The 117,687-nt window shown below is 56.1% G+C and overlaps 1 protein-coding gene and 1 pseudogene across 2 annotated transcripts; one reads left to right on the forward strand and one right to left on the reverse strand.

The window, feature by feature from the left end:
- The first annotated feature begins 5,952 nt into the window (after positions 1-5,952).
- Positions 5,953-115,280, forward strand: CCDC88C (coiled-coil and HOOK domain protein 88C). 2 transcript variants are annotated; one of them, XM_037031126.1, is made up of 30 exons: positions 5,953-6,159; positions 6,922-7,022; positions 13,607-13,715; positions 49,163-49,232; positions 62,030-62,088; positions 63,068-63,151; positions 65,418-65,558; positions 66,005-66,189; positions 66,829-66,910; positions 67,221-67,379; positions 73,840-73,986; positions 74,635-74,779; positions 77,830-78,014; positions 80,802-80,939; positions 82,139-83,209; positions 85,164-85,285; positions 86,139-86,280; positions 87,145-87,333; positions 88,509-88,670; positions 89,810-90,087; positions 93,228-93,371; positions 95,450-95,636; positions 96,999-97,144; positions 98,835-98,924; positions 100,209-100,447; positions 105,607-105,795; positions 107,888-107,956; positions 109,876-109,944; positions 111,762-112,048; positions 113,080-115,280. In XM_037031126.1, the coding sequence occupies exons 1-30, from the start codon at positions 6,100-6,102 to the stop codon at positions 114,088-114,090; spliced, it is 6,060 nt and encodes a 2,019-aa protein (XP_036887021.1). In that variant the 5' UTR covers positions 5,953-6,099; the 3' UTR covers positions 114,091-115,280. The 2 variants fall into 2 exon arrangements, with proteins under 2 accessions (XP_036887021.1, XP_036887022.1); XM_037031127.1 differs by lacking the exons at positions 5,953-6,159; positions 6,922-7,022; positions 13,607-13,715; positions 49,163-49,232 and adding an exon at positions 55,703-55,784.
- LOC118976677 (V-type proton ATPase subunit D-like) lies at positions 11,632-12,309 on the reverse strand (annotated as a pseudogene).
- Positions 115,281-117,687: the final 2,407 nt, after the last annotated feature.

Below are 117,687 nucleotides of genomic sequence, written 5' to 3' on the forward strand. Positions count from 1 at the left end.
ACTGCTGGTGAAGATGGAAAAGAGGAATCCTTGAGCACTGTTGGTAGGACGGAAGATTCCTCAAAAAATTAAAAATAGAACTATGATACAATCTTGCAATTCCACTTCTGGGTATCTATCTGTAGGAAATGAAAACATGTTGAGATATCTGCACACCCATGTTCAAAGCAGCATTATTTAACCTGAAGGATGAATGCAAGAATGTCATGATGTATACACACACAAACACACACAATGGAATATTACTCAGCCGTAAAAAGGAAGTCCTCCCATGCTAAGTGAAGTAACTCAGGGAGAACTGACAAATACCAGGGGATCTCAGTTGGATGTGGAATTAAAAAAAACCCCAACAACTAAAAAAAGATTTGTGGTTACCAAAGACAGGAGGTGGGGGAGGGGAAATGGGAGGAAGGGTCAAAAGGTACAAACTTCGGTTATAAATTCAAGTGATATAATGTACAACATGATGACTACAGTTAACCTTGCTGTATGGCATATATATGAAAGCTGGTAAGACAGTAGATCCTACTAGTTCTCTTAACAGGAAAAAATATTTTATCTGTGAGATGACATGTTGACTAAACTTACTGTGGTAATTATTTCATTATTTCACAATACAGTTGACCCTTGAATGATACGTGGTAGAACTGTGTGGGTCCACTTACACATAGATTTTTTTTTCCCAGTAAATACAGTTGGCCCTTCATATCCAAGGTTTTGCCTCTGGATTCAACCAACTGAGGATCAGAAACAGTATTTTCACATTCCCACCCATGTTTTCCTAATTGCAGATTGAAAATACTGTTTCCAATCAGTGGTTGGTTGAATCCTCAGATGCAAAGGGCCAACTGTAGATTTAAAAGTTACATGCAGCCCTGGCTGGTGTGGCTCAGTGGCTGAGTGCCAGCCTGTGAATCAAAGGGTTCCCAGTTTGATTCCCATGCCTGGGTTGTGGGCCAGGTCCTTGGTGTGGGGCATGTGAGAGGCAACCATACATTGATGTTTCTCTCCTTCTCTCTCTCCCCTCCCCTTTCTAAAAAATAAATAAATCTTTTTAAAAAGTTACATGCACATCTTTGACTTTGCAGGAGTTGGTGCCCCTAACCCCATGTTGTTCAGGGTCAACTATATACAAAAAGTCAATTCATTATGCTGTACACTTTAAACTTAAACTCTGCTGTATGTTATTTATATCTCAATAAAATCAGAAAAAGAGAAAAAAATCTAATCCCGATACAAAGCAATAGTTGTCAAAACACCGTGGTATTGGCATAAAGACAGATACATAGATTAGTGGACTAGAATAGAGTCCGGAAATAAACCCTTTTGTATGTGGTCAAAGAGTTTTTAACAAGGGTGCCAAAACCTTTCAGTAGGGAAGGTCTGTCCCTTCAACGAGTGTCCTGGGAAAGCCAGAGACTCACAAGCAAAAGAAGGAATGAAGTTGGATTCTTAACTCAAAAAGGATCAAGGACTTTAAGACCTAAAATAATAAAACTCTTAGAAGAAAATGTACGACAAATGCTTCATGACACTGAATTTGGCTATTGACTTCTTGGACATGACACCAAAGACAAATCCACCAAAAGAAAAAACAGAAAACTGGACTTCATGAAAATTTAAAATTTTTGTCCATCAAGAGAAACTATCCACAAAGTAAAAAGGTAACCCATGAAATTGGAGAAAATATTTGCAAATCACATATCTGATAGAAGATTAATATCAAGAATATATACAGAACTGGCCTGGCTGGTGTAGCTCAGTGGATTGAGCACGGGCCTGCGAACCACACGATCGCGGTTTGATTCCCAGTCAGGGCACATGCCTGGGTTGCAGGCCAGTTCCCAGCAGGGGACTCATGAGAGGCAACCATACATTGATATTTCTCTCCGTCTCTCCTTCCCTTCCTCTCTAAAGACAAATAAATAAAATCTTAAAGAATATATACAGAACTATTACAACTCAATGAAAAAAAAGTCCCATTCAAAAATGGGCCCAGGCCTGGAATAGACATTTCTCCAAAGAATGTATGTGAATGGTCAATAAGCACATGAAAGGGCACTCAGCATCATTAATCATTAGGGAAATCCAAACCAAAACTATAATGAGATACCACTGTAAATCTATTAGGATGGCTGCTGTCGAAACAAGAACCAGAAAAAATCAACTATTGGTCAGAATGTGGAGAACTTGGAACCTTTGAGCACCGTTGGTGGGACCACAAAGCGATACAGTGGCTGTGGAGAACAGGGTGGGGTTTCCTCAAAAATAAGAAAGCGGAATCACCATATGACCCAGCAATCCCACAATACCAAAAAGAACTGAAAGTAGGGTCTTGGTGGGTGCTGTACTCCTATGGTCACAGCACATTATTCACAACAGCTATTAAAACATGGAAGCAACCCAAGTGTCCATCGTTGGATGAATGGACAAGCAAAATGTGATCTATACATACAATGGAATATTTCGCTTTAACAAGCAGGAAAATTCTGCAATATTCTACAACATGGAGGAACCTCAAGGACAATAGGCTAAATTAAACAAGCGAGTCACAAAAAGATAAACGTAAACTGCATGGCTCCTCTTATAGGAGGCATTAGAGTAGTCAAAATCACAGGGACAGAAAGTAGAACGGGGGGCTGCCGGGGCTGGGGAGGGAAGAGTGGGGGTTTCTGTGGAATAGGCACAGAGTGTCAGACTGACCAGCTGAAACCCATCTGGGGATGGATGGCGATGATGACCGCGCAGCAACATGAACAAACTGCACACTGAAAAGTGGTTGTGATGGTAAATTTTATGTGTATTTTAAAACAATTTTTAAAAAGTGCCCTGGCTGGTGTAGCTCAGTGGATTGAGCACAGGCCTGTGAACCAGAGGATCGCGGTTCCATTCCCAGTCAGGGCACATGGCTGGGTTGCAGGCCAGTTCCCTGCAGACCAACTCCCAGCAGGGGACGCACAAAAGGCAACCATACATTGATGTTTCTCTCCCTATCTCCTTCCCCTCTAAAGGTAAATAAATAAATAAAACCTTAAAAAAAAAAAAAAGAAAAAGTAACTTCTGCCCCTGCTGGTGTAGCTCAGTGGATTGAGTGCCAGCCTACAAATCAAAGGGTTGCTGGTTCGATTCCCAGTCACAGCACATGCCTGGGTTGCAGGCTTGGATTATGGGCCAGGTCTCCAGTTGGGGGCACATAAGAGGCAACCACATATTGATGTTTCTCTCCCTTTCTTTCTCCCTTCCCCTCTCGTGAAAAATAAATAAATAAATAAATAAATAAAATCTTTTAAAAATAAACTAAAATAAAAAGAAAGTACGTTCTATTATGAAAGTAATATATGCTTGTTAAAACAAAAATCAAATACAGAGACACATTAACAGATGGCCATTCCCCCCTGTCCCCTAGCTGTACAAATAATTTAAATGCCTATTTGGTAATATAGAGGCCATTAGCTTATGCCACTAAGCCAGCATTTTCTGAGTGGGGTGAAAACTCTTTTATCAGAATGAAGCTAATTACAATACTGCTTCTGTTTAGGAAGCAATGTATAAAACAGAGAAATTTTTTAATGCAGAAATAAAAGAAAAAATTTAAAAACAACAGGTGAAGCCTCAGACAAAGTGAAAGCCAAGGGGTGTTCTGGGGAGAGGGAGGGCCACTGCTGGCTTGGGGGTTAGCATATAGCCTGTGTGGTTGAACGGGCAGATGAGGGGGAGACAAGGATTATGGGTGATCATAAACCCCTTTACATGCATCACCTTCAACCTCAAAATTACTCCTATAAATCATATAGGGAAAATCTCGTTCTGAGTTTACAGATGAAGAGACTTTTAAGAAGTAACTTGTCCAGCCCTAGCCAGTGGCTCAGGTGGTTGGAACATCATCCCGTATACCAAAAAGGTTGCAGATTCGATTCCAGATCAGGGCACATACCTGGGTTGTGAGTCCAATTCCTGGTCAGGGCACTTATAGGAGGCAACTGATTGATGTATTTCTCTGCCCCTTCCTCTTTCTAAAAAAAAAGGAAAAGAAAAGAAGAAATCAATAAACACATCCTTGCATGAGATTTTTTAAAAAAAGAAGTAACTTGTCTAGGTCATTCAGCTCTTCGAAGCTTTTGTACCCTGTAACCTGACTACCGTTCAGTTCACGTGACCAAGGAACAAGGATGCCCAGTCGGTTCCTGAATGTGCGGTGTGGGGGTATCCAGCCAAGAAGTGCTGAAATATCAATGGTTATGAACCAACACACAGCAAACTGACCCCAGAACAAATTCCTGACCTGGCCATGGCCTAGGGACTGTCACCTCCCTGCCTCACCAAGGACTGTCAGAAAACTTTTGTGCAATACTATGTATTATGGTGAAAGACCATGCTTATTCAATAAATAACTTCAAATATCCCCTGCTCCTCTTCCCCCCCCTACAAATTAGGGTCAATGTGAAAAAAGTTCTGGCTGCACAGTCATCCATTACTTTACAGAACAGGGGCCTTCCAAATAAAGATGGGTGCGGATACAATTTATACCCATTTTCCAGCGGATTTTCCGATATGGCCAACTAAGGCATTAATTAAGGAATTATGGAATTTCTGGTGCACAAGAACACCACAGAGTCCCGAAGTTTTAGTTCCTCCGCAGTCTCCCACTTTCCTTCCCGTCACTCTGACTTCCACGCTTCTCTTCAGGAGCCCGCAACTGCCCGTTTGGCTTGTGGGGCCACACTCACCGCCTCTCCAACCCGGCCAGGTGCGATAAAACTCGGCCGCAGTGCCACATTTCACCGGCAGATGGCGCAGCCCCCCCACTTAACAGAGCCAACTTTGAAATGGCTAACTCAACCTGAAGCCATTTAGCGCGCACTGTATCCTCGCAGAGCATTACGCTTGGTGCTTCGGGTCCACCCCGCACTCGGCTCACACGGGTAACACGTGAAAATTAAGTTAGTTATATGGTATAAAGTGCTTTGAGCAATGACTGAATGACAGTGTGTAATTATTACCAGTCCAAGGTAAAGTGGCAGAGGACAGGAACTCGGGTCTAGTGTAGTTGTTGCAGCAGGGAGATCTGGCCCCAGGGCTTGCTTTCCACCCAGCTGGGGCTCTTGTCCTTTCTCCTGTCGCTAGCCACCAAACTGCTATTTCCCCCAAGTTGGAATCGGGAATTTGTCTCCTTTCTGGCAAAGCGGCGGTAGTGTTGGAGGTTAGGGGAATGGTGTCACAGTTGGGCCCAGCCCAGGTCAGTGTGGCCACACCACCGGCTTGTTAGAGGAACTTCTAGAAGGTATACAGTCTGGGAAGTGACACTGTGCGCGCGCCTAAGGTCTAAACTCAATCCAAAGTTTCCTCCATTGTCCTCTGGGCCTGCGGCCCCTGCCTGCGAGACCCGCCCCGGCACCTGAGGCGCGCGGGCTTAGCTCTCCCACCACTGAAGCGGACGGGGCCCCTCGCGGCCGAAGGGCTGCACCTGCCTAGAGCCCGCAGTCTCGGGGTCGGGCTCCGTTTTGTCTTGCCTACGGCGGCCGGGGCGACACCTGGAAGGAGGACGCCCCACCCCCTGCACGAACCCGAAGATACACAGTCTGGGGGCAGCGCCCGCGCGCGCTCCGGTGGGCACTTTGCACCCGGGCCTCGCAGAAGACGCACGCGCGCAGGAAGGCGCCACGTGCTGGGGCCCCCAGAGCGCGGAGGCTGGGCTCGGCGTCAGCGCGCGACCGCGAACCCACGTGCGGGCAGCCGGACCCGCCCCTTGGAAGCCCCCTACCCTCACGCACGTGCGGGCCTCCTCCTTTTCCCTGCGTCCTACTCAGCCCGGCTCTTCCCAGATCCAGCCCCACTCCTGGTCCTGGCACCGGGAGGCGGCGCAGCGGCCGCCTAGGGCTGCCAAGAGGCGGGGCCTGCGCCCGCATTGTTCCTCCCCGAGAGGCCGGCCCTCCCCTTCCCTCAGCCCCGGGCGGGGCGCGGGGCCGCCAGAGCCGCGGAACGTGGGCTCGCGCCCCGCCTTTGTTTCCCGGGCACGAGCCGCGGTAGCCCCGCGCCCGCCGCTCGCTCCCAGAGCCGCTTTGTGCCGCGGGGCGCGGAGCCGGCGGGCGCAGCCTCAGCATGGACGTTACCGTCTCGGAGCTCATGGAGCTCTTTCTGCAGAGCCCGCTGGTGACCTGGGTGAGTGCGACTTGCTCCCCGCCTCATTGTTGGTGCACCGGCCCCTCTCCCGCCCGCCTGCAGTTGCCACAGACCCGCCCCGCCCGGGGTCCGGGCAGTCCCAGGACTAGGGGGTTCACCAAGTTTTTCCGGCCGGGGTACGGGTCCGTGCCCTTGGCTCCGGAGGTTTTACCTACCCATGAGCCGGCGCTCTGGGTTCAGGATCCCACGACGCTCCCGGCCCGGGGCTGAGAGTGGGGACACCTGTTCCCGCCGGGGCGCTGGGCTGCGGGTCCAGGAGCGGATAGGGTCCGAGTGGTCACCATGTCCCCTGTGACTTGACTACTCGGGGAAAGGACCCACTCCCCCCAAATATTCTCGTGTAGTTTTTCAACTGAAACCAGCCGGTGAATGGTGGTGACGGGTGGGGGATTGGGGGTCTCCGAGTGGGAATGTGTACAGGCTGGGGTGGGCGCAGCGATTTTCAATGAATCTGAGACGTGAGAAATTTATTGAAAAGCTCCTTTATTTTTTTTTCTCCTTTCTGGGGCGCTGGAGAAAAGTGGCGAGAAAGTTTTCCTCCTGCTGTCTCGCGTCTGTTGCCTAGAGCGGGACAGGGAGCCAGGCCCTGGAGAAGGGTGGGCTTGGTGCCCACTGAAGCTGGGCGGGCGTTGGGTGACCCCCGTCTGCCCACATGGCCCCGCCAGCCTTGGCCCTGGAGAGCTTCAGACTGCGCGTGGGGTGACTTTTCCTGCCTTTCTATCCACTTCTTCCTCCTTGCAGGTGAAAACCTTGGGCCCGTTCGGAAGTGGCAACCAAGACAACCTGACTATGTACATGGATTTAGTGGACGGCGTCTTTTTGAACCAGATCATGCTGCAAATGTAAGTTGTCTTGACGATCGAAAGACAAAAATGATACTTCAGGAAGTTAAACTTAAGATTGTAGAAATGGAGCCTGGGGTAGCAGTGGGAGGGATCCTTGCACGTGGGGCCCATGGTATCTCGGTACAAGTGCCTTTTTGCTGCCGTTAGTTCGTTGGGGTGTGAAGAACTCCAGGACAGGGGAGTGGGCAGCTTGTTTGATGGAGGAGATTTGGAATGGAAGGACTGTCAAACTCTTGGTGTACATAGTGTAGTTAACTTCAAACTCAAGTACTTTTAATGTGGTTCAAGCATTGAAAAACCTTTTTTGGGGGGCAAGCGACTGTAACAGACAGTGTCCGGTTACAGGAAGTGCGGGGGGGGGGGGGGCGCTGTGCGTCGGGAGCATCTGTGTATGACTAAGGTTTCACTCTGGGTCAGGATGCTTGTGTTTCTGCCTGCCCTTTCATTTTATCTTCCACGTTCCGTTGTCCCCCTAGCCTGAGCCGTTGGTTAAGTCACTTCTGGTGACCTGGATTTAAAGCCGCTGTGGAGGGAGAGGCATGGGGCGTCAGAATGCTTTGGACACTGCAACTGGGGGCAGGGTCTTGGTGGAAGTCACAATCGTTAGCATGTGTGTGTGTGACCACATCCTTTCCTGTTGCTGAATTCTGCAGAGCCTGTGTGATTGACAGCCTGCTACGTGTAGGTGTCGGCCCCTGCTGCCTCATTCTGTTTTTAACTCAGCAACTGCAGGGGATGTGCTGGAACTTAGTGTCCGGGTGATTCATAGGCACCTGAAGGAGAATAAAACCTCCTGATGTTCTCGTGGACCAACCCCACACGCTCCCCGGCTCACCTGCAGCTAAGCGGGTTGTCATGCCCCAGCTTCACCCTGTAGCTAATGCGGACCCGCTTCACTCCTGGCCCACGCAGGAGGGGTTTGCTTTGGCGTATTCGGAGAGTGGTTTAGACTTACCTAAAAAGGTCTTTTTTAAAAATTTCCCAAGAACATCACTTCTTTTGTTTTAATAAGTCACGTGGTATCATGATGTGGGAGAGACACTTCAGTCCTAATGCTTTTGGTGTGTGCGTGTGTGTGTGTGTGTGTGTGTGTAGTGTTTTTTTTTTCAAAACCACTCCCAATCTTACCAATCCTGTGTTTGATTAGATTCTAAATGACCAATCTGTTGGCTTCAGCAGTGCTTTCCTGAGAATATTGATGAAAATAAGTTTTCCAGGGGTTGGCGCGTGGCAGATCAAGTTCTGACAATTACACCCCCCCCCCCCCCCGTTCTGTTAGACCCTGAAAATTACTGTGTTCCGTTGGTGCAGGGACCAGTGAAAACTCCAACCTGTCTGTACTCAAGCCCAAGACTGTTTAATTAAAAACAACCAGCAGTATTCCCAGCCTTTTCGTTCAGCCTTTACACCCAGGCAGAGAGAGAACAAAGGCCTGGGACTGTTTCTCTTTCTTTAGTGACCTTTGGAATTCCTGAAGCTTTACCACTTGCTTGTAAATCAGGGAAGCCTGTTGGACGTTCCTTTGAAAAATGCCAACTCATCTTCACACTTGGCCCATGGCTGAAATCGGTTTGATGGGCAGTTTCCCTCCCCTGCGCGATTTCAGATGTTATTTTCTCCTCTGTGATTTGCCCAGGTGTCAGTTTAGACGTGGGAGCTGACTAGTTAGTTTGCAGGTCTTAGGGCCTCAAGCAGTGTTTCTGGGTCCTTCCAACCAGATCAGGCAGAGAAAACGGATGCTTGGGTGGCTTTCCAGAATGAGGGAATCAAGGAAGGCGTGGCACCGGCAGCACCTAGTTTACTGATTGGGTGATCAGAATGACCCTGCTCCAGGTGCTAGAAAGAACAGTGGTTGCCTGTGGAAGCAGGGAGGGGACTGACTGGAAAAGGAGTATAGGAGGACTTTGGGAGGAGGAGAAGTTTTCTATATATTGACTGGAGTATGTTTCATTTTTAAAAACTCATCAAGTTGTAATTTAAGATACATGCATTTTACACTACGTAAAAACTCCTTCAATTTACCAGAAAAAAAAAATTTGTAGCCCTAATGTCAACTTGCTGGCAGCCAGCCTGGGTCTGCACTCCAGATATCTCTCGGAGCAGCTGCCTGAGGCTGGGCCGTCACTCAGCACCTCAGTTTCCTGGCCTATCAGGTGGGAAGTGAAGGACCTCCCTTAAGCAATGGTTGTGAGGCTTCCATGAGATGATGTGTTAGCATTTAGCACAGTGCCCAGTACTTCAAAGGTGTCAGTGTTACTCACTTCCGTGTGCACCATCTGAAACCCCAAGGGACTGGAGGCGTCCCGTAAGACCCAGGTGGCAAACCCCAGGCCCGTGGGCCAAATCCGGCCCTCCACCTTGTTTTATCTGGCCCGGCACCTTGCTTCTACCCCGTGGCAGCACCAAGCTCTCGCTTAACTTGTTAGGGAGTCGTTACGGGTATACAGTCCTAAAACCACATTGGGCCCTTTGAAGGCAACCATGAGGCTGATGTGGCCCCCGGTGAAAATGAGTTTGACACCCCTGCCGTAAGAGTTGGGTTTTTCCTTCAGTTGCTCTCCCATGTTCTTAGTCTTCTGGAGTCCTGCGTAAGTCCTGGCCTTAGCCCCCTCCCACTGAGAGCTAAGGCAGCAATGGACACTGGGACCCACGTCCTCGCCCCACACCTGGCACTGTACTTAAGCTAGACCTCTGTTTTCAGTTCTGCCAAGTGGAGAAACGTCAGCTACCTGGTAGTAAGGTTCTTCTGCTTTCTCTCCCGTGCTGGGAGCTGCAATGGTGTGCCCCTCACCTGTTTTGGCGAATTCTCCCCAGGTTGGTAGGACCTGAGAAAGGAGAACAGTATGCTAACTGGGATGCTGGAGCTCAGACAAGAGGCGTGTTACCTAACACTTCAGAGCCATATGGAGGCTGCTGGGGCCCCTGTGACAGCACCCGGGCATTGTCTCTGGCAACTGAAGAAGGCTGCGGTAGTAGTCTCTTGGCCCTGGCCTCCCGGTGACATCAGTGCCTGGAAGCAGGAAAGCCCTGTGAGCTCAGCTTTCAGGGGAGGCCCAGATCGAGGCGAATGCCTGAATGAGAGTGAGGCTTTGAGTGGCGTGGACGGAGGTGCATGGGAAAGTCGCTGAATAGCCCCTCTGTCAGTCAGTGCAGAGCCTCTGGGTACCTGCTGGTACCCAGGGGAAAAGAAGATGTATGATTGGGGTTGCACACAGTTTTCTCTGTCTCATAGGAAGAGTATCTCAGAGCTTTGGCTCTGGCCTCAGGCAGACAAGTTCTAATCCCCCCTCTGCCACGTGGTGGTTTGTTGCCTTAAAGTCTCTATGCTCTCATTTCCTGGTCTGTGATCAGGGGATGGGACGTTACAGGTTTGGGGAGGGTTAGAAAAGATCCTGTGTGTAGAAAGTGCCAACAAATGCCCCTCATCGTTGTTGTTACAATGAAGCCAGACCGGGTTTGCATGTGTGCACAAGCGTGTGCAAGTGTGCATGGCCTTTTGAGCGTGTCCGCCTTTTGATTCGACTCAGATTGGAACCAGCAGTCCTTGACCCAGTGCTATTTCCTGCAGCACGCAGAGGTGGGGTTACACAGTCCTCGGCAGAGCGGGGACACGCCTTCCTTAGCCATAGTTGACTTTTGTTTCGGTTTGGTTCCTAATAACCTTTTTAAAAAAGTTCTGAGAGCCTTAAAGGAGGGAGTGTTAGTTAATTAATTAACGGTCATGATAATTATCTGATTGCTCATGTAGTAGGTGCCGAGGCTCTTTTTGGAGTGTTACTTGAGTTAGCCGTTGCTCTTCAGGACAGGTGAGAGCAGAAGCAGAGGTGGTCAGAGCCCAGGCCCCGCCCCTGGGTCCGTGCGGCGACTTAAGTGAAGCGCAGGTCCACGTGTGTGCTGAGGCCCTGAGACCCCTGGCACTCCCGGGGTGGGCCCACATGACTTAAGCGAAAGCTAAGGCCACAGTAGTAGCAAAGCAGAAAAAGCCCTGCATGTTCTCTACGTTCTGTTAGGTTAAGAAGCTCATCTGTCACGTTATGAAATTGCTTCTTAGCTCTTAATGTGCTCCAGTCAAGGGAGAATGACATCTTTAAGGTAGATTATTTTGTAATGCTGGGCACACTTCTGTTGCTGAAAGTGCCTCTGCAGTTTAAATTCTGAACGCCTCCTCTGTTCCTAAATTAATTCCCACTGAACTGTTAACCTTTATTTTCTCCGTAACTAATGGCTCCACGAGAAACAGGTAACGTGCAGTTGGCTTGGCCAGACTCTGTTACTATGTGGGGTCTGGAAGAACTGTCGTTGCGTGACAGTTGAAAAGAGGTCCTCTGGTTTCCCCAGGGCACCCATGTGCCTGTTTTAGGGAGTGCCTGCTTTAGGGGGTGCAGGAGGAGTGAATAAAATGCGTGGCCGAGTATCGAGGGGAATGTGTAAGGGGTTTTGCGTGCACACTGTGCCGTGTGGGGGCTCACAGAGCAGCTATCAGGTGTTTCCTCAGTGCTGGGATTTTATTGCACTTATTTTGTTTTTGAACTAAAGTGGTGCCGTGTTGGGGCTTCTGGAAGGACCGGAACAGGAAAGAGTATTCAGACAGAACTCGTGCTTCTCCTCAGCCAGACCAGGCAGGGCCATCACCTCCCCAACTGCCCTCGGGGCTCCTAGTCCTTCCCAGCGTTTCCTTGAGAATCTGTTTCGTCTCCTGTATTTTCTTTAACCTGTAGAATGCTCCTTGCTCTTGCTCACCCAGCTCTGTGATGATATGAGCAAGTGTACATTCGATCCGGGGAACGGTGGCACGTTTGGTGGTGTGTCCACGCCTGGTGGCTGTCTTAATCGGTTCCTCCGAAGAAGGCTGCAGCTTGGCTGGTTCCACTGCAAGTTCCGCTGCTTTGGCATAACTCCTCTTTAATGTAGCCGGCTGTTGCGCACCTCGGGGGAAACTGGTCAGTTCATGTGGATCAGTCCCTCGGTCACGTTCAAGTACTTGGCAGAGGAACCGCTGCTGCCTTGTCTTTCTTCGCTGGAATCTTCACTTGGGCTTTGTTTACACTCTGGTTAACGGTGGTGCCGAAGTCCCTTGCTGTGAACTTGGCCTCAGCAGGTGAAACGGCAGCTTCTCTCTTCACTTTGCCCACTACCATTTTAGGGTCTGGCCATACCAAAGAGTTAAGGCATCCGATTTTTTCTTCAGGAGGTTTTGACCTGTCTGGGCCGCTTTTCCTGGAGTCTTCGTGATGGTCTGCGCCGTTCTCCAGGGAGAGATTTCAGCTTGGTCTTTGTCTGACATTCTGGCCTTGACCGTTCAGCTGGGGTCCCCAGCCTGGCAGGCGTGGCTGCCACAGGCCTGGCCACAGTGCCTTCATCTACCGGTCAGCTGCTTAGGTCCTGTTGAATTGTACATAGCACGTGTGTGTGTGTGTGTGTGTGTGCGTGTTTAAATTGTATTTCCAATGACATTTGAAATTTCTACTTGTAGGTTTTTTTGTCAATTTCATATCACTTACTTTGAAATGAGCCAAAAGACACTGAGACGGATTTCCATAACTCCCGAACCCCCCCCCCTTCATCATCGAGGGGGAGGGGTTTCTGCAGCAGGAGGAAAGGCCTGCTGCTCTTCTTCCATCGCACCCGCTCCCGTGAGGCCCTGTACCGTTATCACAGGGCTCGGATGACAGATGAAACTGGGAAGATGGCCCTCATTTGAATTAGCCACCTCTCCCTGTGTCTTGGGACAGTAACACGTTGGGAAGGGCTTTGTTAGGCAAAGCCAGAGAGGTGGCAGCTAACGCGTCCCATCACGTCTGCAATTCTCAGATAGGAACCCTTTTTGGACACTGAGAATTTTGAGAAATGTCCTGTACATACATAGATGAGCGAGGTTATCAATCTCTTGATTCAGGTTTCTAGTTTCAGCACGACCAGACCTGACTTCCGCCTGGGGTAGAATGTGAAAGGCGCTTTGGGGGCTTCCCACGTGAATTATTTGGTCTCTGCTGTTGGCATCTCTCGCAGGCGGCGATGCACACGGTATAGCGCCGCAGAGCGGTGGTGTCGGCTTTCCGGGGTAGAATTGTGTCCCTGGAACGTGAAACCTCAGGCAGGCCCAGCCCAAGGCCAGTGTGAGTGAGAGAGGAAGGGAACCCACGTGAGGTGGAGCATTCGTGATTTTTGTTGATTGAAATCGGAAAATGCACCATTCTTTCCCTTTTTCTCTCTTGAGAATTCGTATGTTGTGGTTTATTCAGCTTCTAATCAGCTTTGGCTGATTGTCAAAATTCAAACAAGTTTGACTCTCGCACCGTCTTTGGGAGCAGGTTATCGATTTTTACACAATGTCACTTTGTGGGTCTTTGTTGACACTCGGCGGTGGTTTATGGGTGCTGCTACCTAACAGTGGCAATGGAAATGACATAGACTAAGGGCCCGAGGTGGGCTGGGTGCTTGGCGTGGGAGTGGGGGTGGTGCGGCTTGTCTGTGGTCCCTGGCTGGGCGGTGGCAGGGCCTGGGGGAGGGCTGCACGCCCCCGGGTGGAGGGTGCGGCAGGTGCTGGAGGTGCCACGTTCACTCCGTGCTTCTTCCCATAGAGATCCCAGGCCTACAAATCAGCGCATCAACAAGCACGTCAACAACGACGTGAACCTTCGCATTCAGAACTTGACCATCTTGGTGAGAAGCATTAAGACGTACTACCAGGTAAGGGCTGTTGGCTGTTCGTCCCCCCGGGGTGGGGGTTCTGTTGGGCGCGGCCATGTCGTCACTCAGACGGTTTCCCCACAGGAAGCCCAGAGGAAGCGGTGCCCACGGTTAGGCGTCTGCTTGCTGATGCTCAGCATGGTATTTTTTTTTTTTTTCACTTGCATCTTTTTTCCTGCATTGTGAGAAGGGTCGGATGTTAGGTTACTCTGCTTTGTCCGGCGCACCTTGTGCGAGCAGTGTGCAGAGCATCGTGTCTGGTGCGGCTAGGGCCCCGGCAGTGAGCCCTGGTTCACTCCGGTGGCACCAAGCACCAGGCAGGTGGTAGGGAGTGGCTGGAAGGGGCTCCGGGAGGGGCACCCTGGCGGGTTATCAGCACGGCTCAGCAAGTCTTTGTGCAGCTGCCCTTCCAGGGGTTGAAAGAGATAAGAGACGGCAGAAGGGTCACGTTGGGCCAGGACGGTAATCGAGGAGCCCCCAGCTTGCAGACCAGAGCACCGGGTTCCCCGTGTGGCGTCTGCTTGTCAGGTGTGCACCCTACCTCGTTAGCAGATAGGCAGTAGGTGGGAGGACCTGATGGGGAAGGGCTGTTAAAATGTGCACCCCCGCCTTGGGAAGGCCAGGTGAGAATCTTTGATGTTTATGATCCTTATGTGGTCAGCACTGATGCAGTGTGGACTTCAACTGCCCCGCAGGGCCCTGGTTTTCAAACTGTTTCTTAGCACTGAAACTCCCACCCCCACCCCACCACATAGGAGGTTTTCTAAGGTCTCAGGCGAAGCCCAGTGACTCTGATTGACTCGGGGGTTGGGGGACCCCTAGTGCACTCTGCCCAGACCTCTCCTCTCCCTCCAGGGCATTTTTGCATGTTCCTGTGACCCCAGGGAACATGATTGGAGAACCACTCACAACTCAATGACAAGTTCCAGATGCATCTCAGGGTTTCCCTGAGATCTTGGCCAGACTTAAGCTTAGCACTCAGCTCTCAGCACTCGGCTTCTTGGACTATAACTTGGTCTTGGTTAGGGTTTAGGAGCATCTCTGCTCTGTCCTGGGGCAGTGGCCACTGGTTCTGAGGTCAGCTGGGCCGACCAGTGTCATTGTGCTGGGGTGCCAGGCTGTACGCAGGGCCCAGCCCATGCGGAGGGTTGCGGTCGCTGCAAGAGCATGTGCTTCTGACCCCACACAAATGTGCGACGGCTGGGGGAGGCAGGGAGCGGATGGGGTCCTGGGTTTTTCCAGACAATCGTTTCCATCCTCCTCCCGTTGGCGTTGGGAGCACGAGAGGGGACTTGGGGTGCTGGGTGCCTCGCCCAAGCGGCCAGTTCAGCAGGCCGCCTGTGCTCGTTTCGTGGACTGTTGGCAACACTGCGCGCTGACTCTGGGAGCAGCCTCCGCGAGGCTCAGACCAGCCCCATCCTTGGAGTCAGAAATGCCAGCTATGCTGAGAGGCTGGGGGTCAGCCTGGGGCCTGGGAGAGCTCAGGCTGTGGGGCTGCAGTGGCTTCGTGTCTGTCTGAGGGGAGCCACACTCAGGGTCAGGCATGCTACAGCCTGGCGGGTTTCAGCTAGTGCTGCCCTTGTGATGCCCTGGGCAGGGGGCGCTGGGCAAAGGCAGGGGTAATGGCATTGAACTTCGGTCTGGGTGTGTAGGGGGCTGTTGGCTCAGCAGGTACCTGGGGCTTGATTCCTGTTGGCAGGCACCATTGGCAGTAAGCAGGTGCTTTGGATGATTGTGCTCAGGGCCTGGGGAAGTGTCTGGTGCTAACATTTCAAGAGATGAGCCCCTAACTCAGCCTGTGTGGCGGACAGGTGGGGAGTTGGGGAAGGCTTCTTGGGGGAAGTGACACCTGAGTGGAGTTACGGAAGGCAACTGAGCTTCCAAGTTTGGAAGGTTATGGGAAGGAGACAAGGGGAAAGGATATTGAAAAGGAGGACGTTTTGGAGGCATGAGATAGTTCTGTCATCCATGTGTCCCAGCCAGCACTTGCTGAGTTTTAGGTGAATTGGAACCAGGGAGAATGTCAACGTGGGACTCTTGACAGGTGGGCCTCCCACCTCAGGTGTGGCTGGGCAGCAGTAACCGCTCCCATATGGCCGAGAGGATGGCCCCCAGGGGTGCTGAGGTTTCAGACGCTGGTGCAGGCTGTTTGGCTGTCAAGATGCTGCCCTCTGGTCTCAGTGGTCAGGTGGGGTGCACATGGAAGTGATCCCCTTCCAGGCCCAGGCCGTGGCACTGCTGGGGCCAGGGTCAAGTTTCAGGCAGCTGGTTGCTCTCGGGGCACTGTGTAGAGCTCCAGAACACGGGAACCATTCTAGGAAGGAAGAGATGGTCAGTCCATGCCCAGGGCCCAGAATAAATGACAGGTAGAAAGGAGGACCCTGTGGCCTAGCACAGCTTCTGCACTGCCTGCTCTTTGAGGGCAGGGCTGGTGTGCACACAGCCTGCGTGCTAGAGCCCAGAGCCCATGTTTGCTGAAGGACGTGCTGGCAGCCGCAGAGCCACCCGGCCCCCCCGTCCTGCCCCCTCGGGGAAGGCCTCTTGGGTTGGCACAGGTTAGGTGTGGGCAGGGTTGTACTGTGTGTTTTTTCCTTCCGATTTATTGTAAAATAAAGTTTAGTCCTGGTCCTACAGGTAACGTGCGCTTTTTCTAAACAGCTTGGAAAACAAACAAGTAGCAAGAAAAAGGAACCGGCCCTATCCCACCACTCACAATCCCTGGGAGCAGCTTGCGGGTTTCCTCCCGGGGCCGCATGAATAGTTTTTGTTTCGGCAGCTGAGGTCGTGCCTTGTATACAATTGCACATCCTGCCTTTTTTTCCCCTCCCACCTGACGTTATAGCATAAACATAATTGGCTTCTTATTGTAAAGCAACAGGCAGGAAAGTTTTGCAGAAAAAGTACTGCCCAGCATCCCCTTGTTGTGTTGGACGAAGCGGGACAAACATCACTCCTTACTGTGGACCAGGGAGGGTGAGAGGTCACCTCCAAGGAGAGCGGGACTCTTTTCTGCCCATGCCTGTTCAGTTAGCCTCGTCAGAGTCACGGAGTCCAGCCCTGGGCCTTGGTTGCTAAGCAGTGGTTCTTCCCCGCCCCTCCCCCCCCCGCCCTTTTCTGAGGCATCTCAGGGCAGGGACAGTGAGGAAGGCCAGGGGCCTCTCAAACAGCATGGGCTTGTTTTATAAGGAAGCTCCTGTGTGGCCTCTGAACACTTGTGGAGACTCTGTCCTTGACCTTTTTCAGAGGACAGATGGTGGGCGAGGAGCAGCCCGGCCAGGTCCAGGCTGACCGCGGGTGTCTCAGCCAGGGCTCCAGGCCTCCTCCTGACCTGCTGCTTGGACCCTTCTGGGGTCGGGGCCAGGAGCCTGTATTTTCAGAAGTTCGCCAGCTGTTTTGAGTCTTACATCCTTCCTGTGTCCCCCGGAACCAGCCAGCTGCCGTGGTGGTCCTCAGAGTGGGGCGCCCAGACCAGCAGGAGCGGCATCGTCTGGGAACTTGATAAAAATGCATCCAACAATCTGCATTTCTAACAAGCCCTCCTAAGACCTGCTGTGGAGGCCCTGCAATATTTTTTTGTTTGTTTTAAGAGAGAGACGGGGGAAGGGATGGAGAAAGAAAGAGAAACATCGATGTGAGAGAGAAACACCAATCAGTTGCCTTCCAAACGTGCCCTGACCCGGAATCGAACCTACAACTTTTCAGTTTGCAGGAAGACCCCCGGCCCACAGAGGCACGGCAGCACAGCGGGAGCTGCAGTCTTTTGTCACAGGCCCTCCGGGGGGTTCTGAGGCACGCGCACGTGGGAGCCACTGAGTACAGAGCACTCCTAGTGATGTCTAGCAGGGGCACCATTGGCCAGGTCCACTGGGTGCCTCCTCTCCATCACATACGACGGACACACAGTTCATCCTCCCTGGGGCAGGAAAGCTGGGCCCTGGCCACCCTAGGAGGAGAACGTACAGTGATGAGAAGGTAACCACCGGGATCACTGAGGGGAGTGGCCGGGGAGGGCATCAGGGGTACCAGCTCCGGTACACACCCCCCCAACTGGGCAGCGGCCTGGAAGAAAGACGAGCCTGGATGGAGCATGGCCGCAGGCTGCCTGGCCGTTGGCCTTGCGCTCAGGGCCACACAAGGCCTGTTTCACTGGCTCAGCGGCCAAGGGCTTTTTTTTTTTTTATCTGAGTCTCTTTTTTTAAATTAAATTTTGGAGATATACATACAGTGGTTTGCGTCAATGTCTGGAGTCCTTACGTGAAACACAAGTTCATTTGATCGTGGAGCCTGTTGGAAAATAAGGCCACCAGCGCAGAAAATGCAGCATGCAGCTGACAGGACTTTATTCTTCGGGGCTGGGGTGGGATGGCACCCAGTGGTGTCCCTCTGCCATTCTCTGCCTGGACACCTTCGGTCTTGCCTCTTCTCCGGACAGTTCAGACCTGCTGGTCACATGGCGTTGCCGAGGTCTCTCTGGCTTCGTGCTGGTGGGAGGTACTTGGGACTGCAGCCTGGATGAACCCCACATCTATTGATGGAGATGCACACCTCTATGGGGCGTCAATCCTGAACTTAGGACCCTTAGATGGAAGCATAGACCCGCCTGCAGGACTGACTCTGAAATGGGAAACCCGCAGAGTTCCCTCAAGCTCCTCCCCTCACTGACCACGCCCTGGGATAGGGTGTTCCTTCTCTGGGCCTCTGGGTTCTCATCTGTCAGAAGAGGATGCCGCCCCCCCGCCCCAGCCCTCTGGGGTCTGGTCCAGGAGAGCTGGGGGAGNCAAGACGACCAAGATTGAGACTTAGGATCACCCCGAGGAAGTTTTGGATTATGAGTTCTTGAACTTGGCTCTTCCAACTTCCGGTCTCTCACCATGGTTAGAAGGCTTAGCAGACCAAAAGAAACAGCGGAAGAAAAAATGTGGAGTTGTCTTTTAAATCTCAAAAGAAACAGCGGAAGAAAAAATGTGGAGTTGCCTTATCTTCGGTAATCTCATTTTCCTTCATTGTTTCAAAAAACTAAAAATAAAACAGCGCCAGTGGTTATAATGAACACCTGTGTATCTTATTCAAATGAATATGACTCATGGATATTTTTCATACTTGTTTCTGACCGGTTTTTTAAGAAGTAAAGTTTTCCTGATACAGGTCCCCAGTAGACCTCTACTGAGTCGGGGTATCCCTCCCTCCCTCCAGATAACCCCTCTTGTTATCTTGCCAGGTATCCAGTTCACATTTTCATACTCTTGCCATGTGGGTGTGGGGTGTGTGTCTGTGTATATGGACACACACACACACAACACTGCTTTGTGTGGGATCTTTTTCTCTTTTTAAACTCTCACCCAAGGACATTTTTTTCGGAGAGAAAAAATGCCTTCAGAGAGAGAGAAAAGGAGAGAAATGTTGATACAAGAAGGAAGCACAACTGGTTGCCTTCCGTGCGCACTCAGACCGGGGATCAAACCCACGGCCTTTGGGTTACAAGATGATGCTCCAACCAGCTGAGCCACAGCAGCCAGGGCTGTGTGGTATCTTCAGATAAAACTTGTATAGCACTGCTTGGACCTTTGCCCCACTCAGGCTTGCTTTTGAGACCCGTCAGCTCTGCCTGGCTGTTGAGCTAGATAAGCAGGGGCCAACTACTGAACATGAGCATTCTCTTGAGAACCATGCAAGCTCGGTTTGGAAAACGAAGGACTTTTGTTTGAAAGTAAGAATGGTAGGAAACGTGCATTCGACGTTGCTGGTTGGGAACACAGTAGTAAACGCACGTAGCTCTGCCCCAGCCGTGTGGTCTGGCGGGTTTCCTTAAAGTGAAGTCTCCTTGGTGGGCGTGGCCTACTCTGATGGGCGGGGCGGTGCTCCCGGGAGTGCACACCCCGCTCATACCGCATCTGCAGGTTCCACGGAAGTCTGCTTTAGGGATAAGGTGCGCTGTGTTGACATGGGGGGGGGGGGGCGCGGGATACTACTTGCTCCACCTCTGACGTTAAGGGTCAGAGTGCAGGGCTCTGAGACGGGTAGACTGGGTTTTGGAGCTCCTCTCCGCATTCTGAAGCAGAGTAGCCAAGACAGAGGGGAAGGAGCCAAGGGAGAAGGTGGGAGAAGGTGGGGGCTGGGGGGATAAAAAAGGTGTTTGATTACAAACATATTTTCTGATGGCAGATTGGAAAATAGGGAGAAAATTGAATCCATTCATTCTCTCACACCCTAGGGGTGATACCCTTGTCGACATCCTGCTATGTATGCGTTCTGACTTCTTGGTTGCACATGCGACCAAGTGTGCGTGTGTGTGTGTGTGTGTGTGTGTGTGGTTTAAGGCATGGATGTCCTTCCTACTAGATTATCTGTGACCTTTCTCTCCACTGACTGTGTGGTGAGCGTTTCCCTGTGACACTAAGTCAACTTCCATTACAAGGATTTTGGTGTGTGCGTGGCATTTCACCATGTGGCTGTACCACAGTCATTGATGCTGTTATTTCTGTCTCAGAATTAGAACCAATACTGCCGTGAACGTACTTGGTACCTCCATTTTTCAACAACTTGCCTTACTTACTTGGGAGGCATTCCTAGCACAGAATTCTGGGCCAAAGGGCATGAATACTTGGGGGGCTTCCACTGCTTGCTGCCCAGGTTGTCTGTCTTTCAGGCCTTTCGTTTTCCCTTCGCCAGCGTGCGTGGCCGTGTTGATGCAACGGTCCCTGTTGATGGCTGATGCTGCTGTGTGGATGACAGTCTGAGATCATTTTTACTGTGCATCTGGGCAGGTGTCCTTGGGGTGGAGAATCGTGAGATGCTGGTTTGGAGTCTCCAGCAGGAAAGCCAGGGGTGACTGGGGCCTGGGGAGAGGGGGCGCTGAGCTGGGGGGCCCAGGACCCCTCTGTCAGAGAGGCAAGCCCCTGTGCCCCATCCCCATCTCAGTAGGGGGAGTGCTTGTCTGCTTTGGACCCCAGGACCTTACCGGCTTCCCTGTGAAGGCTTTCAGTCTAAAATTCCAGAGAGAACCTTCCAGACTGTGTTGGGAAGTGAGCCTGAGGAGGGTGGGGGAGATGAGAGGACCCCTCCTTCCTTCCTCCCGCCTTTCCTGTGGTGATGAAATGTAGGAGAGGACGCGCCAGGCCTCAGAGGTGGGTGCGGCTCCCCGGGGGTCCCATCTTCTTCTTTCTGTCTCTTGTTCTTAATCTCATTTTCCTACCCGAGATGCTCATGTCTGGTGCGGTGGGAGAGGCCAGGTAAAGTGACCACTCTAACCCCTGTGTGTGCACAGGACATGGGGCGTCACAGGACACAGGAGCTTCGGAGGGGGCGAAGCCCAGGGAGGGCTTTCTCAGCAGGGTGACCCATGACCTGCATCTTGAAGGACTGTCAAGGAGCTAGAGTGGCAGAAAGTGGGGTGTCTGGGGTGTCCTGGGAGAGCAACTTCACCTGCATGCCATGGAGACGTGAAGCAGCCTAAGGACTAACTAGGTCACTTCCAAGTGGCTGTGGGCAGTGACGATGGGTGAGGCCGGCAGGTGGCACAGTTCCAGGGGGCGGATGTCATGCTCACGAATTTGAACTTCAACCTGAAGACCTTGGAGTCCTTGGAGAACTGTTACAAGGAACAGCTTACAAAAGCACCTGAGTTCTTTTTCATACCAAATGGGAGCTGTTTGCTCCTGGTGCCTTGGAAGGGAGTCCAGGGAGGAGGCTGGTCAGAGAGGGAGCAGACAGGGCCAAGGACCCTTGGTGACAGACACACTCCGTGGACCCAGACCTTCCCAGAGGCAGGTTTGCTCCTGCAAGACATGAGACTGCCACTCGGCTTGGTGTCCTTTTTGTTTTCATAAGAAGGGCTGTTTGGGCACCACTGAATGGTAGCCGGGTACTCTGGACCCAGCTCTGTGCCCCAGTCAGAAGGCTGCGAGAAAAGGACTGCGTGCCCATTGGGGGTCAGGCTAGGAGCCCCCTGGCCTCCTTGTTGGGGGGATGAAACTGCCACCCCCACGTTCCATGGAGTGAGAGAGGGAGACATCCCCGGAGAGCTGCACATTTCTAAAAACCGAGCTCTGTACAATCCCTCGTGTGGGGAGGGGGCTTGCTGCTGCTCTGTGAAAGTTGGCAGGGACCGAATGACAGCCGACAGCTGACAGCCGGCAGGGTGGGTCCTGAGCCAGGAGCCTCGTGTGGTGGGCCAGGCTGGGAGGGCTGCTTCTGGAGGGGCTCCTGCCGGGGCTCCCCCTGGTTCGCCTGATTTCACACCAGCCGAGCCCCAGAGGAAGGGACTGGATTGCTTCAGGCGCCTCTGAAACCAGCCCTTCCGGGGTTGGGCTGTGGGTGGGACTCAGGGAGCAGCTGGCAACAGACTGCACCCCGCACCCCCACCCCAGAAGCAGGAAGCAGAGAATCAGGGCTAATTGCAGGGACTGGGAAGGGGTGAAAGGTGGGCCTGATGCAATTAGCAGAGCTGGAGTTCAGCCAGGCCAGGAGGGCCTGACGCCAGGAGAGAAAGAGAGATCGTCTCCTGGCCTGGAGTCCAGACCTTCAATTGCTGGGGGTTTCCATTGTTCCTGAGCTGCATCTCTCTTGGTCTTTTTAAAAACTGTTAGTTATTATTATTATTTTAATCCTCGCCCAAGGATATGTTCATTGATTTGAGAGAGGGAGGGGTGGAGGAGAGAAAAAGAGGGAGAAACATGGATTGGTTGCCCCTTGTATATACCCCGATGAGGTATCAAACCCACAACCTAGGTATGTGCCCTGACTGGGGATTGAACCCACAACCTTTTGATGCACGGGACAGCGCTCTAACTAACTGAGCCACCTGGCCAGGGCTCTCTCCTTTGTCTTAACAGAGAAGCAGCAGCTCCAGAGGCTTACCTTTTGCTCCCAGGTGCCGAGGATGTCCCCAGGGTCCCAGTGGGCTGCTGCCTTCCTTTGGTCAGTTCTGCACAAACTGAACCCAAGTGCCCAGTGCACGATCGGCCCAGAGACCCTCTCAGAACTTGACGTTGACGATCTGGACTTTCTCGTGCTTCTGGTCCATGTCCTCTCACCATGCATTTACCTTTCGCTCAGGGTTTCTCTTCATCTGCTGCCACTCATTTAAAAACATGTGCTGTTGAGCCCTTCACAGAAGAGAGCAACCAAGCTGTGTGGGGGCTGGGGAGGTGGGCTGTCACCCCACCCCCCTTCGGGCCTGAGGTCTGAGCAGACGCTTCCAGCAGAGCGTCACTGAGGCCGTGACTGAGAGCGCTGTGCGGTTCTTTGGTGGCGCTCACTGGCCTCGGTTTCAGTTCAGTCTCGTGCACCGTGTGTTCAGAGCTGTGAGTGGCTAGGTCTGTGAGACCCATGCACCGTCGCTGGGTGAAGTGGGAAGCATGACCTGGGATAGTGTCCTGAGCACCGGGGAGGTAGGGACCAGTAAGAAGTGCCAGTTCCATTTGGGACCAAAAGGAGGGAAACGGATTTCTCGACTTTTTAAAAAAGAAAAAAAAAATCAGTCTCTCCTTTGCTTTGGGTTCTGATGTTAAGAGCCAAGATCAGCTTGTCTGATGTTCTGACTGGTTTGTCAGAGGGAGATCTGGGGAGCCTGCCCGGGCAGGCTCTGCGCCTCTGTGCAGCCGGCTGCGTGGGGCCGTGTGGCTCCCGTCCAGGGCTAGTAACAGTTTTTGTTACTCAGCCGCTCTTTTTGGAAGGGCAGCATCTTTCTGCTGCTTCGTTGTGGCATTCAGGAATGCAATCCTTTACGGTGTAATTTCAGTCCTGTTTTTTTAGTAATGAGGAGAAAGACGAGGTAATGAAGGGGAGGAGGTCCTTGTCTTCGGTTGGCGGGGTTGGCCAGGACTGCGGGGGTGTTGGAGAGGCTGCACCCTGTATCTCGGCTCTGAGTTTGTTGGGGATGTTTTGAGGGGAGGTGGAGGCTTCAGCAGGGCATGAGGCTGCCCCCGTGTGCTGCTGGAGGGGTTCTGTTGGCTTGGGATTGGGCTTCAGCAGGGTAAGTGGAGAGGGAGGGGTGGTGTTCCAAATTTAAGGCCACATACATACTCTACTCTCCATGGGAGGAGACGGGGCCCAGCACAACCTGGGGGACTTCAGCTGCCACCCCAGCTCCTGAGGGAGTAGTCAGGTTTGCTTTTTCAGCTGGGGGGTGGGAGCTCAGCCCCTGCCCCCGGGGAGTGGATGAGGTGGCTCTTTGGGGAAGCTTCTCCAGCAGGCCAGGAAGTGAAGCCAGAGCAGGGAGAACACGACGGGAGGTGGGAGGGCAGAAATAAGGGCGAGCTCCCTCCGCTACCTTGTCCAGTGGGGTCATTTAATGCTCCCAGCGGTCTAAAACTTGTCTGTCACTGTTACTCGCAAGGTGACAAACGTTGCGTCATTGAACCTCATCATACAGATTGTAAGGTTTTCTGAGTCGGCCCTGATAAGCACAGCTCACACTCCCAGGCTGACCGTGCAGGGGGGACTCTGCTGAGTCTGGATTCTGCCGATGGAGGGGCCAGGTCTCTTGTGTCGTGGAGGTCTTGGCAGACGGGAGGCACAAAACCACGCGCAGACAGAGTGAGCAAAGCAGCAGCAGGCCCGACTGTCTGCAGAGGTGCAGGTGTGGGTTCCTTTGAGCTCTCCGCTCAGATTGTGGCCTCGGGTAACTTGCCTCCACTCAGTAGTGCCTGTCGAGGAATGTGGGGCGTGTTGACCCCAGGCCCTTCAGCAGAACCTCTGGATGGTGAGGCACAGAGGCTCAGGTGCCACCCTGCCCCTCCGTCCAGCAGAGGAGGTGGCAGACCCGCCTGTCTGGGCCATGCTTCGTTCGTTGTTCAGTGAGTTTCCAGATTAGTCCAGTACATGTGCACGTGTGTGCTGGACTTCCGCCCTACATGGGTTTCTCCTGTATGAGGAGCCTTTTGATTTCAGCTTACTATGTGCTTACAGTGGACTGAGTGTCTCAGGCACGTTATCTCTTGGAAGTCTCAGATTTTTTTCTGCCACCAGCAGTGCAACTTGTTGAAAGCAGGCATCTTTGTCTCCGTTCCTCTCTCACCAAACCCGTGTGGCACCATGGCCGCTGTCAGTGTGTGTTAGTGACTGATACGGAGCAGCAGAAGCCGAGACTCCCTGGAATGCGCAGTTCAGAGGCTCAGGGCTTCCTTTCAGAAAATACGGGCTTGCCTAGGCCCTGGGCCCGGGTCCTGTCTCGGGGCTAAAATGACTCTGTGTGGGCCCCTGACCTGGTGCCCCTTTCCACACTGTCCAATAATTGGAGGCCACGGCCCTGCTTTATTCATCCTGTGTCCCTTGGGTGCCTGACACATATCAGGTACCCAGGACCTGAGAGTTCTAGGGTTCAGAGTGGGGGCGAACCAGGATGATGAGATGCAGTGTCGGGGAGGGGGGGCTGGAACCTTTGAATCCCACTCCTAGTGGGTCCCCTGCGGCTTGGGCACCAACCTGCAGGCTGCTCACGTGGTGTCGGCTTTGTTGATGGAAATCCCATATGTCAGGTGCCGGGAGGCTCCGTCCCTGGGGGGTGGAAACGAAATTGATTGTTTTCCACTTTGTCTAGCCAGCTTGGCTCCCTTGAGCTTTCTAACTGTTTAGCCTTAATGACTTTAAAACTTTGAAAATAAATACCTCCTTTCCCACCCGCAGCAACTAAATTAACAGGCTCATCCTCCTGTTCCGGTAGCCGGCCACAACAGACTATTTCCCTTTAAATTGTGGAATTGTAGCTGCTTAAGGTGGGGCGCTGTGAAGCTGATGGGATACTTTTCGTTCTAAGTTGGTCTTCTAACCTCCACGCCCCGCCCCCACACCAGCTCCCAGACCCTGCCTTGTTGGGGTGAGAATCTGTGACTTTTTAGGTTTGATAGAGTAAAGCTTACAAACTTGGATGTGCCCGCTGGAAATGGACTAGGTCGCCTCTTTCTGAGATGCTCGAAGAAAGGCGAGCTGGTGGTGTCCCAGCGAGCACTCCAGGCTCGTCTTCGGCCGTCTGGGGCTCTTAATCCAAAACAGCTCCTCTGACTTTCAGCGGAGCTGGAGGCTGGGGAGCCGCACCAGCGATAGTGCTGTCTGCACTCCCTCCCTCTGCGCTCACGCGTCTTGCTGGGCAGTTTATCCTGCGTGCAGCACCTTCCCGTCGTCTGCCCAGTGAAGCCCCTGCAGACGCTCTGAACATCATCATCACACCTTTCGCCTGTCACCTGCCTTCTCTGGGTCCCCCGCCAGTTTGCAGGCTGCTGTCTGGGCAGAATTCTGGTGGGCAACCTGTAACCTTCCTCCCCGTCCCCTGGGGTCTGGGAGCCCAGTAACTGCCAGCTGAAGGACCACCCTAATAATACTCGCTTGGATTCCCGTGCTGTGGTCCCATGCACTGTACCCGAAGGAAGCAGTGCAGCTGGCCCAGCGCCCCCTCCCCCAGCCCGGTTGCTGAGAAGCCTCCAGGGTAATCAGTGCGATCGATGATGGGCTGCCCTCTCCGACGGTCCTACTTTAACGCGCCCCCTGGATGGAAACTCTGGACTGACCCTGGGGTTCAAAAGGTGGGACACATCCATTGCTAACGGCAAAGCCACTTTGACGGGCCTTTTAATCTGGTCCCTTTTAAACAAAGTAATTGGGAGTGTGACTGGTAAAGCCTTCTTCCTCCTTTTATCCCTCTGAAAGGACTCTCCTTTGGTTCTGCCTGAGGTCTCTTCCCTGCCCTGGGAGGTCAAGTCAGGTTTTCCATGTTCTGTGTCCCTAACCACCCCCACCTCAGAATTTACTGGGCTGGACTTTGCTAGGGGCGCTGCACATGGTAGGGAGGGGGGCGGTCCAGTGCAGAGTTCCCAGGTCCTTTACATTCCTGGGTCTGTCTGAACGCCTCTGGGCACAGTCTCCGAAAAGGACAGCTTGAGCCCCCGGAGATGGCCCAGTCGGCAGGAGCAGGGTCAACTGGGCACGGCTGCCGTGGTGGCCCCAGAGGCGTGGGAGTGGCCAGATGCATTTGGGAGGTGGAATTCACGATACAGTTTTGAAATCCAAGTCCATGTTCAGATGGGGTGGGAAAGAGTCTGGAAAGTTTGAGGGGTGACTCGACTTTAAACTCCCAAGTAGACCAGAAAAAAAAAACCCAACCAAGAAAAAGGGATATGGTGTGCTCAGGAAAATCTAACTTTTAGTCTGGTAGTTAGCAGCCTGACTTCAGAAATCATCTTTGCCTTTTAAAAAGGAAGGGACACCACCTGCATTCACAACGGCATCATTCACAAAGGCCAGGAACGGTGGGAGCACCCCCGTGCCTGGCAGTGGGTGAGTGGGCCAGCAAAACGTGGTGTGTGTGCACACAGGGGAGTATTATTCAGCCTTGAGAAGGAAGGAATTTCTGGCACATGCTGCAACATGGGGGGACCTGGAGGACATTCCGCCAAGTAAAATAGGCCAGTCACAAAAGGGTAAATACTCTATGACTTCACTCATATTCTGGAGGTGAGGACAGTAATGTGAAGGTACTTAACATTACCAACCTTTACTCTTAAAATTAGTTAATCTGGTAAACATCAACGTACATTTTGCATGGTTCTGTGTTACGTGTATTCTACCATCACTGTCCCAGAAGAAGGACCGAACTCCACGTTCTTTCTTTCTCGAGGCGCGTGTCGACTCTGCTCTCTGGTGCAGCCGATCCATGGCTTGGGCCAAGGCAGTGGGGCGTTCCCACTCCGTTCGCTGGACTTTGGGAATCTCATTGTTGATTTGGATTTTTTGTTTTGGGTTTAAAACTTCGGTAGGTGTGGGGGATCCTGTAATAGAGTGAAACAAGCTGCTGGCTTTTTTGCAGTTGGTACCTAGAAGGTGGTATCAGTGGCACCTTCAGGGGGGTGCGGCGGGTGAGCTTTGACTTGGGCAGTGCAGATTTGGAACAGCCAGGTAGAAAACCAAGAGGTGGGACTGATGAGTGCTCCGGGGTGAGCCCTGCGTTGTAGCCCCAAGGTTTTCCTCTTGGGGGGGGGGGGCGCCAGCTGCTGTTACTTAGGCGGCACCTGCCACGCTTCCAAAGCTGCGCTGAGCTAGGTGGCCCTGCCCTCTCTAACACGAGATGAAATTGCTAAAAGCACAGATTAAGGGGATGGAAGGTGTTTATGGAGCGCGTGGCCCTGCGCCAGATGTGCACCTCACGTATTTCCTAATGGGATGAAGAGGATGGCACCTAATGGGAATGCTGGTGACGCTCATCTTGAAAGGGCTCAAGGTCTCCCCCTCCGCCAGCCCGGCTTGAGCAGGGCCAAGTGAGCAGGGTCCCTCCTCGCTTCTCTCTCTACCCCCTTTGTCTGTTCTTGTTCGTTTTCAAGGGAAAACCTTTTCCCTTGGAGTCAGCAAAGGGGTTTTTCCACATCCAAGCAATTAATCTTAAGTCCCGACAGCCAAGATACTCCTGTCATGATGAATAGTCCTGGGACACGAGGGCTTCTTAGAAGTTCGTGTGTAAATCAAACCAGGATTAAACTGTCAGGCACGGAAGCATCCCTTTCCCCTTGAAGGCTTTTGGGTCTAGGTCAGTGACTCCAGCTTTGAACTTGAAATCACATCTATTTAGGAGAACAGTTGGCAACCTCCCCCGACGAAGCTGGGGAGGGTGAGGAGGAAGGTGGTGCAAGGTCAAGGCACACAGCCTCCACCCCCCCCCCCCCGCTGCCCTCCCCCCGTTCTTGGAGGGGGGTGGGGCCACTTTTTCCTTTCTCACCTTACCTACCCCAGCTTGGCCCATAAAGGCCCCACTCTATTTGGCCATTTGCTGCTCAGCTCTTAAATTAACAAATTTGCCCTCCTCCCTGGAAAATGGATGCCCCCTGTGTGCCTCGGTTTCCCTGGGTCTGGTGCTGGTCTGGTGTCCAGACGGATATCCTGCCTCGGGCTGGTGAACAATGGCTGCGGAAGGAGTCCTCTCCATCTGGAAAGCAGCCTTCCGGCCCCCCTGCACCCAAAGGAGACCTTGGCCAACTGCGCAGAACCGGGAACCTGGAGGCTTTCTTTTCTGCTTTCTATTTTTATCACATAAATGATTATAATCAGAATAAATCTTTGCATGAAAAGAGAGAAGGCAGTTGTCCCCACGCTATCCTGCCACCTCAGCACATTAAAGTGGCTCATAGTTCACTGTCCTTCCAGGCCTGCAGCCCTTCCCTGGGAAGGGAATCTGTGGCTTGCAAGGGGACAGCTGAGGGCTATTAATACCCCAGCAAGTCCTTCACTCCAGCCCTGAAGGGGAGGAGTCACCATTTCTCCCCTCGGGGGTGTCTGCGCCACAGCCACCAGCCGCCGTGAGAACAGAGCTCTGTCTGTATTTGGGTGAAACGTCGTGTGTTGGAGGGGTTCAGTCCTCTTTCAGTCATTTTCTGTGCTTCCCGAGTGGCTGGCAGCTTGCCACGTGCGCTCCTTGCCTACAGATCACTCTGAGAGCTGACCGTCACACCAGCTCGGAGTCCTGTGGGGCAGGCCCGCCCCGACTGCTCTGCGGGGCTGCAGTAGCTTGTGTCGCCCAGCAGAGGTGGGGAGGCCCCCAGCCGGGACCTGGAGTCGCAGAGGCAGAGTGTGACAGGAACCTTGGCCCGGACACTTCCAGAGCAGGCGCTGCCCGGGACCTGCCTGGACCTGGGGCGCCAGAGGCCAGCAGTCAGCGTCCGCTCTCAGGAGCAGGGGCCATGAGGCCCGTTTCCCTCGTTTTACACACAGGAGGGGGAATGGGGGCGGGGGAAGGAGGGAAGGGCTTGGCTGTGGCCACACTGTGAACAATAATAGAGTGGGAACGCAGCTCCTGTGTGACGTGACTGAAATCCGACCACGCCCCCCGCCCCGCAGACTGAGGGATTCTGATTTAACTGGTCCGGTGGGCCTGGGTGTCGATACTATTTAAAGCTCTTTCAGATGCTTCTAATCAGATGATCCTGGCCTGCCGCCAGGCTGACAGCCCCAAGTCCTGTTCAGCCTGCAACTCATTTAACCAATTGGAGAGCCCAAAGATGGGGCCAATGAGTGGTTTTCTTTGTCCCTTCACCTTTTGGAGGGTGAATCTAGGACCAGGGCTCCTGTCCCCTGAGGTCGTTCCTCCCCCCCGGCCTTGTTTCCCCATCAGACTTCCGGCAGGGCCCTCTGTGAGGCTTCGGGAGCCCTTGGGATACCCTGGCTGGCCTGCAAACCTGCACGCACCTGAGCATGGCCAGCTAGCAGAAGGACACCTATGTCTGCCACCGGGCTGTCTGCAGCCCAACGAGGCAGCCTGTGGGAGAAGGCTGCAGTGGACTCGGGGGCCCCGACTGTGGGTGGGTGACATTTGTGGGTAGACCTTCTTTCCTAGATAGTTAGAAATAGCCAGCATCCGACAGATGAAATCCCTGGTCGAGAGACTGCACTTTCGCCCTGGGGGTTCTGAGCTTCGGGGTCCTTCAGACCTGCGGACCTAAACCTCAAAGCAGAATCAGCGCAGGTGCCATGCTCCCGGTGGGCCTTTTCTGTGTCAGAAAGGAGGGGTTTGTGGGCGCTGGTCTCACCGTGGAGCTCCTGGAAAGATCTCTTGGGGATTTTAAATGATCTCATTGCCTTGCTTGTATGGGGAAGTTACTTTGAAAGAAAAGGAGTAGTTTGTCTTTAGAGAGTGGGGACTACGTTGTCCTTTGACATTTGGATGGTGGCCTCAGAGCCACCCCCATGCCGTGGATTCGAGGGACAGGGTTGGGGCATCACCCGGTGCAGCACTGTGCCCTCCCCTGGGGCTCTCTGGGGACTGACGGCGTGCCAGGTAGCCTGGATCCACGTTGTGATGATGCGTGACCAGGGAGGGAGGGGAGTGAGGATGGCAGAGCCCGGAGTCCAGCACGTGACGGGTTAGCAGCACCTTGACCAGCCTGATTCACCCACGGGCCCTTGGAGCTGTTGACGGTGCAGGGGGCAGTGGCTGATGGAGGTCCAAGGAGTGCAGGGGGTGGGGGTGGTGAGCTGATCTTTCCTCCCTGCGCCGACGCACACCGTTGTCAACGTCAGGGTCTTTCCTCCTGAGAAAACGTGGATGATCCTCGTCGCTTGGTTTTGATGCATTGAGTCTCTTACCTCCGTCTTACTGAGTGTACCAGTGCACCAGGTCCCCAGGTGTGGTGTCCTCAGAATGTCTTCTCAGGATGCACCAGTGCACCGGGGTCCCCAGGTGTGGTATCCTCGGAATGTCTTCCCAGGATGCACTAGTGCACCGGGGTACCCAGGTGTGGTGTCCCAGAAGGCCTTCCCCCCCGTGGGGTGCACAATTGGCCTTCGCAGTGGAAGTGGGGGGATGCTGCCTCTGCAGTTTTTCCAGCATCACCTGTTCTGGAGGCTCACACGCACAGACAGATGTGTTTCTCTCCCACTGAGAGAAACAGGCCTCGTGTGGTTTGAGACTACAGCATCTTGGTGGTGCATCCTCTCCATCAGTGACTTCAGCTCCCTGTCCCAGCACGCCGCCCAGAATGAAGGAGTTTATAACCTGCAGGAGTGCTTATGTTTTTCCCAGCACTTCACGTCCCCCAGAATGGCGCCGTTCCCAGGAGTGTCCGGTTTCCCTCCACCATTCACCAAGCCCCACGCTGGCCTTAAGCAGCACGAACTGGTTTTGCAGAGTAAATGGATACCTCCGGGTATCCTGCACAATAAGGATGGGGGCTTAATAAGTTACGGGACCTTTGAGGAGGTGGAATGACCCTGGGCTCCTCCCTCCTCCTCCCCACCCCCTTATCCTGGCTCCTTAACACTTGAGTGAGTCGGGAGAATGAGGGAGGGCCCTGTCTTTCCTGGGCTTGGGGAGGAGGGCTGGATCAAAGAAAGCCGAGCGTTCCTGGAGGCCTTTATGACCCCTGAAGTCCTGGCGACCCCCCGCTGGAGTGGGACAGGCCTGGACTCCTTGGAAGATGAGCCTTTCGCTTCATCACCCTGCTCCAGGCACCGGCAGAGCCAGGGCACCGGGGTGGCTCTTCCCCGCCATTGCCAACTCTGAGTGGATGATGGGGAGAAGGGGCCTTCTGCAGGCAGCTGTGGACCTTAAGCTTCCTTGGATTTGGCAGGAAGGCCCTGGGTGGGGAGCATGGCAGGTGCTGAGAGGGGTGCAGTGGAGCACAGTGGCCAGAGCCATGGCTCCTTCGGGAAGAATCTGACCAGACCTGGAGGCTGTGGCCAGTACAGGAGGAGATGCCCGGAGGGGAGGCCAGCCCCAACCTTGGACGGAATGGGCAGGGATTTCAAGAGTGAGGTCCTCATTCTCTCCCTGAGGGGCTGAGGGGGGCCCACAGGCCCCCGGGCAGTGACGCAGGTGAGACACTTTCCATCATGGCAGCAGTAGCTCCCAGCAGGTTAAACCCAGGGTGGGTCAGGCACATGCTGCTTCCCGCCCTGATTTTTAGCGTGTTTTTTGCACTGGATGGGAAGTTTCTTTGGCCTGTAGAAGAGTTGCTTGATTTTTCCACCAATCCTGAAACTACATCTTTGCATGCCCTCAGTCCCCCAGTGCCACACTGTCTTTGGCCAGGGATTAGAGTCACAGGAGGAGGAAATAGAAACCTGCTTGGGACGTGCAAACCGGAAGCTGTCCCTGGGGTGTCTGTCTGCAGGTTTCACCAGTGGAGATTCTGTGTCCTCCCTCCACCCACCCCTTCTGCCCCTCCCCCCACTCACCTTCCCTCCCACTGCGGGGCTGGCCTCCCTCCAGAAACATCGAGTGCTTCATTTTAAGATACACACAGAAGAGAAATCTTAAAAGCATGTAATTGTGGTTATGTAGGAAAGTGCCAGTACTCTTTAGAGATGCATTCTGCTGGAGGGGCGAGATGGCGTGATGCTGGAGTTTTCTCTAAAACTCTATTTTTGTCACATAACAGAGAAAAAGCCGGAGGACACAGATCTTGCCTCTTGCTGAACTGGAGGGCCCGGGTGGGGGCCTCACTGTGCTGTCGTCCCTCCTTCTACTTACACTGGAAGCACTTAGAAGTACACAGGATTCTGCGGAAGCCTTCGGTGCTCTGAGATCGCGTGGGGTGCACGTCTGACCCCCACACCAGCACTTTGCTCTCACGCCCTTGCTTCCTCCTCCCCTGAACATGGATGTGCTCCTTTATGTAACGTTTCCTGAGAATGTGCAGTGTGTTCGTCCACCCCAAGACGACCTAAATTACAGTAATGGCACCAGTAACATTGTACAGAGGTTTTTGAGTGCTCTTGTAGGAATAGTAATGTGAGTTTTGTTTTTGTGAGACAAATGTTTGTCAAGCATCTATTTGTGAAGACAAAAACATAAGGATGGGCATGGCATGGGGGAGGGGCTCCGCCAGTCTCAAGACCACACTGGAAGCTGGGAGGTGAGCCCCAGGAGGAGGGCCCGCTAGGGTCACACCCCAAAGCCTGGAGGTGCTTCCCCCTGTGGGCCGGTCCAGTGCCCAGCTGTCTCGCCCGATCTGATGTCCCGCAACACTGAGGCTCAACCCCAACCCCTCTGCCTTTGCCTGAAGGTTCTCATCCTGTCCTCATGGAGACCTGTCTCTAGTGACTAATCTACTTCAGGGCAGAGGCCCTTCCGTCGTTCTGTGCGTTGGCTCCTCGCAGGCCAGGCGGAAATGGGGAACAAGTGAGGCACTCCAGTGGAGGCCCATGCGCTGGGGCGGGTGCCAGACCTGGCCGTGGAAGACTGTCGCTCGCACCTGTCCATTCAGCCAAGGAGGAGAGCGGGTACTGGAAGGGAGTGGGAGGAGGTGGGCTCGCACTTGGGCGGCACCGCCTGCGTCCCGCTCACGTGGTCTTGCTGTGAGGAGCTGTGAGAGTCAGGGCAGTCAGTGAAGGAGTGAGGGGACACTGGCCATGTGGGACCAGTCAGACCTGCAGAGGCTCATCCTGTGGGCCTGTCCCCTAGCCCTGGGTGACAAAGGCTGGATCCTGTACAGACTGGCCTGCGGTGTCTGTTTCAGCTCTTGACTGTGCACTTGACCCCATTGAGGTGTCCTCCCTTGGGGTAATCCTGTGCCTGCGATGTTGTCCTTGCCCTTTCCACCTCTCCCTCCTGCGAGATTTGGCCTGTTGAGTGGGAGCCCGTGGTCCCAGGGGCACTGGGTTTGAGAGTCAGGTTGACTGAAGGTCAAGACCCACACGTTAGTTTGTGACACCGGGTCAGTGTTTGCTCCCTGCGCAGGGGCCACAGGGGAGTCAGGAAGGATCAAAGCTCTTGGCGAACTCTAGCATGACGTCAGCGTGCTGTTTCTCGTCTGCTGCCGGAGGGGATGCACAGTGGTGCAGTCCCTTTGCAAACCAGTCGGGTATGAACACCCGAGTTCACCACCCACATCCCGCGCAGCCCAGCCCGTTCCAGGCCTAGGTGTGTGCCCGAGACAGACTTGTGCAGGAGGGTTCGCAGCCTTTCTGTTCACAGCAGCCAAGCCTGGAAACGGCCCAGCTGCCCGCCAGCGGGGGATGGGCGAGCACGCTGGGACGGGACCGCACAATGGAATATTATACAGCTGTCCAAACACATTAACTGCAGGAATGCGCGGCGATGGAGCTGGGCTTTAGCAATATCGTAAATACCAGGCCGAGAGAGCAAGGGCTCCCCAAGATTACATAGAGCAGTGTTCCTCTTCTTACAAGGTTGAGAGCAACTGAAATAAATGTACTTTTTAGGAATATTGACCAGATCCTGTAAAACTGGAACAGAGAGAGGAGAGCAAGGGAGTGTGTGCTTCAGACTGGAGGTGATGGTTTCCTGGGTGGGAGGAGGCGGGGTGGGGTGGGGGCACCATCTGGTTAGAAGTAGGTTAAAGTGGGTTATTGTCAAGGTCTCAGCCTTTGTTTTGGGCGGTGGGCTTGCAGGTGGTTATTACATTGTGCAAAGTAACTAATTGAAAGCGAGCCGTGTGTGCCTGCAGATGAGTGTCATGAGCCAAGGATTGTGATTAATAATTAACCCCGTTCTGTGCATGTGAGGCCAGCACTGCCCCCCACCCCGAGTTAGCTCACCCGTGGTGGGGTGGAGCCTGCTTCTCCATAGTCCTCCCCAGCTTTCTGTCTCGGGCCCGCTGCCTGTCCGCCCAGCTCAGGTCTCCCTCCGCAGTGCCCACCTCAGCAGCCTGGGACTCTGCACTCTGCTCTCCCTCAGCACTTGTTTCCTGTCTGTGTGACACAGTCGGTGCCGCGTTAGAGATGGCCTCACCCACTGATCATTTCCACACGTGTGTGTCTTTCTAACGAGATGGTAATTTCCCAGAGGCCGTACCTGATCCCCGTTACATGGCCGATCGGTTACTCCCCAGCTCCTGTTCACGCGCTTCTTCCTCAATAAAAGAACCCCCAGCACCCCCTCCAGCGAGGCACAGCCCTGCAGCCGAGTGAGGTGCAGTGCACCTTTCTTCCCCCCTCCTCCTCCTCCCTGACCGAATGCAACCCAGTGCCCGCCTTTCTGCACCGTGGTGTGGGGGGCGCTCATGCTCTGTCTTCTGATATCTTGAATCTTGGTTAATTAAGCCACTATTTTTGGGTCTTTGTTGCTCAGAGGTGACTGTAACCCTTGGGGATATATTGCATTAGCACCCTGGCCCCCATGTGAGATCCCTGACGATTGCCCCATGAGTCCTGGGGATTAAAAGGTCAGCCGGCTCTCAAATCAGCATCTGCACTCCAAGGAGCTGGCTGCTGTTGGGTCCTGTGCTCCACTTATCCACGAGTGACTTGGGCGGGTCACTTCACCCCCCCGAACTCCACTGATTCAGGGACTTAAGGACTGTGCCGGAGAACATGCCGGAGTCCAGCAGCCGAGATTGTCAGCTGTTGAATTCTGCGTGCCCCAGACTGTCAGTTCGTGAACTGCAGTCTTCACAGTGGACCCCGAGGTCAGGAGCTCTGCTACGGAGGCGTGGGCTCACCTCGCGGCGATAAGGCCTGCCCAGAGTGGCGGCGCCCCATCCCAGGAATGGACTCAGGGCCCCTGTGACACGCCGGTGCCTGTTGAGGGTGCCCTGCTCTGGCCTGCTGCTGCCAGCCCTCGGTGGGCACTGGGACCACTCTACCCTCTAGAGAAGCTCGGGGCCGACAGTGTGAGATGGGATGAGTTTGCTTTCTCGGGTGGGGGCGCTTTGTCCTGCCTCTGGGTTCTCTTGATATTTATCCTCCACTAGCCAAGAGCAGTGTCTTGGTGGGCCCTGGCAAGGGCCCCTCTCTGCAGAGGGGCAGGTGGTGGTGCCCGGGACAGCGAGCCGAGGAAGTGGGGCTCTCGTGGGCAGCAGCAGCCTGAGTGATCAGGGCAGTTCTGTACTATGCCCAGCACCCAGCCTCGTCTTCCTGGGGCGGGGTGGCCAAGGGACCACGGCGTGACTGTCGGCAGGGGAGGCCTTTCCTGCTTCTGCAGGCTGGGTGTCAGTGGGCGGTCTGCTGTGGACCGAGCCAGCCCTGCAGCTTGTCCCCTGCCACGGTCTTCCCTGGGTCCCTGGGTCTCTGCTAGGAGGACATACATCCTATCCTCCTGCGCCTTCCCTCCGCTCCTGGATGGGAGGCCGGGTTCACAGTGACTGGTGGCTGGCTTTCCAGAATTCCTCTCTCCTGGGCACCCACTCAGGAAAGGTTTGTTTAGAGCCCCCCCAACCTGACCAGGGCACCCCAGTTCCTGACTTGGAGCTCACTGGTCAGGGTGGCTGGTAAATGCCCGTTTCCACCCTGAGTCTGAGTTCCCGGAGGGCGGGGACCCTGTCTGCATTCATGCACCACCACATCACCAACTCCGAGTGCGCTCTCTGGAGCAGACCTGCTCGGCAGATGTGTGTCAAGTGAGGGAACAGACGAGTGAAAGAGTGTGTGAACGTGAGAGTGAAGCAGTTTAGGAGTGTGCGCAGCACAGGGAGCGTGGCTGAGGCCGAGGAGGCAGATGTAGAGAACCCCCCGGGAACAAGTGTGCTGGTGCCCTAAGAGAAGCACTTGGCCTTTTGAGAGTCAGGACACAAGGGATTGCTTGGGGCGGGAAACCTGCCACACTTCTTGCTGGCCTCTCCTTGGGCACCAGCCTGAGTGACCAGGGCAGCCTTTCCTGTCACTGCAGGGTCACGGACGTGCACACTGTGAACCCCCAGAGTGGACACGTGACCCATGGCCTGTTCTCACCATGTGCATCTTGGTTTGTTTTTCTGTAAAGGGCGCAGTACCGGCGCCGGCCCCACCACACACGAGAAGGTGCTGCACCAGAGTGGGGTGTTCTTCACACGTACATCTCCCGTGCTTAATAGAGCCTCACCCAGGAGGTGTTGAGTCAACGCACGTGCGTGCATCTTCTCTCTGTTTGGGGGCTAGGCTGGAAGAGTCCATGTGCACAGGGACTGGGTGGGGGCTGGCTGTCCTGCTCGGTTTGGGCTCAGGAGCAGCTGGTGCAGGCGCCTTTATTTTTCCAAAGGGCGGACTCTCAGCTGGCCCTGGGGGAAGTCTGAGCAGCTGGCCTGCCCAGTGACCAGGTGTCAGGGCGGGTCCGCATGCCTTCATTTTCCTGCCTCCTCCGCAGCTTTCTTTGATTCTGGTGGTCCTTACACCCACCTGACCCACGTTGAAGGAAAAGGGGGTGTTTTCTTAGTCCCCAGGTCAGAGCCATACGCAGTGGGGACACTGTCCTTTAGAAGTCACGGTCGAGCTGTTCACACAGCCAGCAAGTGCGCCAGTCCTGGGACGCGTGGCCCTTCATCTGCTCGTCTAACCGTGAGCCCCTCCCTGTGGCAGGCCCTGGGAGGGAGACAGTCCAAGTCCCCACCCTTGGGAGCCCACAGCCGGGTGAGAAGACTTAGAAAGCGAAGCTGGTTTAGCAGAGGAGGTCTCATAATTAGTGACAGAGAATAACTGGTCCCTTCCCCGCACCCCCTCCCCAGGGCTCGTCACTTGGGTTACAAAAGGGAGTGGCTCTGCGTCTTCATTCCTGGCTCAGACAGACATCACTAATCGATCGTGGCACTCTACCTCTGAGCCCAGACCTGGCTTCAGAATCCGTCCCCACCTGGCACTCCAGACAGCCACTACCAGTCACCTGTGCCTGGAGTGCAGACTTGACAACTCTTGATAACCTCTGGTGCTATGCTGAGTTGCTTATGTGAGGGCTCCTGGTGGCCCCCAAGGCCTCAGAGTGGGGCTCCGACCACAGGAGCTCACTGTAAGCACTTAGGGCTGTTGGAAGTGGCCTTCGAGGTCAGGCCTGGGCACCCAGCATCCTGCCGCGTAGGACCTCTGACAGCCTGTTTCAGCTACAGGACCTTCCCATCTGCCCTTCCCTCGGCCTGGAATTCTCTTACTCCGCATCTCACCTGGCTCACACCTCTCCTCTCCGCTGTTGGTTCACCTGCCAGTTACTTCAGCGGCAGCCCCCTTCAGACCACCTGCCTGTATTCGCTCTGCTTTCCCTCACTCTCCATCGTCCCGCCCCGCTTTATTTTTCTCCTCAGCACTGAATCCCTCCTGGCACACACATAGGACATTGTATATGCCTCTTCATGTCCCTCGCTTACTGCAGTATCTCCAGCGGTCAAAAACACTTCTTGGGCAGATGGATTTGCGCTGACAAATTGCAGGTGGACTGGAAGTACACATGCTGGTTAGAATTAAATGAGATAATGTACACAGTGTCTAAACCAGCCTCTGGCTCGTCAGGCATGCTGATTTATTATCCTTCCAAAGAAAGCATTCTTGACGCTCTGGAAGGGGAAGGGCCTGTCCACGGTCCTGAGGCATCTGTTCTCACCAGACCCTTCCTCCCTGGGGTCAGTTTCGCCAGCAGTTGGTGGTCATCTGCTGTGGGCAGCTCGTGCAGAGACCTGGGGGTGGGGAAGGGAGGGTTCAGAGGTGAACACACCACAGCGCCTATGTCCGAGACCCTGAGGTTCGCAGTCACCTTGACTGTGGGGTTCAGGGTGCCGGGGCTTGGGGGGCACAGATAAAGAAGTGATTATTTCCAACCAAGGGGTGCGGGTAGAGGAGGAGGTGGAAGGGAGTATGCAAGGTGGAGAGCGTTGCATTAGGTGTCGGGGGCACGTCAAGCCACCACAAGCCCCCGCCCGCCCCCCCGAGTGGCAGGCAGCTGCCTGGAAGCCGATACCATCTGTTGAGATGTTCACTTCCTGCTGTGATGTTAGTCATTAAAACTGGTCTGTCTTAACCTTCCTGCTCCCCGGTTTTCCGTGTGTCCTGAGTTGCCCTCCTGCAGTTTCCTGCATAGAATGAACTTGGTGATGGAAGAACCCTCCAGAGTGGCATGCTCTCTCAGCGGCGTCCAGTCATTTGTTGCGAACCCCCGTGATGAGAAGCAGCCAGTTCACAGAATTTGTTCACTAGTGCTGTCTGTTCAGTCTGCAGCTTTTGGGGGGATGTGGGGGGAGCTTTTTAAAGCAGGGGCTGGGGGGGTCAGTAATAGTTTCACCTTCACCCCTTATCCGCTGTGGAGGACTCACGGTTCCCCTGGCGTTCATATAGAACTTGACCTACTTTTTCTTCAGCCTTCATTGTTCTCCAAGGCACAGACTGTGTGGCTCTGCCCAAGGCTGGCATCATGCACCAGCCAGGCACAGACCTGCCCTGGCGTTCTCAGCACAGGACCCGCTCAGTCCCTCCTCCTGCCTGGTCGCAAGCCCTGAGCAAGCCCCAGAGAAGGAAAGGGGTTCGGGGTGAGCCCGGGCCGGTCGGATGCCGGTGTCCCTGAGAACCTCAGGGTGAGCCCTCGTGCCCAGGTAGCTAGTCATCGTCTTTGATGGGCCTCACTGCCTCGTCCCCGGAAGCCTCCTGCGTTTGAGCACCGCGGAGCTGTTCTAAGCTGGGGCCCTTGAAGCAGGAGGCAGGCTTGTGCGTTCTCGCTCGCCCAGCATGTCCAGGACAGCGACCTTTGGGACCACGTGCCCGGCGCTCTGCCTGGTCTCCTGTAGGCTAGCCGCGCTGCCCGCCCACTCAGCCACTGGAGACTGAGCACAGAAGTTGAAGCAGAGGCCCAGTGGCCACAGGCTGCCGGTGGGCCTGGACGGGGGACTCCATAGCGGGGGTTCTGGTTGCCCTTCGTCCTGGGACTGCAGAGCGGGGCGGGGGGTGGGACCCCAACACCTGTGTTGGGAGACGTAAGGAGGAGGAGTATCTTCTGCTTCCTTCGCCTATGTTGCCGCCATCACGACCTCCTGTACCTGTGTGCACGTACACACACACATGCCTACCTGGAGGGCACCTGCTTCTCTTTGTTCCCATATCAGCTCAGCCTTTCTGGATGAGTCCTATCCAGGTGCTTCCATTGCCCCCTGGCTCAGATGTCTCTCGCCGGCTTTGTTTGGGCATGGACTTGCCAGCAGGTCTGTCTGCTCCCAGGCTGGGGATTCCGCAAGGACAGGACCTGGCCTATGCACACACCCTGGACACCCTCACTGCTCCGGGTCAGCTTTGTTGAGTGTATCTGTCTATATTTCCTGGATTTGAGGATGGGGTCTTGTCTGCTTACACTACCCCCCACCCCCTCCAGCCAGCACACCATCTGCCATCCAGTTGGTGCCCAGGTAACACAGTGGTGTAAACAGGGAGTCAGTGGCTGCCTGCTGCTCTCCCTGCCCTGGGGAGATGGATTTGGGGGCTTGGCTGACTCAGGAGCCCTGTGCATTCCATCCTGTGACGCTCAGGCTGTGAGGGGGTGGGGGTGGGGCCGGGCCTCCCCACCTGCCTTTCCTGGCCCTCGCAGGTCCCTGCAGGGTGGGCAGGTCCCGGCAGGCTGCCACTGGCAGCTGGAGCTCCCCCCACACTCTGCACCCCTCCTGGCACGTTCCTTGGGACAAGGGGTGCTGGAGCTGTACTGTCAGGCAGCAAGTGCGGGTGCCAGGGTGGGTGAGTGGCACAGGCCCAGGGTGAGTGATGGGTAGGATGAGGGCGCCACAGTGGATGTCTCTATGCCACGTTACCCCCAGCCAGCCACTGGCCGAGACAGGAAGGCCCCACCTGTCCCACTGAGTGCTGTGCCTCTGGTCCAGAGCAGAAGGTGCTTGGGGAATTCGCTCCCCATCTGATGAGGGTGCAGGGGAGCGGTTTGGGTTCCACGAAGCTGGTGGTGTTGGTGGCTCTAACAGCCCGTGCAGCATGCTGGCCAGCCTGCTGTTGACCCCGTCTGGTGGGTGGGGCCAGCAGTTAAGCCCTGCAGCCTCGCTTGCTTGCCCATCAACAGGATTGTTGACTTTTCCAAGGAGCTGAAAGAAAGGGGCCTAGAGCTGCTGACTCAGAGTTGTGAGATTCCTCACCACAGTGAAATGGGGCTCCTCACATCAGCCTCGGCCCCAGACAGCTGCTGTTCTGAGTGGGGAAGAGAGGACAGGCCACCCCTCCCTCCCCATTCCTGGCCTGATCACCTCCGCCCTCCCTCGCCCTCCCCGGAAGAAGCCCCACCACAGGGCAGGCCTGTCTATAGGAGGCCGGGGTGCACTCTGTTGAACGAAGCGAGTCCCAGGAGACCTGGCGTCTAGGCCCAAATGCGGTGCTGTGCCCTCATGGTTTTCTTCTCTGGGCCTCAGTGTCCCTGATCTGCAGATGGTCTGTCTGGCTCTTCTGGTGCTGAAATGCCGATTCTCACCAACGCCGACTGTGGGCTGGGACCTGTGTGCACGGGTGGGGTGTGCATCCGCCTGCAGGTCCGTCTTGGCCCCAGGTGCCCGCCCCACCCTGCACCTGTGGCTGCTGCGCACATCACTGCACAAGTGTGTCCCAAAGCCCAGCTCTGGCCACTGACGACCAGGCTTGGGTTTACCCCTGGTAAGATGGCCCCTGAGATGCCATTTATGGGCCGCAGCAGTTCCAGAGCAGATGAAAGCAGCGCCTCACCCCTGCTTCCGGGGCTGCCCCCACCACCTCCCTGGTGCAGGCACTTCCTGGCACCAGATAAGGCGGCTGCACCCACAGAGCATCCCCAGGCGTCATACCAGCCCTGAAGGGAGGGCCGCAGGTGCTCGTGGGGACCCCTGAGGTGTCCTCCAGTCCCGTCCCTGTTGGGTTTCCCCTGGGTTCTTCCGGAATACATGGGTACTTCCTGTTTTCAGAGTTGGCAGCCCTGGATGAATACCTCCATAAAGGCGTCTGTGCTCCCCTGTGCCAGCCCCATGTCCCCTTTTCTAGCCCCCCTCTTCTGAAGGAGACGAACACCTTTTAGAGAGAGTCCTGGTCCCCTCACAGATGAGGGTGGCTCAGAGAGGGACGGCAACTTGCCTGAGGTCACACAGCAAGCAGCTTTGCCTTCACCTGGTGATGTTTGGGTTTCCATGTGCCCTTTCCCACAAGTCTCTTCCTCCATCAGCTTCAAGAAAACATTTGCTTTTCTTCCTGTAAACAAACAATGGGCTGGGCTTGTTTCTGTGAACACAGCCGTGAGGGCCGGTGGATGCAGATTCCCGAGGCAGGATTTGCTGCTGATGCGGTAACTGTGGATGGCCCGAGCTGGTGGCCTCACATCGCTGGGTCCTGAGGTGCCGTGTGGCCTAGTTAGGGGAGTCAGTGCTCCCGGGCTTGCGAGGCGCGAGCAGGTCTCGGGCTCTGGGGACCCCAGATTAATTGAGACAAGGTGGAACAGATGGCTTGAATCTATCAGCAGCTCTGTGTGACAGCCTCTTAACATGAGAGCACTTCATTACCCACTCATTTCGCCAGGGCCCCCTGCCCCGGTGCAGGCGGGAAGGAGGCGGAAACAAGAGCCCGTCCTGATGGAATTATGGGCGTGTGGCCTGTGGGCTGGGCTCTGAGGATAAATCATCAGGCTCACCGCTCCTCTCAGCAGCCAGATTAGAAAACTGCGCCTTTGGGGGAATATTCTAGAGAGTGGGCTTGTGGCGCTTAGTCTGGGGGTCAGGTCCCTGTTGTTCTTAGAGGGGGTGTGACACCGTGGGTGGGAGGCATGCTTGGTGGGGGGTGGGAGCAGCAGGCTGTCACTATCACGAGTCACTAGGGAAGCTGCGAGGCACATGGGCTGTGCACAGTGCCCTGGTCTGGCCATCGGGAGCTCAGTGTGATATGGGGGGACCGCGCCCTGGCCCAGAGCGTCCATCCCTGCCCCTGCTTTGGGTCCTGCTGTTACACCCCGTCACCAGCATCGTGCCACGGTTCCCTCAGATGGGAAATTGCAGCAGTCCTTGTTCTGACCACCTCACGTGAATGCTGGGCAGGGAACAGAGACAGGTCCCTCCCTGTGGTTGGGGGTGTTTGCCCAGGCCGTGTTGTCAGGCAGTTTTCATTTGGGCCGAGAAATTGAAGCGTGTTCAGGAGCCCTTCTTGGCCATTCGGGGTGGGAGGTGTGGAGCCATGCTAAGTGATGGCATGAGCGTACACCCCAGGCTGCGGGCAGGAGCCCTGACTGTGTGGGTCTCGCTGTGGGGTGCCCTGTGGGTGTCTCAGACTTCCGGAGCCCCAGGGGCATCTCCCCCTCCCTCTGGGCACGGGGACGGGGCTGGCACATGTGCGGGGCTGCGCCTGTTGCATTGTTTCTGCAGCTTAGCGATGGAAGATTGGCCTCGCTTTGCATCCTTGGCTCAGAAAACTGTCACGTTTGAGACTTTGCAGTTGGAAAGCGTGGTGTAGTCAAACCAGCATTGCAGATTCACTTGGAGGTGTTTCTAACTTGTTTGTTAGCATCGCCAGGCTGCCGGATCTTCAGGTACGTACATGGTGGCCGGCTCCGCCAGGTTTCAGGGCACATGAGGGAACAGCGTAGCCGTGCTGGTCCTGGGGCAGAAGCGCTTGTGTCCCTCCATAGTGTGAGAGAGAGAGAGAGAACACCTTTCCCAAAAGGACATTTGTTTTCAAAAACTTAATACAAATTTTGAGGGATATTTCTGGTCAGTCTAATTTTGTCCACTGTCACTCTTAGCAGCTTTTTGCTGCGTCTGAGTGGGAACGTGTGAAAGTGCCACCGAAGTGGGCAGGTAAGCATTAGGAGTTGAGGAGAAAGGAAAGCAACGTGATAAGGGACTTCAAGGGTGGCTGCATGGAGGAGGTGGCATTCTTGCTGAGCGGTGGGAGGAGAGTAGGGTTCTGGCTGGGGGTGATCGGGGCTGGGGATGTGTGAGGAAGAGAGGATCCAGCACCCGTTGGAAACGCGGGGTGTGGAGAGGACAGTGTAGTGTAAGCAAAGGCTCGACTTGCTGGCCACGCCTAACGGAGCATCTCCCAGCTCTCTCCTTTACCTGGGGGACTCCTGAGCATTCTCCCCAGCCCAGCTCAGAAGCTGCCTCCTCTGGGCTGTCCTCCTGGACTTGCCCGGGCAGAGTTTGGTGGTATTCCTTGTGCTGCGCTGCTCTGACACCCGTCCTTTTGTGCAAGGATTGTCGATCTGTCCACCTGCCCGCCCGCCCAGCCAGGCTGAGTGCTCAGCTCACAGCGTGATACTGAGTGAGTGCCGGGTACACACTCAAAGCTGACATCAGTGGTTCTGAATTTCAGTAGTGATTCCGAGAACAGGCAGAGAGTCTTTGTGTTTCTGTGGGTGTGGGGGAGGCTCCTTCTGTTGTCTGGACCATCTTGATCACCTTGGCAACTGTGAACATCCTCTTCCCTCTGGACGTCTCTGCTAGGCATTTGTCTTCACGTTTCTGAAATTTCCCTCTCATTAGCAGCTCCTACTCAAGCCCCCCATTCTGTGCACCTAAACTCTGGCCTTTGGCAACATTTATTTTTGCTTCTCAAGAAAATGTTGACACACAAAGTGCAGGTTTATTTAGGGGGAGAAAAAGATGTCTTCCTGTTCCTTTATGAAACCATTGTTCTTAATGCAACAACCCCAGTGTTTGGGGTGGAAACAAGACGACCTTCGCTATGTGTGTACTCGCGCACCCAAGTGGGTGCACCTGCAGCCTTTCCAGGGTCTGGCATTTCTTCCAATAGCAGAGGAAAGGACCTTTATGTTCCAGCAGGCCCAGAGGTCACTGTGCACCCTGGCAGGACTGGAGGCCTTTTCAGGGAGGCCTCCGCATTGCCCCAGGCGGTGGGTGGCACTCCTCGTCTTCATGTGGCTGGTGCTCTGAGAGCCCAGGCCATCCCTGCCCCCTCTTCCCGCCCCCTACCTCCTGCCATAGCCCCCAGTGCAGGGCTTAGGGCCACCAGCCAGCCAGCCAGCCCCACACCTGCTGGCCAGGCCACCTGGGTTCTCCTGGCTGCGCCTCTTCCCAGCTGACAGGAGCTTTGCATTTCCCAGTGGGAGATGCCTGAGGGCCCTTTGATTGGGGAGGGGGGCCCTATGTTGTTGTTTTTTTCTTTAACGGTAATCCATATCATTTTTCATCTCAGATATATTGTGAATTGTCTCCTAAGAAAAGATTTTTTTTTGCTGCCATGTTCACAGCCCGTATCCAGTGAATGCTGCCCTGACTATGCACTTTCCGTGTGGGCTGCGTGCCACTGAAGTACAGTGTTTTCATTTAAGGTGATGTGGCCGCGTTACAGGCCTTTAGAAAGTGTTGGGAAACTAGCTCTTGTCCCGATCACTCCCGTAAAGAGAGGTCTGTCATTTTGGTATCATCCCTTTTTTTAACCTGTCATAAATTGCTGTATGTGCAATTAAGTATCCTTGAATTCTTTCAAGCGTTTTTTTGTTGTTGTTGTTGTTGTTGTTTTTTGCCACCTTCCCACCCAAAACGAGTGGCTGGGTCTTCCTCACCTAGCAATTCCCCAGGATAGGTGTGGAACAGGAATAGTCCTTCCTGTCTCTAGCCGAGCTCAATCACCTGGGCAGCCTGGATGGGGGCACCTCCCACCTGGATGGGGGCACCTCCCTGACAGGCGCAAGTACACCTGCGCCTGTCAGGGGACGATTCTGGTAGGAAGGGAGGTGGGTCTTCCATCCATCTGCCTTCCTGCTTCTGGCCTTAGAGCTCCTCTCCACTGGTGACCTCTGAGCACCAGTGCCACGGGCATTGAGATGGGCCACCCTGCACTCCCCACGTCACCCTCACTGCCTCCAGAGGATTCAGGTCAGGAAGCTGGGAAGCTGACGGTGGCCTACCAGCTGGGCTTGTTGACACTCTGTGCAGATGCAGATGGAGCCCCCGAGACCCTCTAGCTGGGGTGATAGGCGCTTCCTGGAGAGTGTCCTGGCCTATCCAATCCCTCCCGACACGTGCGAGCTTTGGCGTTACTCATGACAGCCCCAGGAGAGACTTGGGCATTGATAAGATCTTTGATTTAGATTTGTGGCCTGGGTGGTGTGCATTACAGACACTTTCCAGCACCCTGCTGCTGAGAATCCACATACACCCACCCTCCCCTGATCCATTTTGGTGACTTGTCCTTTAGTTTGTTTAAAGCATTTACCAGCAGGATCCTTCCAGAATGCTGTTAGCGCAGTTTCATTCATGAACAGGAGAACCTGGTGTGTTCCCAGCCGCTTGGATTAGGATCTGAAAGCAAACTTCGTACAAAGTCCCCCGTAGACCACAGACTTTACTGCCCCCGCCTGCCCTCCCCACCGCCCTTTGTTTCGGGGGTCTCTAGGAGGGCCCACCTTCAAGGCTGACACCTCTCCTGCCCGTGTCAGGCCACAAGGATCGAGGGACAGGACAGGCTGCATCGAGGCTTGTGTGCACCCTTGTCCCTGCCTGCAGATGGGACAGTGGCCTTTGTGGAGGCTGGGTGGCACCAGGAGGTGCTGGATTTGGGGAGTATTCCAGCATACCACTGGGTTCAAACTCTCTGGTCTCGCTTAGTGCCCCCATCCCACACAGCCAGCCAGGGTGTGACCAGGTGCTGGCTGAGCTGGCCAGTGTGAGCTGCGGCCTCCACAGAGGCCTTCTGTTCTGAGTGCCAGGAGGGAGGGTCCACTTGTCAGCAAGCTCCTCACGTCCCCACTGGGTAGATGGATGGCCTGGCTTGTTGCCCTGGGGCCCTGCAACCCTGAGGGGATGCGTTTGCTAGACTTTCCTTGGGGACTGACACCACCAAGTCCTCTGGGCACTGGTGTTGGGGTGTGTGGCAGCTGCTAGCCAGGTGTGGCTGTGAAGCTCTCTCGATGTGGCTAGTGTGGCTGAGGAATTTCTAATTTAAATTTAAAAAGCCATGCTCGATTCAGCTCTTGGGAAGCTTTTCGGTGTGTTTGGAACCACTTGGGTGCGTGAAGCGGCGTTTCCAGACCGAGTGTTTGCAAGGAAGACGGCACTGGCCTGAGATGTGCTCTGCGTGCAAACCACACGCCGGGTTGCAAAGACTCGGCGTGGGAAAAATGTGACGTATTCATGACTTCGTGTCAATGGCGTGAGATGGTGGCCCTCTGGGAACGTTGGCTTCATTAAAGTATATTGTTAGCACATTTTCACCTGTTCCTCTTTACTTTTTTGAAGGTAGCTACTGGAATGTTTGAAGTGAATGTGTGTCTCTCACTGTGCTTTTGCTGTGGTCAACACTCACACCTCTGAGCCTCTTCTGCTGGAAGTGTGCCTGGTGGCCCTTTGGGGGGGGGGGGACCTTAGTCACTCTTGAGCGTTTGTGGCCACAGGATCAGGTCTTGTGAGACCCAGGGTGTTTGGAGAGGAACAGATTTTCTAAAAACCCACAAAACATTGTTCATTCCTAAAACATCACTTTTCTAAAACAATTTAATTTTACTTTTATTGTTTGTGTTGTAAATCATCACACGTAATTGCATAAGTGACACATACTTCATGAGGAAAATGCGCACGTTTGTTCAGCTAGTGGAACCTGTTGGGCGCTCGTGTGTTTTATAGCGCCGTTGCCAGCAGCCGTCCGCTTGAATCTGCGTCGGCACGGAGGCGCCTCTGGGCCTCCTCCATCGGTGTGTGCCTTACTGGAGCGCGGCAGTCCCCATGCTGCTTCCCACGCAGTGTGACGGCAATAGCAGAGGGGAGCCAGCCAATGCTCCCAAAGGGACTGCAGGTGGTAGGCAGGGAGAACGAGTGAATCTTCTGGAAATTGGGCCGAGCACTAGACGGGTGCCTAGAGGCGGGGTAGAGACTCCAGGACTCGAGGCTCAGCGGCTGGGAGTCCCTCCTTGTGCCCGATGAGCCGCTGGAAAGCGGACTCTGGCGATGCCACTCTAGGTGCCTTTGTCCCTGGGCCGGACGGTGGAACCCTTTGGTGAACGTTCACTGGAGACAGTTTCTCGTGCTAAGTCTTCCCAAGGCTTGAAGGAGGGATGAGGCTCTCACCCAGCTCAGGCTCCTGTCCAACTGTGACGTGTTCAAGAAAACAGCCGTTTCCGATGTGCTGACCTAGGACCCCAGCTGGTAAAGAAAAACGTGTTCCAACACTGAGTGGAGAGAGGCCCGATGTGTTGGGAGTGGGGTACACCTCTGGTTTAGTGCCCCCCCTCCCCCATTCCTCTCTCCTGGTGTGGGCAGGAGCCACAGAAAGATGGTAAGAAGGGAAGATAAAGGCGTCGCATATGGGAGGGTGCTGGCATCTTCCAGCCCGCTCACCCTGGCCACCTCTGTCCTCTGATGATTCAGAGCGAGTTCTGGGGGCTTCCACTGTGCCCTGTGGGATTAGCCAACTGCGTGATCGCCCCCCCCCCCCCCGCACCTTTTCTTTATCAGTGCAAGCCAGCAGGATGCTGAATGCAGAGACCTCCCGAGTTACGCAATAGAGTGACTCCTGAAATAAGTTGGAAACATTTTTTAAAAGGTGTAAGAAGAGCTCTATTGGTGAAGAATTTCTATAGTGACCACTTCTGTAAGACCTCAGAAAACCCGTGAAACCTACGCCTTCACTTGTCCTCTGTGAAAGTAGACTTTTATCCTCTGATCTGTGAAAAAGCGCAGCCCATCTGGACCGGGAAGACGCCCTGCCCTGGCCATGCTCCAGGAAGCGCCACGGCGGCTCAGTGCGCGCTGGCACGCTCCGAGGAGAGCTTGTCAAAGACGCGTAGACAGGGGGCTTGACTGATGGCCGGTGCCTGGGCCTCCTTTCAGAGACCCTCAGTGTGAAGGCCACAAGGCAGCTCGTTTCCCATGCCGCCTCTACAGCGTGTGCAGATTAGCTGTGATTTATCCTTCGTCCAGGGAAGTCATGGCCGTGAGAGGCAGCTCCTTGCTTATGACTTGCTCCGGAGACTGTGCAGCCACCAGCAGCCTCCGAGTCATCAGGTGACAGCCACCCAGCGGCCTCTCTTCCATTCTCACTCTGCGTTGTTAATGGCCCGAGCAAACCACCCCATAGAAATAAGCCCTTAAAAAGGAACCCACACCCAGCCCTGCGGTCCTGGCATGTAACCTGTCTTCTTTCTCCCCAAGTCTCTTTGCACACGCAGACATGGCTTGTGCGTGGTGGCGATGGAGGCAGAAGGACAATTAGCTTCGACCTTTCACGCCTATTTACAGCCTAACTAGTCCTTCCTGTCATGTAGTGTGTTCGTGGGGACCGTGGAATGGCTGCACGCTCATCCGGTGACTTTGTGAACTCATTTTCTTGATTGTGCCCTACTTCCACTTCCTCTTCCTAACGGTGTCTTCTCCCCTTTGTTTCTGTAGGAGGTTCTCCAGCAGCTGATCGTAATGAATTTGCCCAATGTCTTGATGATTGGCAAAGACCCGCTGTCTGGTGAGTGAAAGCCGCCCGCCCTGTGGGTGCTTGGCCGGGGCTGCTGGCTCTGGGCAGCTGTCAGTCTCCGAGCTCCGGCTGCCAGCGTGGAGCCGGCACAGGGAAAACAGGGGATCATCTTGGTGAGATTTTTAAGGGGCGGTTTCTCACCCAGAGGCACGGAGCCAGGAGCACGTGCCTTCCCTAAGAACAAACCCTTGAATCTCCACAGAGGTGGGCCAGCCCACTGCCCCCGTGGGCTGAGGGGGAGCCGCACGGTGGCCTCTTCGGGGTCTCTCCTCCTCGGAGAAGGTGGTGCCGGTGGTGCCGTTGTGGGGCGGGGGTCTTTTAGTAAGAAAGCAAGAATCTTTTGAGGGAACTCTTCTCCCTCGTCTGTAGGGACCCTGGGATACTTCGTCCGGTCCCTGGGGGTTGTCACCAGGATGTCTGTCCTGCCGCGTCTTTCACATCTCCCACTGCACCCCGAGGCCCACAAGGGCAAGGGTGCCAAGTCCTAGCCTCGGACACTTGTGACTTTGAAAGACCGAGTGAAATGTGCTCCTGCACGTCTCGCAGAAAGTTGGAGCTTCATTCAGCCCTGTCAGTTGGCTCCTTGGGGAAGTTCAACAGCGGGTGGGTTTGCTCCCTGCCACACCCGGGCGTCTGCCTGCACCCATGGCCCCCAGGGACAGATGGCTGGCTGGCAGGGACTTCCTCTGCTCCAAGGGAGACCTTGCTAGTGTTTTGGAACCCCAGTTCTGGGGCCCCCTGGAATAGGTCAAGGAATGCGGGAAGGGGTGGCCACATGAGAAGCTTTTACAGGAGGAGCTAAGCTTACCTCCCTTGCCATCTCCTCACCATGCCGTCACTGGGCCTCGCCATGCTTGCTCCTCCTGGCCATGTGACAGAAGCTAAAGTTGTCACGAGATGGGGGTCGGAGGTGGGGAGCGCACCAAGCGGCCGGCCAAGGACATTACTCACAGAGGGAGCTCCTGTTCAGCGTCGCATCCCCGAGTGCCGGCTAGCTGGCGTGTCTGCCTTTTCCCCATGTCAGGCAACAGGAAGAGGCATCCGTGGCCTCCATGAGTCCTCACATGGCCGGCCCATGGGTGCGTGCACCCTTGCACGTCAGCTTTTCGGAGTTCGTCCTGGCCGTGCAAAGCCTTCCGATCCACGTGTTACTAGTGGGGAGCCTTTGGTTTGTCTTTGGGCCGTCTGTTTTCTGGCTTTATCTCATGGTTCCCCCAGATAGAACGTACCAGACGCGCCACAGCCCTGGGCCCCAGGGACAGCCAGGACTCTCGTGGTTTCTGTAGTAACTTCAGCAAGTCGGGGAGGGGGCTCTGCTTTGCTGAGCAGAACTCTGTTGACTCTCCAATTTATTTGGGGGGCACTGGGATTAAGGGGAGAGAGGTTGCTGGTTCGAGCTTACCTCTGCTCTTCCACCCATCCTGGGGAGAGCTGTGCAAGGCCAGGGAACAGGGGACGGGGACACTCAACCTCCTGAGCCCGTGGTGAACCCACCATGTGACAGACATCGCACATGCACGGAAAAGTGGGAATGAGCTCTGGCCGGTGTGGCTCGGTTGGTGTGTCGGCCCATACATTGGAAGGTCAGTGGTTTGATTCCTGGTCAGGACACATACTTAGGTTGCAGATTCGGTCCCTGGGCGGGGCCTGTGCAGGAGGCAACTAACAGATTTTTTTTTCTCTCACATCAATATTTCTGGCTCTTTCTCCCTTCCCCTTTCTCTAAAAATCAGTGAACATGTCCTCAAATGAGAATTAAGAAAGATGTATTTTTTAAGTGGAAGTGAAAATGTGCTTGGGGACATCAGAGGTGAGAAAGCAGAGGTTCACAGAGTGTAAGTGATAAGCCCGTGGTCACTCGGTCCCTGAGCAGAGGTGCTGCCTGGGGCCCTGCTCCACCCAACCCCCCGACCCCCACACGGGCACGGCCTGTGGGGCTGAATGTTGGTGACTGCCAGTGTGCAGCCGGTCTGACTGACAAGACAAGCAGGGGGCACAGTGGGCGCCGTGCAGCCTAGTACTGAGCTTGTCCTCTCCTGCCCTTGCCGCTCTGCTCCTCATCACACCTCATGGCTTGGCTGCGCTCCTGGCGATGCCCGTGGTTCCCTGTCCCCATTAGGGCCCGTCCTTCCTGCTGCCCTTCGGGGACCTTGATCCACTGGGCACCTCTGCACACCAGCTCTCCCCTCAGCAGGGCTCTGTCCCTGCCTCCGTGTGAGCGACCCAGGGCGTAGGAATGGTCCGCGTGCAGAGGACTCGGTCCCCACTGGGCTCTGGCGCTCACCACCGTCCAGTGTTGGAACAGTATTGGGAGGCTGATTTGAAGCTGTGATGGGTGAACAGCGTGCCCCTGGTACCCGGCATCGCACAGAATTGGTAGATGTCCATCCAAGAGGTCAGCTCCAGCTCCGAGGAAGTCGGAGATGGGGCGGGAGTGCTGGGGAAGGACGGGAATCCCACCCGTGCAGCGGGCTCAGAGGGGGAGGGGCTGCCTCACCCTGTGTCAGGACCAGAGGGCTCTAAGTGGACAGACAGATGCACACAGGTTTGGGCAGGGGTCCTGGGTGTAGGGCCTCCCAGACCAGAGAGGCTGCCGGGTCCACCAGCAAGAAGCTGCAAACCGAGTGCCCGGGGGGAGGGACATGGTTAAGGAACAGTTTTCTGTTTTCGGTTTTAAAAATAGACGTGTGAAGCATTTGGGGCTGCTTTGTAAATAAAAAACAAAGTTGGTTTCTTTCTGTGGGGGCTGCCTGTGCAGTAACTCTGTCGCCTGCGTCTCAGCAGCCCGCCTGTGCCCTTTCTGGCCGGTGGTGACGGCATCCTGGGATTTGCAACACAGACTGTCCCACAGTTTGGGGGTATTTTTTGGTTTGGGGGCAAAAACAATGGAGTCAGGTGCCGGGAGCAGGACACCTCCCAGCAGAGCATCTAATCGCCGCCCACCACCCCCCCCCCGGCTACACACAGGGACCCTGGGAGCTCCTGAGACGCCTAGCTTTGCCCCCTCCCTCTGATCTAAAGAGGGAGACGTCCCAGCTCACGCGCCCCATGCACCCATAGGACAAAAGGACGTCCTCTCTTTCTCTGCCCTGGGATTTGAGGACAGCTCAGCAAATATGGACGAGAAACCCCCTCATACGCTTCAGACGGCTTTCAAGATCCGTCCTCCGTGTGTGCCCCCCTTGGCTCCAAATCCTCATTCTATTCTTTCCTGTTTGGGGCCTCAGATTGGTGCTCTGGATTTCCTCTGCGATTCGGCTCTCTCAGCTGGACGCCCGTCCCTGGGGAAGCGCCTACAGCGTCATCACTGTAGACCCCACTTCTTGGAGCCTGGGTTCCTGCAGGACCCTGCTCTGCACCCCTCCGTCACTCACGTACGGTGACACTCGGCAGGAAAGCCTTTTCCTTGGCAGCTGGTCTGTGTCCAGGCTCCCAGCCTGGGCGTCGTAGGGTGTCCTTTGTGTTTCACTGGCCAGCTCTTACCACCTCCTCTCACCCCACGCCTGTTCCTTCAGGGAGGTGGCTTGGCTCGGCTTTCAGAACACCTGAGCTGTCCTCCCACCCTGCCCCGCTGCCGCTCTGCCACCTGGTTCCAGCCGCTGCCGCCTTTCACCTGGCTGCTCCCGGGAGTAGCCTCCTGACCTTCTGCCCACCCTGCCCCTGCCGCCCGTTCTCAGTGCCGCAGCCAGAGCAGGGCCCTCTGAGGAGGCTACTCAGATTGCACCCCTTTTCTGCCCGCCCTTCAGCACTGGGGCCTGTGTACTGGCCGTTCCCCTGCCTGGAGTGCTTTTCCCTCGGACACTCACAGGAACAGCTCCTTTCCCGTGCAGCTGCCCACCGACCTGCCTGTTCACAGCTACAGCCTCTCCCGTAGGGCTTGCAGCCCTCCTGCCCGCTCTGCCTTTCCTTTTTCATAGCATTTATCGCCTCTATCATTTACTTACCTTTTCCAGGTCTGTTTCCTTGCTTGTATTGCCTCCTCTCGATGTAATCTTTCCCCAGGGCATGGACTTTTGGAAGTTTGTTGTTGTTATTGTTGTATTTTCCAAGTGTCTCGATCAGGGTCTGGCACAGGGTAGCCGCTCAATGAGTAGAGCCTAAGAGCTGGAGACCCTCCTCCGCCCATGCCCCCCCTCCTGAGAGCTGGTGCTCCTACCAGTGGGAGCCACATGCTCTCAACAGAGGCAGAGGTCAGGTGTCAGGGGTGATGGTCAGGTGAGAGTCACTCTCCGCCCAACACCAAGGCGGCAGAAAGCTGCCCTCCCTGCCCCATCTCACCAGCCGTGCGTCCCTTAAGTGTTTGCGTGGCTCATCAGAACCACTCTTCCACAAGAAGCCGTGTGGGAACCACAAGATGACGATGTCTGCGCCATCTGTGACCTGAGGGCGGTGAGACCCCATTTCTCAGCGTCCAGGCCTGTCCCTGGGCCACACGCACACATAGCACTGGATCGTGGGACAGGAAGCCAGCACAGTCGTTTCTGTGGTGAGCCGGAGGGCCGTCACACTGGAAGAGAGCGTTGCTGTCTTCCACGGCTCGTGTGTAATTGCGGGAGTGCTTCTCAGGCTTGGAAATTGCCGGTCCCACCTGAGCTATTTGGAATGGAAGGGAGGAGTCATGGAGGTGCGGGACCCCGCCCACAGAGGGGAGGGGACTCATTCAGAGGCACACAGCACAGTGGTCCCACAGGTAAACCTTGTTCTTACTAGTGTAAACTGGGTAGACTGTTACACATGGGGACGATCAGCTACTGGTCCCAAGCAGGGGGACCTGCCACTGCCATTGTTCAGCCCGGTCTCTTGCATTCTGAATGTCAGGCAAGATTCCTGAGGCCACAGAGGGGCTGGCCCTTAGTCACACCCTGCAGGGTCCCGTCTGTGAATGCTCCTGGGAGTTCCATTAACTGCTGTTCAGTGGCCTGGCCTTCGGTCCTCCACTCTCTCCCTCCTAAAGCAGTCACAGAGGGGCTTCCAGGGGCAGAGAGAGCACCATGCAGAGTCAGAGCCTTCTGTGTCCACAGAGGCTGTGAGTGTCCTCCCTTCGCAGCTCGGTGCAGGCCACTGTTCGGTCTGTAGAAACCAGAGGGCCAGTTGCTGGCCCTCCCAGTGGGAGACCGAAGGCCCTCGTGCCCTTCCTTTTCAGAGCAGGCCTCCCGGACAGAGTCTCAAAAAGGAGCTCAGCACAAGCTTGTTCTCTAGCTTTCGTTGTCCACCTTGCTGGGGTCCCAGAGACGAGTTGGCTGTCTCTGCTCAGAAAGTGCCTGGGCGGCACTGGGGCAGGGAGGGGAGGAAGACAGCCTCCAGAACTGCGTCTGTTCCAGGGTGAGACGTGGTGTGTGTGTGCTGTATCTACAGTGCCGTGCAGGTAATTAATGATTCCTGCCTGGGCAGGCCAGGAGGACTTCCTGGAGGGGGTGGTATATGACAAGGCATCGAAGAACAGAGCAGCGGAGGGAAGGAGGAGCTCGGAGGAGTGAAAAGTGCTGGGAGTCCCTGGGGAAGCGGCCGGCGGAGGGCACAGGCAGACAGGCAGGCTTCTGTCACCGCTGAAGTTCAGGCTTCAAGGGCTGGAGGGACGCGGAACTGCTGGCACTCCTCGGGGTTTAATATTTAAGCCTCTCAGTGTTTCCTTGCTCTCCTGTCAAGGGTGTGCTTGGAGTGCTTTTCGGGGCCCATGGAAACCTTCTGCCACAGCCCATGCCAGGCAGCGCTGCCTTCTGGGGACTGAACGAGGAACCTAGAGGGCCCATGTGACCAGTGGCTTGTTACCCTCCCCTGTGGCAACCGAGGAAGACGGCTCAGAATCTGACTCATTAGCAACAGTCTTCTTCTAAAAAGCTCAAGGGCTGTCTTCCTCCTCCTGTCGTGGGCCTGGGGCTCTGCCCTGCCCAGTGTCCTGCTGGCCGAGTGCCCTGCTGGGTCCCACCCAGGTCTCCCAGTGGCAGCTGACGGGCCATTCTTGTGTTCAAATATTTTCCCAGCCTTTTTTTTTTTCTCACTTCTCCATAACTCTCTAATCTTAACTCTCTCATGTACATATTTTTTGTTTTTTCATTTCTGAAAACCTAAGTCCTCTTTGCAGAGGAAAAAGTGAGAAAGACCAGTCTGCAGACAGTGGTTCCCAGTCACACTTCCTCTGTGGTCCTGGGGGGGCAGGTTCAGAAAGGGGTTGAAACGCCGCCTCGGGGGCCGTGTCCGGTGGCTGCTGCTGGGGTCCTGCCCGTCTCAAAAGTGAGTTTCCTAGCCCATCTGGGACATGGGGCGCTGCTGGACACGTGAGCTGCAGGCCAGCGCCCTGCTTTTCAAGGAGCATGAAAAGCTTGGTTGACACCAAGCCCGGGCAAGTGTGACAACTCGGCCAAAGGCCGGCCTGTGAGCGGCCAGTGAGATCTGCCTGGATACCAGCCTGTGTTTAGTAAACGTCTTAGCGATGGCCTGTACACACAGAGGGGACGCGCCCGTGGCTGCCATGCACCATGGCTTCTAGCAGGACTCGTCTCTGCGGCCGTCCGAGGAGGAGGGACGAGATGCTGTGTGTCAAAGGTCGCTGTGCTCCCTGATAATTTTGGGGCATCAAGCTTTCTGCTGGGGGCAGTGGGAGGGACACTCTCTCAGACCCTCTGCCACCACCCCACCTGTAGCCGGTGCAGATGCCGGGTCACTCTGTGAATTCTTGTGGTTGGTTCTCCTTGTCTGATCTCCAGCCAGTTGGTGCTCACAACTGGGTTAGATCTCAGCATCTGTGGCCTGGGCAGGCCGGCGGGGCGTGGAGGGAGTCACTTCTGGTGGTGACGTTGTCCGAGGGGTGGCCGTGGTCACTTTTGATTGTTCTTTGTGACCTGGGAGGGCGGCCTTCTGCCATCTGGACACAGATGGCTCGATGCCCATGCGTGGCGGTGGGGGCAGAAGTCCACGTTTGGAAAACAGTTGTTGAATGACTAATTTAACGGGTGGCGGAGTGCCTGATTACGTCCGTGCCTGTCGGGGGGCTACGCGTGCTGACCTCTTGGTGTAAGAAATCTTGGCGAGGGTTTCCCAGGGGTTGCTGTCCAGGTTGAGGTGGCGGGTGCGGGTGCCTGCCTCTGACTCCATGGACCAGGGCGGGGTTGGTGAAGGGTCCCCATGTGCCCACCCATGCGGAAGTCACTGCCCACACGTTCCTTGGCAGTGCCCACAGAACCCATGGTGACCTTGACTGGTAAAATGATAAACCGCTGCTCTGGCCATAAGCTGAGTTCTGGGAGGGTCTGTAGAGCTGTGCCCTCTGCACACGTGGGTGAGTCTGGGGATGTCCCCTCATGCTGAGGAGAGTGTTCCCTGGGTCGCGTGCAGTGCGGCACTGGTCTCCAGCCAGTGAGACAGCCCCACACTCATCCTCACAAAGTGACTGGTGTTTAAATGCAAGACCAGGGAAAGCATTGCAAGCAGGTGACCCTAGCACGTAAGTCAGAGGTGAACAGGATGTCAAATTATTAAGAAAAAACTGCACGTGCACATAGTAGGTTCTCACTTGACATTGTCATTTAATGTGACTTAAAGCAGCACCACAGAAACAAAACCAATTTAACCATAGGCTGAGGTGAGCAAGAATTAAGTTTCTACTTAAGTTTCTACTTAATGTGTATCATCACCATTGTGACAAAATGACATTGAATGAAGTGACATTGGAGGACCTGCAACACCATCCCCATCCCCAGAAGAAAGAAAACAAACTGTTCTCTTTGTCCTTGCTCTGGAAGTCGGTGCAAACAGTTCACGCCTTCAGCCAGCAGACGCTGGTTAGATACCTGCACTGGGGTCCTGGGGGCAGCAGCTGGACAAGGTGGAGCCTGCACTGGCAGGAAGCGTAAATAAGTAATGACAGTGTCAGGAGGAAGGGGCAGTGGACAGTTAGGGAGGAGCAGGTGGTGGCGGACCTGGGGCCAAACCTGGTTGTGTACCTCGGCCTGTGTGGGCACCCCGTCCTTGTTTGTGCGTGGGAGACTCAGTCAAACACAAACATGTTCTGCTTCAGCACAGCAAAGGTCTGCAGGAGCGAAGGACATGTGGGGAGGGCAGAAGTAACTCCTGAATTGGGTTGGTCCCTCCAGGTGGGAGGCTTTGTACACCCTCAGACTCACTGTTGACTTACAGATCTCAGGCCTCTGGTTGTGGGGAGCTGAGTTAGCAAAACTGGGGATCCGTGTCACTGCCTCCCCCTGACCCCTGTGTCTGCAGGTAAACCACTGTGCCTCCCAACTCCAGCATGGTGGAGTGTGTGCCGTTGGGGGCAGAGTGTGTGCTGTGGAGCTCCCTTTTGGAAAGGGCCTTTTGCTTTCCTTTGCCTGAATCCCTGCCGTCCAACCTACGTGTCATTGTAGGACAAGAAGCGTGAACACTTAAATGGCTGCATCTTGGAGAATCAAGGAGGACACTCCAAAAGCAGCCTGGGGGTCACGCACCTGGGGGTCAGGCATGGAAGACGGGTGTTGTTTCCCGTGAGTGGCAGAGGCTGCAGGGGGCTGTGTTCAGAAGGATTCGGAGGCCTCCCCGGGCTCAGTGAGAAACTGTTGTGAGTGGCTGGTCATGTCTGTCGTGCACTCAGATTCGAAGGCCAGGGACCTTTCCAGCCCTGACCCCGTCCAGCCTGTACATTTTAGAGGCTGGTGCAGTTTGATTGTCCAGCTGTGTTTCTACGTCCATGTCCATCCCCCTCCTGGTGCCTGTGATACCAGGTCGTTCCCCTTCAGTTTGGGGAGCCGATGGCTGCAACCTCTATCGCTTTATGAGCAGCGTAGATCAGCATCTGTGGATTCCGTTCCTGCTGAGAAAGGCTGCTGTGAGTTTCTCCGTGACAAGACTCCGGCAGCAGGTGGTAAAGGAAGTGAGATTTTTCTTAGAGTCAACCAGACAGTGTGGGATTCCTCCCGGGGCTGTGAGGTTGTGGGGAGATGTGGAGGGTGCCTGGCGTTTCCTGACTTGCCCCGCCCACTGTGACCCATTCAGCACAGAAATGCACACTGCTTCATACCGTCTCCCGTTTTCCACTCTGAAAACCAATTCTGGTAAGCTTAACCACAGAGCATTTGTTTGTTTGTTTTTAAAGATTTTATTTATTTATCTTTAGAGGGGAGGGGAAGGGAAGGAGAGAGGGAGAGAAATATCAATGTGTGGTTGCCTCTCGTGTGTCCCCTGCTGGGAACTGGCCTGCAACCCAGGCATGTGCCCTGACTGGGAATCTAACTGCGATTGTGTGGTTCGCAGGCCCGCGCCCAGTCCACTGAGCTACATCAGCCAGGGCCAGAGCATTTGTAATTTGTTCGCCACCGTGTGCACTTGCCTCTGGGCCTTTGTACGTGCTGACCCCTGTGCCTGGGGTGCTCTTGCTTGCTCACCTACCTCCTGAATCTCTCCTCTTCATCCCGGGGACTCAGCTCAGAGGTCATTTCTTTTAAGAAGCCCTGCCTAATGCAGAGTAGATGTCCTTCTTCCGGGTTCCCGTCGCATTTTTTAAGCGTTTTGTAACTGCTGGTTTTCTTGGTTTGAGCTCAGAAGACTGTGCTGATGTCGGCGGTGCTCTCGGCACCGAACACGTGGGCGCTTGGGCAGGGTGTCGTCTGGAGGGTTGTTTCTCCTTTGCCAGCCTAACCGAGTCACAGCCAACCTCGCTGGCAGGGACCCGGCCCAGAGCCTTCTGTATGTTTTGAAACTATTCAAAACCCACAATCTGGTGAATTTGTGAAAATAGCCATTCTTCTTCTTACTGCTGAAATTCTGAGAGAAGTTGGCCATCAGCCTCGCATGAGAAATGAGGGAACTCATGCTTCTCTCTCTTTTTAAAAATAAAAATAAGTTTCATAGAAATCTGTGCAGGGGTGAAAACCGCGGAATGCGTTTGTTAGGAGCCAATGTTTTCCTTCCCTCTCCCTGGTGACAGCCAGCAGGGGGTCGCTGCCTTGAACGGGGCAGTAGGGGCAGTAGGGAGTCTCCTCGTACCCTGTTGATGGCTCAGAAGTTTGTTTGAAATAATTTGTTTTGGTGAAGATTTTTTGAAATTAGTTCTCTGCCTTTGAAACCTTTTTTCCCCGTCATTACCAAACTTCGCACACGGGAATTCCATGCTTTCCCAACAGTGCTGCGGGGCGGATGCAGTCCTCCTTGATGCCCGATGGGTGGGACGGATGAACGAGTGGCTCATTGGTTGCCATGCGTCACATGTGCGTCACTGTGGGTGCTGGGGGAGCAGAGCCCTTTGCTCCCGCACCGAGCAACCTCGGACTGTGCTTGAGCTCGTGTGTGTCTGCGTGCTCAGGGTTTCTGGTCCCCTCCTTGCTGATGCTCCTGCTGCTCGCAGTGGGCCTGCCTGCACTGGTCTCCCCTTGCACTGTGTCTTCATCTGCTGTGGCTGCAGGGGTGGGTCCTCAGAGCCGTGTAAATCATTTGGAAGTATGGTGTATTTAGATCCTTCGGGGCTTTTGCCGTGAACAAGGTGCATGAAGACTTTCTGTATGGGCTCTGCCTTCTGTTCCGGCTGATCCAAGCCCTGCCAACACTCTCCCTCCTGTGTGTCAGCTCCTGGCCAGTTACAGAACCAGGTACCCAGCCCGTGAAGGTGAATCGCTGTAGTAGGAGCCGGCGATGGCTAGGAGGGGTCTGCACCTGTAATATCCACCCAAGGCCCGGGGGGTGGGGGTGTGGATAGGTAAGGACAGTCACGTGCGCTGGGGCCAGGGAAAGATGTAGGTGAAACTGATGAGAGGCTTTTAATGTTCACAGGGGCATCCCTTTTCCTTTTTATCAAAACCAAAGTGGCTGAGCATCCACTCAGTGATAATAGAGAAGTGGGTCAGTGTGGTGAGGATACTCATTCCTGACTACGGACTGGAGCATCCTGAGCCAAATAAAAGGTCTCAGGTGAAAAATAATTCATAGAAACCTTTGAGGATGTTTCCATTTCCAACACTGAGGAAGCTCCACACTCACCAGCAGGGAGAAGGGCTTCGCTGTGATTCGACCCATCAGCAGCCCCAACCTTATTAACCTCATTCCTACAAGTGGTGCCTGAATGGTCCTCGGGGGCCTGTGGTCTGGCCCCCCCTCCTCCCCCCACCTCTGGGCAGGGAGACCGCAGGGAAGGTACAGTCTAGTCCGTGGTTGTGCAGCCCCCAGTTCTGAGTCTCAGCCACAATATCATCATCCCAGGAAGGGATGGGTTCAGCTGTTCCTCTCAGTTGAGAGGTATTAGGACAACTGCACACACACCTTACCCCCAGGGACTTGAGGGAACCACAGCACTACTTCTTGGGGCATGAGTTTGCTTCTTTCATCCCAGGGGTCATTGGTGACACTCTGAGCCATTTCTGCACAGTGTGAGTGGGTGCTGGTAAATCTTTCTAGAAAACAGTGCTGTTTCTGGCGTGTTCCTTCTCCCCCAGATAGAACAGGCTATAGTGAGAAAGGCAGAAAACCACAGAATTTTCCCCCTGGAAATCACTCTGCACTTCACCCAGGCCAGCAGCCTCCTCCATGTCAGAGATGTGGAAACCGAGGCCTGCGGACAGGACACAGCTTGCTGGGGTCACACTGCTCCTGGTGACCAAGCCAGGTCTAGAGCCCCAGTATTCTAACCCTTTGTTTAAGTGGTTGGGACTCTCAAACGCATGAAGACACACTTGCCCTCAGTGTGATCAGAGAGATGGTGTGAAAGCAGGAGAGACTGGCTGGCAAGGCGGAGAAGGGGCCGTGAGACCGGAGAAGGGAGTGGGCCCGGGTCCACAGAAGCAGGGCCTCTCGGACACTGGTCGCGAGGGAAATGGTCAGGCCTTTCTGCCGGACCATTTGACAGTAGGAGAAGAAGCTTAAAAGATGAGTTTTTCTGTCCTGGCTGGTGTAGCTCGGTGAATTGAGTGCAGGCCTGTGAACCAGAGGATCAAGGTTTGATTCCCAGTCAGGGCATGTGCCTGGGTTGCAGGCCGGTTCCCAGCGGGGGACGCATGGGAGGCAACCATACATTGGTGTTTCTCTCCCTCTCTCCTTCCCTTTCCCTCTAAAGATAAATAAATAAAAATCTTGTTAAAAAAAGATGAGTTTTTCCTCAAGAAGGAAAGAAGGATGCATGTGAAGAACTAGCCACTAAGATGTTGTTTAGCATCATTTAGATTAAAACGTCAAAAAGTTGAGTCTCTGGAAGAGATCGGTTGGGTAAGTTGATGGCCTTTGTACCAAGTAAGCCTGAGACCATCCCCGTCAAAAGTGACGCGTGTGTTTTCTGGGGTTTGCTGTGGAAGACGCCAGCCAAACGGTGAGACCGAGAGACGAGGTCGGGGGGCAGGGGGGGGGGCGGACAGCTGCGCAGCAGCCAATGACGCGCAGCTGGGTGACCAGTGTGCCGGCTTGCCATCTGACATTCCGAGTGGCGAAAAGGTGACGTTCCTGCAGCCTCGTTAGAGTCGACTCAGCGTTTCCTGCGAAGAGGACTCTGCCGCGGGCTGTGCTTCCCACACGCACTAGATGTTGCAGTTCACTGGTTGTTACAGGAGGTATTTATGGCACAGGTGAATAGAAAGGACCACAAGTAATTATGTTCAGATTTCTTATTGGGTTTAGATAAGATACAGACCCGTGCGTGGAAAACACGCAGCATGTGTACATCTAAGTGCCTAAGTGGAAATCACTGGGTAGAGAGGTGCAGTTTCTTTTTTTTTTTTTTAAGCTCATCTGATGTTTTTCCCTGACAGCAGACTGGTGTGTCGCTGATGAGATTTTATAAGCAGATGGGACTAATTAAGTATGTTGCTCTTCTGATTTAGGGAAGAGTATGGAGGAGATTAAGAAGGTGCTGCTGCTGGTGCTGGGCTGTGCGGTCCAGGTAGGGCTTGGGCAGGGGGGCGGGCAGGGGGTGGTCTGCTCTTAGCTGTCTTGTGTGTGGATTTGTGGGCATAAAACTCCCCCTCGGTGAGGCGGAGGTGAAGCTGCCTTCAGCCCAACATGACATGTCGCTGGGTCCCTGAGAGAAGGGACCGCCCATCTGGTGACAGCCGTTTCTAGTACCGGGGCACCTTTGGCAGCAAGCAGGTGAGGGTTTCTCAGGCCAAGTGGCCCCTAGCAAATTGTCCCCATTATAGGGGCACCTAGAGCAAAGCTCAGCAAACTGCTTGCAGCCTGTGGGCCGAATCTGACTCAGCCCATGTTTTTCCTAACTAAAGGTTCATGGGGGCGGGGCCTCACTCACTTCTTTACATACTTTCTCTGGCTGCTGTCACACCGCAGTGGCAGAGCTGAGGACAAATGGCCCACAGAGTCTCAGATTTTTTTGACCTTCCGGCCCTTCACAGGTGAGTTTGCCACCCCTGGGCCCAGTTCAGGTCCCTTGATGTTTAACACACACATTTCTGTGTGCTACCCTGCCTAATGGGCTTTTTTAAAACAGGCAATCCAGCCCTGGCTGGCATGGCTCAGTAGATTGAGTGCTGGCCTGAGAACCAAAGGGTCGCTAGTTAGATTCCCAGTCAGGGCGTATGCCTGGGTTGCGGGCCAGGTCCCCCAGTAGGGGGTGTGCGAGAGGCAACCGCACATTGATGTTTCTTTCCCTCCCTTTCTCCCTCCTTTGTAAAATAAATTAAAAAGATCTTAAAAAAAATAAAAACAGGTACCCAGGTGGTTCTGATGTAGGAGGCCTGAACAGTTTCTAGAGAAACAGCCTGAGGACAAGGGAGAACAAATTCTTGGATGTAAAGGCTGCAGCCAGGGGCTGGGTGGGTGGTTCTTTTGGAAACTGTTTCTCTGCCTGTGGTGGCCCCAGGTTGCCCCACTGGCAAATGCTTCCTAACACACGTTATCCTCCGCAGTGTGAGAGGAAAGAGGAGTTCATTGAGAGAATCAAACAGCTGGACATTGAGACCCAAGCCGGGATCGTGGCCCACATCCAGGAGGTAGGTGTGTGGTGGCTTGTGGGGGCTTAGCCGGGGACCCTCCCGTGGCAACCAGGCCGCAGGCTCCCTTCCCCCGTGAAAAGTTGAAACACTACATCACTCACTAGTGACTTTACTGATTTTGGGCGTCAGACACCCAGACCAGTCGAATCAGTTTGGAAAGGTAGCCATCCGCACGCTAAAGTAAAATGGGGATAAAAATAAAAAGAATGTGAAAAAAGGCCTCGTTCAAGTTTGGTGCCTCCTCTTCTTGCCTAATAAGGACTCCGGCTATTTTTAAGTGCTGTCAAGGGGTTTGGGCCCAGGGTTTGATTTACAGGCCCTGAAAATGGATCCTGGCAAATGTCACCCTGCGTCAGATGGTTGATCTTTCCGGAGAAAGATTCTCCGTTTCTGTCAGCAACGGGCCCGAGAAACAAGCTGCCCCCACTGGGGAAGCAGGAAACCACCAAGTCCCAGGAAGGCCCCCCCTGCAGACTCAGCCCCGGGGTGCAGCCAGGAGGGCTGTGGCCGGCCCCTCTGCTGCTCCGCAGACCTGGGCAGGGGTGGTAGCATCAGAGAAATGGTTTCCCTGGCAACTGGGCCTGTGGGGGCAAGCACCTACCTGACATCCTCCCCGCTCCCCAAAAGGAAGCCTCAGGTGTTGTCATTATCTAGGAGGTAACGGGGTCAGTCTTCAACCTGATTGGACAGGCGAGATAGAGGCATGAAAAAGCCGTGGGTAGGAGCACATAGGAGCAGGTGTGTGCCTGGTAGGGGCCCCTGAACACAGAGCTTTGGGCCAGTGCTGGGACAGGCTGGGCTGATGGGTTCCCCAGGCTCCAGGCCCCCTGGGGCACTGAGTCAGCGTCACAGCAGGAGCTGGATGTGGCCATGGCAGCGGAGGGGCCTGGGGTGCCCAGGTCAGGGGGAGGCCAGTATCGTCACAAATACACTTAGCTATTGTGACAGTGAGTGGTCACCTGTTAGCCTAAGAACCATTCTGCCTTTTAATTTTCCATGCGTGTCCTGTGTTTTGAAAAATATATGTATCTGGCGTTAGGTCCCTTGCTACTGACTGTCTTTCCTGCTCAGCCAGCAGGACATTTGAAATAAAAACGGGCTGGAGTGCAGCCCAGAGAGTCCTGGGTGAGTATCAGATTCAGTGGCTGGCAGTGGGGACCGGGCCTCAGAGTGAGTTGGGCGCTTCTCACACATTCTGGTGCCCAGGCCCACCAAGTCCCACCAGGGAGAAGCGACAGGGACCTTCAGTTAAAAGCAGCGTGTGTGCCTGGTGTCTGGCTGGGGTTGCACATCCCCGAGTCCCCTTTATGGACACCAAAGGCCTTCCCCAAGCGTTGGTGTGGAGTAGGCCTGGCACCCAAACTGCAGGTCCCGGTCCACGCCTGTCAGGTGCCCAGCACCTGGGGCTGAGGTTGCTCCTGGTTCCCCGAGACCAGCCAAACCCCAGCATCTCGTTTGTGTGGTGGGGAGAGGTGAGGCAGTGTGTGTCATTTGCAACACTGAAAGGCCATTTTTCGTTGGTGGTGGTCTTTGCGGGGGCGTTGGTTAAAGTTATTCTCTACCTCCATTTACTCTGGAAAATTCAAGAGCTTTTTTTTTTTTGGTGTCCACACTGAGTGAGTTTCTGTTTGTTTTCCCTTTTTGAGACCTGTGGGCATTGATACTCATCCTCCCAAACCCGTGGGAGCCTGAGGCAGATCTGCCCCCTCTGGTTGGTTGGGGTGTGGGGGACAGAGGCAGGTTGAGAAGGTGAGGTCGGCAGAGTCAGTGGAGAGGCTGTGCGCCTCCACCCCACACCCTCTCTCCACCCCAAGGAAAGGGAATTCAGGGGGTCCTGGGTGGCGAAGGATACTGGCTCACCTGAAAATCACTTTAGATTATGAAATATTTCCCCCAAAGAGCGTAAGATTGTTACACGCCCAACGTTCTGACATGAGAGTTTTAATAATATTTTGCCATGCTCACGTTAGATTCTGAGAGACGAGGCCCCATTCCTCTCCTCCCGGCTGAGAGGCCTCCCTCCTGGGTGTGGTCTGGGGACTGTCTCGGGAGCCACGACAGCGTGGGGATGCTTTCCAGGGTCGAAAGTGGCCAGCCCTCTCTGGACCAGTGCTGAAAGCAGAAGTGGTTTGTGTCTCAGTGCAGAGCTCAGCTGCGCTTGCTGCCAGGCCCCCCCCCCGTGGCTCGGCTGTGGGAGGGGTGCTCTCGGGCCCCCCGGCTGCCCCTGCCCGGCCTCTGCAGCGCTGCCCCTGTGTGCCCTCAGGTGACCCACAACCAGGAGAACGTGTTCGACCTGCAGTGGCTGGAGGTCCCAGACGTGGCCCCCGAGGAGCTGGAGGCCCTGTCCAGGAGCATGGTGTTGCACCTCCGGAGGCTCATAGACGAGCGAGACGAGCGCACGGAGGTGTGTCTGGGGCGGCCGGCCGCCTGGGGGACAGGTCGGGGCACTCGGGCCTGGGGCCCAGTCACGGGCCGCCCTGCTCTGCTCTGCTCTCCTGACCGTTCTCCTGAAGCCTGCACACCCCCAGCCCTCCTGGTCCAGCTTCAGGGTTAGGGGGACACGGATACTTGCACAGCGAACAGTCACCTCCCAGACACCTGTGTGAGGTTGGGAGTCGAGCTTGGGGACCCTGCTCCATTCTCACGCTCCTTGCTGTCTCGCTAAGTACATCATCGCCTTTTAATAACACACCGCCTTTCTCCTGCCTCCCTCCTGGTTTTTCAGTCATGGTTGACATCTTGTTCTCTACTTTCTATACGTCTTTTGGTCATTTCTCACCACGTTCTAGTGTGGGCACTGTGCTGGGCACAGGGCTGTGCTGGTGAGCCCCGCTCTCTGCCCCGCTGCAGCTGATCGTGGACCTCACTCAGGAGCGGGACTACCTGCAGGCCCAGCAGCCGCCCAGCCCCCTCAAGTGCCCCAGCGCCGAGTCCACGCCCAGCCCGACCAGCAGCCTCTCCAGCGAGGACAGACAGCACCTGGCCGTGGAGCTGGCCGACACCAAGGCCAGGCTGCGCCGTGTCAGGCAGGAGCTGTGAGTCCTGCGGTGACCCTCTGTTTTTCCTGCTCTCACGCCACCTGTCCCAGCATGTTCCCAGTCCCCGAGGGTTACTGCCGTGCGGGGCAGGCAGCCAGCAGGACAGCTCTGCCTTGGGGCCCGGGGTCGTCTGGGCTCTGCTCTGCACTTGGCCCCTGTGGGATGCGGCCCTGCCCAGGAGGGGCTCCGGGGATTGTCGGGGCTCCTGTCAGCCCAGACGTCACAGACGGTGCAGGAGCAGCCTGCTGTTCCCCCTCGGGCTCGGTGTGGGGCTCAAAGGACCACACGCTGCAGTGTGTTTTCTTGGCTGGAGGGAGGACGTGTCTCACCCCATCAGATGGGCCTGTCCGGTCACCTCGGGAGCTGCCCGCTACCACCTCTCGCCAGAGGGCCTCGCTGCCTGCCTGGCCGTGGAGCAGGACGTAGCGGCTCCTGGGCCGCCTTACCTGTCCCGCACCCTCAGAGGGGGTGTAGTTTGAGAGCAGGCCTTGAAAATGTAAAGAGGACACATAGACTCCCCTCCTCACCCCCAGAAGCCGCATCCCCTCTCCATTCCCCACCACAGTCTCCCAAGGTGGTGGGCTCTCCAGATGCTTCTGGGGGAGCCCTCACCATGCGCCCTCTGAACGGCCCCAGGGAGGAGAAGACAGAGCAGCTCGTGGACACCAGGCACGAGGTGGACCAGCTGGTGCTGGAGCTGCAGAGAGTCAAGCAGGAGGTGAGCAGGAGTCCTTTCGGTTGTGTGTGCAGGGGTAGGGGTGGGGCGCCCCAGTGACCCAGGCCTGGGGTTCAGGAACACAGCCGCAGGACCTCCCAGCAGAAGCCTTTGTTTCCTTCCTGCTCACAGCAGTGCCCTCGAGAGCCAGTTGTCCTGAGAGCTGCTGTGGGGAGGGGCGGTGACATGTTTTAGTGTCAGCGTGTGGAGCCCCCACGAGGTGGCCTTCTCCTGGGGCTGCAGGGCCTGGGACCTCTCTTCCCCAGCCCAGGGGTGCCCTGAGCTAGGTCCCCTGCCTTTGCCCACCTCCCAGAACACCCAGCTGGCGGCCGACGCCCGGTCTGCCCGTGCCTACCGCGATGAGCTGGACTCGCTGAGGGAGAAGGCCGACCGCGTGGAGAGGCTGGAGCTGGAGCTGGGCCGCTGCCGGGAGAAGCTGCACGACGCCGACTTCTACAAGGCCCGCATGGAGGTGCGCGCAGCCGCGGGGCTCACGGCACGTCCCGTCCTGGGGGGTGGGGGCCGCGGGGCTCCTGAGCCTGTCTGCACCACCCCAGGGGCCCCCCTAATGTAGGGGAAGGAGTAAGGTTGGGAATATGGTTGAAGGGCCATCATTCCTTTCAGGGTTTTTCTCTCTCCCACAAGATTTAGCCACAGCAGTGACCTTCTACTCACAAATCTTTTTTTCAAAAACGTTCTGCAATTTCTGCGGGTAAATCTTGCCAGGCTTGTTTCTTCCACTTTCATGAGGTTTTTTGGGGGAAGGAAGTAAGATACCTGGTATTTGGGCAAGTCCGTCCTAAACCCTCAGCGGTGGGGGCTCTGCTGACACCGAGGTTGTGGTCCATGCAGGGAAGGGTGTCTGGGCTGAGGGGGGCGGAGATCAAGAGCCAGGCGGGGTCACTGATGCCCAGACCACTCACTCAGAATGCCTGCCTTCGGCTGCAGGTTCCAGACCCTCTGTTCCAAGGGTTTGGGAACTTTGTCCCTGTTGCTGGCACCGGGGTTTGTAGGCAGTTTCAGTACCGCATGGTCCTGTTGGATGGTAGGAAATCATCCTCATCGCCAGCCAGGGGGCTTTAGCGGGGCCTGAACATGGGTCTGGGGAGCACACGTTGCCCCTCACCCTGCAGGCATGCTGGCAGGCAGGTGTGCGGGGCCAGGCTCTTGTGCCCCAACACCTCGACAGGTTCTGCTTGCTGCACGCGGGCCCAGGGGACATGGGCCCTCTGGGCCAGGCTGAGGTGGGTGGGGAGGGTCGTGGTCCAGGCTTGTTTGTTGTTCCAGCCTGTTCAGGGCGTGTCTGTTCCCCCAGGAGTGTTAGGGACAGGCTGGCCCCACCCCCTTCGGAGGAGCCTCCTGGGTGCTGTGCAAAAAAGCAGCCAGGCCCAGCAGGTGGGGGTGGGAGGAGGGGGAGGCCAGCCCCAGATCTTGGCTTTGTCCTGGAAATGGTCCACTGGCCCTGCTGGCGATGAAAGGCATAAATCTCCAGCACAGACAGGTTCTGGGACACGGGCTTTTCTTCGCTGACCGGAGATGCGGCAGTTGGGAGAGTCAGGGACAGTCAAGCACAGGCTTCCCCAGATTGCTGTGTCAGCAGCCCCTCCTGCTCTCTGTGGAGACAGTGTGCATCCCCACCTCTCACCCTGACCCTGTCCCCTGGACGGGGTGGGCCTCAGGGATCGGTCTCTGTCTCTGCTCATTCCTGGCCTCGTCCAAGCACCCCCCCCGCCCCCCCGCAGTCATGCAGGCAGGGTGACTTAATGTCTGCGTGGTAGGTGCCAAGCCCTGCACTGGGGGTGGGACTCTACTGCAAAACAAGGCTCCCTCCTGGCATTTGGGAAGCTTCTGGACGTTTGGAGGGTTTTGCACTGGGAACCCCTTTTCCACGTTCTCAAGATTCGCGCCTCTGAGTAACAGCACTCTTTTTCATATTGGATCAATAATTTTCATGGTGACGTTACCATGAAATTAGTAATGCCCTAAGCTTAAGTTTTGCATTAGCTTTATGAAATACCAGAGAACCGGCATGGTCCGTGGAGTCCAGGCCCTGATGGGGGATGAGTCACACAACGTTGGGGCCCAGGGCTCAGAGGAGGACACTGCTTGGGCACACGTCCTCCGACTGCAGCAGTGATGACAGCCCTGCAGACTGTCCACCGCCCTGCCATCAGCCCCGCCTGCCAGGTGTGGGGGGTGTGCACTACAAACCCCCAAGAGCAAGGGCAGGGGCTCCTTGGACGGCATGCCTGGGGCCTGGCACACGGGAGGCACTTGGTAGTCAGCACGCAAGTCCAGTGAAAAGCCCGCTCTCTACAAGGACGAGACTTGCAGCCAGGGGAGAAGGACGGGGAACACGAGGTTTTGTCTCCTTTGTGGTGGTAGCCGTGGTGGGTGTGATGGGGGAGTGGAGAGGGGAGCACGATCACCATGTTCCTGCCAGTTCATGGCCCTGGGCGCCCACCGTGCGGGGAGACCCCTCTAGGTACAGGGGAGCAACTGACGGCCTGGGTGCTGTCCCCGAGATCCTGTCCCGTGTCACCATGGAGCAGCACATAAAAGGGAGAGAATGTTAGTGCCACGTGGGAGAGAAAGATAAAGGACCCGGGGGTGGGGGGCGGCGTTCAGGGCGAGGGCAAGGCTAATTTGCTTAGAAAAATATGGAACACAAATTTCCTTATTTTGTTTTTAAACTTCTGGCAGCTCCGGTGTGGCTCCTGGTCTAGTTTACGTGAGGGTTAAAACAACAACAAGAGGAGAGAGGCCAGGGCGTCCCTGGGCACGGTGGGAAGTGGGGGTGCAGCAGCTGGCCCTCACTTCCCTCTGCAAACAGCCGTCCTGCCGCTCTGCTGCCAGGGTGTCGGGTGAGGGACAAAGGCAGAAAGAGATGGCCGGGGAGGTGCCTCTTGCCCTGTGTTTCATCACTGGCTGAAACTCCCGACAGCGAAGGGCAGGTGTGTGGGTGCTGTGCACGTCCTGAGCAGGGGGCCAGGCAGCCTTGTCTCTGCCGCCCTGAGCGGCACGCAGCTCCCTAGGCAGCGCTAGAGAGAGTCCGTAGTCAGTCCCTCTCCCCCAACCCTGCCACGCTGTCTCCAGGCCGCAGTCACCGTCCGCCCACCCAGCACCCAATCCAGAGTGGTTAACCTCGATTCTTTCTTCCCTTCTCCCCACTGCACCCTCTGGGGTCCCAGGTGCTCCCGTGCCCTGGGGCCCCTCCCCCTGCCCCCCGGTGTGTTCCCATCCAGAGTCAGGTCTGAAGAGTGAGTGTGGCCATAGCACTGGCTTATCGTCATTTGCCTTTGTTGCTCCGGCGCCTGCACAGGAGTCATCGCGTTATTCCAGAGGGACCCCCGCAAATCCCTGGACTGGCCATTCTGCCTCTGTCTCTTGTTCGTGTCCGTCTGTCCTGCTGCCAGAGCAGCCTTTCTGAACTCCTCAGGCACCTCTCCATGGCTCAGGACCAAACCCACCCTTCAGCCCTGGCTGGCTCTCCCTGTCTCTGGTACCCTCGGAGCTCTGCTCTGGCTTAGCCGAGCCCCTGTCGGGCTCCCCGGTGCCCAGCACAGGGCCAGAGGAGGGGCGGGTGGGCCAAGCCGTGCCGGCTGCGTCCCCCAGCCTCCCGGCTCACACTTCTGTTCACCCCTCACCTCCAGGCAGAGGCCACCATGTGACGTTATCACAACACGTCTTCCTGTCTGTCTCCCACCCACGCTGGGAGCTCCTTGAAGACAGGCTTGTGTTTTCCTGACCTTGAGCCTGAGTCCTTGGTGCCAAACGGCACGGTCAGTCCAGGGCGAAATCCGGCCCACTGTCGGTGCTGCGCCCACCCACTCACACCCTGTCTACACCTGCATAGTTGGGCAGTTGTCACAGACCTAGGGCCCCAAAAGCCCAAAGCATGTTTTCTTGGGTCCCCTACACACCCGTGGTCTGGCCCACGCAGGTGCTTGGCAAGGGCTCAGACACGGGTGGTGGTAACCGTGGCGGAGCTCGTCCACACGCGGGGGCTGTCTGTGCTACGCTCTAAGGGAGGGGGCACCATCGCACCCGAGCCTCCGGGTGGCCCAATGCAGCTTAGCGGCCACCCTGCCTCTGGTTCTCAGGTGTCAAACCTGCGGGTTAATAATTTGCTCAGTGTCACTGGTGCTGAGGAGGGGGACCTTGCATTGAAACACCTCTGCTGGCCTCCAGGACCTTGGCCTTGCTGAGGAGGAAGGAGAAATTGGGTGGGGTCATGGAGACAGAGGCAGTGCGGGGAGAGGTGAACTGGGGGCACTGGCGGAGCGAGGGGGCTGAGGGGCCTTCACTCCCGGCCAGGCTTCTCTGAAGTTCCACCGACCGGTGAGCATGTGGGGTGCAGGGAGTGTTAGCCTCCATCGTGTGAGCGGGGGCTCTGCTGTTCTGAGTCAGACAACCCAGAGCCTCCCTCTGAGGGCACTGCTGAGCTGGCTTCTGGTCGCCCTGGGCACAGTGAGAAGGACCCGGTTGTCCCTTTGACCCCCACCGCCATGTTTGGAGCTGGTTGGGGTCAGGATGCCCCACCCCCAGCAACAAGTGTCTGCCTGTTGTTTGGTGGAAGCACTGCACCGGACGGGCTCACAGGTACCCAGCGTGATGGCAGCAGGTGACCAGCCTGCTCCCTGGGCCTCGGGCACGGAGCGAAGTGCGTTCCACGCACGTTGTCACGCCAGCTCCCCACACCTGCCTGCAGCAGGAAGGGGTGCCACGGTCGAGGGACCTGCACTGGCCTCTGGTCCCATAGCTAGTGGTGCCCGGGGCAGGCCTGGGAGTGGCAGCCGTCAGCCTGTGTCCCCGTATCTGCTCCCCGTCACTAGGGTGTCTCTTAGGGACCAGACATTAGGCCTGGCCTGTGCTTCCTAAACATGGCCTCTCAGCTGTTCCCTGGGCTGGGTCAAGCGTTTAAATAGCCTCCCGGTTCAGTTAGGGTCAAGGTCCTCGGGAGGCTGGCTGGCTGCGGGCAGCAGCCGGAGGGTGTCCCCGCCCTCCCCCAGGCCGAGCCCTTTGCCAGCTTTAGGGGCCTGGCCTCTCACTTCTAAGGAGCCAGGACATGCAGAGCAAGTTCAGATGAATTTGTGTTGCCTTTACATGGTGGAAGTTGATACATCCAGAAAATTGAGACACGTGTGAATAGTGGCCTTAACTCATTTTGCTTCATGTTCTGTTCCACTCTGGACACTTGCTCCTCCCTGCCTGTGCCCAGGTCCTCGGGGGCCCGCCGCCCCTGCCACCTGTGATCCCCTCACAGCATGACTCAGTGTTACTGGACACCTCCGGGAGGCCCAGGAGAACAAATCCGAAATAGTCCTGCCCTGCAGAGTTCACAGCCTCAGGGGTGGAGGGGGGTGGTCCTGGCCAGCTCGGTGTTACCCCAGAGTGTGCCTGGGGCACTCTGGGAGCCTAGTGCCCACCACAGCAGGGTAGACAGAGTGGAGCTGCACACACTTCTCAGAGGGGCAACTCCAGCTGGGCTGTGAAGCTGGAGTAGGAGTTGGTTGTGGGCTGAAGAGGCAAACTGCACTGAGGGAGGTCAGGGCCTGCGATGACGGTGGTTCTGGGGAGTACCGGTGGGTGGACCAGCAGGAGCACATGGGGAGAATGGTGGGGGGCAGTGGCCAAAGACGGGGAGCTGGGCCTTCCCCCCGCCTGAAATGCCTCTGTTCTCCAGCTCATGTCATTGACAGTGGTCGGGGCCTCTGACCCCTGCAGCCCTTTTCAGGGTGGGTAGCGGGCGGCAGGGGAGAGAACACAGGTCCGGAGCTCTCCAGCCCAAGTCCAACCCCCAGCTTCTCCCCTCGCTGGTCTTGTCCTTAATTTACCCCAGTCACCATCCTCACATGTTGGAGGGGACGGCCCCCGCCTCCTCGGGGCCCTTGTGAAAAGTGAATGAGGCATGGAGAGCAAGTCCCTGGTGCGGGGCAGGGGATAGGCAGGAAGAGGGCGCTCAGGTGAATCCGGCGTCCCAAAGACCAGGCCCTTCACAGCTGCCAGGCTTCTGTCAGAGCTGGTCCACTGACAATAAGGTGTGCGAGCTCCCCTCTGCCAGGCATCTTGGGTTCTGGCCAGTGAAGGGAAATGAGCAGCACATGGCAGATCTGTGAAGGCGTTTGGGGAGACTCCGTCCCCCAAGACACTGAGTGCTGAGGGGAAGGTCCTGCAAGGAGGGCACGGAGCTGAGGTGTAGGGGCCAAACCCCTCCCCAGGGGCGCTGGGCACCTGGGACAGGATGGGAGTCCAGCGGCCGCCTCGCCCAGGAGGGGCCTGCCGGGGACCAGCCGCCACACTCCACACCCAGCACGTGCCTGACACACAGTGGGCCCACAGTGCCTGTTGGTTGGTCGTGTGTCACAGGCTCCTCATCTGGAGGAAGCTGCCGAGACGGTGGTTTGTCCGAGAGCACGTGTATCAGACGTTCAGACGGGAACAGCTCATGAACTAAGGCTCGTCCGAATGGCCGTTTTTTCCCAGGACCCGGGCCAGCGGGGCAAGCATTGGGTCGAGAGGCCTGGCTCAGCCCTCAAACCCGGGGCAGACTCAGTGCCCCGCCCCTTCCCAGTGACGGAAACGGGGCTCAGCAGAGTCCCTTACCTGTCAGCAGGTACATTTGTCCAGCCAGACAAGGTAACAAAACTGTCACGCCGTGGCTGGCACCAACGAGACACTAAGGAAGTATTTCTTTCCAGAACTTAAATAGTTTCTTGGTTTGGAGGCATTTTTTTTTCCCATAGAGAAAGTCCATCTGGCCTGGCTGAGAAAGGGGCAAGGGTAAAACTCGGAGACAGGCCTTGCCAGGGCGGCAGTTTCGTCCGGGGCGGTTGGCAGTTTTGGTCCCCATGCCTGGGAGAGCCCCGCCGTCCTGACCCAGGCGGGTGCCTCCTGATGGGACGGCTCTCGTGTGTGTTTCTGCCGACCAGGAGTTGAGGGAAGACAACATCGTGCTCATTGAGACCAAGTGCATGCTGGAGGAGCAGCTGACGGCCGCCCGGGCTCGGGGCGACAAAGTGCACGAGCTGGAGAAGGAGAATCTGCAGCTGAAGTCGAAGCTTCATGACCTGGAACTGGTATCACACGCTGCTGTCGCCACAGGCAACACAGAGTGGGGCAGATTTGGGGCTGTGCCATGCCTTTCACTGACCTTCAGCCACTGGCTTGGTGCTGCACGGGCGTGGTGACCTGCTGACCTCAGAGGGTCCCTGGGCCGAACTCGGTGCCTCCAGTGGGTGCCACTTACCACCCACAGAGCAGACAGGGCCTGACTGTGGGGTGCTTTCCTGTAAGGATGGAGGGACGTGGTGACGGTTGCACAGAAGGCCTTTGCTAGCATTTATGGTGTCTGGAGAGCTGTGATCTGTGAGTCTCTACAGCCTCCCAGTGGGTGTGCTGGGCCCGCTCAGGGGCTGCAAAGCTGCCCATCCTCACGTCACATGCGTAAAGCCCTGTGCTGGGCATCACTTTGTTCAGATACAACCCAATTAGAGACCTGAGGTCTCTTCATCACCGAAGTCCCTGGGTCAATGTTTTTTTTAGTGGTTGCAACTCTCACCACTGGGCCCTGTGTTGGAGTCTCTTCTGAGCAGCTGTGTTTGGGGAAGTGGGCAGGTGCATGGAAGCCCTTCGTCCTGGGGGAATGAGGGCGGATGCACAGGGGCCAGGGGTTGTCCAGCGGGTGCCCAGGCCACATCCTCACCCCTCCCCTCTTTCTGCACTAGGACCGGGACACAGACAAGAAGCGCATCGAGGAGCTGCTGGAAGAAAACATGGTCCTCGAGATTGCACAGAAGCAGAGCATGAATGAGTCCGCCCACCTGGGCTGGGAGCTGGAGCAGCTGTCCAAGAACGCGGACCTGTCGGACGGTAGGCGGCAGCCCCCGGTGCCTGGGCACGAGCCTGGCCGCGGCTTCTCCCACATCCAGGAAACTGAGCCCTTGGCTCTGAGTCTCAGGAGTCAGGCCATCCTCACCCCAAATAAATAGGATCTCCTTCAGGGGCCATTGGGAACTGGTCTGTTGCCGTTTGCTTGAGGAGAGCAGGAAGGGTCTGTTGGCCTTGGTGTCAGGACGGGACACGCAGATTACATGCTGCCAGGTTTCTCGGTCCCCACGAGGATGGTCCTAGGAGCCTCCAGGTTACAGCACACTGTCACCAGAGGGCATCTCAGACCTGTCCCCAGATGATGGAAAGCTAAAGCTCAGGAGGGCAGGAGAGGTCTCCAGTGGTCACTAATCCCCACTATAAATATCCCCTGGGCGTCATTTCCTCCGCTTATTTGCATAATTGGGTAAAAGAGCTGCAGTCAGTTCTCTGTCGCCCTGGGCAGGGACTCTGAGTGGCTGCTTCTCCTGGGGCCCAGGCTTCTCTTTCTCCCTCTAGTGTTTGAGCCCCCGCCCAGCACCTTCCATGAGTGTCGAGTTGGCCCCGGGACAGCGGGTGGGGCATGGTCAGCAGTGTAGCAGGAAGCCTCGGCGCTTGGCAAACAATAAGCCAGTTCCTGTGTTTAAAAATAGCCCACATGCGCCTGAGAGTGCAAGTGAGTGTGCCCTGAGCACCCCACTGGGTGCAGGGCGGCTCCTGGCTGGTTCGGCAGGGTTGGGGGTTGCCTTTTCATTGCTGGTAAACACTGCTAAGCATAATGGAAAGGCTGTTGAAGCAGCTGGATATTCCTTCCCTTCAAGGGGTCCCACCAGTTCCAAACCTAAAATCGGTTCATTAAACTGCTAATCTGCGTGTGAAGTTCTCTCTGCGGTTTGGCATTGCTGGGGCCCAGGTGGGGGTCATGGGGATTCCCAGCTCTGGGAGTTCAGGTTCCTCGGGGAGGACCACTGCCCCCTGGTGGAACACAGAAGCAGTGCAGGCTGTCTGGGACCTGCTGGATCAAGTGCATTTCTGCTAGAGACCAGGGTGGCCCGTGGTGTTACAAAGCCTCCCCAACTTGACTACTCAAAGTCTCATTCTTGAGCCCCGTTAGGTCAGTGACCATCACTTATTCTTCGTGTTCCCCGCTCCTGCTGCTTAGCTGGCAGCTTGTGAACAAAGTGTGAGTGTGCTTCTTTCTGTAGGGTTGGTGTGGTGGCTTCCTGAGTCAGAAAGACCTGGTGTAAAGTCCTGGCTCCCCCACTGATTTGCTAGGCGGCCTCTTTTAAACCACAGTTTTCTTACCTGTGACACAGGGGTCATGAAGCTGCCTCCCGGGGTCGCAGCAAGTGTCTTGTGAGAGCGGACGGCCAAGTGGAGCCGTGCACCTGGCCCTCGGGGCACCTAGGAGGGCGGCTGTTCTTGCCACCCTTATCTTACTAAAAGATACAGCGTGACTCTGGTTCTTGGGGTGCCGGTGAGTGTAGCACCCAGTAAAGAGCCATCTGTTGTTTTCCTAATAAACGGTCCTGTCATCGTCCCAGCCTCCGGGGGCCTGGCCTTTACGGAAGAGGAAACGAGGTTTGTAATCAGTTCCATTGTTGAACTTGGAGAAGCTTCAGAATTGTTTTCCATGAGCGCAGAGCTCCGGTGTGAGACAGTGAGAAAGTTGGGGGGGCGCGGTGGTGGTAGCAGAACAAAGGAATGTATCCAGTGCCGCAGAACCGCCCCCTCAGAAACGGTTGAAATGGTAAACTCTGGCCTGTGCTGCACAGGTACCGTCCCAATGGTCACAGGTTGTGAACTGGGGGCATTGTAGTTGGGTAGTGCCACGTGTAGCTTTGAAGTCCTTCATGTGTGTTCATGTGCTAGGAACATGTGTGTTTGCACGTGGTCGGTGCTGGGGTAGAGGCGGCGCCAAGGGCAGCCCACCCACTCCACAGCGGTGCTGCCGGTTGCCTGAGGGCTTTAGAGCAGAATCTACCTCCCCGAGTCGACACCGCTGTCCTTGGTGGAAGGTGGGAACTCAGGGAGGGGCGGAGACATTTACTCGTCCCTGTGACCGTCCAGCATTGCCGAACACACACATGTGCCTTCTTGGAAAAGCCGTCCCCCGTACGTAACTCTAGCCTCCGGGTGGTAAGAAGCAGGTGGGGGCACAGCCGTGTTAGCAATGAAATTACCAGGATAGTAAGGCTCCCAGGACTGAGTGTGGCAGTGGAGGGACAGGGGAAGGGAACAGCCCGACCCCTCTCCCCAGGGCCTGCATACACACTCGTCCTGAGGAGGCCCCGGCCTTACCTGAAGTCCCGCACCTGCTCCTGGCAGGGTGGGGCCAGGCACCCCCATCCTTCTCGGGTCTGCGCTCCCTTCTCTCTCTGCCTTCAGGCTGTTTAAGAGCAAAGTAGAAAATCTGCCACCTTCTATCTATCTTTAGCTCATGTTTTCATCTCGCTTAGAATATTTAAAGCACTTGGGATACGCTGCCTTGTTCTTTTCTCAGTGTGGTTGTGAAATTACAAAGTGAAGCCTCAGCCCGAAGGACCTGGTCCAGGGGCAGCAGGTACCGGGCACGGGCAGCAGGTACCGGGTACGGGCAGCCTGTAGCTGCTTTGTCAGTTATGGTCCCGTCCCCCCCGCCCCCCCTGAGCCACCCAGACTCTGCCACTCTCAGCTGGCACGGAAAATGCCATCTGCCTCACCTCTGCTGGTCTCTGCAGTCCTGGACTGACGGTCAGGTTAGCAACTTGTAAAATGTGGTCCCCAGCAGTTTCCCGGTCTTGATCTTTTGCGCTGGCTTCTCCACCATCACCTGCTTTGTTCTTAAGCACTGGGCTGCTCTCCTAACGGACCCCACCTGAGCCAGCAGAGGGGTTGTGACTGCCTGAGGAACCTCAGGTGCTGACAGCAATACACCCCATGAAAAAAGGAGGGCACCCGCTGACCCGGGGGAGACCGACCCCGGCCCCTCAGACCTGAGGCTTGGGGCTGGGGGCAGAGAGCAGGCGCCGAGGCCCTTGGAACCCGGGTCCTGACCCCACGCTGTGCTTCAGCCTCCAGGAAGTCGTTTGTGTTCGAGCTGAACGAATGCGCCTCCAGCCGCATCCTGAAGCTGGAGAAGGAGAACCAGAGCCTCCAGAGCACCATCCAGGGGCTGCGGGACTCGGCCCTGGCGCTGGAGGAGAGCAGCCTCAAGTGCGGGGAGCTGGAGAAGGAGAACCAGCAGCTCAGCAAGAAGGTAACCAGGCCGTGTGGCTGGGACTCACGGGCAGGTGGGCAGCCAGCTGGAGCATCCAGGTGTGGCCGAGGATGCGCAGCTTCGAGGAATGCAGCGTCCGGTGCAGCCGCAGCCGTAATGGAGGGACAGAAGGAATCACTGAAGAGGCTCATGAGGCAGCATGACTTGTCGTGCCCCAGTGTGACCCAGACAGGATTCAGTTCTCTGCCCTTTCGCCTGTGAAGTGGGGTCAGTAACGGACCCACCAAATAGGTGCCATGAGGATCGTTTGGCGTCCAACACGTAGCACACACGTGATGAACAGAGGGCAGGGCCCTGTCAGAAAGCGTGGGGGGGCGGGGGCCATATGTGTGGTGGGGACCATTGACAGGCCGTTTCAGGGTGCTGCTGGTGGTAAAACAATGTCACTCTTCCCTTCTGGTGGACGGGGTGAGGAAGAAGAGGGTTGAACGGCATTTGCCTTTTGGGGAACCCTTGGGTCTTCCCAGTAGCAAGCACCATAGAAAACAGACGTTGTGGGGGACAGACACAAGCCAGTCTTTGTCCTGCAGTTACGAGGACTCGTGTTCACGTGGCAGGAAGGGCCACGGGGAGGCTAGGGACTGTCCCCAGGCATTGGTCATCCTGGGTCAGAGGGCATCAGTACATGCAGCCACACCACAATGGCACAGTGCACTGGGCTCCGAACACAGCACCTTGACTGGTGGCCGGACCCCAGATGAGGACGAGGGCAAGAGCCCCCTTGCTTGCTGATTGCCGCGTAGGACTGGTGCTTTCGGGCGTCTGGGTGTCTGCCCCATGAGCCCTGCCAGCGCCCTTTGCTGAGGCTGCACCAGCAGCGGGAGGGGACCCGGCCTGCACACGGGAGACCTGGGTCCCGCTGGTCACAGCTCTGCCTGTACTTTATCTCTGGGCGGGGCCTGTGAAGTGGTTTCCCCAGACCTCTCACGGGACGCCCGAGGTTCGGTTACCTGCTCTTCTTGTCCCTTTGAAGCATTGTTTGCCTTGCAGCAGGGTAGCTGCCAAATAGTTTGTCCTTTCTTTGTGGGACAATGTGGGAACCCCATCTCCCGTCTTGTCTCTCGGTGCAGAGCAGTGCAGGGAAAGCGACTAGACAGTTCGGGTTTTTTAGATTCACGTGGGCCTGGCACAGGAAAGGTCTTTATAGATGGCAGTTCGACCTCGGTCAAGATAAAAAAGAATGGACCTGTAGAAAGGTGGGCGCCTCCAGCTCAGCAGGCCCCCACAGGCCCACCACAGAAAGCCTGCAACCCGGCCTCTCCGGCCCAGCTCCCAGCAGGCCCCAGAGGTGACTGCCGACATGCCTCCTGCCCTCGGTGTCCACTCCAGTCTCTCCTTTGCACGGGCAGGACTGGCGGAGGACACGCCTACCTGACATGACTCCTTAGCCCCCGTCTCTCAAGTCCCACCCTCCTGCTTCCTCTTTGGATTAGTTCCCTGGTAGGGCCCCAGGGCAGCCCTGCCACAGCCCTTGGGAGGCACCTCTAGGATCAGGGGCGGCGGTGGGAGAGAGGTGCCGCAGTGCCCAGACCAGAGCTGCCCTGGGTCCGGCACCGGAGTCCTAAGAGGGCGGGCCTTTGCTCGCCAGTGCACTTTGGCCTCCTGTCTGCTCAGCCTACTCAGGCTTGGCCGCATCTGTCCTGACCCAGCAGGACGGGTTTGCTTTCTCTCCCGAGCCTGGCCCGTGATGGGTCCTCGCAGCCATCGGCTGGGCACCACAGGGCACGTGGCCCGACACTGACCCTCCTGGAGCACGGTCAGGCACGGCCTCCAGACAAGTCCAGGCAACACAGCCACCCTGGCAGGCATCTGAGCCAGGACACAGAGGCCTGGAGGCCCGGACCCCTGGTGCAGCTCGGCTCGCCCACCCCCCAAGTGTCACACAGGGTGCAGGTTCGCTTCGGTCTGAGACATCCGTGTGGACCAGAGTTCCCCAAAGCTAACTTCCTTCCCTGTGATTAACAATGCTTTTATAGGCCTCGGGGTCGGGGGGCGCCCATTCCCCACGTGTGACTCGGCATAGACGCTCTATGATGTCACGCCTTCAACCAAGAACCCCAGTTTTCAAAGGAAGAGGGGCAGCCCTTTGGGGACTTGTCACATGGACCCAAGAGTCACCCAGGGGCTGAGAGGCAGGTGACTGGCACCTGCGTGCTCTGGACACCTGGGCCTCACGAGAGCCCTCAGCCTAAGCCGGTGCTTCAGGGAGGACGGGAAACTCCTCAGGGCCAGAAGATTTATAGCAGCCAGATTTACTTGGGCCCCTCAGCCCAGAGAGCTCACCCAGGGGTACCAAGGTCCCTCGGGTGGATGGGAATAAGGGCCCCAGTTCTGTGGCAAGAACCAGAGCAGGGGGAAGATGGGGGTGTCTAGCAGTGGTGGGTGGGGCGGGAGCAGTCATGTCTTCGGCCCAGAAGCAACAGCAACCAGAAATGCAAAGGTTGGAATAACGTCTTTCTCTGGAGGAGAAGGGGCAGCAGGGTGGGGCCGTTGAGCACATGTCAGGGAGGGAGAGGAGCAGGAAGCTGGGAGGGAGGCTGACCTATTGGTACCTGTGACCGTTCTCTCTACTCCGAGCCAGAAGTAAACGGTGGGCTGAGTTCAGGGTCGAGCGGGTGTGGAAGTCACTGAAGGACAAGGCTTTTTTTCCCTTGAGAATAGGCCTGTTGACACGTGCCATGGGGCTGACAGGCCTCGGATTTGCTTTAAAACATGGTTCCCTTTGTGAAACTGACTTGGGCTCGGGCTGGGTCTTTGGCTCTGCAGATTGAGAAGTTGCAGACCCAGCTGGAGAGAGAAAAGCAGAGCAACCAGGATTTGGAGACCCTCAGCGAGGAGCTGATCAAAGAGAAAGAACAGCTGCAGAGTGACATGGAGACCCTGAGGGCCGACAGAGCCAGGCAGGTAGGCCATCCAGAGTGAATGCCCCCCGGCCCCCCCTGGTCTCCGTGAGGGTGTGCCCATGGTCAGAGCCGAGCCCTGGGCACTCAGCTGCGACACACGGGTTACCTGTCTCCTCGCTCGGCTGCTGCTCAGATCGGCCTCAGGGGAACAGGGCGGACTGTGCCTCCCAGGGACCTTGGCAGTCTTGCTCTTGATTGCCACGCCTTGGGGAGGGGGTGCTCCTGGCATGTGGTGGGTGGGAGCCAGGGATGCTGCTAAATGTCCTTCAGCACACGGGACAGCCCCACAAGACAAGGAGTGATCCCGCCCCAGTGTCCAGCATCTCACTGAGAAGCCTGGCAAACCTCCAGGGTTTGTGCCTGAGAAGGAGGCGGCCCAGGGAGGGCAGTGGCTGTTGTCCACCCCAAGAAACAGGCAGGAAGGAGGTGGTGGGGAAAGGGGCTGCAGGGAGGCCTCCCCAGGACCCTCCATTGGCATCTCATTAGCCAGACCTGCCCCCTGGCTACTGCTAGCTGAGTGGGGGCGGGGACGGTCAGGTGCTTGAGAGCAGACAAGGGGGGTTGGGGCAGTGCGAGAAGACAGGCAGGGCCCCCGCCCTGATCTGGCTTACAGTCTAGAGGCAGAATGACAGGTGGCAAGCCAGGTGACTTCAGATGTGTGCTATTGAGCTAATTGACATGGGTCCAGGGAGGGAATCCTGCTGGGCGCAGGGCTTCCCTGGGGAGCAGAGGCTCACGCTCAGTCCGGGAGGATGAGAAGGAGCCAGTGATGCTGGAGGTGGGGGGTGGAGCGGGGTGAGTATTCGAGGCAGAGGGAAGATGGCAGGGGGCGTCTCCAGGGGGAAGCAGTGTAGGGAGAGGCCACAGAGCTGGGCGGCCGGCTCCCCCAGCTCCCGCAGAGCAGGATGAAAAGCCCCAAGGGAAGTTGCTTTCACCATATCAAGTGCAAGGGGATGTGGTTTATGTTTCTCAGTCGTCCTGGCTGCTAATGGATGCATTTTGACTGGAACTGTCTCAGTGGGAATCACCTTGCCCTTCACCCCAAGTCCCTCTCGGGCCTCTGGGAGGTGTTAGGGCTTCCTCTGGGTGCAGGGTGTGGTGGTCTGTCAAGGCCTACACTTCTAGTCTGCCAGTTTGGCCCCGAACGCCGAAGTGGGCTCACACGGCCATCGGTGTCGCTCCCGTTGTGCTTCCCTGCAGATCAAGGATCTTGAGCAAGAAAAGGATCACCTCAACCAAACAGTGTGGTCACTGCGGGAGAGGTCACAGGTCAACAGTGAGGCTCGAGTGAAGGACATCGAGAAGGAGAACAAAGTCCTTCACCAGACAGTAACGGAGAGCAGCAGCAAGCTGAGCAAGCTGGGGTTCGAGAAGCAGCAGCTGCTGCGGGACCTGGAGCAGGCGAAGGAGAAGGTGGAGCGGGTGACGGAGCTGGAGAAGGAGCTGCACCGGCTGGAGCAGGAGAACGAGAAGCTGGCCCAGAAGGTCACCTCCCTGATGACGGCCACGGAGAGGGCGGACACCCTGGAGCGTGAGAGCCAGAGCCTGACGCTGGAGAACCGGAGGCTGCGGAAGTCCCTGGACACCCTGCAGAACGTGTCGGTGCAGCTGGAGGGGCTGGAGCGGGACAACAAGCAGCTGGACGAGGAGAACCTGGAGCTGCGCAGGATGGTGGAGACCATGCGCTTCACAGGCACAAAGATGGCTCAGATCGAGAGGGAGAACCAGGAGCTTGAGCGGGAGAAGGAGGAACTGAGGAAGAACGTGGAGCTGCTGAAGGCCCTGAGCAAGAAGTCGGAGCGCCTGGAGCTCAGCTACCAGAGCCTGAGCACCGAGAACCTGCGGCTGCAGCAGAGCCTGGAGAGCAGCGGCCAGAAGTCGCAGGCCCTAGAGCGAGAGCTTGGGGAGCTGGAGGCGGAAAACCAGACCCTGCAGCGGGACCTGGAGGCCCAGCGGCTCGCCAACAAGCAGCTGGAGCACTCCGAGACGGACAGGAAGGCCCTGGAGCAGGAGCTGGCCCAGCTGGAGAAAGACAAGAAGCTGCTGGAGAAGGAGGTGAAGCGGCTGTGGCAGCAGGTGGAGCTCAAGGACGCCGTCTTGGACGACAGCACCGCCAAGCTGGCCGCTGCCGAGAAGGAGGGCCGTGCCCTGGACAAGGAGCTGGCCCGCTGCAGGGATGCGGCCGCCAAGCTGAAGGAGCTCGAGAAGGACAACAGGGACCTCACCAAGCAAGTGACCATGCACACAAGGACGCTGACGACTCTGAGAGAGGTGAGCTGGGTGCAGGCAGCTCCCCCCCAGGGTGCCGCGGGGCCGGCGTGTTTGCTGGAGCAGCAGGACCTGCTGTGAGGGGTGTGCCTCGGGATAGAAGTGGGGCCGTGTCCTCTTTAAACGTTTTCCTGGTTCAACAGGACACTGCCGGACGGTAAGAAGAGCCAGGTGAAAACCAGCTGTTATCTTACTGCCTGGAGATAACAGTGCCCCGAGGTGGCTTCTTTTACTCCATCGTTTCTCCTACCCACGCATGCACACACACGATACCCTACTCTCTGTATCCCAGCCTGACTGTGTGCATTGTATTGATTATGCCTTTTCTTGTTACATCAGGTGGGCTTTAAGCCACGGTTTCTAATGGCTGCCAGAAATTAATGCTATAAATTTCCTGCAACTATTTTTTCAGCATCCAGGGTTGTGTCCAGTTTTTCCCACCATTTAAAATAACACTGCACATCCTTGCACGTGTCCACCTTCCCGGGTGTTGTACCTGTTTCGTTAGGATGCATCTCTGGGGGTGTAGTCACAGGATCAGAGAGTCTGCACGTTTTACGGTTTCTCAATAAGTGTGTTCTGCTCTCCCCTGGAACTTCTTGCACGAGTCACCCGGGCATTCCCTGGGAGTGTTAGGACAAGTAACTGCTCGAGTGAACAGCGTCTCTGAGGGGCCCAGCACAGAAGTCTAGTCTGGAGCAGGTGGGACTTCAGTGTGGCTGTTCCCAGGTGGCCCCCAGCACAATGACACAGGCACCTGGCTTGCTCCCTCCTGGGGTTCAGCCATCTCATAGTGGGGTCCTCCTCTGGCTCCTGTGTATGTAGCTGGCAGACGAGAAAGAGAGTGATTGAGAGAGAGCACGCTTCACGGGGCAGGACTCAGACTCTAGGGAGGCTGGGAAGTGTGCCCCAGTGGTGCCTTGCGGAGAAAAAGGAAATAGATGGGGTGAGCCCGGTCTCCGTGTTCACACGGGAGCGGCGCCAGTGCTGGCAGGCGAGTGTGCTGTGGACTGGCGTCACTGCCACAGCGGGCATGACTTAGCTTGGGCTGTGGTGACAGGCCACCCCAGAGGGGCAGCAGTGACCACTCAGGGCCTGCTTCTCACGAGAGTCCAGGTGACGCTCCTGGGAGCCTGTCACCTGTTCTCTGACTCAGTTTGATCTTTGAGCTCCAGCTCCCAGCAGAAAGTTTGGGCAGAGCCAGGGCAGGGGAGAGGCCTTGAGCCAGGTCCTCTGAGCTGCAGCTGGGAGGTGACCCCCATCGCTTCACCCCACAGCCCATGGGCTTCACCTGCCCACAGGGCGGCTGGGAAATCAGCAGGTGGAATGCATGCTTGGCGAGCACCATTCTCTGTTGCACCACTGATCCACGCCTTCAGATTTGGTGGGGGAGGCGGGCATGCAGGGAGCTGTGTCACAGGCAGAAATGGCGGCTGCCTGGAGAGCCGTGAAGAGGTGTGGAAGTACAGGTGGGCCAGACTAAGTCAACCACCTCAGGGAGAGCAGCACCCCTTCTGAAAAGTAAATAAAATCAGGATTTGAAATTAAATCTTCCTCCTGATGATACTTTTTGTTTATTCCAAAATCTCTGCAATGAACATTTAATTGTAGTACTCCCCAGAAAAGGCAATCGTGAGAATTTAAACCTACTACTCACAGGGCAACATACTGGTATTTCAGACACGTGTGTTTGAGGCACATTGGATCCACCCTGATGCTCGGCTCTGTGGTCTGGTCACCCACGACGGGAGAGGCTGGATGAGCATCGTCATCCCTTCTCTCTGGGGGACATCACTGAGGTTCACCTGTCCCCCTCCAGCTGCCTGCCCGGCCCTTGTGACACCTGAGTCAACCCTGACATGGGAAGGCAGCTGCTCAGCCTTGAGAATGGCCTGTGCCTGGTCCTCCCATCTCTGCAGGGCTCCTGTCCCACACCGTCCTCTCCTTGTCCCTGCAGGACCTGGTGCTGGAGAAGCTGAAGACCCAGCAGCTGACCAGTGAGCTGGACAAGCTGAGCCAGGAGCTGGAGAAGGTCGGGCTCTCCAAGGAGCTGCTGCTTCAGGAGGACAGCAATGACAGGTGAGGGCCTCCCCGTGTGGCTGCCGGCCCGACGGCTCGCACCCGTGTCCCCGAGCTCTGCGAGCTCAGATCTGGGTTTCCCCTGGAGCTCCCGGGGGAGAGGATGGAGGTCCTTTTGTCCAGTAAAAGGGCTTCTTCCATTACTTTCAACACACTGTACCTTTCAGAGTAGTTTTAGGTTCACAGCAAAGTCGAGGGGAAGGTACAGCGATTTCCCACGTGGCCCTGTTCCCCCTTATCAACACCCCCCTCCCACCAAGGTGGTGCCTTTGTGACACCTGATGAACCTGCATGGACACGTCACCCACCCAGAGGCCCTGGAACAACCTCCCTGCCCTCACCGTCCTCCATTCCACCTGCTCATCCCTCTCTCCCCCACCCCAGCCTTTACCCTTTTTAGTTTACTGCAGTCTTTGCCTGCAATGCTTTTTAAAATGATCTCATTTCTTCAAGAAAATCCAACATCTTAGACTTTCGCTGGACTTGAAACTGACAAGACCCACATGTTAGATAATATGACATCCTTTCAGTGTGGCCGCCTAGCCCTGTGACTTTGGGCAGATCGCTTAATCCCTCAGAGACTCAGTTTCCCCTTCTGTAAAAAGGCCCTGGTGACAACTCCTCCCTAAAACGATGGCCATGAAACTGCCCCGGTGACGTGTGAAGGTGTCACAGGGATGCCGGCCTGGGGAGTCCCAGGAGGGCTCTGGATGGGTGGTTTTCGGCTTCTGCAAACGTTCTGGGCTAAATGCTGCCCAAAGGAAGCCTGCTAGCTGGAGGGAGGTCAGGAGATCGGGAGCTTGTGGGTGGAAAAGGCAGACAGATGATACTGTTGTATCATTGTATTTTTCAGAAAATACAGGATTTTGGAGGGCAAGAATGAATCGGCGTTAAAAACAACACTGGCCATGAAGGAGGAAAGGATCGTGTCCTTGGAGGCGCAGGTGGAAGCGAAGGCCAACCTGAGCCACCAGCTGCAGAAGCAGCTCCAGGTGGTAAGAGCTGCCATCCGGGACGAGCTCTAGGTCCCAGCTGGGAGGCCCCTCCCCACCCTTTCCAGCCCTCCCCTGGGAGCAGAGGCACGGCCTGGGTGCCCAGGTCCTAGAGCAGGTGTGGCTGAGCTGCAGGGCTCCTGAGGGAGCGGCTTCCAGGTCACGCACACCGGGGCTGGGCAGCACCAGGGAGGTACCAGAGGCCTGGTGGGGAGAGGAGGCAAAATCTGGGGACGCCGATGAGAACTGCTGAAACCTCGGGCACTGGGCACCAGGCCCAGTCTCATGGGTTCCTCAGATGAGACAGGCACAGGTGCACGGAGGCTTGTAAGGATGTGCATGTCTGTTCTTGGCGCACATGTGCTGTCCACATGCCTGCACACACATGCTCTCCACACATGCTCTCCACACATGCTCTCCACACATGTGCATATAGGTATTTGATTATTGCTTTTTTATGAAGCCTGGCACATTTGGTTGCGAGGTTGGATCTAGAGCAAAGCGGATCTAGACCTGGGATGGGCTTTATAGCATCACCTGGTTCGTGTTCCCAGGGTCACCTCCATTTTATAGACAGTTGAGGCTCAGGGATGTGAGAAGACGGCCATTGTTGTGTGGCCGTGCCAGGACTGAGGCAGGATGGGGTCCCAGGCCACTGCCCCTTCTGTTGTCTTCAGAAAGAAGGAAAACTATACAGGACAGAGGTGACATGCGCCCCCAGTAAAAGCAAAAGCAGGGCGTCTGCCTCATTGACGCTGGGGCCGGGCGAGGGTGGGGTTTGGTGTGGGCCATTCCCGGCCACTAACGCGGGCCCTGAGCCGGGCCTCTTCCTGCCCCACACCTGCCTCTGTGCGCCCCTGCCCGCAGCTGCAGCAGGAGTGTGAGGTCCTCCGGCGGAACCAGGAGGAGGGGAAGCACTTGCAGAATTCTCTGAAACACCCCGCGGGCACATTGGGGGCTGGTCACCAGGGCAAGGAGAGCTGGGGGCCGAGCCACAAGGAAGCCACGATGGAGCTGCTCCGGGTGAAGGACCGGGCCATCGAGCTGGAGCGGAACGTGAGTTGGCTGCCCCAGCCCAGGGTGCTCAGAGAGAGGCCATCCTGTCTCTTGTCCCAGGGAGACCCTGCCATCCCTGGAAAGGGCACCAGATGTGGAATCTGTTGAGACTTCTCTGGGTGCAGCTGGACACTCACTGAGTTGTCCTGGCAAGTCCTCAGAGCTCGTTTTTCCTGGAGTTGCCCTTAGCATTTCCACCACAGGGGGCGCGCTCTCATTTTCCCATGGCGACTGGCCACCTGCTTGCCCCTCAGAGTTGGCCTGTAGCTTACACCCCGGGACTGTGTTTGCTTGCCTCTCCTGTGTGTGTCAGAGCTGTGTTCTGGGGGTGGCCAGCCATGACCCAGCGCCTGCTTCTGTAACTAAGGTGTTACTGGGACACAGCTGTGCCCTTTGTTGATCTGTCGTGTGGGCTACTTTCCCAGCGGCAGCTGGGCTCAGTGCTTGGGGTGGAGACCACACGGCTGGCCCACCCAAACGTTTACTGTGTGGTCCTGTAGGGAGAAAGTTGGTCAGTGGACATCTGAACGCCTGGTTTTATCTCACTCGCCCAGTGGTGGTGGGAAGCAGGTAGTGACGGTTCTCATCATGCGACATGAGAAAGCTGAGACCGAAGAGTTTTGAGACTAGACCCGAGTCCCATGGTAGTAGGCAGCTCACGTGACCTTGAAACCCAGGTGCCCCGGCTCCTGGCCCAGCTGGTGGCATGTTTGACGAGGTCTTTATCAGCCCGTGGAACACGAGCCGCCTCGTTCCACCTGCTGTCAGTTCCGAGGGGGGTGAGGCTGTGCCGCGGGCTCAGACTCAGCCTGTGTGAGCAGCTCTCCAAGTGCTCTCAGCCGTTCGGCAGAAAACAAAAGAAACGAGAGAACAGGCGAAGCAGCTCCAGCTCACCTTCGTCTCGTAGTCGTGTGCTCGCTTCTCATTCGCACTCATGCCCAGAATCCCTTTCAGGAGTATTTTTCTGTCTTGAAAGCACATACTTCCCCAATTAGAGGTGTTTGGGACCTTTCCCCGCCCCAGTTCTGTTGACTGCTTTTTCCAAGAGAGAAAATGTTGCTTCTCTGACCTGGTGGACCCTGGCTTTGGTCCCCAGAGCATCGGGTCCTGAGGGTCCCTTACAGCCTAGGTCCCGCGTGCCAGCCGGCGTGTGACACCCTCGTGCCTTCCCCTAGAATGCCGCTCTGCAGGCCGAGAAGCAGCTGCTCAGGGACCAGCTGCAGCACCTGGAGACCCAGAACGTGGCCTTCAGCACTCAGATCCTGACGCTGCAGAAACAGAGCGCTTTCCTGCAGGAGCACAACACCACGCTGCAGACGCAGACGGCCAAGCTGCAGGTGAGGGCCGGGCGGGTGAGGGCCGCAGGTGGGTCTAGCCTGCAGACCAGCCCTGGGCTCACCAACTCCCAGCAAGCGACACAAAGCGTGGGAGGGGGACTGGGGGTTCTGTTGTGTTTTACTTTTAATGGGCTCATTGTAAACAGTGGTGCCCGGCCTCTGAGTCTTTGAAGGTGGTGACAGGTTGATGAGCTGTGTTCGGTGACGGAGCATGTGGCTGCTGGGGCTGAAAGCTTTTTTTTTCCCTTCAGCCTTGTCTGTTTACCAGAGTCTGTTTCTTGACCCATTATTAGGAAAGAAATTCTGGGATCAACTAACTTTGGTTCCCCTGCAGAACCTGCAGAGCCTTTTAAAAGCCACGCTGGCCTTTAATCTCCACAAGGCTCCCGGGCTGCTGAGCGTGTCTAGCAAACTGGGGTTCCAGGCCACGTGGGTTAGGGTGTTGGTTTGTAGTTGCGGATAACAGATTGTGGGGAAATGAGCTACCATTCAGTTGTGCAGTTTCTGAGAAAAGTGTTTGAAAATAGGTAACTGACAGGCAGGGACAACATGCAGGAAACCACTGCGTGGGCAAAGAGGTTGGGGTTTGTTCTTTAGTAAAGATCAAGGAGGTGTGGGGCTGCAGTTTGGCCTGTGTGGTGGTTGACATGTTGTCCGGTTTTGATACCGGGGCAGCCTGGCCCCTGAGTGAGTGAGGACGGTTCCTTCCTCTTCAGTGTTCTGGGGGTTGTGGATGTGGTCAGAGGGCGTCCTGTGAATACCAGGTTAAATTGGTTGGAAATGGTGTTCAGGTATTCGATATCCTGACTGATTTTGTGTCTACTTTTTTTTAAAAGTAGGCTTTTAAAAATAGTCAACGGGGGCCCCCAAGGAGCTTATCTAGAGAAAGGACATAATTTGCCCAGAAGGTCACGTTTGTGGATTGGGGCATAGGACTGCATTCAGTGCCGTGCGGCAGTTCATTTGTGCTGTCCCGGTAGCACTGGCCTCAGCCCGGCTGGGTGTTGCCTGCCCTGACGGTCCCTTGACCTGCTCTTGACTTCTCACAATGTGTGGGGACACGGGGTCTGCGGCTCCCCAGGGCCTGCGGCTCCCCGGGGCCTGCACCCAGTGAGGCGTCACCGTCTCCCTCCCGGCAGGTGGAAAATTCCACTCTGACCTCCCAGAGCGCCTCACTCACTGCGCAGTACACGCTGCTGCAGAACCAGCAGGCGGCCAAGGAGAGCGAGCTCGAGAACGTGCAGAAGCAGCAGGAGCAGCTGAAGGCCGCCTACGAGGCCCTGCTGCAGGACCACGAGCACCTGGGCGCGCTGCACGAGCACCAGTCCGCCGAGTACGAGGCCCTCATCCGCCAGCACAGCTGCCTGAGGACGCTGCATCGGAACCTGGAGCTGGAGCACAAGGCGCTCGGGGAGAGGTGCGTGGGGCGGCTGGCGGGCTCCCTTGGGTCCTGTCCCCACTCCACTCTGGCCCGTCACGGTGCCTAGACCTGCTGCCTCAGTATCTGGGGCACTGAAACGTTCCCAGAGAGATCAAACGTCACCCTCAGCGATGTGGAGTTTGTGTAGCTGGGGGGCAGGAGGGTCCCGGGCGGAGAAGGGTGGGCACAGCTATTCCCAGCTCAGAGAAACCTCGTGTCAGCATTGGGGTCCCCACTCCCCTGAGGATCCCCACCCCTTCTTCCTTTTCTCTCCAAACCAAGAGCAAGGAGAAGTCCACACAGCTGCATTTTCCAGTTGCATGCCTCACCTGCCGGCCCAGGCCTTTCCTTCCCTCTCAGAGTCTGAGCTGCTTTTTTTGTTTTAACTTCCAATTTTGGAAACTCGTAAATGTGTAAAAATAGAATAGTACAGCGAAAACCCTGTGTGCCTGTCACTCAGCATCAGCACTCTGCCGTTCGATCTTGACCTCCCACTCACCACCCTCTCCACTTTTCAGGTGAAATAGGTGTACATTAAAATGCACAAATCTTGACTTTGCTCACTTGACAAATCGGGGCTTTGTGTGCCCTGAGTCAGCCACGTGGCCTGAGCGCCCTCCCAGTGGTTCCTGCTTGTTCCGGGCCCCCGGGGCAGTGCGACGTGCGAGGGACTCGAATGCGGGAGAGAGCGGGAGAGATGTGTCCACTTGGACCAGGGCAGTAGGGAGCGGCTGTCCACTTCCTGTGCTCGTGACACGTCCCTGCTAACAGTGTCTTCCTTGACTCGGCCTCCCTAAGATGCTAAGCAGACCTTGGGTCTTTAGCAGGAGCATCTGAAGTGCAGGGAGCTTCCGTCATGGAAGCTCCGGGAACTCTGAGCTTTGGATTCAGGGAACTCTGGGAGCCAGCAGAGCCTGGTGAGGGCATCTGATGATGCTGTTTTTGGGGAGGGGGGTGAAGGCTTTCATTTATACACTTACCCAGGGCTTCCTGTGACCTCTCTCTCCAGGGCCTTCCACCCCCTCTACCATCCGCCCAGATCCCCATCCTTCATGGGCACAGAGATGTCTACGCCTATTAGACTGGGTTTCTTCCAGCCAAAATGAACATCTTCTGCCTCTTGGTGTTTCCACCTCCCCCTTCCCCATCCTGTACTCATACAGTGCGTAGCGAGTGTCTGCTGTATGCGAGGCGCTGTGTCTAGACGTACCCAGCTGACCAGTAATGTGGAGGAAAAAGTGTTCACACACTCTGAAACCAGCGTGGTGCCCACCCCTCACCGGGCACTTGTCCTGGATGTCCTATTCTGTATGATAACAATGTCCTTGTATTCGTAACATCCATTCAGACAGGGAAGGTTTGTGCAGGTGGAATATGCCTGGCTCTCAGGGAGGAGTTCGGTATTATTCTGCCTGTAGGTTCTTGCTTGACAGACACGCAGACACGTTTTACTTGGTAGTTTTGGCTGGTTGGACAGATAGCTGGAAGCCCCTTGGTCTGTCTGAAGCAGGGCTACAGGTTTAAAGATTTTATTTTTTTTTTCATTTTTAAAGATGGGAAGGGAGGGAGACAGGGAGAGAAACATCAATGTGTGGTTGCCTCTCACGCACCCCCTACTGGGGAACTAGCTTTCAACCCTGGCACCTGCCCTGAATGGGAATCGAACCAGTGACCCTTTGGTTCACTGTCGGTGCTCAGTTCTCTGAGCCACACCAGCCAGAGCAGGGCTGCTGGTTTGGAGGTTTAGGTGCCTGGAACACAGGGATGGTGGCTCTGAATTCATGTCGTTTGGCCCTTCAGTCAGACACCACGCGTTCCCACACGTTTACCTGGGGTCAGGCCTCGTGCTGGGGCCTCACCAGGCAGTGAGCGAGACTCACGTAGTTTCTGCCTTGCAGTTGGGTTGGCAGGAATGTGCTTGGTCCGTGTGCTTTTCCTGGTCATTACAACAGGGAAGCAGGAGTTGGGGACCCTAATGGTCTTGGCCCTGATTTGTCAGCTCTGGATGCATTGTTCCAGAATCGTTAGCCCTGAAAGCCAGCAGAGCCCCCGCCTCCAGCTTTCCACGACACCACATTGGGGCAGCCTCTGAGATGTCAGAGGGGGCTAAGCCACACAGCCCCCCTGGGGCAGGTTTCTGAATTCGAGTCCCCACAGCTGTGGCTGCAGTCAGATGCGGAAGTGCAGCTGATGCGGGGATGGGGCACCTGTGGACAGAGGCCGAAAATGCTGGACCGCTGGGCGGTCTCTGTCAGCCTGCCCTTGAGCAGGGAAAACTCAGGAAGGGGGTCTGGAAAGGGATTTGCCTGAATGGGGAGATCGGGAGGTGATGACTGAGTCACCACCTTGGCCCTGGGGGAGCTCCCGAGTCATTCCTGAACACAGAAGGTTCCAGCAGGCAAGAAGAACAGCCTGGGGCTGGTCCAGAGTCATCCCTGTACTCTGCTGCCTCCAGAGATGGCTGCGTGGGAACCTGTGCGGATTGAGACGGGAAGGAAATGAAAGCCCCCAAGCTGGGAGGGGAGATGTTGGGGAGGGTAAGGGCTGGGTTGGGGATGCCTTAATGAATGGGGGGCTGTGCGCGCACGTGTGTGTGTGCACAACTGGCCCCTACAGCTGCTTGGCCCCCACCCGGCAAGCCTCTGGCCTCCGACATGGCCCGACACAGAACGGGAGACTCACTGTGCCAAGCTGGGTGGAGGGCTTACCCAGGCCCCTGTGAGGGGGATTAGCTGTTGCATTCAGCTGCGTATGTTGTGGCTTCTTTTAGATGCATTTGTGCTTAGTGAACCCCCTTGTAACCTAAATGTAACTCCCTATGAGAAAGGCTTGGAGTGCAGAAAGCAGTCACAGTGTTCCCAGTGGGCCAGCGGAGGATGTTGGCTTTGATGGGACTAGAAAGGCCCACGGAGACACATCGGGTGGGAGAAGAACTCTGCCCCCCAGAGCTGGCCGGGCCTGGACATTGTCCCGGACGTCTGTCCCCATTACTGTTCTCCCGTTTCTCTGCTGTCTGACCGCGCTCCCTGCCCATCCCCGTCCTCCTCGGCTCTGCAGAGAAGCTGCCTTGGGGTGGGGGGGGGCTTTGCCGTCTTCTGGGGTGTCCGTCCCCAGCAAGCATGCTTCCCCCCCGGCAGGCACGAGGACATGCTGAAGCACAAGGCAGAGTTGGAGGAGCTGGAGAAGGTCCTGAACACCGAGCGGGAGGCACTGCAGCAGGAACAGAGGACGAACGCCATCGCAGTGAGCGAGAACCAGAGGCTGCAGGGAGAGCTGGACAGGTACCCGCCCCCAGGCTGCAGCAGGTCCTGGGATTTCTCAGACCGCCCCCTCCTCCCCCGACTCAGCACCCGCTGGGCTTCAGGCCAAGTGAGTCTCCAGTGATGTGTTTTCCACAAACCCCATCACGGTCATAGCTGGATGGTAATGGGACTCCAGCTGGTGGCCGGGACGGTGTGTCGTCTCAGTGTGGATAACCTTGGCCTGCACACTGGTGACGGCAGTGACTATGGGGCACGGGCACCTCCATCGGTCTATGGTCCTCATTCACGGGTTCCCCGTGTGTGAATTCACCTGCCCACTGAGGTGCACATGTGACCCCCAGTCAGCACTCGTGGCCTTTCGTGGGCATGGCCAGAGCGCCCGACACCAGGGTGGTCTGCTCCTGCTGCTTCTGTACTGGGCCTCAGGCTCCCACCCCAAGTCGGCTCTTGCTCTGCCTGTGAGTGTCCTTCCCGGGGTCCCTCCAGTGCCCTGGTGTTCTGCCACACTTTGTGCCTCGGGTGGCGGTTTCACCGTTTGAAAAGCCCCCCAAGGGCAGGGCTGTGTGAGCCTCACGGGAATGTGTGGTCACTGCGGGATCCTCAGGCATGAGGCACACTGGCTGTCAGTTTGTCACAGAAGGCACCTTCCGGTCTGGATCAGGGGACAGCAATGTGGCCAGAGACTCCCAGGAACCTTTGGAAACAGTTTCAATTACATTCAGTCACGTTCGAGGTGATGCAATAGAACATCCAACTGCAAACAACAAGGTCGTTCTTACCCTTTTTCTTTTTAACAAACAAGAAAAGGGGCTCGGAGAGGTTAAATAGCTCGTTTGAGGTCAGCGCCCCCAGGTAGCAGCACAGTCAGGATTTCAGTGCAGGGCTTGTCTCCACGAAACCTGGAGGCGTGGCCACAGGAAGTGCTTCCTTCCCACAGCCTCGTTGTAACATGTATGGAGGGGCCACACACTGGGGTGCCTGGGGGGGGGGGCAGGCGCGAGGTTTGGGGGGCTGTCCTCGACAGACCAGACCAACAGGCAGAGCACACGCCTGGGAGGCGGCCCGGGCTGCCGGGTCGTCCTTTGTTTATGCTTTTCTCTTTGGAGAGGCTAGACATCTCAATGGTGATAATGAACCTTTAAAATTTTTAAATGATAAACTGATGAATTAAAAAACAAGACAAAGCACCATGGTGTGGGCCAAGCGAGACACATCTGTGTTCACATTGAGTCCACAAGCCTCCATTAGTTTGAGCTTTTCTGAAATAAATCTTTCCCCAGGCAACCCCAGTTGGATGGTGGTGGTGATGGTGGTGGTGATGATGGTGGTGGTGGTGGTGATGATGGTGGTGGTGATGGTGGTGGTGATGGTGGTGGTGATGGTGGAGATGATGGTGGTGGTGGAGATGTCAGTGGAGTCACGTCATACCCCAGCATCTCATATTTTATTTTTCTCAGGAGTTGAAATTAGAAAGGGGCTTGGAACTGGGAGAGGAGTTGGGCACAGACATGGAGTTTCAGAGCAAAAATGTTCTGATTTAGTGTTTTTAAAAGTGGGTTTTAAAAAAATCCTCACCAAGGATACGTTTATTGATTTAGAGAGAGATGCCGACGTGAGAGAGAAATGTTAGTCTCTCACATTGATGGGCACCCCAGCTGGGAATTGCGCCGCAACCCAGGCACGTGCCCTGACTGGGATTCGAACCCATCACCGCTCGGGTGCGCGGACGACACTCCAACCAGCTGAGCCCCCCCAGCCAGAGAGGGCTAAAAGTGTTGTAATAGAAGAAACTTTTTTTCACGTAGGCAACTATGCCAAGGCCTTAAACACAGGATTTTTGACAGTGATGTTCTGTTGAAGCAATGCCAGACTCTGCCTGTTCCGTCTTCCCCAGCCCAACGTGGGGGCACCTTCATAGAACCCCAGCAGACGTGGATTGAAAATTGCTGCTTTTGCTCACCACCCCCCTCCCTCACTTAAGTACACATGAGGACGGCTGAGGCCCAGAGGGGCTGCGGGGTTGTGTAAGGGTGCACAGCTGGGACGGAGCCTGGGCGTGCCCCTCAGCCCTTGGCCTCGTGGCTCTCCCCGCCCAGGGTCACCTTCCTGCACCAGCAGCTGAAGGGGGAGTTCGAGGAGCTGCACACGCACACCAAGGAGCTGAAAACGGCGCTGAACACCTCGCAGCTGGAGCTGAACCGCTGGCAGGCCCGGTGCGACGAGCTGAAGGAGCAGCACCAGACCATGGACATCTCGCTGACCAAGCTGGACAACCACTGCGAGGTGAGGCCTGGGGCCCCATCCGCCAGGAGGTCACACTGAGGCCAGGAGGGAGGCAGAGGCGTGTGAAGGGACCGAACACCGTGACTGGCGGGGGCGCGTCAGCAAACACCTTCATCTGCTCTTTGCTTCCTGCATGGGCGGGCGGTCATCGTTTTATTCCTCCCCACTCTGTGCCCACCTGTGTCACCTCATTTAACCCTCACAGTGGCCTGGGGTTCCCATTCTTACCCCTCTCAGGTTGTGGGTGGGAGCCCAGTGTGTCTGCAGCCAGAGCTCGCGACTTTCCTGCCCCGCCCCGAGCACGGCTGCCCCAGAGCAGGCGCTGGCTGGCCTTGGCCCAAAGTCGGCTCCAGCCTGGCCTGGCCTTGTGCGTCTGCACCAAGAACAGCGTCGACACGTTTAAACGGTTGGGACACATCAAAAGAAGGAGAGTGGGTGACAAGTAAAGAGACTGCGAAACTGAAATGTCCGTGTCCACAAGTAACGTTTGTTTTTTTACCACGCAGCCCCACCCGTGCGTGGACGTCTGTCTCTGGGGCAGCTTTTCTGCCGTGATGACAGAGATGAGTGGTTGCATTAGAGACCGCTGTCCTGAGAGAGCCCTAGATACTTACTTTCTGGCTCTTGACAGAAAAAGCACGCCAAACCTCTTCCAGGGCAGAGCTGACCAATAGACATAGAATGCAAGCTGCCCTATGTAATACAAAATTTTCTACTCGCCATGTTAAAAAAGTAAAAGGAAACAAGTGGGATTAATTTTTAAAAGATTTTTAAAATTCGTGTTAGTTTTAGAGAGAGAGGAAGGGAGGGAGACAGGGAGAGAAACATCAGTGTGTGGTTGCCTCTCACCCTCCCCACCCCCACTGGGGACCTGGCCCGCAATCCAGGCATGTGCCCTGAGTGGGCATCAAACCCTTTGGTTCATAGGCCAGCACTCAACCCACTGAGCCACACCAGCCAGGGCAGGTGGGATTAATTTTAATGATGTATTTTATTTAGCTCATATCTAAACTGTCACAGGTAACCCAAAAAAAGCTTATTGGTGAGATTTTACATTATTTTTTAAAACAGTTATTAAGTCTTCAGACTCAGTCGTGCATTTGTGCTAATGTCACGTCTCAGCTCGGACTGGCTGCAGTTTCAGTGCTCAGCAGCCACGCATGGCCCTTGGCTGCTGGGTTGGGCGGCCCCGTTGCAGAGGGCCACCCCGTGTCACTGGCCGTGTCGGCCCTTCCACCTGGTGCCGACCACGCTGACACGGCCCTCTCCGTGCATGTGGCCTTCGTCTTCTGTGGGAGGTGCGCCCCCAGCAGCAGGGACCGGGGCGCCCCGTGTGTGAGACGTCGTTGGTCTGTGTTTCAGCTGCTCTCCCGTCTCAAGGGGAACTTGGAGGAAGAAAACCACCACCTCCTGAGCCAGATCCAGCTGTTGAGCCAGCAGAACCAGATGCTCCTGGAGCAGAACATGGAGAGCAAGGAGCAGTACCACGAGGAGCAGAAGCAGTACATGTAAGGGGTGTGGGCAGGCGCCTGTCGGCAGAGGGGCCCTGGTGTGCTGGGCACAGAACCGCCTGGGTGCGGGGTGTCTTGGGGACAAGGGGACAGACAATCTTAGTGGCGCATCCTTGCCTGGTTTTCCATTGAGTCGTTCTAGGTTTCTGTGAGTAGGGGTGATTGGCTTTTGTGTGCTTTTCAAGACACTGCCCACTGCCAGCAGCTGCTTAATCTGCTTTGGGAATTAAATTCACTTTAAAAAAAACACCACAGTGGTTAAAGAGAGGTCTGGGATTCAGATCGGAGGCTGAGCCCTTTCTGTCTGCATCTGTTTTCCTGAGCGAGCTGGGTAGTGCATTGTGTGTGCCGTGGCTGCCCTCCGCCCGCAGTGTGCACGAGGTCCCGGCTTCGGCGTAGGCCCCAAGAGGTGTCCAGGACCACTTTCCTGGGCACCAGAAACTAGTAGGGGTGGAGGGGTGCGAGCAGAGCTCTGTGCACACCACACAGATGTTGAGCTTCGTGGGGTGTAGAGGGAAGCGTGGTGGTGGGAATTGGGGGTTCTGCTGCTGACCCAGGTGGGAGGGGGCGTGAAGATGGAGCCCAGCGTGGTCTGGGGGCAGGGAAGGTCCAGGGAGCGCCAGGAGGGAAGGGTCCCATGGCAGCTAACAAGTCGGACTCACTGGGAAGTGAGCGTGTAAGGGATGCTGGGTGACGGGGCCTAGGGAGCTGCCAGACTGGGGGTCAGGGGGAAGAAGAACCTTGGTACCCGGTGCTTTGGAAGTCAGGTCATCTAAGATGTATCTTGTGGGTCCAGGGTGGTCCTCACCCCTCCATGCTGATGGGACTGTCCTTCCTTGTGGTCAGGAAAGAGATGAACACGCCATCCGTCCATTCCGGGAAGGCCAGACTCCCTCCCAGTAAGCAGGGCTGCCCTCTGGCGGCCCCGGGCTCAAGGGACGTCTCTTTGGTCCTTCCTGTGTCTTTGAAAATGTGAACTGTTTTCCAATATTTAGAAATCAAGAGATTTTGCCTCACAAACTGGGTTTCTGGGTTCTTGGAGGGAAAAAAAACATCAGAAGATCCGCCCCACCCAGGGCAGTGCCCTGTTTGCTGAGCCCGGTTCATTCCCTAGTGGCACTAAGCGTGGCTCCCACTGTGCCCCCCGGGCTTTCCAGGCCCGCTCTGCTCCCGTCTGCCGTGTCTGACTCCGGAAAGGCCTGAGTTTGCTTCCCGGGACTTGGTATCAGAGACCCAGCATTGGAATGGCTCCAGTCAGAGGTCTGACTTTGTGAAGGTGACTTTGTTGTTGACCGGAATGCCCATCACACTCACCAAGGGCGGACCCCTCCCCTCCCCCCGAGGTGCGGTAAACCTGCGCCGGCAGGAGTTAGCTCAGCCCTGGGTCCGACTCCGAGTGCCCAGCATCCGGAACCGACCTGGCCAGGAAGGCCTCGGGGTCTCCCAGCTTGAGTTTTCCGTCGGTTCAGAGCTTGCTCTCCTGAGTTGATGTTCAGCCTTTGGCAGGTCTCCTCGGGGGGTCAGGGGTCCTGGGCGCTTCTGTCCATGTGTTCCCACCTCGGCGATCGTGCTGGTCATGAGCGCCGTGGTGTCTGAATCCCAGAAAAGGACCCAGGCTGGGCTGCTGAGTAGATTTGTGTGTTTTCTTTTAAAAACCAGACTGGTTTTTCTCTCTCCTCTGTCACAGAGACAAATTAAATGCTTTACGGAGACATAAGGAGAAACTGGAAGAAAAAATCATGGACCAGTACAAGTTCTATGACCCTGCTCCAAAGAAGTGAGTCAGCTTAAATTTCAGCAGCTTAAACGCAGGGCAGAAGACATGCTCGGTCACGTGTAGGAGCGAACTGCGGCCAGTTGGTGGGCTGTGTCTCTGCCGGCTGCCGTCTGGGTGCAGGCCCTGCCAGCGCGGGAAGAGGGTGGGGTCTCTCCTTTCAGCCCTGCTCCCTGTGCTCAGGGTTTCCACTGAGGCCTGGTGGCTGCCAGCTGGCCACGAGCCCTCTTAAGAGGGCAGAGGGCCTGGTTTTACAGCCAGGAAAGCTCTAGTATCAGGCTTTGTCTCGGGATTTAACAGGACATGGAAAACCATGTTTCTGTTTGGGAAGGAAGCTTGGGCCAGGCCCCTGGTCCCACACCCGTGGTCTTCAAACATGGGAACCTTGGGCCTTAGCTGATTGCCTTGGGATTCACCGGGCCCGGGGCGGCTTCACAAACACATTCTGTTCTCCAGAGAGCTGCCGCCCCACTGTGGGCTGGCTCGGTCTCTGGGGCTGCCGGCACCCAGGATGCAGGGCTCCCCTGGGCCTGAGCCCTGGGAGCAGGCCCTTCACTGCCCCAGCCCAGCCTTGCAGGCAGAGTCTCCCTGGATCCCGCAAGGCCTCTCTGTTGAGGCCACAGAACCAGAGCTTCAGAACCTCTGCCTGAACCTTCTGTTGGCAGAGAAACTGGGGCACGATGAGAACATTGAGGGGTCTGTGTAGGCACAGGACTGTTCAGTGGCAGAGCGGGGACCAGAACCATGCTGTGGTTCTTGTTGCGTGGGAATGCCACAGGTTCCGGTCAGCTGCGGTGCGCTGCTTACCTTGTAATTCAGCCCACTCCTCCCTGCTGTCTTCCCCCCACCCGACTCCTCAGTGCCAGGGAGGGTCAAAGTGTGCCAGCTTACAACACTAATTAACAGCCCCACCAGAAAACAAGGAGGTTCCTGACTCTCCCAGAAAATGGCATTTCATGGGGAAAATTGTCACCAAACCTAGGTCAGATGGGCCCAGCAGCACTTCCTCTGTCTCGCACAGATACCCAAGCACTGAGAGCTGTGTGTGAAGTTCAGTTTTCCTGAGGGGCGAGTGTGGGCTTCTGCCGCCCCTGGGTCGGTGCGGATTAACTGCGAATTATGCCCCCACCGCGTGAGCCCCAGACACAGTGATCATGGTGGCGGCGAAGAGCACCACCATTCTGAGCCCCACCTGGATGGCCAACCTCCCAGGCCGGTTAGGGCCCCAGGGACCTGCTGGAGGGGCAGTGGGAGTCGGCTGTGTCCTAAAAACCCACTTCTAACTAGGAAAAACCACTGGATTGGAGCCAAAGCCTTAGTCAAATTCATCAAACCAAAGAAAGAAGGTTCCAGAGAACGACCGAAGTCAACCGCAGACGACCCTCCCTGGCCGCTGGAGTCCTTGGACCCAGCCTCACCCTCAGCTTCTCAGCCTCTCAGGTCACAGGCAGAGCCCCCCGAGGCCACCCCGTTGGGCTCAAACAGCGTAGAAGAGCGAGACACCCACAACGGGCCCACGGGAAAAGGTAGGAGGGGCTGCCTGGCTGCAGGCGGGGAGGGAAGGGGTGGGTCTCGGGTCTTCCTCGTGGACAGTGTAGAACCAGTGTGACAGTGTGTGGATGTACACACGTGTGTGGGTGTGCTTCATACACACACATCTGCCTCCTTAGGTAGTTAACAACCAAGGGGAAAATACAAACCCATGTCAGTGTTGTGCCATTTCGGCCCATAACAATTCAGCTACTTTGGCGTGAGAAGCATCGCCCTACATGTATGTGGTAGGGACTGGAACATTCAAAGCTGACGTCCACACGGGCACCACAGTGTCAGGCTCAGTGGCATGTTCTGGGGTTTCTTTGTACCCATCAAAGGCAGTTCTATAGGGGGATCCCGGCCCACCTCACACGGAGTGGACACACACGGGATCTTCAGCAAGGCCCTGGGTGGCTCTGGTCTCTGTGTCACTTTGACAGGCAGGTCTGGTTTTCTCCTCCGCCCTGATCTGGCCTTGAGTCCTACCGCCATGGGCTGCGGCTTCCCTTGCCCCTTAACGCTGTTGTTTGGAGTTTGCCAGAGGTTCTGAAATGGACTTCTAGTTGCACGTGTTTCATCGAATCTAAGAGGCTGTTTGTTGCAAGCAGCACAGTTGTTGTACACATGTGAAAAGAAAGTGAATTGTCTGTGGCAGTGACAGTTTTGTCACCTAGCCCGCCACGGTGTGAGACATGCTCGAAGCCGCATCCTCATTTCAGAGGTTAAGGTTTGGGGGCAGCGGGAATATGCATCTGACAATTGACTGAACCCAACCGTTGCCTTAAATAGGTTAAATTTTCAAATTTACTTTTAAATATCACCTTAAAGGTTATTTTTCTGTAAGCCTGACAGGCCTGCCCCCTGAGAAATTTAAACTTTGCAAAGGACACTGGAACTTGTGAGGACCAGGCCCCTGCCCGAGACTCGTGTGCTCTCGGGCTGATGCTACAGCGCTGAAGGTGGGGACAAGCCACCTTCCGAGTGCGACATGTGCACAAGCCTTTCCAGGGGACATTCAGGACTTCTCAGTCCCGACGTGTCGCTTGCAATGCAGAAATGAAGAGTGCACACGCGTGCGCGCGCACACAATGGGGCGTAACACTGGCGTCCCCAGCGTTTTCCAGGAGACGGGTTAGGTGCAGTGCTAAGTGACGAGGAAGCTTGTTAGCACCTGTTCTTATCTGGAGGGACTCTGTTGCCTCAAGTTTTCATACTGGCTATTTAAATTTCTTGACAACAGCTTGCATTATTGTCTACAGTGGATTAACTAACTGTGATCAGCCTAATTGAGCCAGGAGAGCTTTTGGAGGAAAGCAGTGCATGACGTCCGAACCACCGTGCTGGTCCCAGATCAGCAGCTTGGACAGACGTTAGGAACAGCAGCCATGCAGCAGGCTCTTCTGGGCTCGGCCCCCCCATAGCTGGCTTACGTGCTCTCTCTGCCTCACTTAGCCCTCACTGCCTGGCTAGGTGGGCACAGTTGCCATCCACGTGTCAGAGCTGAGAAAGGGAGGCCAGGTGCACCAGTTGCCCAGAGAAAAGCGCTAGAGCTGGGGTCTGAGCACGGGTCTGGCAGGTCACGCAGCCTGAGCTCTTAACCACCATGAGCGCTGCCCGCAGCTAAAGCTGCTTTGGGCCCTGAGGGTGCCAGTGAACCTGGGGCACCAGCCTTGACTAGTTGGTTCCTTATCCTGTAGTGTGACCTGTGACCACCAGGTGGTGCTGTGGAGAAAGAAATGACGGAGGTTCCAGCATGTACTTGAATCTTAAATCAGACATCGGATAAATCGGTTATGTTAATGTAGGACATGTTCAGAAAGTTAGACTAAGGGTCTGCTCTGAAGAAGACTCTGTAATTTAAAGGTTGTAAAATGTAGGTTTAGAGTAGAGGGTGCATAGGGAATCATTCTTGATGTCGAGGGTGTTTTGGTACCACAAAGAGGGATTTTCTTTGTTTTCACACTCATCCTGTCCAAAGGGGTTCCTTAAGGTGTACAGGAGTGACGAGGGGTCCCTCGGGCGGGCTGTAGTGTCACAACAGGACACAAGTGGGTCGTTGAGTGCCCTCGAGCAGGAGCAGGGTCGTGTGTGAGCAGGACCTCCAGGGATCCTGACGTCAAAATGGACCAGGGAGAAATGCCTGGCCCTAAATGAACAAACATCCTTCTTTAGTAATTTAACACACTGAAATTGGAAAACAGTCCGGCGCATCGGCTCCGGGAGCAGCACAGCGCTCTCCTCACATGCCCCATAAGGAAAGGGCCGGCGCGAAGATGCCACAGGGTGGTTGAATTGAGTCTGAGCATGTATTCTGCACTGAGTCCCTATCCTGGCTGCGTGGTGGGCACTGTTTTCCTCTCCCCTGGGCTGGACGGGGCTCTCGTTTCCCAAGTACATTAGCCCACTTAGTGTCATTTGTTGTTATTACGCATTTCATTTATTTGCTGTTTTGTTTTTTTTTCCTTCCTCTCTTGGGTGATCCCGGGGGATAACAATTTAGCAACTCAACGCAAAAAGAGTCCCTTTTTGAGAAGCAAAAGCAAGGACAAAGACAAGTCTCCATCGGCCCACCCGGCTTTCTCTAAACGCCTGCGATTCTGGTCTTCCTCTGACACCCCGCCCTCCCCTAACGAGTCTGTCTCTTTTTCCGAAATTGGAGATTTCTAATTCCTTTCATTTATCGGTGTCTTCATCACGTACCCTCCTTCATTTCTGAAACCCAAACAAACGAACAAGCAAACAGTACCTAAAGGCCAGATGACCCATAGCGAACCCTCCTCCTGACCCCAATTGCAAGCCAAGCTTAAAGTAGCCAGCGTGGATTCTGATTTCAAAAGAGAAGATGAGTTGACACACCCTCTGGACCGTACCCCGGCGCAGCACAGTTTTAGGGGAGCCTCGGGACATCCGCGCACAGGTCCTCGGGCCAGGATGTCCCTGCCGAGTAAGTCCCCTGGCCGTGTGCTGCCCTCTCTCTCTCTCGAACCTGCAGGCTTTTGTCATGCCCGTGTGTGACGCAGAACTGGTCTGTTGTCGCTGTGCTTTCGAAAATGTGCGCCCTCTGTCCAGTGAGATTATTTTTTAAGGTTTATTCGTAAGCCGCTAAATTTGAGACTGCTGCCCTTTTATCCATGTTCTTTGTCAGAGCACGGAATTGTTGGCTTTTGCACATAAGGTTCTCTTCAGATGTGTTCTGTATTTTGAAGGATTTAGTGCTCCGTTCAGGCATTTTGAGTGATTGCCTCGATGTGGCCAAGCCGGGGTTGGGCCCAGAGTGAAGTCTTAGGACTGGGCCGAGATTCTCTGGCCCCCTGGATGCTGATGTCAGAACCGCAGCAGACAGACTGACAGACAGCATCAGCACGCAAATCGCGGCCAGAGTGGGGGAAAGCCGGTCCACAGAGGCCTTTAGCTACTGCGATGTTTCCTGTCTCCCGCCATCCTTGTTCCACCTCCGTGGTTTCTGCCATGTCTCTGTCATCTGTGTGATTACTTACCTGTCTTCCCTTGAACTGACTCGCCATTTCCACTTACATTTATTTTAAAAGGAGAGATTATTATCTGTATGGTAAATGGAAAGCCAGTTTCACCATAAAAACAAGGTAACCGTAAAAATAAACACATAGCTCTTATAATGTTCAGGTCAGTCCCGTGGTGCTGACCTGGTCTCCGCATCTGCTTTGGGGCCCCTGGGCTACCGCACCCTGGCCCTCGGCCCTGTCTCCCCAGCATGCTGTCGGAAACATGCATTTCCCCGCCATCGCTGCCGTGTGCTCATCTCCGCCCCCTCCGCTCCTTGCGTTACCTCCACCCTGTGGATGCCTGTTCGACTCATTCCACCACACTTGAATCTTGCTTCTCATTAAGGTTATCTTTCAAAATCTAAATTTTCCCAATTTCAAGTCTTAAGACTGGGTGCTTAAAAGCTTCACCGTGAGTCTAGACATGGGTGGCTGAGGGGCAGGGGCCAGGGCTCTGGGAGGGTGTGGAGAGGGGCTGGGATCTCCACAGTGGATGCTGGGCAAAACAGCGTCGTCCTAACGTGGCCAGGAACCGCACGGCGTTGATGTTCAACTTGTGCTTGGAGAGCCCGTCCTCTTTCCCACTACTAAGTAGCTGAAGGATTTGGGGGTTTACCTTTTTCCAACTTTTTAAAAAGAGATTTTATTAATTTTTTTACTTTATTATTATTTTTTAGATTTTTCTTTATCTTCAGAGGGAAAGGGAAGGAGAGAGGGACAAAAACATCAATGTGTGGTTGCCTCTTGTGGGTCCCCTGCTGGGAACTGGCCTGCAACCCAGGCATGTGCCCTGACAGGGAATCGAACCACGATCCTTTGGTTCACAGGCCCGCACTCAATCCACTGAGCTACACCAGCCAGGGCAGATTTTATTTACTTTTAGAGAGGGGAAGGGAAGGAGGAAAAGGGGGAGAGAAACATTGATCAGTTAGTTACCCCTTGCACACCCCCAACTGGGGACTCGGCTTGCAACCCAGGCATGTGTCCTGACTGGGAATCGAACTGGCGACCTTGTAGTTCACAGACCAGTGCTCAATCCACTGAGCCACACCAGCCAGGGCTCCATTTTTTTTTAAGGTAGGATTTTATTTAACTCTGACATGAGAATCTGTTCGTGGCAGAAAATTTAGAGGTTGCAGGAAGGCGCAAGTACAAGGTACAGACTGCCCTCGTGGCCGGTCTCAGGGCGCAGGGTTGGAGATGTGGTGAACAAGCCGTCGCTGGGGAGGCGTGCCTGGACCTCGAGGGCCTCGACTGCGGGTCCACGGTGGTCCCGGGCAGACACCTGTCGGGGTCTCCTTAAGTCAGGGGTTGCGGTGAGACACAGCTCTACAGGGCGGGTGTGCCCTCCGGTTCATTTGCTGGACTTCTGCCAATGTTAGTGTAGCGTCTTGAACTCACCCTTCATTGTCTCCCAGCCGTTCAGGGCTCGTGCTGTGTGTGACCCAGCGTCAGAGCCCAGGCCGGCCTCCCGGGGTCTCCGAGCAGACTGCAGCCCCCGCAGTGTGCAGCCCGGCTTTTGTCTTTATGGTCTGTGTGCCCCGCCACCTCTGCTTCCAGGCCTCCGTGTAGCAGCCCCACCGTGGTGTGCGGTTGTGCGGCCCCATTCTCAGTGCCCTTCTCTGCCCCAGGCCCTGGGGACCTAAAACCAAAGCGAGGGTCCCCGCACAGCGGCGGCCCCGACCACACAGATGCCTCCACTGACCCAGCCCTGAAGCCCTGGCCCTCGGAGCTGGGCTCCCGGACCTGTTCATCCGCAGCCGTGGCCATGACCCCTTCCAACTCCACCCCCATCTCCCGGCACCCCAGCCGCACCAAAGGTGAGTCCTGGGTCCCTGCAGGACCACAAGGGCTGAGCAGCCTGGGGCCCAGGGTCCCAGGAGACCTGGAGACCTGGCTCTTGGGCAGGAGGGGTCTCTGGCGGACAGGTGGACGGTCAGCAGCCTAATTCAGCTGAGGACAGGCTCTAGCGTCACACAGACATGGGTTCAGGCCTCCGCCCTGCCTGCAGCTTTGTGACTCGGGGCAGATAATGTCACTATTTGAGTCCTGACCCTCAGCCGCTAATGGGGAAGCCCTGGAACCCACCACCCCGGCCTAGGAAGTGCCAGCACCAGGCAGCTCCAGAACAGATAGGAACCAGAGTTTGGGCTAAAATCAGGTAACTGTAGGGGTTTATTATCCAAGGAGGAGACTCGACAGGGTCTCTGAACTGTCCGAGTGGAGGGCAGGTGTCCCACTCTGGGAAACAAGGGGCTTTGGGAAAGGATTACGAAGTAGGTGTCTCCTGGGATGCCAGTAGCCATGTGTGTCCACACCTGTGACGTGAGAGGAAAATACTCTTCAGGGGCTGTCTGGTGAGCAGAATGGTTCCGTCAGATCCTGCCAAGGGAAGCCCAGGACAGTTCAGGGGCCCCAGACACCTGAGCTGAGCCTGCACCCCCAGAGATGAGAGCTTTCAAATGCCCGTCACTGACCCAGAGCGAGCAAAGCTGTGTACACGTGAAACCAGAGTAGGAGGCCGTAGAAAGGAACCGTTCGGGGGAGAGCCACCCGGTTCCATTTCTGTTTGGAGATTTAAAACACACAAGTGGAAAGGGAAAAATAAAGCTTCAAACTGAAAAAGACATTCTGCTTCTAACTTGGAGGTGAAAGTATCTGAAGAAACGACAGAGAAAACGGATTGCCCCAGGATGTTAGGAATTGCAGAGATCGGGGTTGGTATTCACTGCACTGCCCGCACCGGGCTCCCGGAGTCACTGCACGCCCAGCACACCCAGCCTCGGTTTGACGGGCACACCCTGCAGACAGGCCTCATCATTACAAGTCAGACTTGGCGAGCCCCGGGAGGGTGTGAGCCCTGGGAGGGTGTGAGCAGAGTGAGCGGAGGGCTGCCCAGCTGCCTTCCACTCCAGGCCAGACCTGGAGGACTGCAGCCCCTGGCTGTGGGGTGTCGAGGGAATAGTGCCGTGTGCGGCCAGGCTTGCTGTTTGCTGTCCACTGTCGGCAACTGGCAGCCTCCCCCAGCCTCCCGGGCTGTGGGGTGCAGGAGCCCTGCCTGGTCTCAAGCAGGGGCTGGGAGCCCCCTCTTCCCTTGGACTTCCAGTGGCCTGTGTGGCTGAAGCCCTGCTCTCCTGGCGAACCCATGGGCTCTCTCAGCCTGGATCCCACCCTGAGTCGGGACCCAAGCCTGTCCATATGCCCGCAGAGGCTGCGTGAGGGCCCTGGCACTCTGCACACTCAGCACTGCCCACGGCGACCCCCGGTGTCATTGTAGAGGGGAGCCAGGGTCTGCTGTCAGAATCTAGCAGGTTTAAGGCACACAGCTGCTTCCTTCTTGTCACAGGAAGAGCAGCTCGCTGGTGGCCTGTAGATTCTGGGCTGGTTCCGGTTAGGGGCTGCTGGTGCAGGGTTCCACCTCTGGGAGCCAGCATCTTGCTCCCGTGGTGGGTTCTTTCCTTTTCTCTCCTCTAGCCACATGAGGGTAATGAGGCCCCTGGAGGGAAGTTGCTTTCACGATCCTCTGCCTTTGGTGCAGGGTCAAGGTTGGAAGGGGCCCCGGGGCGCTGAGTGTCGGCTCCCTCGGCTGCACTGTCCTTAGGTTGGAACACCTCTTTGTTGGAGTCCCAGTTACTGGACAGGCAGAAGCATGATTTAAAGTTGAATCGGTAGGAGCTGGGAATGTGAGGCTGTCCCAGCAGAACTAGAGGCAGACACAGTACAAGCAGGTCCTGAGGGGATGGCTCACACGTCCCTCCCTCACCCTCCGCCACCCCCACTCCCCCCGACCCCCAGCGTCAGAGCCACAACTCAGGTGCCGGGCAGGAGTCAGAGGTAACCATCTGGCAAAAGGCCCCGGTTTCCCCATGGGCATGCCAGGTCCCTGACTCACCAGCCTTGTTTTCCCCACAGGCTATAATTCAGATGACAGCCTCTGTGAGCCGTCCCTGGAGCTGGAGTTCGCCAGCCACAGGCAACAGGGTGAGTGGTCAGTGCCTGGTGCCCTTCAGCCTCAGTTCTCTGACCTGTTTTCATCAACAATACTTTTCCTTTGAGCTAAGTCCTTGCTTGGAAGTCCAGAACTCAAAATTGGCAAAAGTGGAGTTACGCTGAAGTGGAAATTCCTCGACACTCCTTACCTGCACTCCCTAGGGGCTTGAGCATGCAGCTTCTGCTTACATACCTCCAGTGATGTTGAAATCGCTACTTGTTATGTGTCCTACTTCTGGAGGCTCTGACTCCCTTTGCTTTAAGGAAGGTCTGAAGACCCATGCAGGGAGCATCGATTGCAGCAAGGTCTCCCACTTGGATTTTAGTGGCCCAGGATGGCTCCGAGGTGTAAAGTTCCTCCAGAAATTGTTACAAGCCCTTGCCATCTGATTTAAGCATATTGTAAATTTCTGCAGAAGGGAAACGGTACATTATACTAACCTTCTCAAAAGTGAAAAGTTGCTTTGGGTTTTTATGATTTCTGGGAAACAATTCCTAGAAGGGTGGGAAACTCCTTTAATAAAAAGAAGAAACTCAGAGATTCAGCCTCTGCAACAATCACCAGCAAGTGTGGGAGGGAGCGTTATCTCAAGCCCACCCATGGCCCGAAGGGCTGAGTGGTGCTGACATGGGTTCCCACAGATGTGGGGGTGCTCTGCCTGCGGGGCACCCCGGCCACTACAGATGAGAATCAGTCTACTAAGACATGATCTGCTTGGGGAGGAAAGGTGGTCGATCTCCCAAAGGAGAAGGGCCAGGAGCCTTTTCCTCAATGGGATTTTATTGGGTTCATTTTGCTCAGGAATACAGGTAAGCTCATCAATCATTGTCAGGCAGTAATGATCAAACAATAGATAACAAAGAACTTTGAGGGCCTATTGTGAGTCAGGGTCAGATAGCTCAAGAGCCATAAAACTTTGAGGAACAAACTCATTTCTTGCTTGGACCCTTATCCTTTAATTGAGAGCATTCTGAACAAAGCAGGTTTCATAGGATTTTACATATTTTCTCTTAGGCCTGATTGCCCTTGGGGACCCACCCTTTCCACCATCAGCATAATTTCAGGCTTAAGTCAGGCAGGGGTAGTAAGGCAGCCAAGAGATTAGGAGACTTCTTGCAGACAAAATGAAGACTCAAGCTATGTCATAGCCAAGCAGCCGGGGTCCACCACCCCTTTTTGCTGTAGCCCCCAAGTTCTTCCTTGGCACCTCCACGTGATCGTGCCTGTCTTAGGTCGTTCCCCTCTTGGGGAATCTCACCCATCATTGGCTAACTGATCAAGCATTGGGGGCCAGGCAGAGTGAAGTAAAAGGAGCAGAGGTGGCACCCCTGCCAGGGAGATAAGCTTTGTCTCCTTAGTGGCTTATTGTCCGAAGGTCACTCACTCAGCCTTAGCCATGGAGGGGTTACAGCTTCTGAAACCAGACAGGGCAGTTCCCAACAAATGACCAAGAAAAGCAGGCGCTTTCTTCCCTCTGGACGGTCCCAGCTCTCGCTCCCAGGTAAGGCCGAGGTGCAGCTTCCCCGAGCACAGGCACACGCTTCATGGTGTGCGTGCTCCAGAGAGTTCCGCACCGTAATCAGGGCAGGCTCTCCCCAGCCCTCCGCCTACCCAGAGCAGCGCTCTGTCACCTGCTTTCCATAGCAGTTTTCCCTTGTTAGCCAAACTGTCTGAAGCCCCAGACCTCACAGAATAGACAGTGCAAACTGTCCTTCTGGACAGCCTACCTGCCTGTGCTGCACGCACCCCGCCCTCTGGTGAGAATCCCGAAGTCCATCCTCTCTGAGGGCATTTGCCCGAACTGCGGCACAGAGTTACCTGGTTGTGTAAGTTTTCCCAGATTAGATGGCTTAGTCTGGGACGTGCTTGGTCATCAGCCCTTCAGGGTGACGTCCTTGTTTCTTTCTAGCCTCGTGGCCGGGCAGCTTAGAGAGCAGCAGGAACGCGTCCAGTGACAGCTCACCGCTCCCCCTGAAGGGTAAGCCAGCCTTCCCTTCCTTGCGCTTCTCATACCCTTGTGCCAGACTCGGGTTTTAGGCTCAGGGCTCATATTAGTTGTGTANCCCTTATCATTTAATTGAGAGCATTCTGAACAAAGCAGGTTTCATAGGATTTTACATATTTTTTCTTAGGCCTGATTGCCCTTGGGGACCCATCCTTTCCAGCACAGGGCAGTACCCACCACCAGCATTATTTCAGGCTTAAGTCAGGCAGGGGTAGTAAGGCAGCCAAGAGATTAGACTTCTTGCAGACAGAATGAGGACTCAAGCTATGTCATAGCCAAGCAGCCGGGGTCCACCACCCCTTTTTGCTGTAGCCCCCAAGTTCTTCCTTGGCACCTCCACGTGATCATGCCTGTCTTAGGTCGTTCCCCTCTTGGGGAATCTTACCCATCATTGGCTAACTGACCAAGCATTGGAGGCCAGTTATGAAAAACAGAAGCAGTGCCCCCTGCCAGGGAGATAAGCTTTGTCTCCTTAGTGGCTTATTGTCCGAAGGTCACTCACTCAGCCTTAGCTATGGAGGGGTTACAGCTTCTGAAACCAGACAGGGCAGTTCCCAACAAATGACCAAGAAAAGCAGGCGCTTTCTTCCCTCTGGACGGTCCCAGCTCTCGCTCCCAGGTAAGGCCGAGGTGCAGCTTCCCCGAGCACAGGCACACGCTTCATGGTGTGCGTGCTCCAGAGAGTTCCGCACCGTAATCAGGGCAGGCTCTCCCCAGCCCTCTGCCTACCCAGAGCAGCGCTCTGTCACCTGCTTTCCATAGCAGTTTTCCCTTGTTAGCCAAACTGTCTGAAGCCCCAGACCTCACAGAATAGACAGTGCAAACTGTCCTTCTGGACAGCCTACCTGCCTGTGCTGCACGCACCCCGCCCTCTGGTGAGAATCCCGAAGTCCATCCTCTCTGAGGGCATTTGCCCGAACTGCGGCACAGAGTTACCTGGTTGTGTAAGTTTTCCCAGATTAGATGGCTTAGTCTGGGACGTGCTTGGTCATCAGCCCTTCAGGGTGACGTCCTTGTTTCTTTCTAGCCTCGTGGCCGGGCAGCTTAGAGAGCAGCAGGAACGCGTCCAGTGACAGCTCACCGCTCCCCCTGAAGGGTAAGCCAGCCTTCCCTTCCTTGCGCTTCTCATACCCTTGTGCCAGACTCGGGTTTTAGGCTCAGGGCTCATATTAGTTGTGTAAGTGTAAAAGTGCAACTAGCAAGGGCCTTAAAAGCATCGTACATTTGCGTTCACATGTCATGCAGTTTCAAGCTCAGGCCTGGGAGTTGTAGCAGCTTTGGGTTCAAATCCCTTCCCCACCGACCAGCCCTGGGCTCCTGGTTGAACCCCGCAACCTCTGAGTCCACGTACTTCACCTTCAGGAAGGGGGCAGCACTAGCTGCTGCGATCCCGAGTGGCCGGCCCACGGTGGGCGGCCGTGATTCCTTCCAAATGTTTCAAGTTGGTTTCTCGGCGCAGGACGTGATCTGTCTGCCCAGCTGTTTGCTGTGCGTTTGAAGGAGTGTGCGCTGCCCCAGGAGCTGACGAGTATGGTGCCTGACAGCTGTTAACTTAAGCCTGAGCAGAAGTTTTCCACTTTTCCTTTGAGTTATTTTGTTTTCAAGTACCAGTGTAAGATTCCAGATCATTCCAGAATGTCCTTGGCCTCCCAGGCAGCAGCCCGGAAGCAGGTGCCCTGAGTTCTTGGGCGGGTCTCTATTTGCCTCGAGCCCGAGGCAGCCCACGGAGGCAGGCAAGTGGGAGCGGCAGCCTGATGTGCTCCCCTGTGTCTCCTCACCCTGACCCCCAGGCTCCTCCGACCGACTCCACAGCAGAGCCGAAAGCTTCAGCAGCGAAGACCTGGTCCCCAGCAGGGACACGGCTCCTCTGCCCCGGGACGCCAGCACCGCACGACGCACTGCCCTCAGTCGCCAGGAGCACCCGCCACCCCGGAACGGGCCTCTCGCCCAGGAGGGTGCTCAGAAGAGGGGTGTGGCCCAGCCCCACGCAGGGGTGCGGCCCTGCACCTCCCCAAGCAGCGAGATGGTCACCCTGGAGGAGTTCCTGGAGGAGAGCAACCGCGGTTCCCCTGGCCCCGTGAGTGGCCCAGGGGTGCCCTCTCTTTCACCCTCTCCTCAGATGGGCCAGGATCACAGGGATGAATGGGCTGCAGGGGCAGGGGGGCACATAGCCACCAGCCAGCAGCCCCGTATGCTGACGGCAGGCCAGACTCCAGAGGGTGCTTCCTGTGTCTGTGAAGTAGGCGGGCAGAGGTGTGCAGCTGACACGGAGGGTAGGGGCAGTGTGCGCCCGCCCCCGGAGCTTCTCCAAAGATGGGGCAGTGCCTGCCTGCAGGATGAGGAGCTCTGAACACCCACTGACCTGGCATCTCCACCAGCAGAGGTCGGCAGACTGTCCCTATCAAGGGCCAGGGGACACCCCTTTAGGCTGGGCCACCTCTGCTGTGACCCTCAACTCTGCCTACAGGGCAGGAAGCGGACTTTAGCCAGGAGGCAGGGGCAGCCTTGAGGGAACAGTGGCGGGTGGCCATCCCCTGCAAGGCCTTGAGTTCCCCTTGGGGGGCTGCCTCTCTCGGCCCCACCACCCCGTTTCCCAGGTCAAGAGAAAGATCTAGGGGGCAGCAAGGGCTGTGAGCAAAGTTGGCCGGGCCTGTAAGGAGCAGCCTTGTTTCTAGTCCTGGCGGTTGAGGCAGAGCCCTGGTGAGGTGGCTGAGTGCGGTGCTCTGAGGAGGAAAGGGGACAGCCACCAGCCAGCCTGCCCTCCGGCTGCCCCTCTGCTTCATGGGACAGAGAGGAGCAGGCTGACACTGCGGTCTGGGGGCAGGCTTCTAGGCTTGACCCTTCTGCAAAGTGGATATATTTGGTGGAGGGCCATTTCCCTCCCGGGGCCATCTTCCTGCCAGTGGAGTGAGGGGTGCCCGAGCTGTGTCGGGTTCTGTCTCTCTGCCGGGAGTTGCCTCAGCCCCACCGTCCTGCCCAAGGGCAAGCAGGAAGTGGCAGTCCTGGCCGTGCAGTTGCACAGGGGACACCCTGGGTCAGTAAGGGCTCTCCGAGGACCCTCCTGGCCCTCTCCTGCCTGCTTCTCAGTACCTCCTCTCTTCTCCGCAGGACGCTCCCAGTCGCAGGGATGACCTGCTAAGTGACTACTTTAGGAAGGCCAATGATCTCCCAGCTGTTGGGGGTCAGCCAGGACCGCCTACCAGGAAAGAAGGGGCCAAGATGCCCACCAGCCTCGTGGCCCCCACCATCAAGATGGCCGTCCACACCTCCGAGGGGAGGCAGCTGAAGCCGGGGCAGTACGTGAAGCCGAATTTCAGACCTGCCGAGGCTGAGGCCCCACCCAGCGCCCCTGGGAGGCAGGCCCAGCCCCCACAGAGCCTGTCTCTGGGCAGACCCCGGCAGGCCACCATGCCACCAGCCTCCCACACAGGCACCAGCCGCAGTGCGTCCCTGAGCCGGGCCTTCAGCCTGGCCTCAGCTGACCTGCTTCGGGCCAGTGGGCCAGATGTCTGCAAACAGGAGCCCACTCAGAAGCTGGGGGGTTCTGAGGCCTCAGGGGGCAGAGAGACGGGCAGCCACACCCTGCAAAGCACCACACCCTCCAGCTCCCACAGCCTGTCCCGGGAGCGGACCCCACTCATGGGAAAGGCTGGTGGCCCCTGCCAGGGCCCGGGTCCCCGAAGCCGGCCACTGGACACTAGGCGCTTCTCACTGGCTCCCCCAAAGGAGGAGAGGCTGGTCCCCCTGCAGCAGTCCGCCACAGCCCCTGCCATCGCCACCGGAGGTGGCGGCGGCGGCACGTCCCAGCTCCCGCACTTCTCACCTGCTGTGGCCCCTGTTGCCAGGACTAAGCCCCCAAACCCCCCCCACTCAGGAGAAGTGGCCACTGTCGCCCCTGTCCGGGCAGGGCTAAGCCTCTCTGAGGGTGACAGCATCCCAGGGCAGGGGCACAGAGAGGGGCTCCCTGCCAAGAGCCCCGCCCGATCTCCCGACCTGGCTCTGCACACCAGCGGGGCCCCCGAGGACTTCAGTCGTGGGAGCAACTCAAAGAGCACACTGGCGTCCCCGGAGCCAGGTGGGGACCAGCAGACCGTGTGGTACGAGTATGGCTGTGTGTGACTCGTCTCCTGGACCTGAAAACTACTGACGCGCCTTCTGAGGACTTATCCTCCTCTCTTGTCTGCCCGTGGTGTCGGGAAAGGGTCTTAGAATGAGGAAAGGGTTCCCTCGCGTTTCTCCCATTTGCTTTGTCAAAACACTGTGCCAAGCCCTAAGGGGTGACACTCCCAGGTGTGTGAGGAGTCTTCCGAATCTTCAGCCTCCAGCACCTGGTGTCCTTTGAGCAAAACCACTTTGGTCTAGGGGTGCTCACGCCGCGGCGACGGAACTGACCCCCCAAAGCTGACACTACTTGGGTATTCCCCGGTACAAACACTGGTTTGCAACTTGACCTCCACTGAAGTGCGCACGTGTGTGCGCGTGCATGTGTGCAGATGCACGCACGCTCACATGCTCACAGGGCTGAGCCCTTGTGGGCCTGAAAACTCTACTCCCACCCCCGAAAGCCATTGGCTCCCAGGAGAAGCCCGGGCCTGCCAAACCACAAAGGTCTCGAGGCCCTGGGTGGACCTGAGAGGCAGGCCTGCTGTTCACCTAGAGCTGGGGCCCGTGCACTTCCCTTTCCCCAGGGCCACGGTGGCCTTCCAGGCAGGTGACCTTGGGCCTTTACCTCTCTCCCTGCAGCTGGCTCAGGGGGCCACCTGGGCACCTGCCTTCACTGGCTCACTTTTCTACAAACACTGGATCTTCGGGCCCAGGGGTGGGGCAGAGTGCCCTGCCCAGCCCCTCCCGGGAAGTGTACACAGTGTGCCGAGGGGAGCGAGGCACCCCGGTGGCCCCTGTCATGGGGATGTTGCTTTATTGTTTCTGAATAATTTCTGTGGCAGAAACCAAATTTCTTTAATATATTCCACGTGTGTGTGCACACTCGCGTGACGTGTGTGTACTTGGAGGGGATCTATTATGTTCCATGGGGAGTCATTCTGCTGCGGGAGCCTCACTCGCTGCTCCGTGTGTTTGCACGGGTTCCTGACAGGTGGTCCTTCCTGTTCAGTGAAGGTGCTCTTCCTGCGATGCACTAGCCCTGGTGACTGGTTTTTTAAAGGCTTTCTTTTTCTTCCAGCTTAATGTACCGAGGAAGAGTGGGGACGTTAACACAGCCAGTTTTAGGGTGCTCTGGCTGTGTGTTAAATGGCTTCTGGTTCTGGAACATGAGGAGGGGGTTGTAATAAACGATGGGGTAGAACCGAGTCCTGGTTTTCCTCCCCGCTCGTCACTGGCGGTGTGGATGGGGCGGTGGGCTCTTGGGGGCCCCCCCGCATCAGTCCCCCAGTCTCCTTGGCCCCTGGAAGCCACAGCCCGTTTTGCCTCGAGGTCAGAACATGAAAGGCAGGTTTCCGTTGACCTCGCAGCAGCTGTTCCCAGACTTGCATTTGTTTTCATTCGAGTCCCATTTTGACGTGGAGTTCTTATCACAACAGGAGCTGAGCCTCAAATGACCCTTCGGGGTGTTCCAAGGCCGCTCAGCAAGGCAGCGCCAGGTCTGGTGGTTAGGGCCTGGGGTCTGCCCGATCAGACGCATAAAGATGAGGAGGGGAGGCAGACAGGCACGCACAGGTTTCCCTGAGCAAATCGTCACGGTCTGTCCAGCTGATGCCTCCACGTGTTCTTCCTTCCTCAGCAAACCTCTTCTGCAAAAGTGCCTCTTCTTGCCTCCTCTCCATTCCATCCCCAGATTCTGCAGTCTGTCCTTCCGCACCAGGGGAACTGCTGTCCGCAGTACTTTGAGCCACCCTGAGTGAGCAGTGGCGCCTTGCAGTGCAGGCTTCGTCCCATGTGGCCTTTGGCCTTTGCTGGATTGGACACCTGGGCCGTCACTCCTTGGAGCTCTCAGCCTCTGCATCACAGTTCCCTCCCTCTGGGTGCAGCTGGAGTGCTCAAACTCACCAGTTCCTCGGCCATCCCTTCTTTCCAGTCATTGAAAGCTTCCCATGTGCTGAGTGGTCCCGCCATTGAGGCATCTCCCTTCCCATGCCACCCCTTCAGGGCTGACCTCACCTGGCTCCCTAGCACTGACCACCCCTGAGATTCAGGCCGCTTGTCTGACCCCACCCCCACCCCCCCACTGCCTGGGCTGCAGGCTCCCTGGCTTATTGACACCAGCTGTCAGTCACAAAAGCCAGCAGCCTGGGGTGCAGGCTTGGCCCCTTCTCCCTCCACATCTGGCTTGTTACAGGTCACCTGGACCTGAGAGTGTGTCTGGAGTCTGCACACCCCCTTCATCTTAGCCACCTATGCTCATCTGAGTCACACAGCCTGACCCTGAGTCCTGGCAGGGGCCTGCCAACTGGTCTGCCTGCCTCACACAACTTAGCCACTGTGGCACCTCTCGGGCTCTCACCCCAGGTGACCTGCCTTCTTGAACGTTCCCCTCCCTCAGCCTCCACAGGAGCTACACCCACCCCTCTGCGGTCTAGGTTCTTCACGTGGCTCACCTCAGGGTGTACCCAAGCCTCCATCACTCTCTCTTCCCACCCGAGACAAGTGCGTACACATCCACAGCTTTAATTACAATGTTGGAAGGCCTCAAACATACCCCTTGCCCCAGCCTCTCCTTGGAACCTCCAGATCTGTCTCCGGCTTGAATGTCCCAAAGACACCTCCAGCCCAAAACGTCCAATACACCCAACACACAGTCCACCCTCCTCCCACCCAGAGCCTGTGCTGCTACTCTTGTCCCATTGGGCCCCTGACACCCAGACAGTGTCCGGCATCCTCTCCCTCTTCCCCATGTCCCATCCGTTACTCCATCGGTGGGTTCCAGTGGTGACACCTCACTCGTGCACAGCCAACCCCAGGTGATAGTCCCCCTCCTTAGGCAGTACCATGGGGTCTGTGGCTGAGGGGGACACCCCAAACCTCACCCCTGCCGAGCTGCAGCCCCCCCCCCCGCCTCTGCACTGGTCTGAGAGATGTGTGACCCGGTGGGTGGAAAACACCCAAGTGACAGCTGGAGGTTCGTGCCCAGAGCTCAGGGTGGAGTTCTGTCCCTACGTCTGTGGTCACCCGTGGGGCAAGGGGGGCGCACGTGGGGAGAACTGGAAAGTGAGGCCACCAGAAAAGGTAGGGCAACCCTGGGCGGCAGCAGCCAGATGGTCATCAACCAACCGGGAGGGAATGTATCTATGTATACACGTTTACACATGCACGCACACACACGTGTGTATGTACATACATGCAGACAGCCCACTGATTCCCTCAAAACTCTCGTTGACTTTTGCCAAACTCGTGCATTTATAGCCAACCTATGCTCAGCTGACGAGTGTATAGCTGCAGTGTGCATGTGGATGGTATTTTCTCTTGGGTTATCGAGTAAGACGAGCGGAAGGTGTGTGAGAGAACCCCCCCCATCCACCAACGCGGGAGACTGCTCAGCCCAACCGTCGTGTTCTCAATGCCAAGCGACATTCCTCAGTTTCCTATGCTGCTCACCTTGTAATGGCTACAGATGTTAAAAAAAAAATTTACATACCATAATATTCACCCAGGACACACTTTTAACTTGAATCTGCAGTAATAACATTTTCTCCACCACTTTCTGAAGTCTAGCAACAGAGGACACGAAAACAAATCAAGCCCTGATTTGGTAACATTTGC

This window comes from Sturnira hondurensis, unplaced genomic scaffold, assembly GCF_014824575.4.
Source record: "Sturnira hondurensis isolate 20B ecotype Veracruz unplaced genomic scaffold, ASM1482457v3 Scaffold0021143, whole genome shotgun sequence".
Classification (NCBI taxonomy): Eukaryota; Metazoa; Chordata; class Mammalia; order Chiroptera; family Phyllostomidae; genus Sturnira; species Sturnira hondurensis.

What these genes read in the sequence shown, in the direction of transcription:
- CCDC88C (XM_037031126.1), top strand. Translation starts at nt 6,100, where the DNA reads ATGGACGTTACCGTCTCGGAGCTCATGGAGCTCTTTCTGCAGAGCCCG. An exon ending in AACCAGATCATGCTGCAAAT is followed by an intron (nt 7,023 to 13,606) that starts GTAAGTTGTCTT and finishes TTCTTCCCATAG; the next exon opens with AGATCCCAGGCCTACAAATC. An exon ending in CAGGAGGACAGCAATGACAG is followed by an intron (nt 85,286 to 86,138) that starts GTGAGGGCCTCC and finishes TGTATTTTTCAG; the next exon opens with AAAATACAGGATTTTGGAGG.